The 144,179-nt window shown below is 40.7% G+C and overlaps 2 protein-coding genes and 1 pseudogene across 5 annotated transcripts; 1 reads left to right on the top strand and 2 right to left on the bottom strand.

Moving 5' to 3' along the window:
* The first annotated feature begins 32,176 nt into the window (after positions 1-32,176).
* PLEKHB1 (pleckstrin homology domain containing B1) lies at positions 32,177-45,714 on the top strand. Of its 3 annotated transcripts, XM_059930840.1 has the most exons (8): positions 32,181-32,311; positions 33,532-33,607; positions 34,998-35,150; positions 35,763-35,865; positions 36,971-37,010; positions 39,836-39,940; positions 43,673-43,769; positions 44,372-45,714. In XM_059930840.1, exons 2-8 carry the CDS (start codon positions 33,571-33,573, stop codon positions 44,506-44,508), a joined length of 672 nt encoding a protein of 223 aa, XP_059786823.1. In that variant the 5' UTR covers positions 32,181-32,311; positions 33,532-33,570; the 3' UTR covers positions 44,509-45,714. The 3 variants fall into 3 exon arrangements, with proteins under 3 accessions (XP_059786825.1, XP_059786823.1, XP_059786824.1); XM_059930842.1 differs by lacking the exons at positions 43,673-43,769; positions 44,372-45,714 and adding an exon at positions 40,436-43,666 and having other exon boundaries at positions 32,177-32,311; XM_059930841.1 differs by lacking the exon at positions 39,836-39,940 and having other exon boundaries at positions 32,187-32,311.
* Positions 45,715-66,106: 20,392 nt separating this feature from the next.
* RAB6A (RAB6A, member RAS oncogene family) lies at positions 66,107-143,197 on the bottom strand. 2 transcript variants are annotated; one of them, XM_059930839.1, is made up of 8 exons: positions 142,639-143,197; positions 110,726-110,784; positions 99,728-99,781; positions 98,202-98,307; positions 96,103-96,214; positions 89,709-89,802; positions 69,197-69,263; positions 66,107-68,187 (listed from the first exon to the last, which is right to left on the bottom strand). In XM_059930839.1, exons 1-8 carry the CDS (start codon positions 142,706-142,708, stop codon positions 68,123-68,125), a joined length of 627 nt encoding a protein of 208 aa, XP_059786822.1. In that variant the 5' UTR covers positions 142,709-143,197; the 3' UTR covers positions 66,107-68,122. The 2 variants fall into 2 exon arrangements, with proteins under 2 accessions (XP_059786822.1, XP_059786821.1); XM_059930838.1 differs by lacking the exon at positions 98,202-98,307 and adding an exon at positions 98,030-98,135 and having other exon boundaries at positions 142,639-143,196.
* LOC132369508 (zeta-crystallin-like) lies at positions 114,984-120,328 on the bottom strand (annotated as a pseudogene).
* Positions 143,198-144,179: the final 982 nt, after the last annotated feature.

The raw sequence follows: 144,179 nt of genomic DNA, 5'->3' as shown, positions 1-144,179 counted from the left end.
GCTTTACAAGCTATGAAGAGCTGACCAAGGTGAGGGTTGTTAGTGATAAAGGTTAGAAGAGAATTTGGAGGAAAGTTTACGCTTAGGAGAATCTTTTACATAAAGCTGCTCATGTTGATAAACTTAACCCCCAAAAAAGCATACCAATTATAGTGCATTGAGTCGTGAATTGCATCTCCCAAAAAAGATATGTCCAAGTCCTAACCCCCATACCTGCATACTTGTGAATGTGGCCTCATTTGGTAGGAAGGTCTTGGCAGTTAAGAAGGCAGGATGAAATCAGTTCTGGATTTAGGTGGACCCTAAACCCAATGAGTGATGTCTTTATAAGAGAAAGAAGAGGAGATCTGAAACACAGAAACACCAAGGGGAAGGCTATGTGAGGACAGAGGCAGAGATTAGGCATGTGGCCCCAAGCAAGGCACACCGAGGCTTGCTGGCAGCCACCAGAGGCTAGGAGAAAGGCATGGAGGGATTCTCCTTCAGAGCCTCCAGATGGAACCAGCACTGCCAACACCTTGATTTCAGACTTCTGGCCTCCACAACTGTAAGAGAATAAATTCTGTTGTTTTAAGCCACCCAGTTTGTAGCAACTTGTTAAGACAGCAGGGAGGAAACTAATACACCAATTAAACTGGAAACCCACATAATCAAGTAATTAGCAAATATCTTAAGTCCCCCAAATAGATTCAGAGGAGCCTATTTCAGGAAATGTTTCTCAGTTTTACTTAATCTGTCATCTCTAACAGCAGCTATGGAAAACTGGTGTTAACATCCATTGTCTTTGAATCTGTGCCTTTTCTCTTCTTAATCCTTCTTGCACTCTTAGTTCTTTCCCTGCCTCCTGGGATGGCTCATACTTCAAATCAGTGTGAAGAACTCTGGTGTCATACAAAATGTACAGATATGAGGAGGCCAGACCTGGGTTCATAACCCAGCTCCGTCACGTAGAGGCTATGACATTGGGAAAATCATTTCTCCTTACTGGACCTCCAAGTCCTCAATTGTAAGATGTGGCTAAAATTATCTCCCTATAGGGTGAAATGAGTTAATTCACGGAAAACTCAGTGCCTGACCTAGGACTTTCATAACTTTGCTTTGTCCAGAGAGCAAGAGAGATCCTTCCTCCCTTCCTTCCTTCTTTCTTCCTTCCTTCCTTTCTGTTTTCTTTCCCCTTGTTCCTTCCTTCCTTTTTTTTTTTTTTTTTTTTTGAGTTATGTATGGATGATGGGGAAGGGGGAGGGAGGGAGCCACCAATTCTCATTTCAACTAGAAGGTGGGTAAGCCTTCCATAAAAAGGGTAAGAACAAAGGGCTTCTATTCCCAGAAGAGCTGAGGTTCCTCCAGCTGGGGTCTGTGGACCCCTGTGGAAGAAGATGGACCATGTTGGATATTTATTCGTCATTCATTCAGCTTAAGGTATTGACCCCAGATCCTTTGCTGGTGCTAGGGCCCCAGGGTTAATTGAACATGGCCTTGTCCCCAAGGAGCTCACAGTCTAGGGGAATCTGCTGACAGACAGTTACATCCCAATGTGATCAGTGTCATGGTGGAAGAAAGTGAGGGACTGTGGGAGCCCAGAGGGAACACCTAACCCAGGCCAAGAGGTCAAGTATAAGGATAGTGTTGCCACCTGCAGATTCTTCTCAAGACACTATAAGTTTCATGAGCGCCAGGATGTTTGTCTGTTTTGTTTACTGCTGTATCCCCAACACAGTAACAGTGCCAGGCCCATATTAATCACTCAGTAACATTTTTCAAGTGAATGAATATAAATTAAGTCACATTGCACAGGACCTTGTTCCCCTACAAAGCCCCTCCAACCCCCACTCCCACAGGTATAATGTCCATGCATTTATTCATTCATTAAGCTTTTCCTGAATACCTACCATTTGCCAGATACTATACTGGATTCTGGGTTCTGAGTTGTGAGCCAAAACAAACAAGATTTAATGAACTTCATGGTCTAGGGAAACAAAAAATTCCCTGTGTAAATCCCATGCTCCTTCAACCCTGGCCCAGCTCCCCTGTGCCCTGTGCTGACGTCCCCTTAGCTCAGCCTAAGGTTCCAGGAGACCACCAGATTCCATTCAGAAGAGGAGAGATGGGTCCTCTCCCCAGCTCTGTGCTGTGCAGTCACCTGGGCCCCAAGGCAGTCAGGGCTCTTGTAGTTGGAGCTTCAGCAGGCCTCCTTCCAGCTTCTGACTTGGCCTTGCTAACCTATTCCATCAAAGATCACCAGCAAAGCAAGCTCCTTGCATTGCCAGAGAAATAGGCTGCCCTGCACAGACACTCCTGCAATGGCTGCTCAAGGACGGGAATGGGAAGGGGGCAAGACAGGGGTCACTGGCACTCTAGTCATCAAATTCCATTCTGGACTGAGGTCCCTTGGGAAAGTTTACTCACATACACCTCACAAGGCTGTTCTGAGAGTCTAACGTAAATTTCTCTTTAACCCTTAAGCTCTGTACAGAGACAAGTATTTTGCCTTCTGTTTTGTTTTGTTTGCTTACAACTGTATTCTTTTTGCTCTTTATGAAGGAGGAAAGCTCCAGAAAGATTCACAAAAGTCACTTGTGGATGACTGGACGCATGGAGCAGAGTGGCAAGGTCAGGCGAGGAGAAGTTGTCTCAGGATGGAGCAATCTTAGCACTTCTCAGAGAATACACTTTAGTTAAACAAAACAGTGCAGAGAGAGCAGGATGGAGACAGGACAACCTCCAGGAAGGAAAAGCCTGGAAACCAGGACACCCCTCAAAGGCTGGGGCTTGGCCCAATTATGTAGGGCCTGCTACATTAATGAAGTCCAAGAGATGGAAAAGATCTGAGGACAGAATAGCAACCACCTGTGTACCCACCAGTCTGCTCTCATTGTGGTCTTAAGGGGGGGCGGTTCTTTTTTTCTCTAATTTTAGAAAGTCTTTATATATTGTGGATGACCATCCTTTGTCCATCAAGACTGATTTCAAAGAGAATGAGAAATCTGTACTCCCAGACCAACTCCATCCTTTCCAGCTCTCATATTTTCTTCTAGGCATTTTGCTTTCTCCTAAACTTCCCTTGAAATACTCCAGTCCTTAAATAGATAAATTAAGGGGAAGAGAAATTTGTCTGCTTCTCACCCAAGACAGTCTGGGAGGCTGTTTTCTGGAAAGGCCATGAAATGATTATGCTGGCGGTGGGGTGGGGGGGTATGTTGAGGGGTGGAGGAAAGAAGGCCAGTGCCTTTGAAGGCAGTGAAAGAGAGGAGATTCCTAGAACCAGGAAGGTCTGGGGCTTGGACACGTGTGTGGCCTGTTCTCTGGAGATGGCATGGTAGACAGAAGTCTATTGGTATCCACTAAGCATGGGAAGGAGACTCCCCAAATATTTTTCTTGCCTAACACCCCAGATCTTTGTAAGGGAAGGAACCCAAATAATGACCAGGACTTAATTTGATTTAAATTGAATAAAATAATGTCATTTCTTACTCCCCTAAGTTTGTGGAGTAAGATTTGTACCCACTACATAATCAAGAGAAAAAAATAACACTGACAGCAGCTAAATTGCACACAGAGAAATTACTTATTGACTAAAACTTGAAGGAAAAATCAAATAAATCTTCTTGACAAAATGTAGATTGGCAAATTTGTCCCAGGAAAAGTAGACCTGATAGAACATAGAAATAATGACCACAGAAGATACCTTACGATGGCAGAAGCTATAATTATTAAACTGTGATATGGATTTTTTTAATTGACTAACTCATATCATCATAAAATTTATACAAAAAATTGTTTTTCAGATGAAGATAATTGTAGCTCAGTTTAAGTGAATATGGATAAGTTGGAAATAGATTTAATAGGCTGTGTAGAAAAATCAAAAGTATTGAACTGACCTAATGGCATTTGTTCTGGGGAATATTATCTCAGACAAAAGTAATCAATATGATATAATTCCATCTAAAAATCTGCATTTATAAACACAAGACAAAAACATCCTTAGGGTCCAAACAGTGGGCCAAATTCCTGACCTCTCTGCTGAAGCTCCTAGAGAGAAAATAGAAATGGAGATAGGACTTGGCTGGTCTGCATTTTATCAAGATTTCTGTGATTCTTCCAACAACTTTTCATCAATAAAACATCTCACTGTATGGGATTTCACTGTTGTTTTATTTTTTCTACTGATTGTGTAGTGGCCAGTGTCCATAGTGAAGGCCCCTGCCTTGGGGCCCATTACTTAACATTCTCATGGTCCATCTATTGCTCCATCTGTCCACTCAGCAGTTATTCACCAAACACCTACTCTGTGCCAGGCCCTGGCAGAGGAATCAGACCAAGCCCTCAAATGATGACAGTTTTACCTTTTTTCCCCCCTAATCTTATAAGTTTTCTTGTTATTTTATTGGGAGAATCTCTACTACAATGTTGAATAGAAATTGTGATAGTGGGCACCCTGTTCTCATCCTCGTCTCAGGGGGAAAGATTTTTATATTTCCCCAAAAAGCATGATGTTTGCTGTAGGTTGTTTGTGCCTACTCTTTATCAGATAAAGGAAGTTCCCTTCCATTCTTAGTTTGAAAAGGACTTTATCATAAATGGGCAGTGACTTTTATCAAGTGTTATTTTTCTACATCTCTTGAGATGATCTGCGATTTTTTTTTTTTTTTTTTAAATTTTTTATTTATTTATATATTTTTTTATTTTTGGCTGTGTTGGGTCTTCGTTTCTGTGTGAGGGCTTTCTCTAGTTGCGGCGAGCGGGGGCCACTCTTCATCGCGGTGCACGGGCCTCTCACTGTCGCGGCCTCTCTTGTTGCGGAGCACAGGCTCCAGACGTGCAGGCTCAGTAGTTGTGGCTCACGGGCCTAGTTGCTCCGCGGCATGTGGGATCTTCCCAGACCAGGACTCGAACCCGTGTCCCCTGCATTGGCAGGCAGATTCTCAACCGCTGCGCCACCAGGGAAGCCCCGATCTGCGATTTTTTTAACTTTATTCTGTTAATGGGGTGAATTATATTAATTTTCAAATGTCAAACCAACCTTGTATTCCTGGAATAAACAAAATTTCATTGTGTAATATCTTTTCTTTAATATATAAATTTATTTATTTATTTATTTTTGGCTGTGTTGGGTCTTCGTTGCTTCACTCGGGCTTTCTCTAGTTGAGGCGAGCAGGGGCTTCTCGTTGCAGAGCACAGGCTCTAGGCGAGCGGGCTTCAGTAGTTGCGGCATGCGGGCTCAGTAGTTGTGGCTCTTGGGCTTAGTTGCTCCACGCATGTGGGATCTTCCCAGACCAGGGAATGAATCCGTGTTCTCTGCATTGGCAGGCAGATTCTTAACCACTGTGCCACCAGGGAAGTCCCATATTATCTTATTTATAGATCTTGGTTTAGTTTTGCTGATATTTTGTTTAGAATTTTTGCATCTCCATTTGACCTGTAATTTTCCTTCCTCACAATGTTCTTGTTAGGTTTGTGTACCTAGGTAGTGCTGATCACATAAAATATGTTGAAAAGTACTTCCACTTTTTCTATTCTCTGGAAATATCTGGACCTGGAGTTTTCTTTGTGGGAAGATTTTTTTTTAATTCAATTTCTTTATTAGAAACAGGACTGCTCAATTTTCCTATTTCTTCTTGTGTCAATTTTAGTAGGTTTTGTTTTTCTAGGAATTTATCCATTTCGTCTGAATTTTCAAGTTTGTTGGGATATAGTTATTCATAATATCTTTGCTGCGTGGCTTGTGGGATCTTAGTTCTCCGACCAGGGATTGAACCCGGGCACTCAGCAGTGAAAGCGCAGAGTCCTAACCACTGGACCACTAGGGAATTCCCCTCTTGTTATCTTTTTGATGAATGTAGAATTGGTAATGATGACACACTCTTTTCATTTCTAAAGTGATAGTTGGGTATCCTCTATTTTTCATTCATCAGTCTTGCCAGAAATATATCAGTTTTAGGAGTCTTATCAGAGAATTAACATTTGGTTCTTTTGATGCTCTCTTTCATGTTTTCTATTTTATTAACTCTTCTATTGTCTTTATTATTTTCTTCCTACTTTATTTGGATTTAATTTCTGGGTGCTTTTCCTACCTATTTGAGGTAGATATATAGATAATTAATTTTTGGCTATATTTTTCTTTCCACTACATACATTTAAAACATAAATTTCACTTTACGTACTGCTTTGGCTGCATTCCACAAGTTTTTAAATATTTTGTAATTTCTATTGTGGTTTATTTGCTGACCTATAGATTATTTGGTAGTATACTGTTCAATTTCCAAACATTTTGGGATTTTCTAGTTTTCTTTTCCTTTTTTTTTAATTAAAAAATTTTTTTATTACTACTGTAATCCAACTCTGATCATGGAGCATACTCTACATGATTTCAGTTCTTTGAAATTTGGTAAACTTATGTAATGGCCTAGCGTATCAATAAATATTCCATATACACTTGAAAGGAATTTGTATTCTATAGTTATTGGATCCAGTGTTCTCTATGTAGGTCAATTAGGTCAAAATTCAAAATTCAATCTTATTCAAATCTTCTTTATCCTTATTGATTTTTCAATTTGCATATTCTAACAGTTACTGAGAGAGTTGTGTGAAAATCTACCATATTTATGGATTTGTCATTTCTCCTTGAGAAAGAGGCCCTGTCCTAGAGGCTCTCACAGTTGGGTGTGAGGGCTGATGTATAACTAGACAATAATTGTGAGTATATATTTAGACATTCTAGCAGAAAGAAACCCAGGAAACACCAAATGTTTTGGCCACGCTGAACTCCTAGTTTCCTGAATGCAGATTTTATTTTTTCATATAAGACCTTTGTCTATACCATGTGTCACAAATTCAAATGCCTACATTTGAAAGAGACAGAGATGATATAAGATGAAAGAAGGCTTTAGACTCCTAAACTTGTACAAATAAGAAATTGGCTGAAAAAAACTACTTAGCTACAAAAACAGGCTAACTTTCATGGAAAAAAAAAAAAAAAAAGATGACTCAGAGACCCACAGTGTATTCTCAGGTTGGGTCTGAATCATGGAACTTCTTGATTTCAGAATCAATGTGCCTTGCTTGATTTCAGAATTGCTATGGAGCAGTGACTCCTTTGTGCCTCCTATTTCCTCCCTTTTTGAGTAGGAGAGTCCATAGCAGTTGTCCTAGACCTGTCCCATCATTGTATGTTGGGTGGGTAGAGAGCAGATAAGTTGTCTCTCTCTTGCTAGTGTTCGAATAAAGCAGAACTGTACTTGATAAGAATACTTAAGGAATTACTCCCAAGAAGCCTCATTTGCAGCTGAACTTGACTAAAATAACAAAATTCTGGATTTCACGTTGATGCTGTAATGGGATGAGTCTTTTGAGGGAGTTGGAGGAGGGTGAGAGTATGTTACATGTAGGAGAGCTATAAATCACTGGGGTTAAGGGGAATTCCCAGGCAGTCCAGTGGTTAAGACTCCGTGCTTTCACTGCCAAGGGCCCAGGTTCAATCCCTGGCTGGGGACCTAAGAGCCCACAAGCTGCATGGTGTGGCCAAAAATAAACAAATAAATAAATAAATAAATCACTGGAGTTAAGAAGGCAGATTACATAAACCAGCCTCCAAGATGGCCTCCAATAATCCTTACCTCCAGGTATTCACATCCCTGCAGAGTATGACTTCTGAGACTAAAAAAAAGCTTTGTGGCTTCTGTCTCACTTTTTCTTGGAGCACTTGCTCTGGCAGAAGCTAGATGCTGTATCATGAGAGCAGATCCACATTATGAGGAAATGAGACCTCCCACCAACACCCAAGCTTCTTGTTAAGCTTCAGATGCTACAGCCCTGTCTGATGTCTTGACTGCAACCTCATGAGAACCTTGAGCCAGAATCACCTAGTTAAGCCACTTCCAAATTCTTGACCACAGAAAATACATGAGACAATAAATCTCTAATGTTTTAAGCCACTAAGTTTTGGGGTAATTTCTTATGAAGAAATAGGTAATTTATACTCCTACTTGGACTGCTTACCTTGAACTGTTAAAGATGATCTGTTTAGGGCTTCCCTGGTGGCGCAGTGGTTGAGAATCTGCCTGCCAATGCAGGGGACACGGGATCAAGCCCTGGTCTGGGAAGATCCCACATGCCGCGGAGCAACTGGGCCCGTGAGCCACAAGTACTGAGCCTGCGCGTTTGGAGCCTGTGCTCCGCAACAAGAGAGGCCGCGACAGTGAGAGGCCCGCGCACCGCGATGAAGAGTGGCCCCCACTCGCCGCAACTAGAGAAAGCCCACGCACAGAAACAAAGACCCAACACAGCCAAAAATAAATAAATAAAGTGTAAAAATTTTTTTTAAAAAGATGATCTGTTTATGTCCCATAGGATCACTGTTACAGCAGTTGAACTTATATCACCACTAATACAAAGCTGTTCCTCTGACAGACCTTCCTTGAGCACCACCACACTCCCTGCCCTGTCACCTGGCTATCTCCCATTCATCCTCCAGGTCTTACCTCAGCTGTCTCCATCTCTAAGAAGCTTCCTGTTCCCAGGGACAGAGAGCCCCTGCGTTTTCCTCTGCAGTAGCACTGGTCACTCTGAGCAGTGACCAACTATGTCCACATCTGCCTTCTGTAGCAGATGATGATCTCCTTGAAGGCGGAACCCCAGGAACAGAGCCAGACAAGGGACAGGTAGGGAGAGTCAGTGAGTGTTTACTGAATGATTGAATGAGTTAGGAAACAGCTTCTCATCCCTGAAGGCCTTGGTGAATTTGGAGCGTCTCCATGGAATGAAACTTCTGTACCCATGGGATCTTCAGTGACCTTAGTGAGGACTCAAAGGACCCTTAGAGAACCCCTTTCTTAGGCCCACAACCAACTCAGAAGACAGACACCTCTCAAGGAGACCTTCAGGAACATTTTTGGGATTCACAATTGTAAGCAACAAAAACATGACAAAAATTTCTGGCCCTTAAGAGAAGAAATTTATCTAAAAATATGGGAATAAGCACATGAAAAGATGCTCAACATCATTAGCCATTAGAGAAATGCAAGTCAAAACCACAATGAGATACTCATTAAACTCACTAAGATGGCTAATAAGTAAAAAGACGGATAACAACAAGTGTTGGCAAGGATATGAAGAAATTGGAAACCCCATACATTGTTGGTAGGAATGAAAATGGTGTAGCTGCTTTGGAAAACAATCAGGCAGGTCTTCATAAAATTAAACATAGAGTTACCATATGACCCAACAATTTCACTCCTAGGTATATACCCAAGAGAAATTAAAACATATGTCCACGCAAAAATGTGTACATGAATATTCAGAGTGCTATTCATAATAGCCAAAGAGTGGAAACAACCCAAATGCCCATCAACTAATGAATAAATAAACAAAATGTGATATATCCATACAATGGAATGTTATTTGGAATAAAAAGTAATGGAGTAGTGATACAACATGCCACAACATGGATGCACCTTGAAAATATTATGCTATGTGAGAGAAACTAGTCACAAAATACTATACATTGTATAATAACACTTATATTGAGGCAGGAGATAGATGGGCCCCAGGCTGAGCAGCTGGAATCTGTCCCCTGTGGACAGATACTCCAAGATAAAGATAATGGCAGGAGCAAGGAGGAGCTGAGTCCTGCTCAGATAAGAGATAAAGAGACCACGTATTTCTCATTCTTGAGGTCAAGGAGATCTCCCTGACTACACATGTTCAGAAAGCCTCCTTGGGGATCAAAAAGGGAGGGGGCACAACCCCATAATAGGTGGTATCAAGCTTCCCATAGGCCTCTGCACTGAAATCCATCTTGGCTAAGAGATGTGCACATGCACAGGGGAGGACCCTGAGTTAAACCAAATGTGGACTCAGAGCCAGGCAAAGTAAGATGATTGGCCAGAGGAAACCCAGAAGAACTGCCCCATATAAATGATTTAAACAACCACAAAGATGTGACTCTCTCTCTCTGAGCCCACCCATGTGTGTCTATCCACATGTACCTTTTTTTTCCTTCTAATAAACACTTTACTTGTTTCACTACTTTCCATCTCTTTGTTGAAATTCACTTCTCCAAAGCAGACAAGCCAGAGCCTTGTCACTAGCCACTGGCCCTTGTGGTCTAGTGGTTACGATTCAGCACTTGCTCTGCCGTGGCCTGGCTTCAGTCTCTGGTCAGGGAACTCCGATCCTGCTTCAAGCCACTGCAGGCTGAGGCCACCCAAGATCAATATGAAATGTCCAGAGTAAGTAAATCCATAAATACAGACAGTGGATTAGTTGTTGCCTAGGGATGAGAGGTTGTAGTCGAATTGTCCCCCACAGAGATATGTAAAAGTTTTAACCCCTGGTACAGGAAGTCCCCTACCTACAAACCTTCAAGTTGCAAACTTTCAAAGATGCAAACGTGCCCCTGTAGGCCAGCTGTTGTACTGTACTACTGTACTTTTCAAGGTACTGTACTGTAAGATTAAAAATGTTTTATTTTTTGTGTTTGTTTGTTTTTTATGTATTATTTGTGTGGAAAGTATTATAAACCTATTACAGTACAGTACTATATAGCCGATTGTGTTAGCTGGGTACCTAGGCTAACTTTGTTGGACTTATGAACAAATTGGACTTACGAATGTGCTCTTGGAACGGAACTCATTCGTATGTAGGGGACTTACTGTACCTGTGAATGTGACCTTATTTGGAAACAGGGTCTTTGCAGATATAATTAAGATGTAAATTAAGATAAGGTCACACTAGAGTAGGGTGGGTTCTTAATCTATTATGACTGATGTCTTTATAAGAAGAGAATAGACACACAAAGAGACACACAGAGAAAGAATGCCATGTGAAAACACAAGACACAGGGAGAATGTCATGTGACAATGGAGGCAGCAGTTGGAGCGATGCACCTACAAGCCAAGGAACACCAAGGATCGCCGACAACATGAGAAACTATGAGAAAAGCATGAAACAGACGCTCACCTAGAGCCTGCAGAGAGCACGTGCTACTGCCAGTACCTTGATTTGGACTCCTAGCGTCCAGAACTGTGAGAGAATAAATTTCTGGTGCTTTAAGCCACCCAGTTTATGGTACTTTGTTATGGCAGCCTTAGCAAACTAATACAGGGGACTAGGGGGAAATGATGAGGGACTGCTAAATAATCCGGGCTTTCTTTTTGGGGTGGTGAAAGTTCTAAAATTGATTGTGGTGGTGGCTGAACAACTCTGTGAATATACTGAAAAGCATTGAATCGTTTATTGAGACATATCTCAATAAACCTGTTATAGTCAAAAAACAAAAAATGCTATCAGGGAGCTCACAGAATCAACAAGACGCCTACGGAACCAGGTATGGAGGCAGAAATATCACCCCAAATCATATAACACTGGTCTGGGGAGAACCCCACAGTTGCTTTCTCAAACGCTAGCCACTACAGACTTTTTAAAATGATTATTAAATGAAGCAGGTCCTTTTTTTAAAAATATCAACTTAATGTATAATTCACATACAATAAACTGCACCCATTTAAAAGATGTAGTTTGGGCTTCCCTGGTGGTGCAGTGGTTAAGAATCCGCCTGCCAAGGCAGGGGACATGGGTTCGAGCCCTGGTCAGGGAAGATCCCACATGTTGCAGAGTGGCTAAGCCCATGCGCCACAACTACTGAGCCTGCGCTCTAGAGCCCGCGAGCCACAGCTACTGAGCCCACGTGCTGCAACTACTGAAGCCCACGTGCCTAGAGCCGGTCCTCCACAACAAGAGAAGCCACCGCAATAAGAAGCCCGCGCACCGCTACTAAGAGTAGCCCCCGCTCGCCTTGAAAGCCTGCACGCAGCAACGAACACCCAACAAAGGCAAAAATAAATAAATAAATTTATTTTAAAAAATAAATAAAAATAAAATGAAATATGTAGTTTGATGAACTTTGACAAATGCATATATCCTGTGTAACCATTGCCGTAATCAAGATACAAAATATTTCCATCCCTGCCCAAAGTTTCCTTGCGCCCCTTTACAGGGAATTCCTCCTCCATCTCTAGCCTCGGGCCACTACCTGATCTGCATCCTGTCTGCTTCCTGAGCCTGGTTCTCCAGCTTTCCCATCAATTCTATGAACTACCTAACACCCTTCCAACAAATTCCCTTCCTTTAAGTGAGCTGGGAATGGTGTCTGTGTTCATAACCAAGCATCCTGACTGATAAAACAGGGAGAGAGCAAGTTAGGAGGAAGCAGGAGAAAAGTAGCTCAGAAAAAGCATATCCACTCTGAATCCACTTGTACAAAGTTCAAAACCAGAAGAAAACAACTGATATAAATGTATTATATATTATGTAATATTATATATATTGTATTATAAATAATATAATTTAGAGATACATCCCTATTCGGTAAAACCATGAAGAAAACAAAAGGCATGATTGTGATAGTCTGGATTATGGTTTAGCAAATGTTCACTGTACCTCCCTCTGCTGTGAAGGACTGTACTTCCCCACCTCACTGAGGTTGGGTTTAGCCATGTGACTTGCTTTGGCCAGTGGGCTGTTAGTAGATATGACATGAGGAGTGCCTTGTGCTTGTGCCATTGGATGTGGCTCTCATGCTTCAATGAGCTGCCAAAAGAAGTATAGGCCCCAGGTAGACTCTGATCCAAGTAAGATGAGACACGTAGAGCAGACTGGATCCAAATCCAGCTGACCCACAACCTGAAGCAGAACCACCCAGCCTAGATTAGTGCAAAGAAGTTAACCTGTGGACCATGAGAGTGAGACAAATGCTCATTGAATTTTGAGGCAATACTTGGCATTTTGTGGCAACAGTCGACCAATATAAGCAAATTCAGGAAGGGAGAGGAAGGGATGTGATCAGGGCTTTAAGGTGTTAGTGATGCTTTAGTTTGCAAGCCAAGTGGTGGGTTCACAAGTGTTCATTACATCGTTATTCTTTAAACCATATACATCCATTATACATAACCTGGGGTGTTTTTTTTTTACAGTAAAAAAAAAAAAAAATAGTGAGCGACAAGTTCAGGGCCATGGCTTACAACAACATTTTGTGTGCCTAAGAGTGGGCGGGCAGATTTCTGGGCTGGCGCAAAATGAGGATGGAGGGGGCTGGGAGGAGTGGAGTGCAGAGAGGGATAAAACCAGTGCAAAATGGATAAGGCGGTGGTTGGATTTGGGTGGTAGAATATTAGGAGGTTTTCTTCTTTATCCTTCTCTGGATTTCCCAAATTTTCTGCAATGATTATATACGACTTTTGTAATGAGAGACGAGAACAAAAAACATAATGGCCGACACAGGCAGTCACTTCCCAACAGGCCTTCTCTCTTTCTCCCCATTGATAGGATGAATCATGACTGGTCCAAACCAGCCTCTGTCCCCTGCAGTTGGTTTAGTGGAGTCTGTGTGCCCCACTTCTGACCAGTGGGATGAAAGGGGAGGTCTCCTGGTGGGAGGTGGAAGCAGAATTTTAAGAAAGATTTCACTTCCTGATAAAAAAAGAGTAAAGAGAGAGAGACAAGGGCAGGGTGGGGTGGGGGTATTTTGTACATTGTTGTGTAATGCTGTGATATTTGCATCTGCAGCAGCTGTCTTACAACCTTGAAGGAAGATGTTGCCAGGGGAGAGACAGGAAGGTCCTGAGTGACAGATTGAGCCACTGAGTCAAACCAGGGGCTGTGCAGCTGACTTCCTGTGAAACAGATTATAAAACTTCTATGGCTTTAGTCACTTTCTGTTGGGAAAAATTAATTATAGCCAAAAACATCCTAATTGATACAAAATATCTTTTTAAGTCTACAAAGAGATATATCTGGATGGCCTTAAATGGAGGCTCATTTCACCCCCCAGATAGTCAGCTCAGCATGTCTGTATGAGCCCAGTGGTGTCAGCTGCTGGGTTCTAGGAGCTCCCCCTTTCTAACGCGTTTACTTCCTCGACAGGGGAGCTTCCAGTGTGACATAGACACATAGCTGTTCTCTTCCCCATATCCGCTCTATTTAAAAGTTACTTTTTAAAAATCATTCATGGGGTTCCCTGGTGGTCCAGTGGTTAGGACTCTGCACTTTCACTGCTGAGGGTGCGGATTCAACCCCTGGTTGAGGAACTAAGATCCCACAAGCTGCGGGGTATGGCCAAAAAAAAAAAAAAAAAAAACAAGTAAAAATCATTCATGTCAGCAAAATATGTTCCTTCTCCATTTCAGCATTGCTGGAACAGTCCCTTTCTACTGGGCCACAGTGCAGTGGGTAATGAGAATTCCAAGGATTGCCTGTGCCTGACTTCTCTGCTTGTTTGCTTCCCTTATTATACCCTCTTAAAACTGCCCTGCTGAGTAGGGCTAGTGGTCTGTGTCCCATAACTTCTTTGCATGACAGGCAAAGAGGAAACTGTAAGATAGGGACAGTAAAGTAGCCATAAACTAGAACTGACCACTGTCAACATCAACTGATTGCAACTAGCTCTGTCCTCTCAACCAGACCCGCTCCTCAAGCTGCAGGGTAAAGCCCCAGCTGTGAGAGGCAGGAGACAAGGCCTCCAGCAGCACTATCTATTCAGGGAGACTCCCCCAGCGGATCCACTTTCTGTGGCCCTTCATCTACCACGTCTCATCTCAAGAAATCACCAGTTCCTTCCACCTCCCAAGAGTGAGCTTTTAGAGACTTCCCTGGTGGTCCAGTAGTTAAGACGCCGCACTCCCAAAGCAGGGGACCCAGGTTTGATCCTAGATCCCACATGCTGCAACGAAGAGCCCACATGTGGCAATGAAGATCCTGTGAGAAAAAAAAAAAAAAAAAAAAAAAAAAGATCCTGTGAGCCACAACTAAGACCTGGTGCAACCAAATAAATAAATATTAAAAAAAAAAAAGAGTGAGCTTTTAAAAACATAAATCACGTGATGTCATTTCTTTGTCGAAAACCCTCCACTGCTTTCCATTGCACTCCATGTGTCCGCCCCTATCTTCCTCCGTGTGCCTGCTCACACTGGTGGGTCCTAGCTTGTGAAGTCCAGGGCTTCCGTGGCCATGCCCCATGGTTTTTACTGAAGCTTCCCACACCTCCCACAGGACCTGAGTCAGGGAGAAGCTCCAGAGAAGTGGGGCTTCAGGGCTTCAGCCATGTGGGCCCACGCAGGGTCCTCCCAAATACCATGTTCTGAGAATGTCAAAGCCAGTCTCTAGTCGAAGCTGGCTGCTCTTTCAGGAGGAACCTTCAGCTGCCCTTCCCTACTCCCCATCTTAACCCATCTTCTCCCCATTAAGGACAATCACTTCTTGGGGTGATTGTCAGCAGTGGACAATCACCACTGCTGGTGGCAATCATCTACTAGCCCCTGGAGTACCTTTACAGGTGCTACTCAAGCGGGGTACTGTCAGCTAGAAGGGTTGCTCTAAAATGCAATCCCTGATGCTCCAGTGGTTAGGACTCGGTGCTTTCACTGGTGGGGCCTAGTTTCAATCCCTGGTCGGGGAACTAAGATCCTGCAAGCTGTATGGTGCAGCCAAAAAATGATAATAATAATAAATAAAATGCCAGTCCAGAATGGAGCCCAGTTTATCTAATTCTTCACCTTGGCTAAAGCATTGGAAAGTCCTATACTGATCTGGGTGCCTGGCTTGGATGCAGAAACCAAATATGGCCCCAAGGGGGCAGTAGCACATCCTCCCAACTGCAGGGGTTTGGCTACAACCAGGAACGCCTCAAGATGCTTTTACCCTGCTGCAGCAGAAGAGCCAGATGAAGATTTGTGGGTGCCCTGGTGAAGGCAAATAACTTGATGTGCCTTTAAAATGACTTTCTTTAAATACTTGTTTAAATGCATTTAGTGGGGAGGAAAAGAAACTACTTTTCTGTTAATAAATACAATATATGTAAATAAAAATAACTACAAATACATTTATGTAAATATAAATATAAATATATTCCTTGTGGTTAGCAACTAGGAGGGGGCTTGAAGGAGGCTGGTGTTGTTTCTTGATCTGGGTGCTAGTTACACAGGTGTGTTCACTTTGTGAAAGTTCATCAAGCTCACCATTATGATTTGTGTACTTTTCTGTAGGTATGTTATGCTTCAAGAAAAGTTAATAAAACATCAATGGTAATGATGGGTCAATTAAAAACTGTACTCTTTTTGTTCAAAATAAGTGATTTATGCATTGAATATGGCATAAAAGTTTTTGAGAATAAATAGGTAATACATTCACAAGGTTCAAAATTCTAATGATACAAAAGGGTGAATGAAAAATCTCTCTCCCATTCCTGTTCTTCAGCCACTCAGTTTCGATCTGTAACAGTTATCTATAACTGTGCAATAAATCACCCCAGGACTTAAGGGCTTGAAGCAAGAACCACTTATTTGCTCACAATCATGTGGGTCAGTCATTTGGGTGGGACCAAGCTGGGTGGTGCTTCTGCTGGTCCCACCTGGGGTGAATCATGCCACCCAGTCCCTTGGCAGATGGACTGTGGCTACAGGTATAAGATGGCCTCACTCACATGTGTGGCTGTTCAGGCTTCTGGGTCTTTTTCTCCTTGTGGTCTCTCATCCCCAGGGAGGCTTCTTCACATGGCGGTTTCAGGGCAAGAAGGGGAAAAGGATAGAAGCTACAAGGACTCTTAATGCCCAAGCCCAGAACTCTGACATCACTTCAGTTGCATTCTATCAGTCAAAGCAAGTTACCTGGCCAGACAGCTGTGAGAGTGGGGAGAAACAGACTCCATCTCTTCTTTTTCTTTTTCACCACGCCACGCAGCTCGCAGGATCTTAGTTCCCTGACCAGGAATTGAACCCCCACCCGTGGAAGTGAAAGTACAGAGTCCTAACCACTGGACCCCCAGGGAATTCCCTAGACTCCATCTCTTTTTTTTTTTTTTTTTTTTTTTTTAAATTTATTTATTATTTATTTATTTATTTATTTATTTTTAAACTTAAATAGAAGGATAAATTTTTTTTTTTTTAAATTTATTTATTTATTTATTTTTGGCTGTGTTGGGTCTTCGTTTCTGTGCGAGGGCTTTCTCTAGTTGCGGCAAGTGGGGGCCACTCTTCATCACGGTGCGCAGGCCTCTCACTATCGCGGCCTCTCTTGTTGTGGAGCACAAGCTCCAGACGCGCAGGCTCAGTTATTGTGGCTCACGGGCCTAGTTGCTCCGCGGCATGTGGGATCTTCCCAGACCAGGGCTCGAACCCGTGTGCCCTGCATTGGCAGGCAGACTCTCAACTACTGCGCCACCAGGGAAGCCCCTAGACTCCATCTCTTGATGGTAGGAGCAGCAAAATCACATAGCAAAAGGCTATGCATACAGGGACTGGGAGGAATTTGTGGCCATATTTTGTAATCTATCACACTTCCCATGGAATTTCTTGTATGGCCTTCTAGAAATATTTTGTACATATTTAAACAAATCATATATATATATGTGCATATATTCATATATATATATATGCAAATGCCTCCACTTCAAGCTAGAAACCTGAGAGCCTTTCTTAAATTCTGTTTCCCTCAACATCTACACTCAGTCCATCAGCAAGTTAGTAAAATCTCCAAAATGCATACAAAATCCATCCACTTCTTGCCATCTCTATTGCCACCTCCCCCTTCCAAGTCACTTCCACCTCCTGCCTGGCATGGTCTCCTAACTAGTCTTCCTGCTCCATTTTTGTCCCACTTGAAGACTCTTCACCTAGCAGGTAGAGTGAGCTTTTAAAAACATAAATCGGGCTTCCCGGGTGGCGCAGTGGTTGAGAATCTGCCTGCTAATGCAGGGGACACGAGTTCGAGCCCTGGTCTGGGAAGATCCCACATGCCGCGGAGCAACTAGGCCCGTGAGCCACAACTACTGAGCCTGTGCGTCTGGAGCCTGTGCTCTGCAACGAGAGGCCACGATAGTGAGAGGCCCGCGCACCGCGATGAAGAGTGGCCCCCGCTTGCCGCAACTAGAGAAAGCCCTCGCACAGAAATGAACACCCAACACAGCCAAAAATAAATAAATAAATAATTTAAAGTTAATGGGTTATTAAAAAAAAAAAACATAAATCACATCATGTTATTTACTTGTCAAAAACTCTCCAAGGGGGCTTCCCTGGTGGCGCAGTGGTTGAGAATCCGCCTGCCAATGCAGGGGACACGGGTTCAAGCCCTGATCTGGGAGGATCCCACATGCTGAGGAACAACTAAGCCCGTGCACCACAGCTACTGAGTCTGCACTCTAGAGCCCGTGTGCCACAACTACTGAAGCCCGCACACCTAGAGCTCGTGCCCCGCAACAAGAGAAGCCACTGCAATGAGAAGTCCGCGCACCGCAACGAAGAGTAGTCCCCGCTCACTACAACTAGAGGAAGCCCGCGCATAGCAACGAAGACCCAATGCAGCCCCAAATAAATAAGTTAAATAAATAAATTAAAAAAAAAAACTCTCCAAGGGTTTCCATCACACTCAGTATATGTTTGCTCCTGTTTTCCTCTCTGAGCATTCTCATACCAATCTCTCCCTCTTTGTTCACTAAGGCCCAGCCTCTCTGTTCTCAAATACACCAGGTTATTCCCTGCCCCAGGGCCTTTGCACCAGCTGTTTCTTCAGCCTGTGCTGCTCTACCTCTTGGGGTTTGGCTCCTTTTCCTCCTTTGTGTCATGGCTTCAACATTACCTCCTCTAGAAGGACTTCCCTAACCAGCACTCCCCCTTCCACCTACACTATTATTTCTGTTACAACACACTGTTTATTTCCTTTGGAATTTATCCTATTGTCTTGCTTATTTATTTATCTAAATTATCTAAATTATTCATACTCCTACTGCTAAAGCATAAAACTGAAATATAGTCTCAAAAATACTTGCTGTTATACCCAGGTTTTCTTCCCACTTGGGATGGGTTGCTTAGGCAGGAGGGGTGTGGCCCATTGTACAATAGGTTATAAGCCGCTTCCTTGTACCATCCATTCTTGGGAATATTCTGTCTGAGGTCACCAGGGGCATGAATCCTAACCTGTGCAACCTATCTAACCAGTGTAACTATTTTTTCATTAATGGATCCCCTGGATACAGAACAATGTCTGGTCCATAATAGGAGCTCAATAAACATGTATGGATCAAACAAAGAGGATTAAAGAGGACATGGATGTGATATTAAACTCTGTGATATAACTGAGGAAAGCCCTTGACTATGGGAGACTGGAGGAAGCTCATGGCTCAGTCTGGGGGATCAAGGAGGGATTCCTGGGGTGGTGGCCTCTGAGCTGTGTTTAGAGAGACACACCTGAGTATGTTGGTCCATGGGCAGTTGGGATGCCAGAACCCAGGAGACCAGGGTCACTTTAACAAATGAGAGGAAGCTGGCATAGTACTTATGAGCACTAACTCTAGAAGAGGGTATTTTATTTATTTATTTATTTTTGGCCACACTGCGCAGCATGCAGGATCTTATTTCCCCGACTAGGGATCGAACCCTTGCCCCCTGCAGTGGAAGCACGGAGTCCTAACCACTGGACCCCAGGGAATTCCCTAGAAGAGGGTATTTTAATCTGAGGTCCATGGACCCATTTAATTCATGAGGTCTGTGAACTTGGATGGGAAAATATATATATTTATATTCATTAACCCTTAATGTAATTTAGCATTCCCTTCAATTATGAATGTAGACAACCAAGTATATTGTTTGTCTTCCTAGCAGCCCTTCCTCCCCTCCTGCTCTTTCTTTCAGAAACAGAACCTGCCCTAGATTGACACATGACAAGCTGGGACAATGAGAATCCTTCCCTGGGATGTTTTCCTCCAGGAGCTGGCAGATAGGGAAGAATGAAGCAGACACACAGAGGCCAGGGGCAGAGACAGAGAACATACTTTTTGCTTAAGCTAGACCCAGCTTTCTAGAAAGCTAGAAACCCTGCCTAATACAGGCCATTTCTGAAGGTTCCTCCTGATCAAGCACACTTACCTGCAAAGGGTTGGGATTTATGACATTTTTATGACTAGAGGATAAGTATATGTTAGAGTTCATGTCTAAATTATTCATACTCCTACTGCTAAAGCATAAAACTGAAATATAGTCTCAAAAATACTTGCTGTTATCCCCAGGTTTTCTTCCCACTTGGGATGGGTTGCTTAGGCAGGAGGAGTGTGGCCCATTGTACAATAGGTTATAAGCCACTTCCTGGCACCGTCCATTCTTGGGAATATTCTGTCTGAGGTCACCAGGGGCATGAATCCTAACCTGTGCAACCTATCTAACCAGTGTAACCTTTCTAACCAGTGTACTGGAAATGTCAGAGGGAGGCCTAGATACAGACATGACCTGGAGAGCTCCAACAAGACTGACATCTAGAAAATGAAAGGAAGCTGGTGCAGCCAGGATACAGAGCACCGAGATCAACTATAGAGACAGATGTGGGAAATTCTGGAGCCCTTCCAAAGGGCCTCATTGAGGAGACACAGCTGTGGATGATGAGCCTGCGTGAATGGGGGTCCTCCCAGAACTTCTGGACTCTCAGCTGCCCCTCCCTCCTTTCACAACTGCTTCCCCAGCACTAATCCCATACAAGACACATACAAGCATTCAGTAAAAATTGGCTAAACTCATGAGGAAGTCAACAGTCCTCACTTAATTCCTAGATTGGCCACGTTACTGAGAAGCAGCACACAAGCCCAAAGCTGGATAGCCACATCCATGAAGTATGTGAGAGAGGACGCACTTCTTGGGAAATTCACAGTCATCCAAGTTCACTTCCTGCTGGTGCAGGTTCAAGGACCCAAGAAGTGTTTTGAAGGTTGAGCAATCACAGGCTTTTGCAGGCTGGGTTTGGGTTTCATTGATAGCATAATTCCTTAAAAAATTTAGTAGACCTTTGGTCTGTTTGGTTCTGGTCAATTCCAATGTGAGTAACTACAGCCAAAGATCTTATCTAGACATGGTTTTCAAGCCTGAAGATTCTGATCTTCTACTTTCTTGCCATTCCTCCAACTAGATGGTGGCTCTCTTCAAGCCACCTGAAACAACAGGCTTGAGTGGGAAAGCACCATCTCTCTTTGCCAATAGGCTCACAGCTTTTCTAAAGAGGGCACTAGTCTCAACTCCTCCTAAGGCTGCCACTTTGCAGTTACCACTCATAAGTGCTTCAGTGAGGAAGCAACTGACTTTTTAAACTCTGCAAAACTCAAAATTACAGGATTCTCAGTCAACCCAGATTACAGGTTATAGCAAAGAATTCTCCCTTAGCAAAGTTGTACAGAGTAGCTAGCTCTAGTTTGAGCTTCTCTATGTCTTTCCCTCTAGTAGCACTTTGCTAAAAGTAGCACGAAGAAGCCAGAAAACACCAACATTCTAAATTTCCCTACCTTTCTACATTGCTACCTTGCACTGCTACAACCTCAAATAGACCATAATATGCTTTTCAAGGTTGGGTATCTAGTGTCTGAAGATTGCCTCCAATGACACACATCTCCCAGTATTCACAACCTTATGTAGTACCCTCCGTTTACGTATTTAGTTTTTGACACCCCGCGCCGCTTTCAGGAAATTAGTTCCCCGACCAGGGAATCACTGGACCACCAGGGAATTCCCAGTACCCTCCCTTTAAATCTGGGCTGGCACTGTGAATCACTTTAAATCCTTAAGAAAGTCTGACAGCTTTTACTTTTGCATACTTGGGGTCCAGCTGTCATGTAAAGAAGCCCAAGCTACAGCACATGGAGAGAGAGGTCACAGCCCTTCCAGCCATCCCACCAAGGTGCCACACATGTGAGTGAAGTCATCTTGGATATTCCATCCCCAGGCACCATCTGACTGAACCCTCATGCAAGACCCCTGTGAGACTGGCAGAAGAACCACCCAGCTGATCACAGTCAACCCAGAGAATTATGTGAAGTAATAAAATGCTTGTTGTTTTAACCCATTAAGTTTTGGTGGGGAGGGGTGGTTTGCCACAGAGTAATAGGTAACTAACACACAAAGTTTCGATCAAATGTTTTACTACTGTCTAACCAGAGTCACAAGCATTCCAATCTGCAATGCCTGAGTCCTTGCCATCTGCAAGCCAACTGCACTCATTAATTAAGCATCTAGATTCTGTCACTTGCAGTGCCTTCTTTCCAGGTACCAAATTCAACATCAATTAGAATTAGGTTCACCTGTGACAGAAAAATTAAAGCAATTGTGGTTTAAACTAAATAAAAGTTTATTTCTGTCTCCCATAAATGCAGTCCAGAGATAAGTAATCTTGACCCTCCACAGTTTCAGGGACCCAGACCCCTTCTTTCTTGTTTCACCATCCTCAACACATGGCTTTTCTTTCATGGTCCAAGATGGCTGCTCAAGCTCTAGCCATAATGACTGCCTTTCAACCGACAGAATGTGAAAGAAACAAAGATATGTCTCTCCCTCTAAGGACATTTCCTGAAGTTTCACAGGACACTTCTTCCTATATCTCATTTGCCAAAACTTACGTGGCCAAAATAAGCTGGAAGATTGGTTGGAGATATGGTCTTTATTCCAAGTGGCTATGTGCCCAGATGTAAATCTCAGGTTCCACCGGGGAAGAGGAGAATGAATATTGTAGGTAAATTAGCAGTGTCTGCCACAGATTGCTCTGATTACATGGCTTTCTAGTCAATTCTGATTTCTGGAGAAAAGTCTCTGTAACTGAGCAGGACCCTATGAGGTCTTCCCAGAACTGACCCCCACTCATGTCCTCCGCCTGCCTTTTGTCTGTAGAAAAATTTTAGTCAAAGAATAAATTTAAAGGGTAAGCTGTGACAAAGTGAGAGAGTGGCATGGACATATATACACTACCAAACGTAAAATAGATAGCTAGTGGGAAGCAGCTGCATAGCACAGGGAGATCAGCTCGGTGCTTTGTGACCACCTAGAGGGGTGGGATAGGGAGGGTGGGAGGGAAGGAGACGCAAAAGGGAAGAGATATGGGAACATATGAATATGTATAACTGATTCACTTTGTTATAAAGCAGAAACTAACACACCATCATGAAGCAATTATACTCCAATAAAGATGTTAAAAAAAAGAATAAATTTAATCAGAGAAATGAGAAAATGCAGAAAGAAAGGAAAGCAGTCAAGCAAGACAAAATAATAATACTTTAGCCATTAAACAAAGTCAAGGACATTTAGTTCCTCCTCAAGGACTATAGATAATATTCTGAGCCATGTCCAGTGAGCTGTTTTGCAGATACTGAAACCCCCACCAGGTGGAAGAAGTTATCTGTATGCTGCCTGCAAGCACGTAGACTCCCAGGCCGGTTAGAACCAGAAGGTTGATGATGTTGACTCCCAATTACCTCACCACCAACCAATCAGAAGAATGCCCATGAGCTGCTCACACACTGCTGCTTGAACACTATAAGACTCCTCACTACCCCCTCCAGGGTGGGACACAGAATTTTGAGGGCATTAGCCCACTGTGGCCCCCTTTGCCTGGCAAAGCAATAAAGCTATTCTTTTCTACTTCACCCAAAACTCTGTCTCCTTGTTTCTATTCGGCACCAGTGAACAGAGGTCAAGTTTCGGCAACATCTCCTCCTCTGCTTTTATTCTTCATACGTCCTTTTGTCAATTCCTAAAAAAAAAGATGAAGTAAATTTGTTAGTATTCTAGCTGGAATTAATTGAATGTATATAGTAATTTTGGAGAATTGACACTTCTATGAATTTATATCTTTCCATTCAAGAATGCAGCATGGGGCTTCCCTGGTGGTGCAGTGGTTGAGAATCCGCCTGCCAATACAGGGGACACGGGTTCGAGTCCTGGTCTGGGAAGATCCCACATGCCGCAGAGCAACTGGGCCCGTGAGCCACAATTACTGAGCCTGCGTGTCTGGAGCCTGTGCTCCGCAACAAGAGAGGCTGCGATAGTGAGAGGTCCGCGCGCCGCGATGAAGAGTGGCCCCCGCTCGCCGCAACTAGAGAAAGCCCTGGCACAGAAACGAAGACCCAACACAGCCAAAAATAAATAAATAAATAAATAAATTAAAAAAAAAAAAAAAAGAATGCAGCATGTCTTTTCACTCATTCAAGTCTAGTTTTATACCTTTTAATAAGATTCGGTGGTTTCTCTTTATAGGTTCTGTACTTCTCTTGTTAAGTGTTTTCTGAAGTATTCCATAGTTTTGGTTGCTATAAATGTAATTTTCCCTCCAATTTTCACGGTAAGTATTCACTCTAAGAGTTAAAAAAAAAAGATTGACACTTTTGCTTCCAAGTATGACAGAGCAGCTTTTGGCAGTGAGTGCTCCTGCTGAGAACAACTACAAAAGCCAGATAAAATAGTTCTCCCTACCCACCTCTCTGCCCCCCAAAATATGTTCAGCATTGGCGAGCTGCGGAACCAACCAGGCCTGGGGACGCCAGTTTCCAGAGGAGGGAATCGAAGGAGAGAGGAGCTAACAGTCTACAGTTGCTTTTTATACCTCGATATGAAGTTTTCTCAAAAAAAAAAAAAAAGCATTTGCACTTTTTGTTTATTTTATATACAGTCACCTTGCCCAATTCTTTTATTAATTCTAGCAGTTTTTATTAGAGTCTCTTAATGTTTACCAGGCATACACTGTTAACAGTAAAAAGAGTTTTATCTCTTTTTTTCTTAAGTTTATAACTGCTATTTTATTTTCTTATCTCAATGCTCTTGTTAAACCTGGGTGGAATAACAGAATACTGGATTAATGGAAGGAGTTGCTAATGCCTTGGATGATGGAATTTTACTAAACTCTTTTGAACACATTACCTGCCAGGCTCTATGTCTACTCTTGTGTTACTCCTCACAACTTCATGTGAAGCAGGCATTGTTGTCCCAATTTACACATGCCGATAAAACACTCAGTCTCCTAGTGGGGATGGCAGGGTGGGAGTGGCCCAGGAATGAGGAGCCCAGGGCAGAGCTCCCACTGCCCCTTTCTCTCCACCATCCTACACTGGATTTGAAAGGAGTTTTAAGCTCTCCTAAGGGAACCATCTCCTGAGGCAACAGAGCTAGTGTTACGTGTGAATCTGCAGGGATGGCAAATGATGGCTTTGTCCCTCCTTCATCTGTTCACTCATTCATTCATTCTCTCCAAGAATATTCATGGAGCACTGAGCACCTATTCTGTGCCAAGCTCTGCCTTGGGCACAGGGGACACAGAGACAATGAGGCCAAGTAACCACAGGATGGGCCTTGCCCACAGCTGGGCAGCATTTTCCAGGCAGAGGGAATAGAATGAGGCCTCCAGGGCCACAGAAGGAGAGGTTTAAGTAGAGAAAAGAAGGAGCCCTGGACAAGGTTGAGGGTATCAGGGTATCTGACACAGGGCTGTTGTATTCTTCCTGTCCCGCCTTGACCCTCTCATTCGCAGTCTGCCCAGTTGCCAGATGCAGGCTTGGTTCTGGGCAGAAACTTGCTCAGTGTTCTCCACTCCCAGAGGGACTTGGTGACAGCAGAGGGGGCTCTGTGTAGCCTAGATATTGTGGAGGGGCTTTGTCCTGACACGGAGCTGCACCGTTGGCAAACCTGGGAGCTGCTGCAGAGTTCTATGCAGGAGTGCCTGACAATGTGAGACCACATCTCACTCTCCTGGGCATCAATGGGAGTTGGTTCCATGTGCCATGACAGTATACGTGTTAACAGTTCCCTTGGTTTTAGGCAGAATTTTTTCGTACAAAGAGTCAAGGAACACACTATTAACAATTCAGCACTAGCTGTAATAAAATAAAAGGCCTTGTCAGTTTCACACTGCAATGAAAGAAGTGCCTGACACCCTGGAAATGCCTAACCACATGATTTAGTCCATCTTATGCTTAATAGCAAACCAGCTAGGAAAAGAAAAACTTCAATATTCATATCAAGATAAGCCAATCTCTTATAACATGAGAAAGATCCTGTGTCTGGAAGCAGGAACCAAATCCATCAAAAATACAAGTGGAAAAAGCAAAAGCAAACTTAATGCTATATGGGCAACAAAAGAAAGACTCAGGACCTTCATACAGAACTCCAGGGCATGTGTGAAGAGTCAGGTCAAGTCTCTGGAGAAATGTTGGCTAAAGATGAAAGACCTGACAGCTCCCCTTGGAGAACAGAACACAGATAATGACTTGGACTTGGGAAGTGGAGACAGTATTTATGACCAGACCAGAGGAGCCAGGAGGAAACTGACTGATGTTGAAAAGTCGAGTGTGCATTTGAACATCCAAGATGGAGGGAGAAATCAATTCTACATCAACATTGCTAAAGAAGGAAACACAAAAGCCGACATGACTAATCATCTTAGAAGTATTCAGGCTGAGCAAATCTTGACTTTTGAAAAAGTGCATATCAAAGGCTTCAGGGAAGAGGAAATGAAGTGACTGAACTTTGTCAAGAGAAAGAAATGGAGTCTCTTGAGAAATTATCTGTCCTGGAAGATCATTACTTGGAACAAGAGGAGGAAAGTTCTGAAGCAAATGACAAGATGAGCATGCAAATGAAGAGCTGAAGACCTTCAGAGAGCAAATCAAAGACCTTTACGAAAAGCTGGAAAGCATCATTTGTTCTCAAAACCAAATTATCTCCCTTGAACCAAAAGGTCCTGATCGCTGAACAAGAGCACAGGAGGCTGAAAGAAACCTCTTCATCTCAAGACAAAACATTGCAGATATGAGACAAACAACAATGGAAACAGTGAGCTTCTAGAAGTGGTTCCTCATGCATCTGATGATCCAGATGGAGAATTTTCCAGGGAGCATTTGCAAGCCCTCATCTCTGGGCATGGGGTGCTGTTTCTTCTGAGATAGGAGGGTCTCAACACCCCTCCCCTCAGACCCTCTCCTTGGCTGCCAGGCTTTCTTCCTCCATTCCCAAATCTGGTGTTTCCAATACATTCAAACAGGGAGTTCCTGACAAGAAGACATCTTCCTCCCTGTATTAGTCAGGGCTCTATAGAGAAACAGAACCAGTAGGCTATACATACATATATGTAAAGAGATTTATCTCAAGGAATTGGCTTATGCAATTGTGAGGGCTGACAAGCCTGAAACCTATAGTGCAGCCAGCAGACTGGAAACTCTCAGTCAGGTGCTGAGACTATAGTCCACAGACTATATAGTCTTCTTCTTCAGGGAAATCTCCATTTTGCTCTTAAGGCCCTTTGACTAATTGGATGATCATCAAGGATAATCTCCTTTACTTAAAGTCAACTGATCGTAGAGGTTAACCACATCTACAAAATACCTTCACAGTAACACCTAGATTAGCATTTTGACTGAATAATGGGTATTATAGCCTAGACATAAAACAAATAAAACTAACTGCCTCCCACTCCAGAAGCCTGGATGAACCCCTCAGGGATGGCTTTCCACTAAGAAGTTGCTGTCCTTCTTATATTCCCTCATGGGCTGGGTTTTTCTCTGGACATTCCTGTCCAGGAAATGGAAGTATGTTACCTTCCAGGTTCTTTGAGCCTGAACGTAAACTTTCTACTCAAACCTCTGAAACACTGCAAGACCATTTCAATGTTTTTCCTCAAAGTTATTTGAAAATTATCTACATTTTTTAAGTTAAAAAAAATTTTATAACAATAAAGAACAATCCAACTGAAAAATGGAGAAGAAACATTTCTCCAAAGAAAATATACAAATGGCTAATATGCACATGAAAAGATGCTCAACATCACTGATCACTAGGGAAATGCAAATCAAAACCACAAGACAATACTTTTCACCTGCTAGGATGGCTGTAATCGAAAAGAGAGACAATAACAAGGGTTGATGAGGATGAGAAAAACTGGAATGCTCATGGATTGCTGGTGGGATTGTAAAATGGTGCAGCCACTTTGGAAAATAGTTTGACAGTTCCTCAAAATGTGAAACAGTTACCATATGATTCAGCAATATCATACCCAAGAGGAATAAAAACATATGTCCACCCAAATACTTGTACACAAATATTCATAGCAGTATTGTTGATAATAGCTAAAAGGTAGAAACCAAAAATGTCTATTAACTAATGAATGGATAAATAAAACATGGTATAGAATGTTATTCATCAATAAAAAGAAATGAAGTACAGTCAACCCTCCATACCAGCAGGTTCTGCACCTGCAAATTCAATCAACTACAGATCAAAAATATATTAAAAAAAATTCCAGTCAGTGCCAAATAGCAAAATTTGAATTTGCCTAGGGAAGGCAAATTTACATAGTTGTAAAAACACATTGTATTTGCAACTATTTACACAGTATTTACATTGTTTTTAGGTATTATAAGTAATCTAGAGATATTTTAAAGTATAGGATGTGTGGGGCTTCCCTGGTGGCACAGTGGTTAAGAATCCGCCTGCCAATGCAGGGGACACGGGTTCGAGCCCTGGTCTGGGAAGATCCCACATGCCACAGAGCAACTAAGCCCGTGAGCCACAACTACTGAGCCCCCGTGCTGCAACTAATGAAGCCCACGCGTCTAGAGCCCGTGCTCCGCAACAAGAGAAGCCACCACAATGAGAAGCCCACTCACCTCAACGAAGAGTAGCCCCCCCACCGCAGGTAGAGAAAGCCTGCGCGGAGCAACAAAGACCCAACACAGCCAAAAAATAATAATAATAAAATAAAATAAATTTTAAAAAATAAAATAAAGTATAGGATGTGGATGTGGGTAGGTTATATGCAAATATTATGCCATTTTATATAAGGGACTTGAGCACCTGAGGATTTTGGTGTGTGTGTTTTGGGGAGTCCTGGAACCAATTCCCCACAGATACAGAGAGTCAGCTGTACTGATACCTGCTACAACATGGATGAAACTAGAAAACATTAAGTGAAAGAAGCAAATCATGAAAGGTCACATATGTAATGTTCAGAATAGGCAAATTCATACAAAGTAGTGGTCGGCAGGGGCTGGGGAGAAAGGGGATTGAGAGTGACTGCTAAAGGATATAGAGTTTTGTTTTGTTTTTTTGTGTTTTTTTGCTGGGCCTCATGGCACGTGAGATCTTATTTCCCCAACCAGGGATCGAACCCGCACCCCCTGCAGTGGAAGCGCAGAGTCTTAACCACTGCACTGCCAGGGAAGTCCCAGGATACAGAGTTTTGTTGGGCTGCACCCCACAGGCCTACAAGGCCTGTGCTTGCCCAGCTTCAAGACCGAAGAAAGAGCCCGAAGTCAGCAACAGAGACATCAATGGTTTAATGGATGGGGGAGCTTACACGTCCGAAGCAAGGTCCTGGAGTGACACCCCACTATGCGCGGCAGACGGCGGGCACGATATGGTGGCAGTCTTCGCTCTCGAGGTAAGGGAAGGTTACCAGTTAGAGGGGAATTGATGTCAGGTGGGCTCATTAGTTACCAGGGGAACCAGTATCACTGCCTCTTTGATAAGAACAATTACCAGCTGGGGCCTGGGGCAAGTGTGTAGGAAGGTCAGTCATTTGCGTAGGGTTTAGGTGAAGCAGGTACTGGTCCGGCAGGGGATTCACAGAGAGTAAGAGAACAGCCATCTTGAGTGGCCTGACCATACAAGTTTCTTTTTGGGGTGATGAAAATGATCTGAAACGAGATAGCAGTGATGGTTGCACAACTCTGTGAATATATCAGAACAGTGAATTGTATACTTTAAAAGAGTGAATTTCATAGTATGTAAATTATATCTCACTAAAATTATTTTTAAACTTTTACATAAGAGGTTTTGCTCCAGTTGCATTTTGATATAAATTTCAGAATTTTTTGATAAATAGAGATAATATAAATTATTCTCATTATATTATACTCTCTAGAAAATGTAAGTAGTAAATTTTAATTTGATAAGGCAGCCCACTATTCTCTAAACAATGTATTATCCATGAGCTGTTCATCCACCAGAGATATTTGAAATAGCAAAATACTTTTCTCTCTGCTAATGGTTCTATGTACCACAGTTACAACAGAAATGTAAAAGTTAACTTGTTGGCTTGTTGGTCTCAATACATTGTAGTTAATTAAACAGCCTCTCAAAGCCAGTACTGCTGAAGCTGTTTCCTACTATGCTCTCAGCCCTTCTCACTTGTCAATCCACACTCTTCCACCCATCTGCACAGCTGTGAAGATTAAAAACAATCTCAGTAGCAATCATAGCTTCAGGGGTCTACGAAGCCCCAGGAATTATATGCAAAATGTGATGTGTGTGCATTTTTTCCTAGGCAGAGTCTACAACATTTATCAGCTTCTCAAAGAGGGTCATTGACCAACATTTTAGAGATTTATGTCAGGTCATGCTGCGTTTAGATTCTATAGTGGCATCTGTGGTTTTAGTTTGCCAAGCATCCTTTCTCCTTTCCCTTTTTTCTCGTCATAGCGCCCCCCCTCTTTGGTTGGGGAGTGGGGAGACCTTTCCCTGACTTCCACACTGATGCTGGAAAATCTTTTTTTCATCTGTTACTAAATCCAGAGAATGTCATCTGGGAGCTGTCTGCACTGTTCCCCCGCCCCATCCCTCTTTGAAGGAGCCACCAAGGGGAGCAGGGAGAGCAGGGAAGAGGGGCAGCACCAAGATTCCCTGAGGCTAGCTCCACCCTACCCTCCCTCCTTTCCGTCCTTCTGCAGTAGCAGCGGCAACTGCAGTCTGGAGAAGGTAGGGGTGGGACATTCCAGACAGACTCAAGGATGGAAAACAGCGTGGTTTAGGAGAACTGATTCCTGGGGCTGCACGGAGGGGATGAGCTCAGAGGCAGATAGGATCAGCCCTGGCAGATCCTCCAGCAAGGCACGCACTGCATGAAGGTCCGAGGCACCGGGTTAGCTTGAGGTCAGGATTACAGAAAACCAAGAGCAAGACAGGGAAGCTTAAAGAGCCAAGCTGTGCATCCAGGACTGGGGTGATGGCACGGTCAAGCCCGGCTGGAGGAAGATTGAGCCCCGCCCCCGACCGAGGGAGGAGGGCTGGCCTCGCCTCCCACCGGGAATCTGAGCGATGCTAGTCCAAGACCACCTCCAAATCACAGATGACTTGTTATCCAGTGAACTGAAGGTCAAATAGGGGATCAGTCGGTGGGCCTGGAACTGGAGAGAAAGGACGACTTTCTCTAGGATATATGTGCCCCCTCTCTTTGCCACCCCCTTCCGGTTTCCACTTGGTAGCACCTTCCTGATCCCCTTATCTCCAAGGCGCTTAGGGAAATGTCCCCCTGCAGGAGCCTTCTGGGACATGCTGCTCTGGCCGCCCTGGAACCATGAGCCCTGCAGCTCCGGTAAGAAAGAGGTCTCTGGGACAGGAGAAAGGGCCCAGGGCAGGGTGGGTTCCGTTCTCAAGGGATCTTTCAGGCCCTGATAAGCTCTATCCTCTGAATGACATCCTGGGGGTCTGCTCCTAGGTGGGGGTTTGCGGGGCTGAGCTATTCAAGGAAATGATCCTGGAGAAACAGACTGTGGTGGTAGATAGAGAAACAGTCTTCTTTCTCTAGTTGGGCCCCTTTCAATCCATTTTTGACTGTCCTAGAAATACCTTTCCAACCCATAAATTGAACCACCTAACTCCTCACCTTGAAACCCGCAAGCCCAAGCTCCAGTCACTATGTCATAATGCCCAAGCTCCTGAGCCTGTCATCCAAGGCCTTCGTGTTATATCCTTGCAACTCCTGCAGCTTCATCACCTGCTGATCCCCATGCCCTCCCCACCCCCACCCCTGCACTCTACTTTCCAAACACACTGAAATACTGGACACTCATACTCATCCTTCAAGACCTCTTTCAGCCTCCTCTGGGAAGCCTTCCTGAACCTCTTGGTCAAAGTCAGAGTCTTCTTTCCCATTGTCAAATCATACCCTGTGCTTTGTGTGTTTATGTTGTCTCCTCCACCAGACGGGAAGCTGGGAAAAGAAGAGGAAGGGCCTTGTTGGATGCTTTTTTGTGCCCTCCACTAACGCCCGGTGCCAGGCACAAACTGAGTATCAAGAAAACATGGCAAAACTAGGAGCCTGATTTCTCCTTGTAATTTACATTTTTCTAGAAAATTAGAGCTCAAGGTTCTTGGAAAAAAAGTATTTCATGATAAATGAATGAACAAAATAATGACTTAATAGCAAAATAAAATCGCAGGTGTGGCCTCTCACCTGTGCTCCGGTTGGGCACCGGGCTACCACCCACGAGAGGCTGTATATTGATTACCCACATCTAGGCCTGCAGACTACAAGTCCCAGAAGGCCTCCTGTCAGCTCATCTCTACACGCCCCGCCCCCTCCCTGGTGGCGGGGCGGGACCGGAGGGCGGGGCCCCGAGGCAGCTAGGTCCCGGGCGCAGCCTGGGGAGTGAACAGGCCCGGGCGCTCTGGGGCGCACAAAGCGCAGGCGCAGCGGGTTGGGAGGCCGCAGCACCAAGTAGCGGCCGTTTTGGCAGCAGCGTCGCAACAGGTGTAGACAGGTGGGTGCATCAAGGGGGGTTGGAGAGGGAGTTTGCACCTGGCCGTCTTATCTGACCTATGTCTGAGCTTGAAGATGGGAGGGAGCGGCAAGAGAAGCAGGGATAAGCACTGGCCTTCCAACCCAGGTGTGCCAGCCGGCCCTTGCTGCGCAGCAACAGGTGTGAGCTAGTGGGGGGAGGGGCGAAGGCACCAGCTCGAAAGTAAGCCGCGTTCAAGAACAGAGGGCACCTGGATTCCAATCCAAGCTGCATCACACACATGGACAAGTCACATGCTATATAGCTCAGTTTGTCCATCTGTAAAATAGGAGTAAAGATCCTACCCATCTAGTAGAGTACCCAATAGAGTTGCAGCGGGGCCCAAACTTTGCTGTACACTGAATCACCTGGGTATCTTTGAAGACTGTCAGTGCTTACCTCCTGCCCCCAGATATTCTGATTTAATTATTACTGGGTATGACCTTGTGTATTGGGAGTTTTAAAAGCTCCTACTAGAATAATGGTTAGAAGCCAGGACTGCTGGGTGTGAATCCTGGCTCCACTGCTTAATAACCAAGCAAATCTGCCCAAGTGACTGGACCTCTCCAGGCCCCAGTTTCCTGGGAATAACAAGGATTATTGTGGGGCTTCAATGAGATACTAGATGAAAGCACTTGAGAAGTATACCTGGCACACAGTGCTCGATCAATCATAGTTGCTGTTGAACTATTATTTTATGCACTTTGTAAATGGCTCCGGTGGGGTTCAAATGTGAGGGAGGCTTCTCTTATCATGAAAGCCCCTCATTCATTGCCATGATTCTAATATTCTCTGCTGCCAGCGTGTCAAAATTCCAGGGTTTCTAACATTTTAAGAGTTCCTCACTTCAGTCTCTAACCTGCCTGATGGACATGCTTTTACAGATCTAGAAGTGGAGGCCAGGGAGAAGGGACTTGGTCAAGGTTATGGGGCTGAGATTGGAATCCGGGCTTCTGACCCCCAGCCCCACCCCAGCGCAACGGGTGACTGCCCTGCTGACCCCACAAGCACGGTGCTCCCATTACGTGCCTGGAGCGGAGAATGGGGAGGAGACAGACAGGCTTGCCCTTGTTTGTTTACTCACACTCCTTTAAACGTTTCCTCGGTGGCTCCCCCAGGGAGGACAGGGGTGGGGGCTTTTCTCTGAGGAGCTGCTGTGGAGCAGTTGATGAGGCCCGTGCGTCCTGTGGCTCCTCTGACAGGTTCCGCCTGACTCTGCCCTGGAAAGTCCTTTTGAGGAAATGGCCCTGGTGAGGGGCGGCTGGCTGTGGAGACAGAGTGAGTGACCCTGGGCCAAGCCCTCATCCGTCCTGCACCTTGTCCAGGGGCAGGGATGAGGAAAGTGGCCTGTTGGACCTGCACAGTGAACCCTTCTCCCAAGAAATCATGCCCTTTTTATCCTCCTCTCCTTTGCCCATACTCTTCTCTCTGCCCGGAATGTCCTTCACATTCCTGACTGCTTGGTAAACTACTTACTCTTCAAGACCCAGCTCAGATGTCCCCTTCTGTGAGGAGCCTTCTCTGCCTTTTCTCTCCTCACTAGCCCAGCCCCTGCTGTAGCACCAAGCTGGGTTAGTGGCCCCCTTCTTCGTTCCCAGTGCCTCATACATACCCCTGTTATAGCCCTGATAAATATATAACCATCTTTACCTGTAGGCCTCACCACTCCCCCACCTCATACTGGCTCCAGACTGTGAGCGCCTCAAGTGCAGGGACTGGGTTTAATTCTCCGTGTGTCCATAGCACCCATGCTCAGGGCTGGCCACAGAACAAGGCGCAGAACAAAATGAAAAATGCCTCTGTGCTTTGGAATTTGTAAAGCTCTAAGAAGATCTCTTATGTCTTTACCCTTTTCTGTTAAGATTTCCAGTCACAAAATGTCTAAAGCTAGGGCTCAGGCTTCCAGACCCACCTCTGACCAGAGTCATGATCTGAATCAGAGCTGTCCCGGGCTAGGAGCTCCCCACACCCTATGACCCGTACTCACTTCATTCAGTTCAGCAAACACTGAGTCCAGGTCCTGCTGGGTGCCAGGACAGGTGAGGTGAGCCATGGCCAATCCCTCTGCTCCCCATTTGGTGGAAGAGGCAGACACTACACAAATGACTGTCACCTGGGGCTTGGCCTTTTTTTTCAGGTATGCTCACAGTAATTGTACACCCCTCAGCAGAATGGATGCAATGGAAACTAAGGGTTTCCTTAAGGCAAGCGCTTGATGACTAGTTGTTTTCTGTTAATTCTTGCATAAATCATATTCTGCATTCATACAAAAACAACTTAACGCTTTTTCTCTGACAAACTGTACATATAGAAACAAATGTTCAATTGGACATGAATTTAAATTTGTGGAGGTGCTCCATGTCTTGTGACACTTAAAAAAAAAAAAAAAAAAAAGATTTCCAGCTTCCCCCAAGGAAAGAATCTGATCATTCATTTACCATTCAGCACATTTATGGAGCCCTGACTATGTGTTAGGCCCAGTGGGAGGCAATGGGTGAGCAAGACAGAGAGAGGCCCTGCCATCATTTCAGGGGGTAGACGGACAAGGACGGGGTGGTTATAACACTGGGGGCCGGGGGGTAAGGGGACTCTGGGAACCCACCCAGGGCTCCTGCCCCCGAGCAGGCTCTGTGATCAGCCTGCCTGGCGGGTCTGGAATATCACACAGGCTCCATCCTCCGCCGCTGGAAGCGGAATTGGTTCGCCCTGTGGCTGGATGGAACCCTGGGCTACTACCACGATGAGACTGCGCAGGATGAGGAGGACCGCGTGCTCATCCACTTCAACGTCCGAGACATAAAGATAGGCGAAGAGTGCCGCGGTGAGCAGAGCCCCTTTCTCTCTGGCACTGTGACTATGGCCATGGCCCCCCCACTGTGTCTGTCTGAGAACACCTGCTGTTCTCAGGTGGAAGGCTCTTTGCGGCTTTCAGAGGCCTTCCATAGACATTGCTTCTGGGCCTCTATCACCTCCAATTCATGTGGGTGTGAATTAAGAAATCAGTTACTTATTGAGTTCCTACTCTGTGCTGGACCTGGGCCCTATGGTGGGTTCACAGAGGTGAGTCAGACACAGTTCCTGCCCTCTCCAGTGCTAGGAATGGAAAAAGATGAAATGAAATAAGGAGGCTCAGAGAAATTAAGTGACTGGCCCAAAGTCACACAGCAAATTTCCTTGATCAAGGCTCAGGCCATAATTATACAGGGAAACTGGGAGATAGATATACCTAACTAGAGAAGCAGGCAATGTGGAAAGGTGGAAGGGTCTAAAGAGTTGAGCAGAATCCCAAGGAAAGTGTGTGGGATCAGACGAGGTTGGCAGTGGCCAGTAAAAAGGACTCAGAGAAGTCAGTTTCTATTCTTGTTTCTGGTTTACTGGGGAAACCTGGGGCCTGTGCCCTGTGGAAACCCCATATATGTGTGTCTGCCTTTAGATGTGCAGCCCCCAGAGGGCAGGAGCCGAGATGGCCTGCTGACTGTGAACCTACGAGAGGGCGCCCGCCTGCACCTGTGTGCAGAGACCCGGGATGATGCCATGTGAGTGGTTCCCAGGAGAGGAGGGGGTGGGATCTTGGGGAATATGACCAGACGCCTCCTCCTCATTGGGCCTCTAGTTCCCTAAAGGTAGGAAAAGGGGACAAAGACCAGTGAGCATGGTAGTCTCAATGGAGGCTGGGCAGAGTGGATTTGAATGGCTCATGGTGATTGGTATGGTATCCAGTAAACTGATATGGTTAGGGATGAATTCCGGACTGTTGGGGGAGGGGTGTGCATACCTGCCTCAGGTGTGTGGTCCCTGGTCACTCAGAGTTGGGTATCTAGCAGCCTCTGAGGTGAGCCCTCGCTTGGGGGTGATACAAAAGAACAGACAGCCCCATGGCATCCTCAGAGGCCCTCCTTCTCACTCCCTTCCTAGAAGATGGCCTGGGGCAGGGGGTACTCTGATCTGAGGGATAGACCCTAACCTGCCTAACAGAGGCAGCCCGCGGGCCCCCCATATGAGATGCAGATCCACACTGAGAGACTGGGCGTGTCTTCCTCACTCACATTCTTGCCCTTCCCACTCTCTGGCGGAAGGTCAGTTGGCCTTTGCGCTGTAGGAGAGTGAAAGAGATGGGATGTGTGGGGAGTAGGGGAGGCTGAGCTCGGGGTAGACAAAGCACAGAGCCGCCTTGTCCACCCCAGCCAGGTGCCATGGCAACCAACAAAGGCTCAATTGTCCGGTGTCCACTGGGTGTTCCCGGGGCTCTGGGGTCAGAGCATTGGGGAACTGAGTTTGTAGGTTTGGGATGTGGAGGTGGGCTGCAGCCAAAGAACCAGCCTAGGCATGTCAGAATCTGAACTCCTAAGGGACCACCCAAGCCCAGCTGTCTTTTGTCTAGATGGGGAAACTGGAATTTCTAGAGGGAAAGAGACTATGGACTAAGAATGAATTAGGAGGCTGCAGCTCAACTGAGGGCTTGTCTATGTGACTGGAGCAGCAGAGGGGGTCACCTTTGTCTACCCAAGGGAGTCAAGAGGATCTCCCCCTTCACAAGAGACTAGGGCTAGAGGCTGGGTTGGGGAGGAAAGTCTAAAATGTGGGACCCAATCTGCTTTCTCCTGAACTCCCTCCTCATGGTCTGGTGGGTTTGCATTGCAGAGCATGGAAGACGGCACTGCTGGAGGCGAACTCCACCCCGGTGAGCCCCCTTCCCTCCCTGTCTCCTCCCCACCCCTACCTGCCATGGAATCATGGGTGACTCAGATTCGGTCTCTGCCAGCCAGCAGTTCTCAGTTTCCATATATGTGAGTGAATAGACTTGTGCAGACTCAGATGCCCTGAGTCCCGAGTGGAAAAGGACAGAAGACATCCAGCTGGTGCTTGGAGGAGGGAGAGAGAGGCCTCCAAGAAGGCTTGTTGAAGGGGGTGGCATGTGAACAGGGGGAAAGGAACTATCTTTTATCCAGCAACTATTATGTCTCAGGTGTGATATAGTTACAATACCAGCTACTCCCCTTGACCGTCCTGTGAGGTTGGGATTATTGTTCTCTCTCTGCAGATGATAAGATTGAGCTTCATTCATCCACACAACAAATATTTACTGAGTTCCTACTATGTGCCAGGCACTGTGCCAAGGACCAGGGATCAGAGGGTAGCTCAGGAGACGTGGGCCCTGCCTTCCTGGACTTAGCCTAATGGGGAGCTAGACGTGACGTCACAAATTACATAGTTAGTGATTCCATTGCAATGGTGGTAACTTCTCTGACAGAGACAGGCAGGGTGCATTCAATGTGCATGCACCTTGATGGCCTGATCCAGGTGGGAGTCCAGACAAGGCTTAAGATGAGACCTGAAGGATAACAAAAATCAACTGGGTGAAAGGGCTGGGGTAGGGTGAAGGGAAGAGCTTTCCAGGCAGAGGGAACTGCAGGTGCAAAGGCCCTGAGAGGGGTTATGATGCTGGCAAGTTGAAGAACAGAAGGAAGGCTGGGGTGGCTGGATCTCAGGGAGAGAGAGAGCCGTGGGGGAAGGAGGGTTAGCAGAGCCAGGCATTAAAAGCTGTGTTAAGGATAGTGGTTTCTGCCAAGAACACTGGGAAGTCATTGAAAGTTTTTAAGCAGAGGAGCGGCATGAGCAGATCAGACCAGACTTGTAGTTTTAAAAAGACAGTCTGGCTGGTAGGTAGGGAATGGATTGTAGAGGGTAAGAGTGGATGCCCGGAGACCTGTTAGAAGGCTGGGACAGTGTGCAGGTGACCGCCTGCGGGTCTGGACTAAGGCCTTGCTGGCAGAGACAAGCTGATGAGGATAAGACACATTTAAGAGGTAGAATCAACAGAACTTAGTGATTGATGGAGGTATGGTTTTGAGGAGCTGCCCAAAGGCGTGGTTTTGAGGAGCTCGGGTGGCCAAGCTTGGCCTCAACCCCCATCTGCCTGACCCCAGATTCTGTGCTTGCTCCTTCTACCTGTGGCACGGTGGAGCTCCTTCTCATCTAGAAAAGAAAAGTCTGCTGGGAAGTAGTAGGGAAGACTGGGCTGCATTTAGAAACTCCCTCAGGCATTCACCGGCTAAGGGCCAGGCATTGTGCTTGACCACCCGGCATTGGTTATATCATTTAATCTTCAATAAGAAGGGGTAGGGGTTGGTATTTTTAGTCCCATTTTATAGCTGGGGAGCTGAGGTTCAGAGGGGAATTGACTCGTCCAAAGTATCATAGTCTTAAGTCAGTGGAAGAGCCTGCACTGGAACCTAGGTCAGTGAGACTTTGAGGGAAGGGCATTAACTGCAGTAGGAGCTACATGAGCAGAGGTGGGGAAGTGGTATGTGCAAGTGTGTATATGCACACATGTGTGTCTAAAGGCCAGGAGTCTGGCCTGGCTGGAGGGTAAGGCATGGAGGGAAAGAAATAGGAGACATGACCTCTGAAGAGCCATGTCACAAACGGCCTTGAAGTCCAGGTGAAGGAACTGAACTTTATCCTGAGGGTTGTGGGGAGCAATAAAGGGCATTAAGCAGCGGGGCTGTGATCAGGCTTTGGGGAGCAGACTCAGGCTTCTGGGTGGAGGCTGTGTAAGAGGAGGCTGGGGCAGTGGTCAGCAGGGTGGAGGGACCTGGCTCTGAGCTCCAAATCCCACTTATGCAGGGCAGATCAGTCCCACCCAAGAGGGGCAGGAGGAAGGAGGTGAGGGCTGACCGTTCTGCACTCTGTGACTCTATGAAGCTGCCTTGTGTCTTCTCTGCCTATCCACCTTCCTGCTGCTCTGCTTCCTAAATCTCTCTCCTCTGACCCTCCACTCCACCTCCCCCAGCTCTACACACACATACGCACACACGCACATGTGCGCGCGCACACACACACACGCAAGCACACGCGCACGTGCACACACACACATCCCTCTGGTCCCTAGGCTTGCTCGAACTGGGTGTGTTTGTACCTCTGTGTCTTTGTACTAGTGTCTGCCCATCTCTGAGTGTTCATGCCTGTGTCTGTCTTTCCTGTGCCTAATAGGAGTGACCTGTGCTTTGTCCCTCCACATCCTGCAGGTTTATAGCCCACTCTGGGTGGAGGCTCCAGGAAGAGCCCCTGACCCTGGCTGTTCCAGGGAACACAGGGCTGGGGGCACAGTCAGGACGCTGGCTGTTCCAGGGAACACAGGGCCGGGGGCACAGTCAGGGGCAAGGCTGTGGGGCCAGTGATGGGTGCAGGTGGGTGGGCAGTTAGATGAGAGCTGTACTGTCCTCCCTGGAGACTGGGAGCCTCAGCAGCCTGAAACAGGCGAAGGTGGGCTAATTCTGGAGAGACACTACTGATCCGTCTTCTCTGTGTAACTTTGGCAAAATCACCACCCCTTCTGAGCTTCCCACCATTACCATGGGCTGAGGAAGAAGAGGATACCCCCTTCCCTTGCCCAGCTGGCAGAGGGCTCTGCTAGGGCCTGTGAAGAGCGCCAAGTCTCTCCAGATGTAGAGGGCCTCTGACATCTCCCTCCCTCCCCTTCTTGGGTTTCTGTGGCTTGAGCAGGCCCCAGCTGGAGCCACCGTCCCTCCCAGGAGCCGCCGGGTTTGCCCCAAGGTCAGGTGTGTGACCCGCTCGTGGAGCCCCTGTAAGGTTGAGAGGCGGATCTGGGTAAGTGCTGGCTCAGCCCTCCCGGCCTCCATTCTGGCCACCAGGATGTGCCTCCAACAGTGGGCCCAGTCACATCCCTTCCCTGCTCACAAACATCCCATGGCTCCCGATCGTTCATAGGACACCAACCACAGCCCTGCTTTCAAGGCCCTTGGAGTCTGGCCTGGGCCAGACTTGCCCACCTCATCCCCCTCATCCCCTGCGCTCCAACTGCTCTGCTCAACCCCCTGCTCCCAGCTCTGCCCGACCTTTTCTGTCTCTCCAGCCTTTGCATGTGTTGCTCTATCTGCTGCAAAGACCCTTAATTTCCTTACTCACCTGACAAAATTATGCTTATCCTCTAAGATGCACCTCAAAGGCTGCCACCTCCTCAGGGAGGACTTCCCAGACCTCCAGGCATTGTCACTCCCTCCCACAACCCACTGCATTAGTGCTTAGTCCTGTCTTCATTCTGCCTGATTTCTAGTTCCTTTATTTTTGTCTCTATTCTCCCAGGAGACCTGGCACTTCCTTCAAGGCAAGGATCAAGTTAGGTCAGCTCTGCCCCTGTGGAACCTGGCACAGTGCTGGGTATACAGCCGGTGCACAATGAGTGCTCAGTGATGGGGACAGTCTATTTTGACCCTCCTATTCCTGGTGCATGAGGGTGGGGTACAAGTAGGCCTCAAGCAGTAGTCACTGAATGGGCAAATGAGTGAATGAATAAAGAGAGGAAGGAAGGAGTAAAAAAAACCTCTGTTATGGCCTCACTACTGCGTATTATAATTTAGTCCGTGTCTGTCTCCCTGCCACACACCCCTCTCCCCAGTGTTTCTGGAAAGCAGGATTTGGGGATGAATCCCCTCTCTGTCTCCAGCACTCAGCCTGACCTGGGGTGGGCACAGTGGGGGGCTTGGGTTAGAGTACCTGTGGTCAACTGTGAACTCCTTTTCTAGCACAGTGGTGCTCAATGTGGCTGTGCATTAGAATCGCTTACGGACTTAAGAACAATTCAAATGTTCAGCTCCTACTTCTGGATGCTCTAATTTTGTAGTTCTGGGTGGGGCCTTGGAAACCTATGGTTTAAAAAATTTCTCCTGACGATTCTGATGTGCAGAACCACTGAGCCCAGAAGTGCTAGGACCACCTCGATGCATAGACATGGTTCTGCTGGATTCTCACTGTGCCTTGGGAGTGGGCAGTGTAGGAAAGACTGTCCTCATTTACAGATGAGAAAACTAAAGCTCTGAGAGGTTACATAACATGACCGGGGTCACTTAATTCATCAGTGGCAGGGCTGGGATTCCCAGCCCAGCATTCTGAGGCATCCCCCATACCCAAACTAGGATACAAGTTCGTTTAAAGTGGGGATGCCAAAAAATTGAATTTAAAAAGCTATAAACTTGAGCTTTTCTGAGGGGAGGGGTCCATTTGCATGTGACCTCCTGATTGACTGACCCTGTCCCCACCTACAAAAGGGGCTGGGCCTGGAGTGGGAGAGGATCAGGATCAAACCCTTAGATTCTGTGAGGTCTCTGGGGAATCCCCTGCCACGTTGCCAGGTGACCCACATGAGCTTACCTCTGGGCCTCTTAGTCCTGGAGGGTAGAAACAGGTGCCCCACAGAGACATGAGATGGTGTTTTCCACTTTCTCCAGGGCCTGACAGGCCCACTGGCTCACAGTGCAGGGCAGATGTAGGACCTCAACTTCCCTACCAGTAAACCTGGGGCTCTGAGTGCTTAGATCTCTCTAGCCCCTTCTAGGCTTAGAGCTCAGATCTTGGTCACCCCTACCAGAAAGCCCTATTGGATCACCCTTGGGGAAGGAGCACAGTAAGGGAAGTCACTTGAGACTGAGCATTGTTCGTCTGAGCCTCCTGCATTGCCCTGGGTCTGGTCATTGTCCCTAACTTGAAACTGGACTTAGAGTTGGGTGACCTTAGTTCCAGTCTGACCCTGTATTTGACTCACTTGAGATAAATTCAATACATTAGGCACCTACCATGTTCCAGTCAGGCCTGATTAGACCCAGTCCCTGCCCTTGTTGGGGGCAGGGGGTGTTTTCTTCAAGTCTGATGGAGGAGACACCTCACAGGGATACAACAATGACACCATAGAGTGGTTGGTGCTGTGATGATGGAAGTCTAAGGGCCGTGGGTGCCCAGATGGGACCCTAACAGAACCTGAGGTTCAGGGAGAGTGATATGTGAGTTGAGTCTAAAAGACAGGTTAGGTAGTTGAATGAAAAAAGGTGAGAAAGGAATCCCTTTCAAAGGGAAATGGCATGGATACTTGAAATCACAGGTGTGCTTGGAGGACTCCCCTTTACAGCCGGACTTCTTAAAAGAGATGTCATGACATGCTGATTCCATCCCTCTTCTCTCAACCATTCTTCAGTCCTCCATAGTCTGGCTTCTTTCTCCAACCACTCCTCTGAAAAGTGTTTTCATGGTCGCCCACAATTTCCAATAAACCAATGGCTTATTCTCTTGGCACTGGACAAGAGGATGGACAGAAGAGCATATTCAGAAGATAAAATCATGAGATCTGGTGGCTAATATGATGTGGAAGATGTGTGTGAAGACAGCGGTGCCAACCTGATGTCTTGGTATGAGTGCATGGTGGTGGCATTTAGAGGAAAGCATTCACAAAAGAGCAGGTTTGGGGGGATCGAAGGATAATGAAATTACTTTGAGATGGTTTAAGTTTGGACACCTGGACTTTTAAGGGACCACCTGGACCATTTAGGTGTTAAGCTCAGTTAGAGATATAAGGTGCAAGGGGCCTAAGAAGTCTGTTCCAAGTCTGTTCCCCATGGATAAAATGAGGGTCTTGGATTAAAAGCTTCCATTTAATTCAGCATATATTTATTAGTCCTTGCTATTCCCTAGGCCCTGCTGGCAACACAAATGAATCAAAGCCCTTGCCAGTAGGCAGCTCACATTCAGGGTGCAGGCAGGAAAGGCCAGGAGGAAGGCTAGGAACAAGAGGCACAAGCATAGTCCACAGAGAACTCAGGAAGAAAGGATTCTTTCTGAGGCCAGAAGGGCTTCCTGGAGTGGGTGACTTTTGAATTAGGCTTTGAGGGGTTGGTAAAAATCTAATGGGGGAGGGAAGAGGGCGGACAGTCTATTCCTCCCTCCCAGAGAGAACACTGACCATTCTTCTCTGAGCCTCCATCCCCAGCTGTGTGGCAGAGTGAATAATGCCTGCTATAAGGATAAGAGGAAATAACACATGTCAGCATCTCCCTTAGGACCTGGAACATGGTGGATGCTTAATAATACTTTAGTTACTTCCCATCTCTACCTTTCCTTTCCCTTCCTTCCTCCACAACCCCCTTTTATTTCCTGGCCAAGGCCCAGGCCCCCCTCTCCATAACCGGGAGAGTAGAGAAGTCCATTGGGTTTCTCCAGGTGTCATCACTGGAGAGCTGCTAGCAAATATTAGACTATCTATCAAAGGAAGTAGGGAGCCATGGAGAATTTTTGATCAGGGGAGTGCTAGGTAGGAAGCCAGGGCAGGAAAATGGCATCGCTGGGAGCTGGATGGAGGGGCTGAAGTATTAGAGGACAAGAAGGGCCTTGTGGGGAGGTAGGGTCTTTCTTCAGGAGTTTGCTGGTATCTGGGGACCCATTTGTAAACTTGGTGTGGAGGCTCTGTGGGCCCAGAAGGGCCTGAACCAGGTGTGGCGGGTAGGGGACAAAAGCCGGGCCCAGCTCTCCGGCAGCTGACCAGGCAGGGCTCCCCAGGTGCGCGTCTACAGCCCGTACCAGGACTACTATGAGGTGGTGCCCCCCAACGCTCACGAGGCCACATATGTCCGCAGCTACTATGGACCGACCTATGGTAAGTCTCCGACCCACCCCTCCCCCTGCCTCAATTCCCGCCCCTGGTCTGTCAGTAGGGGCCAGGCCCCACCCTTTTAGTGACCATGGATTTTCCCAGGTGGGACCCTCCGCAAGGCCCCCTCCCCATCCCATGACTCAGAACGGTTCTTGAACCAGAGCCCCTCCCCACTCCAGAGCTGACCTCTTCTCTAGTCCGGCCTCTATTCGCTGGCTGCCCAGCAATACCCATTCTTGAGCTGGTAGCGACCCCTGGTGGCTAATGCGGGAAAGGCTACCTCCTCTCACTCCAGGGTCTGGCGGTTGGGAAGGCCCATCCATCATCAGGTGCAGTCTGGAGTTTCTTAGAGACCCCGGGGTTTCCTCGCCAGTCCATCCTAGCCCCACGGTCCCAGAACGTCCGTAGCAGATCCAGGGCATAGAAGCCGTGGGAACAGAGCGCGCATCCTTCCCGCATCAAGGCCTCAGTTTCTCCGACTGGGGAGCAGGAGAGTGGGTTCAGTGCTTTATCTTGGTTTGGGCTGGAGTCTAGCAGAAGGAGGCGGATGATCTCTTTGCTCCCTCCTCTTAAGTCCCTGGCCCTCACGGGCTCTCTCTCCGCAGGCCCCGGCGTGACGCACGTAGTGGTCCGGGACGATCCTTGCTACAGCGCGGGCGCCCCCCTGGCCATGGGCATGCTTGCGGGAGCCGCCACAGGTGCAGCACTCGGCTCGCTCATGTGGTCGCCCTGCTGGTTCTGAGCACTGGACCCTGCGCGTAGACCAGAAAGACCCCTTTCCTGCTTGGTCCCACCCGCCACCATCCAAGCCCTGTCCCACTTGGCCCCTTAGTTTCCATTAGCCCCTTCTGGGCTCGGATCGTTCCTCCCACTCCCCACCCTCACCCCGCACATCAGAAGAAGCTATCATCCCAGGCAAAAACATAGCTCAAAATTCTTTTATCTACTGCTAGACACCCTAGAAATCGGTTATAGACAAATATGGGTATGTTTCCCCCAAACACGCCAGGACACAGAAAATGCAACTCATGGTTCTTCAGGTTGCCCAGGCACTGGAGATACAGGAGTCAGATTCTTTCCTCTGGCAGCTCCAGGCTTGGTGGGGCAGACTGGAGTAAACAAACACTTTACAAGGTGGAGTTATCAGTCTTTTGACAGTGTGATGGCAAAGAGTGAGGAAGGTAGGCTAGGAGTAAAGTTGTTGGCAAGAGTGCAGAGCCGTGAACATAATGGCACATCCAAAGAATTGAATGGGAGTTCGTTTGGGCTGGGGTGTGGGCAAGGGTCAGATCATGATGGCCCTCCAGGCTAAGGAGGTTGCTGGCTAAGGGGGAGGTGTGAGCTTTTTGGAGGGAAGTTTCATGATTGCACCATAATGAATATATTGCCTGTTTTAATACCCAAACCCAAAACACTCCCTGAGTTTAGCCCCATCCTTCCCAGCTACCAGATTTCTGGGTCCTTTGTTCCTTCAGTGTTCAGAAAGCACCTGTTTTCCATGTCAAGGTGCCTGGGGCAGCAATTGAGCTGAACCTGGTGTCCTCTTCCTGGGGGGCAGGTGAGCTCTCTTTGTGATTCGCCCTAGGTTGGTGCCTCCATCAAGAAATGCACTTCTATTCCCCAAAAGCTTGGCCCTCTATCCATAGCTGTGGCTATCACCATCTCAGGCTTTGTCTCTTCCTTCACTCTGGGGGAGATGGCAGTGTTCACCTCTGGGACCTGGTCCACCTTTGTCTCAGTCCTGAAGGCCCCACATGTGCCTCCCTGCAGGTGGCCCAGCAGTCTCCCCATTTGGTCCCCTTCTAGTCTCCTCCCCTATCCTGTCCCAATCACTAGTAGAAATGCTAACATCCCTGCCCAGTAGCCAGAGTAGCCTGCTAAAGTTCCCTTGTAGATAGGGGCTCCAGTTGCCCTGCTGCAGAGACTAATAAAGGTGTGGTTGGCTCTAGCCCTGACTCTGGCTTTGTTTGTTCCCCCAGGGGGGGCCCTGTTTCCCTGGAACACCTCTATGACTCAGCACCTACTAGTGCCCTCTCTGGTATAGTGAGAAGAGTGTGGATTCTGAGGTCAGGTAGAATTGGTGGCAGCATGTTAGCTGTGCAATTTAGGGCAAGTCACTTAACATTTCTGTATCTTGCTTTCCCCACCCATAAGCTGGCAGGTTGAAGTTGGCTGTCCCTGAGGGCTTGAGAGGAGAGGCTGCATCAGAATCTCTGTCATCTGAGCAGATGGATGATCCAGGTCATGCCCTGCCTGCTTTCTGAGAGCCCTGTGGTGTTGGGTGGGGTCTTTTCCAGTAGGTTCCCATCCTTCTAGAGTTGAATCAATGAGTTGGACTCATAGAGACAAAGGTGGCCAGGGAAGGAAACCATCTTACATCAGGCCTTTTCAGGCTGCAAGTAACAGGAACCCCCATGCTCAAACTGATTTAATCCCAAGAAGGGAAAATATTGGGCCACATACCTGAGAAGTCCAGAAACTGCTTGGTCCAGGGACTCAAATATTATCACTTAGACTTTGCTTTGTTTCCATCTTTACAGCCACGGGGCTGGCTCATTCAGAGGTTGCAGTGATATTCAGCAGCTCTAGACTAATGCCCTCCTTGGTTCAAGTCTAGCCAAGAGAGCTTCTTTTCCTCCAACAGTATGAATAAAAGTCCTGGCATGAACTTTTATTCAAACTGTTGCACATTAGCCTGAATTGGGTCTTGTGGCCATCTCTGAATCTACTGTGATCTGGAAAAGATGGTCTGAAATAACAGAGCTTAGAGCAGAGGTGGGGTGGTGTCCCAAAAGAAATTTAGGGCACTGTTCCCAGAAGTAAGATGAATAGGTGAGAGCTGGGTGGCAAAAATATCAGGTATCCACCTCAGCCCATTCCCAGACACCAACTTAGAGGGATACATAAACAAAAAGAAATGATTCAATGAAATTCGATAGGAACATGGTGCAGTGGGAGCTCTGAGGAAGAGGTATCCAACTGTGCCAAGGGGACTGAGGAAAGCTTTGGGACAGGAAGTGAAAATTTAGGGTGAGCCTTGAAGGATGAGTAGGAGTTTGTCAAACAGAGAAAGGAGAAAGAACAGATGGAAGAAATGGCATGAACAAAGGCCTAAAAACATTTTGGTCTTGAGAGCACTGTGAAGTTCAGGAAACAGTCTGATGTCACAGCAAGTTGCATGGTGAGGAGTGGTAGTGGATGGACCAGGTTATAGAGAACCTCCCACCGCTGGGTTAAGGGCTCTTTTCTCTGTGCATCTATGGTCTTAGGGCTACATTTATCATGGTCCTGATGATACCATGGTTATTTCCACTCACCCCACCAAACAGGGCAAGAAAGATGCAAATGGATGCTCCAGGTGCAGTTTGCTTCAAAATCTCTCCACTGATGGTTGTAGCATGAATTTTTTATCTTCCAGCTGTTCACTAGACAATTATTAAATTATTCACACACATATCAAGACAAACATTAATTCTCACAGACAACACAGTTTAATCTGGAGGTGGCCTATGGACCACATCTGGCCCACATATTGTTTTGTCTGGTCAGCACAGCGGTTTTTAAAAGTTTTGAATTAAAATGTGATATCACTACATACCCAACTAAATGGCTAAAGATAAAATAGATAACATTAAGTACTGATGTGAAACAAATGGAAATCTCGTTTAAGTGTAAATTGGTACAACTGCTTTGGAAACTGATCAGTTAAGTCACACATATGCATACCTCTTAACCCATCAATTCTACTCCTAGGTACCCTCAACAAAAATGGGTACATATGTGCACCCCAAAAATAATAGGTACAAAAGTGTAATAAAAGCAAAAACTCAAACTCTAGAATAGGTGGATCCATTGATATATTCCATTCACAAGATAGAATACTATTCAGTGAGAATTAATTATCCGTAAGTATATGCAAAATCATGAGTGAATCAAAAAAATTGCTGAGAGGACAAGGGGAGTGGGGGTAAGTGGGAAAACAGAGTTACACTATGACAAGTTTCCTTTTCCTTATGTGAAGTGTACAATATTAAGTATATGCTGATAAGTCAAAGATGCACATTAGAATTCCTAGAGCAACCAATGAAAATATAAAGAGGTTAAGCTAAAAAAGCCAGTAAAGGAGGGACTTTCCTGGCGGTCCAGTGTGTAAGACTCCAAGCTCCCAATGCAGGGGGCCTGGGTTCGATCCCTGGTCGGGGAACTAGATCCTGCAGGCATGCCGCAATTAAGACTTCTCATGCCACAAATAAGAGTCCTCATGCAGCAACTAAAGAGTCCGCATGCTGCAACTAAGAGTCTGCATGCTGCAAGTAAAAAGATCCCACATGCCACAACTAAGACCCGGCACAGCCAAATAAATAAATATTTCTAAAAAAGTAAATAAATAAGCCAATAAAGGAATTTAAAAACAGATGAAGCAAAGAAAACAAACACCAAAATGGCAGACCTATATCCAAACATACTAATTATTACATTAATGGTAAGTAGACAGAAAGCATAAATTAAGAGACAGAGACTGTCAGAATAAACAAACAAGCAAGACCCAACTATATAACTTTATACAAAAGATACACTTTGAAATGTGCAAGTAGGTTGAAAGTAGAAGAACAGAAAAAGATATGCCAGGGAATTCCCAGTCCAGTGGTTAGAACTCAGCACTTTCACTGCCAGGGCCTGGGTTTGATCCCTGGTCGGGGAATTAAGACCCCGCAAGTTGTGTGGCATGGCCGGAAAAAAAAAAAAAAAAGAAAGAAAAGAAAGAAAAAGATATGCCATGTAAAGAGTAAGCATCGGGGACTTCCCTGGCACAGTGGTTAAGAATCCGCCTGCCAATGCAGGGGACACAGGTTCGAGTCCTGGTCCAGGAAGATCCCACATGCCACGGAGCAACTAAGCCCATGTGCCACAACTACTGAGCCTGTGCTCTAGAGCTCGTGAGCCACAACTACTGGGCCTGCGTGCCACAACTACTGAAGCCCACGTGTCCAGAGCCCATGCTCCTCAACAAGAGAAGCCACCGCAATGAGAAGCCCGCGCTGCAACGAAGAGTAGCCCCCATTCACTGCAACTAGAGCAAGAAAGACCCAGTGGAGCCAAAAAAAAACTACAGTGAGATATTACCTCACACCAGTCGGAATGGCTATCATCAAAAAATCCACAAACAGGTACTTCCCTGGTGGTCCAGTGGTTAAGACTCTGTGCTTCTAATGCAGGTGGCATGGGTTTGAACTAGGATCCCACATGCTGTGAGGCTTAAAAAAATAAAAAAGATCCACAAACAATAAATGCTGGAGAGGGTGTGGAAAGAAGGGAACCCTCCTACACTGTTGGTGGGAATGTAAATTGGTGCAGCCACTATGGAAAACAGTATGGACGTTCCTTAAGAAACTAAAACTAGAGCTACCACATGATCCTGCAATCCCACTCTTGGGCATATACCCAGAGAAGAACATGGTCCCAAAGAATACATGGACCCCAATGTTCACTGCAGTGCTGTTTACAATAGCCAAGACATGGAAGCAACCTAAATGTCCATTGATACAAGAATGGATAAAGAAGATGTGGTACATATATACAATGGACGGGATTCCCTGGTGGCGCAGTGGTTAAGAATCCGCCTGCCAATGCAGGGGACATGGGTTCGAGCCCTGGTCTGGGAAGATCCCACATGCCACAGAGCAACTAAGCCCGTGCATCACAACTACTGAGCCTGTGCTCTAGAGCCTGTGAGCCACAACTGCTGAAGCCTGTGCACCTAGAGCCTGTGCTCCACAACAAGAGAAGCCACTGCAATGAGAAGCTTGCACACCACAACAAAGAGTAGCCCCAGCTCGCTGCAACTAGAGAAAGCCCGCACACACCAACAAAGACCCAATGCAGCCAAAAATAAATAAATAAAATAAATTTATAAAAAAAGAAATAAAGAGGGGCATTTTATAAACATAAAGAGTCAGTACATCAGGAAGATGATAGCAGTTCTGTGAGAGAGATTTATACCTATAAATGCATACATTAAAAAAGAAGAAAGATCTCAGTAACCTACCTGGACACCTTAAGGAATTACAAAAAGAACAAACTAAACACAAAGCTGGTAGAAGGAAGGAAATAACAAAGATTAAAGCAGAGATAAGTGAAATAGAGAAAAGAAAACAAAACAGAGAAATTCAATGAAACCAAAAGTTAGTTCTTTGAAAAGATCAATAAAATTGACAAACTTTAGCTAAGGGAAAAAAAAAGACTAAAAAAAAAGAGAAGACTAAAATTACTATAATTGGAAATAAAAGTGAAGACATCACTACCGATTATACAGAAATAAAAAGGATTATAAGAGAATACTATGAACAGTTGTATGCCAACAAATTGGATGACCAAGAGCAAATATTATACTCAATGGTGAAAGACTAAAAAGCTTTCCCCTAAGATCAGAAATGAGACAGCATGCCCAGTTTTGTCACTTCTACTGGAAGTTTTAGCCAGAGCAATGAGACAAGAAAAAGTAATAAAAGCCATCCAAATTGGAAAGGAAGAAGTAAAATCATCTCTATTCACAGGTGACATGATCTTAAATGTAGAAAACCCTATATATTCCACACACACACAAAAATGTTAATAAACAAATTTAGCAAAGTTTCCGGATACAAAGTCAACACAAAAATCAGTTGCATTTTATACACTAGCACTAAACAATATGAAAAGGACATTAAGGGGAAAAAATTCCACTTACAATAATATAAAGAAGAATAAAATATTTAGGAATAAACCTAACCAAGGAGGTGAAACACTTGTATGCTGAGACCTAAAACATTGCTGAGGGGACTTCCCTGGTGGTCCAGTGGTTAAGACTCTGTGCTTCCAGTGCAGGGGGTGTGGGTTCAATCCCTAGTTAGGGAACTAAGATCCCATATGCTATGTGGCATGGCCAATCAATCAATCAATCATTGCTGAAAAGAATTAAGATATAAATAAATGCAAAGTTCTATGGTCTGAATGTTTGTATTCCCCAAATTTCATACATTAAAATCCCACGAGCGACTTCCCTGGTAGTGCAGTGGTTAAGACTCCGTGCTCCCAATGCAGGGGGCCCAGGTTCAATCCCTGGTCAGGGAACTAGATCCCACATGCATGCCACAACTAAGAGTTTGCATGCCACAACTAAGGAGCCCACATGCCGCAACTAAGGAGCCCGCCTACTTCAACTAAGACCCAGTGCAATGAAATAAATAAATAAATAAATAAATATATAAAAGAAATAATCATTTAAAAAATAAATTAAAAAATAAAATCCCATGAGAAACTAACACAACATTGAAAATCAACTATACTTCAATTAAAAAAGTAAACTATAAAAATTGTTTAATAGTTAAAAAAATAAAGAAATCCTAATCCCCTAAAGGTGATGGTAATAATAGATGGGGCTTTGGGGGGTACTTAAATCATGAGGGCAGAACTCTTATGAATGGTATTAGTGCCTTGATAAAAGACACTCCAGAGAGATCTCTAGCCCCTTCTGCCATGTGAAGATACTACAAGAAGTCTGTGACCCAAAAGAGGGCCCTTCATCCAACCAACTATGCTGGCACCCTGATGTTGTCAGACTTCCAGTCTCCAGAACTGTGAGCAATAAATTTCTGCTGTTTATAAGCTACCCAGTCTGTGATATCTTTTTATAGCAGCCTAAACAGACTAAGAGAAATTAATACCGAGACGTGGGATTGCTGTCATAACAAATACCTAGAAATATGGAAGCAGCTTTGGAATTGGGTATGGGCAGAGGTTGGAAGAATTTGGAGGTACATGCTAGAAAAAGCCTATATTGTCATGAATGGACTGTTAAGGGCAATTCTCATGAGGGCTCAGAAGGAGAAGAGGAGAGCTGTAAAGAGGGCCTCAGTCTTTTTAGAGAATACTTAAGTGGTTCTGACCAGAATGTTGGTAGAAATATGGATGGGAAAGACCATTCTAATGAGGTCTCAGTTGGAAATAAGGAATGTGTTACTGGAAACAGGAGAAAAGGCAATCCTTATTATGAAGTGGCAAAGAGCTTGGCTGAACCGTGTTCGTGTCCTAGTTTTTTGTAAAAGGTACAACTTGTAAGTGATGAAATTGTTGTCTGGCTGAAGAAATTTCTAAAGCAAAATGTTGAAGGAGCAGCCTGGCTTCTCTTGAATGCTTATGGTAAAATGTGTATTAAGAAAGAAAATTCAACTGAGTAAATTTGAAAATCTAATTGGCTTGGGAATTCCTTGGTGGTCCAGTGGTTAGGACTGGGCACTTTCACTGCTAGGGCCCAGGTTTAATCCCTGGTCAGAGAACTAAGATCTGGCAAGCCACGTGGCATGGCCAAAAAAAATCACACAAAAAACCAAAAAATGAATTGGCTTTATTCAACAACTCATAAATTGGGCAGCCAGCATCTCACCTAGCAGATAGAAAGGACCTCTGAGCTATACAAAATGGAAGGCTTTTTTACAGACAGAAGAGGGCAGGAAAAGAAATTTCTAGCAAAGAATGGATTGTTTCAGGCAAGGTGACTTTTCTATGGGGGACAGATGGGGTCTATTGGGTGGATTACCTTACTAGTGCTGGCCAGGTAATTCCAGATTGACTGGTTAAAGGTCATATTCCAGGGAGAGGCTGAAACTCCAATTAGGTTAGGTATTAAGTCTTGGTTTTCTGACACAGGGCTTAGCACAAGTGACTCCATTTTGGGTCTGTTGTTTCTTTTTTAACAATCCATCCCTTTTGATCAGACTTTTAGCCTGAGAGATATGATCAAAATTTAAGGTATTAGCATCATTCCTAGCTACCGTTCTGTAGTCTTGTAGCTTTTATTGAGTCTTTGTGTATATTCACAGGTCTTTTTTTTTTTTTTGGCCACGCTGCACAGCATGCAGGATCTTAGTTCCCCAACCAGGGATCGAACCCGTGCCCCCTGCAGTGGAAGCACAGAGTCTTAATCACTGGACCACTAGGGAAGTCACCAGGCTCAGTTTTTAGCCAGTCATTTTCTTCATTCTTTTTCTGGCATTCCAGTCTTAGGGAGATCATTTGCTTGGTTGTAGGTGGCTGCAAACATGCATTTAAAGCTTTTGAGAGAATACAGCACACCAGGAGGACTACTATAATTATTATATTCAGGGTAATTCCCAATGTTTGGAGTGCACTTTGGAGCCATGGTCCCCAAGACCCAAACAAATCAAAATTTAAAAGTCAAAGAAAGATCACTTGAAGAAATCACTTTCTGAAGCCAAGAGGCTTGTTCAGTAATCTTATGTAGCTGAGTTTCAACCTCCCCAGAACTGTCAATCCAGGTGCAGCAAGTAGTGCTAACCATAGCACAAACACCTCCTTGTTCAGCTAAAAGATAATCAAAGGCTATCCTATTATCAAGGACAACTTCAGCCAGAGTTTGATTTCTGTTGGACAGCTATTGTTTTAGCAGCAGATTCTGCAATATGTTCATTGTTAAGGAGAGGTTCCTTATCATAACCTTATCTGCATTTACTTTTTTTTTTTTTTTAAATAAATTTATTATTTATTTATTTATGGCTGCATTGGGTCTCCATTGCTACACACGGGCTTTTTCTAGTTGCAGCCAGCGGGGGCTATTCTTCGTTGTGGAGCGCCGGCGGTGGCTTCTCTTGTTGTGGAGCACGGGCTCTAGGCACGGGCTCCAGTAGTTGTGGCTCACAGGCTCTAGAGCGCAGGCTCAGTAGTTGTGGCACACGGGCGTAGTTGCTCCGCGGCATGTGGAATCTTCCCAGACCAGGGCTCGAACCCGTGTCCCCTGCATTGGCAGGTGGATTCTTAACCACTGCGCCACCAGGGAAGCCCTGCATTTACTCTTAATTAGGAATTAGAGCTCTGCCAAAGGAAGCAAATCCTGAAACCGAGCGGGGGGGCCCTGTGGGGCTCCCGGGCAGGGAGGTCTTTTTGTCTCCCATTTCTTGTAGGCAAGACTCTGGCTTCCATGACCTTCTCTGAGTTCCAAAGGGCAGATTTGGAACAGTTGCTAATCATGGGAGGAGCAGTCACGAAACCACCTGAGGCAAGAATAAAGGGACCAGAGAAGCTCATCAAGATTAGGAGACCCTGACCACCTGAGACCCTGCACACACCCTAATCTTGTCAGCAACCCCACCCTTTTGAAACTTTGCAGAAGAAAGAAGAATGCAAGACTGTTACTGCCTTGATCCTTACCGAATACCCCTGACCATAAGACCCAACTATAAGACCTCTCCCTATTCCCCAGGGAGGGGGGCACATTTCTTGAGGCGCTAGGCTGCTGTGTTCCCTTTTTGCCTGGCAAAGTATAAAGCCACCCTTTCTCCTCCAAAACTCTGTCTCCGTATCTCATTTTGGCATTGGTATACAGGGAGCCAGTATTTTGGCATCAATCCTGAATCATGAATGCTTCCTGGTAGGTCCTTTCTAACTTGAAGATATAAATTCAGGGGAGCTGGGACTTCCCTGGTGGTGCAGTGGTTAAGAATCTGCCTGGCAAGGCAGGGGACACAGGTTCAAGCCCTGGTCCGGGAAGATCCCACATGCCGCGGAGCAACTAAGCCCATTTGCCACAACTACTGAGCCTATACTCTAGAGCCCGTGAGCCATAACTACTGAGCCCACGTGTCACAACTACGGAAGCCTGCGTGCCTAGAGCCTGTGCTCCACAACAAGAGAAGCCACCGCAATGAGAAGCCTGCACACCTCAACGAAGAGTAGCCCCCGCTCGCCGCAACTAGAGAAAGCCTGCGTGCAGCAATGAAGACCCAACACAGCCAAAAATAAATAAATAAATAAATTTATATTAAAACAAACAAACAAACAATAAATTCAGGGGAGCTGACCAATGTGGTATCTCAGTTTGTGAACAGTTAAGGGCATAGTTAGATAATTTAAGAGGCACTTTCTAGTTATGCTCCAGCCATCTAGGCATTCATAGGCCTAAGGAGAATGATAACTATCACTGATAAGGATAAACCCTGTCAGGGCACAAACCATTTCTGCTAAGGTGGCACTGTTAATGGACAGATTGGATTTTTTGATGATAAATTCGGCAGTTGGAAAGGTTACTCCCCTTAGTAATGGCCTGGGAGATATGGGTTATGGTGTTATCTTTCCAGGACAATGCCAGAGTAAAGGAAAGAGAAAAGAAGAAAGAGTTTCATGTTAAAGTAGGAAGTCGATCTGAGGTGGAAGCAGTCTACATCGATGTCAGCTACTTCTCTTCCTTGTCAATTTGACTTGGAGGTCTCCAGCATCTGCACAGGACCAGATGTCAGGTGGTGCCTTCTTTAGCTGTGAGATATGTACCCAAGGTTCAAGTCCCTGAAGTTTAACTGCTATCTGGATAGTGAGGAAGACCTAGTATAGTCCCTTCCAAGGAAATTTAAAGGCAGTCTATTCTTAGTGATTCCTAATCAGAAGGGTGGGGGAAAATTAGAAACAGTAGTTTGGAGAATCATAGCCAGATATTTGAGGAAACTAGAAGAATTCCAGATCCAGGCCAGTTTACAGGTATATAATAAAACCTTAAAGACAATTAACAGGACTAGAATCAAGTATCTACAAAGTTGCAAATATAATTTTTCTCTCTACAATTATCCCCATTTTTTACCAAATATAATCATAGTAAAACTAATTTGTTTGCAATAAACTTGTCTTGATTATTTACATAAATGCAACAAGAATATTAATTGACCATATAAGCTCTTTTTAAGCCTGCTTTGCTGAAACTTTTCACAAGGAATCTCAGATTGCACTCTTACAGCCTCTGAGGCCAGTAAGCCAAGCCAAGAACTCACCATCAGATTTTACCTGCAATACCTATAGTTTGGGTGAATTCTTCTCTTCTCAACGTCCTTCCAAAGATCCTGAGGTTCCTGGGCCTGCCAAGAAATGACCTTCCTTATTCACCTCTTAAGGCTGCTGGGAACCCTGTAAAGCAGAATACCAGGCCAATTTTCCCAAGGGGCTTTATTGGCTTTATAAAGTCAACAGTTTCCTTTTTTTTCTCTTTTTTCACCATGCCACACAGCTTGTGGGATCTTAGTACCTCAACCAGGGATTGAACCCATGCCCCCTGCAGTGGACCACCAGGGAATTCCCAAGTTAACAGTTTCTTAAAGCTGTCTGGTCATATTTGAGTCTATGCACATCTCTCTCAAATGTGACATTCAAGTCAAAGCCTTGGTAATATAGCTAATGTTTCCAACTGTGTCCTATTACAAGGAGAACAGATTCTTATTGCTGAACAACTATGTTTAGATTACCCATAAAAACTTCACGAGACGTTAGACAAAATCAGCCATCATCCCAAGCTATTTTCTTGTTGTTGACAAATTTTATAACAGAGATAACATGAGCTCACTTAACTTTCAGTACATCTAGGTAGAATAAAAACATTATATTTAATGCTGATAACTCTGAAGACATGCCTGTTTTAATTAAACCAACAAACTTAAACCAGCTTTCATTTACTTAAGATTAATCTTAGATCATGTGAACCTGAAAAAACATTTAAGTCTCTATTATATTTCTGAGATTTTTAGGAATACTTAATTCATAAGTGCTTAATTTTCTTTAAGCCAATCAAATAAGAGTTTTACGAACTAATTTTGGCAATACCACCCAGAGGTAGAAAATACATCAAACACACACACACACACACACACACACACACACACACACACAGATATAGATATAGATATGGGGGGGGACATAAAAATACAGATAGACACAAACAGAGACCTTATAGCTTTCATTTAAAACTTTTAGCCATGAGACAGGTTATGGTAATGCAAAACTCACTAGCTTATGGAATAAGTTAAGTTTACCTGCTCAGATGGCTAAAGCTTTTTCTACTAATATTTCTGGAGAAGACATCTACCCCCCCTCCCCCTTCCCCCCCCCCCCTTCTGTTAAGAAATAACTCCCTGAAGCTTGCATTTCAAGGAGAAGGTCTAGATAAAAAACAAGAGTTCCCTGAGAGGACCAGGTAGAACATTTACATATAAAAGGCATGGGGGAAAAAATGCAAGTTCCTCCTAGAAGGACTTTTGTTCCCTAAGGCCAGAAATTTTACCATACCTACAAGTCTTTTGAGATGAATAGGCAAGGTTAATTGTTAAAAAGGATATGTGGACACTGAATTGTTTCTGGAGCCAAATTTCTGGTTTTGTAAAGATCTGTAAGATAAGGACAGTTGCTTTTAGTTTATTAAGGAATTGCATTGCAACTTAAATGACATCATAAGTTAGTCCACCCATACAACCACATTAACTTCAATTTGCTTTTTTATTTTTTTATTGGCCATGCTGCACGGCTTGTGGGATCTTAGTTCCCTGACCAGGGATCAAACTTGGGCCCTCAACAGTGAAAGTGCCCAGTCCTAACCACTGGACTGCCAGGGAATTCTGTTTGCTTTTTTATATCAGGAAGATTTCCAGCTTAAATGTAAATCAAAAGATTTCTATATTCTGGATTAGAGCTGTGTGTCTTTGGAATGTTTTAGTAAATCCTTCCACAAGGCTTTAAAATTTAAGGCTTTTCTTTCCCTCTGTTTATATAGTTTTATTTTAGCTTAAGGGAGAAGGCCTAAAAAATTCTCTTAAATATATTGTTAGCTTCCAGCCGGGACAAACAGTAAATATTTCTGGTAGAACTGAACAACCCCTCCTTGGATGTAAGCGGAATCAAAAAGGGTACAAAGGGGCTTCCCTGGTGGCGCAGTGGTTGAGAATCTGCCTGCCAATGCAGGGGACATGGGTTCGAGCCCTGGTCTGGGAAGATCCCACATGCCACGGAGCAACTGGGCCCGTGAGCCACAATTGCTGAGCCTGCGCGTCTGGAGCCTGTGCTCCGCAACAAGAGAGGCCGCGATGGTGAGAGGCCCGCGCACCGCGATGAAGAGTGGTCCCCACTTGCCGCAACTAGAGAAAGCCCTCGCACAGAAACGAAGACCCAACACAGCCAAAAATAAATAAATAAATAAATAAATAAATAAAAGAACGTGAATTTCTTAAAAAAAAAAAAAAAAAAAAAAGGGTACAAAGGATACTACCTTCCCAAGATCCAGAGTCACTCCCAAAAAGTAGCCAAAAGAAGGAACTGACAACCTATATGTCCGAGGCAGGCAGAAAGCCAGGCCAAGTTCTTAAGACTCAAGACAAGATAAGCAAGAAGGCAATAACTATCCCTGGGAGGGACTTCCCTGGCAGTTCAGTGGTTAGGACACGGTGCTTTCACTGCCATGGACCCGGGTTCAATCCCTGGTTGGGGAACTAAGATCTTGCAAGCTGTGTGGCACGGCCAAAAAAAACAGAAACAAAAACAAACCTATCCCTGGAAGAGAAAGAATTAATAACAAATGGGTCTGGATTTGGAAAGCAATGGACAGTGTAAAATTTAATTCTCCTCTCTCAACTGGGCACCACAGACAGAGATTTGGGAGAGCTGATCTGGTAAGAATTCTCACTCTTTGCTGGCTTCTGCCAGTTTTCCCAGGAGCTGCTCTGTAGGCTCTGGTGTCTATCAGAATTTGGCAAGATTCTTCATTAATTTAATTTTAAATTTTTCACTGTTTAAGAGATTAATGTAGAAGTTTATCAGAAAAATCCGTCAGAGTCTTGTCAACTCAGGGAGGGGCCCATTTGGGGGCCCTCCTTCGAGGGTAGATATGGGGCCTTCAGCAAGGCTACTAGCTTGGCAGATTTTGTTTACAGTCTTGTTTTTTTTTTTTTTAAGGCTGCGCTGTGCATCATGCAGAATCTTAGTTCTCCAACCAGGGATCAAACCTGTGCCCTCTGCAGTGGATGCAGTGTGGAGTTGTAACCACTGGACTTCCAGGGAAGTCCCTTAAATGATCTTATTGAATTGGAACATTTGTAATAATGGACTTTGTAATTCTAGGCTGTTTTTAATAAGATTTTTGCCTTTTTTGTAGCTATCTATGGCTTGTAGGACCATAGTTCTTAGACATAAACTAAGCAGTTGTGCTGGAAGGTGGTGTGCTCAACACTTTGGAATTTAAGGATCCCATTTTTATTAAATAATTAATTAGCTAAGATTTTGGGTCTCTTGGACCCAAACTAATACCTTTTTTTTTTTAAATTTGGTTGTGCCGGGTCTTAGTTGTGGCTCATATGCTCCTTAGTTGTGGCATGTGAACTCTTAGTTGTGGCACGCATGTGGGATCTAGTTCCCTGACCAGGGATTGAACCCGGGCCCCCTGCATTGGGAGCATGGAGTCTTAACCACTGCACCACCCGGGAAGTCCCTCAAACTAATACTTGAAAGGGATGTGCAGCTGAATTGGGAATTGTGTGATGTTTTACAGTGTACCTTGTTGCATGGAAATTTTCTTGAGGTTGGCAGGTGGCCTAGTGTCAATCTAACCTGTTCCATAACCAGCTTATCCTAACAACGGAGTCTTTGGGTCGGTGGCAAGTGCTCTATTACCTTTTAAATGCTCAATGCATGCCCACCAATTTTGTGGCTGCTTCCAAGATTTCCATTAGCAATAGCCTTTACCTACACAAAACACAATGGACCCAGTCCAGTTTAAGCCTGGACCCAGTCTGGTTTTTAAGTCAGACCCAGTGTGACTCTGGCCAGTAACCACCAATAGTCCCTGATGTGGAATCTGGGAATACAACCAAATCCTGGGGTTTTCCACTCAAAATGGGGAACAGTGGAAAGCCAATTAGATTGGGGGCTCGATGGACAGAGAGCAGAGCTCAGAACTGAGGGGAACTTACCCACAATCTTCAGAAATGGCGAGAAAGAGACCTCAAAAGGGTTCGTGGGTATGCCTGTGTTTCTTTTTGTCCCTAAAGCCATCAGAAGCGTCCTTCCTCGGTCCAACTGCTGCCACCACATCTGTTGAAAAACAAAATTCAGCTGAGTAAATTTGAAGATCTAATTGGTTTTATTCAATGATTCATGAATTGGGTAGCATCCCGTCTAGCAGATAGAAAGGAACTCTGAGGAGCTGTATAAAATTGAAGGCTTTTACAGGCAGCAGGGGATGGGAAAAGGAAGTTTCTAGCAAAGAACAATTTTTTAGGCAAGGTGACCTTCCTATGGGGACAGATGGGATCTATTGGGTGGGTTATCTCACTAGTGCTTACCAGGTAATTCAAGGTCAAGTGGTTAAAGGTCACATTCCAGGGAGAGGCTGAAACTGCAATTAGGTTAGGTATTAAGTCTTGGTTTGTTGACATGGGGTTTAGCACAAGTGACTCCATTTTGGGTCTGTTGTTTCTTTTTTAACATGTGAGGAGACAGAAATCATTTAAAGGTAGAATTCTTAATGAAAGAGAAAGCAGAAATTTAAAACTCAAAAAATTCTCAGACTATCCATATTGAAAGAAATAAGAAAACTCATTTGAGAGAGAATACAAAGTGTGTGGCAGGATCTGATAAGAAGATTGGTATGGATCTACCACTCCAACAGAAGCTGGGAGCTATTCAAGACAATGGGGAGATTGGTTGGTCATCTAAAAGAAGACAGGACCTATTGTCCAAGACAATAGAATAATGACCCCGAAGGCACTCCCATCACAGTCCCAAACTGAAAGGGCATGTGGGGCAGAACAATTTCAAAGGAGGGGCTTCTGCTGCCTGGCACCCTCTCACATCCCAGGCTCTGCTCCCCCCTCCCCAAATTCTGGCACCTAGCACCTCAGCTACCCCAGGTGTAGTGCAGGCCATGGCGATGGTCCTTCCAGAGGGCACAGGTAGTAAATCTTGGCAGTGTCCACTGCACCAGATGTGGCTACCTCCACCCAGATTCCAAAGGATGGACTGTTCTGGAGCCTCTAATGTGCAACACAGAGGGCCGCTTTCGGGTACAGTAGAAAGCTCCTGTTAGAGCAATGCCCAGCAGAGTTGTGGGGATGGGACTACCCTCAAACCCCCAAACTGGTAGAGCCACTGGCATGACATTCCACCTCTAGAGCCACAGGCACAGGACTCCAACCCATGAGAGCTAGGGTGGGGCCACCCGTTAGTCCAAAGTGCAGGTCCCTGCCCCAGCATGCCTTAAGGTTTTAGACTTGCGTGGGACCTCTTATCCCTTTTTTCTTTTCTATTTCTCCTTTTTGGAATAGGAACATCTATCCTATGCCTGTCCCACCATTGTATTTTGGAAGCACATAACTTGTTTGACTTCATGGATTCACAGCTGGAAACCAATTGCCATAAGCTGAATCTACCCTGAATCTCACACATGTAAAAAGTTAATAGGGACTTCCCTGGTGGTCCAGTGGTTAAGACTTTGCCTTCTAATGTGGGAGGTGCAGGTTCCATCCCTGGTCAGGGAGCTAAGATCCCACATACCTCGTAGCCAAAAAAACCCCACATAAAACAGAAGCAATGTTGTAACAAATTCAATAAAGACTTAAAAAAAATTAATAAACGGAAGCTTCAATTAAATAGTCAGGAGACCAGAAGAGGGAGCTCTCAAACCATGCAATGACAGCAGACCCCAACAAGCAGACAGACTAGTCTTCCTTCCTGGCAAGGACTCAGCCAATGACAAGTCATGGGCTTTGTTCATAGTCCTCCCAACTTCCTTTTCCCCTCTATAAAAAGCATTCTCCTTCCCTTGCCTTGCAGGGACTTGCCATGGTTGCAGACCCCAAACTGCAATTCTCCACTGATTCTGAATAAACCCACATTAGCTGCAGGAATAACCTGGAGTCTATTTGTTTTAGGTCAACACCCATATCTAATTTAGATGAGACTTTGGACTTAGACTTTTGAGTTGACACTGGAACAGGTTTAAGACTTTTGGGGTTACTGGGATGGAATGAATGTATTTTTCATGTGAGAAAGACATGAATTTTGAGTGGGCAGGGGCAGAATGCATGGTCTGAATGTTTGTGTCCCCCCAAAATTTACATACTGAATCCTCCAAAAGATGATGGTGTTAGTAGGTAGGCTTTGGGAGGTGCTTAAATCATGAGGGTGAAGCCTTCATGAAAGGGATTAGTGCTTTTATAAAAGGGTCTCCGGAGAGATCCCTCAGCCCTTCCACCCTGTGAGGACACAGCAAGAAGGTGCTTGCAACAAACTGGGAAGAGGCCCTCACCAGGTGACTGTGCTGGTGCCTTGATCTTGGACTTCCAAGTTTTCAGAACTGTGCAATAAATTTTCTGTTCTTTGTAAGTTGCCCAGTCTGTGTTATTTTGTTATAGCAGCCTGAATAGACTAATACAGAAAGACATTCTGTGTTTATGGATTGGAAGACTTAATATTAAGATGACAAACTACCCAAAGTGATCAGAACAAAGCAGCAAGACTCACACTTCCAGACTTCAAAACTTACCACAAAGCTACAGTAATGAAAACAGTGTGGTAATGGCATAAGAACAGACACATAGACAGATGGAACAGAACAGATAATCCAGAAATAAATCCTCACATATATGGTCAGTTGATTTTCAACAAGAGTGTTAAGACCATTCAATGAGGAAAGGACAGTTTTCAACAAATGTTGCTAGGAAAACAATATCCATATGCAAAAGAAGTTGGACCCCTACCTTATGCCATTTATAAAAGTAACTCAAAATGGATCAAAGACCTAAGCTTAAGAGCTAAAACTATAAAACTGTTAGAATAAAACATAGGAAAAAATGTTCATGACATTGGATTTGGCAATGATTTCTCCAATATGACACCAAAAGCATAAGCAAAAAAGGAAAAAGATAATTGGACTTGATTAAAATTTAAAACTTTTGTGCATCAAAGGACACTCTTAGAGAGTGAAAAGAAAACCCACAGAATGGAGGAAATATTTGTAAATCCACGTATCTATCAAAGAATTAATAACTAGACTATATGAAGAACTCCTATAACTCAACAACAAAAAATAAACAATCCAATTTAAAAATGGTTAAAAGGACTGAACAGACATATCTCCAAAGTTTCTCAGTAAAACAGCCTGCAAGGAACTTAACAAAATAGACATCCTCCAAAGAATATATACAAATGCCAAGTAAACAAGATGTTAAACATCATTAGTCATTAGGGAAATGTAAATCAAAACCACAATGAGATAGATACCACTACACACCCATTAGGATGGCTATTATTAAAAAAATCAGAACATAAAAAGTATTGATGAGGATGTTGAGAAGTTAGAACCCTCATGCATTGCTTGTGAGAATGTAAAATGGTGCAGATGCTGTGGAAAGCAGTTTAGCATTTCTTCAAAAAGTATCACATGATCCAGCAATTCTACTCCTAGGTTAAATACTAATAAGTGAAAACAGGGACTCAGATGCTGGTACACTAATGTTCATAATAGCATTATTTAAAATAGCCAAAAGATAGAAACAACACAAGTGTCCATCAACAGATGAACAAAATACTGTATATACATACAATGGAATATTATTTAGCCACAAAAAGGAATCAAATCTGATATATGTTACAACATGGATGAACACTGAAAACATCATGCTAAATGAAGGAAGTCAGACACAAAAGGACAAATATTGTATGACTCCAGTTATATGTGGTACCTAGAATAGGCAAATTCATAGAGACGGATAGCAGAATAGAGGTTACCAGGGACTGGAGAAAGGGAGAAAAGGAGGGTTATTGTTTAGTTTGCATTTCTTAGAATTTTATATAAATGAAAACAAAATATATACTTTACTCTTTTTTGTCCAACTTTTTTCACGAAGGATAATTTTCTGAGATTCAGCTATGTTGTTGGTATCAACGGTTCATTCTGATTTATGGCATACTATTCCACAGTAAGCATGTACTATGATTTGTTTACATAGTCACCTTCTGATGGACATTTGGGTTATTTCAAGTTCTTGGCTAATACAAGTAAAACTGCTATGAACATTTGTGTGCAAGTCTTTGTATAGACACATGCTTTCATTTCTTGTGGGTAAATACTTAGGTGTGGAATGGCTACTATATATAAATGTATATTTAACTTTTAAAGAAACTTCCAAACTGTTTTTCCAAAATCTCATGTAGCTGTGTATGAGAATTCCAAGTTGCTCCTCATCTCCACCTACACTTGGTATGTCCAATCTTTTAAATTTTAGCCTGATACATATGTAGTAGTATTTCATTGTGGTTTTAATTTGCATTTCTATAATGACTAATGATGTCAAGCATTTTCCATGTCTTTTCTATCAAGTTATGAGAGTTCTTCATATATTCTGAATACTTGTCCTTTATCAAGCATGCAATCTACAAATATTTTGTCTGTGGCTTGTTTTTTATTCAGTTCTTTGCAGGCTGTCTTATTAAGAAGAACCTCAGTTCCTCATTGGCTGGAGGCTGCCCTCAGCTCCTTGCTGCTGGGCCTCTCTACAGGCAGCTCAAATGTGGCAGATTGCTGCATAAAAGCAAATGAGGAGTCAGACTGTGTGAACAAGACAAAAGCCACAGTCTTTCATAATCTAACCTTCAAAGTAATGTAACTTTTGCTGTCCTATTCCTTAGATGCAAGTCACCAGGTGCAGCCTATATTGAAGGGGAAAGTATAATGCAAACATTTGAGTACCAGGAGGCAGATACCATTTCAGAAACTGCATTCAGAAGATACACAGATGCCTGTCACAAATACTATCTTCAAAATTCTTTGTTTTCAGTACTTTAATTTTCCTGATTTTCATCTCCCTGGAATTTCTGAACGTAGCTATATATTCTCCTCCTAATCTTTATTTTTCTATTTCTTTGCTTTCTAATGAAAAGAGTTTAACTGAACGCTCTCACTAATTCAATGAATAGAATTCAGCCTACTACTTACCTGTTTTTTATTTCAACTATTATATTTTTCACTTAATAGTTATATTTGATTATTTTATGATTCTTGTTCCATACTGGTAGTGTCTTACCTCTTTAATATTTATCATGCCATCTTTAAATTACTGGTTGTCTTTTCAAGTAGTTCTGCTTCAAATGGTATTCACTTTTTCTTTTGAGGCAGTTTTCAGGTATCCAACTACTCTGACTTATGAGTCCAAATTCTCCTGGGGTATGGGTTATAACTCTGGGATGGTATACTGGGCAAGGGTCAAAGACCAGAATGTGAAGTTTTAAGATAGGGAAAGGACAAACCTTGGGACAGAGTTCTAGGTACCACAAGACCACATGTATTGTTCCCATTCAGTATCATCTCACCAAACCAAACTTTATTTCAGGGCCTTACCTTTAAACCCAGTTTAGGAAGAAGCAGCTCTTGGAGGAGGCAGTCTCCCTAGATCACAGTCCACTAACTGATGTTTTGAAAAGGTAAAGAGTGAGTGAAAAGTCTAAGGCAGGCAGGTTATTCCCCACCTAGTTTCATCAACGCCTCACTTCTCAGGGACTTTTTATATTTTTTCTGCGCTGCGCGGCTTGCAGAATCTCAGTTCCCCAACCAGGGATTGAACTTGGGGCAACGGCAGTGAAAGCACGGAATCCTAATCACTAAGCCACCAGGAAATTCCCTCTCAGGGATTTTATACTGCCCTGACGTTACCGCTGTGGATACCTGAGCCTGTAGTCTGGGCTGTGGCCTCCATTTCTATAGTACGGCGGACAGCTGTGGTTTACCCTAAGGCCTGTTTATACTTTTTATACTGTTTATACTGTATGTATATATGTATATATGTATGTATATATGTATATATGTTTTATACTTTTTATACTGTTTATACTGTTATACTGTTTAAACTCCATCTTTGCAGTGAGAAAGTATGGCTGAGGTCTAACAAAACTTAATTTAAGAACAGGTAGGAGGCTGGATTTGGTGCGAGGGCAGTTTGCCACCCCTGTCCAAAGGCAAAGGTGGAGTTAGGAGTGAGGAATCATAAGCAGAACTTAAACTGCTTTTCTTAACACATCCTATTATTGCCTCCACCAGTGGCCCTATCTTTCAAGTTACAGCCACTTTCCCTCACCCTCAACAGTTGAAAAGAGTCTTGTGACTCCCCAGGGGTTTCGCAGTTTTGTTGTTGTTTTGCTATTTTTCTGGATTCCACATTCCCTTTATAGTCCTAGGGAGGAAGCAGCACATAGTAATTCATCACTTTGGCAGGAATGGGAAACCAAGTCAATAAGTGTTTTCTTTTGTGTTTATTTATACATTTTTTGGGCAGCAAAACTGTGTTTATTAAAAAAAAAAGTGCACTATGAACACACTTCACTGCTTCGGTTGAAGAACCCCCAGCTAAATAAAAAGACCAATATTAAAAGCAGCACTAACTGGTTACTGCCTTAAAGATACATTAAAAAGAATCAAATGCTACAGTGTAGGAACACAATCACCCCCATGTCAGAAATCACAACTTCTTCCAAATAAAGAATATGACCCATCGCCATATTGAATTGATATTTATTTCAGGACATGCCATGTCAAAATAAAACAAAAGAGTCAACCCTTGCCTTTAACAATAATATTGTATTATAAAAGCACTTTACAACTCCATCCCGTCTTTGAGTACAAGTTACTGGGGTATGTGGGCTAATGATTATTTGAAAGCATTTCTCTATTCAGACCCATAATCCAAGTGCTCTCTGAATATTATAAGGTGACAGTAAGTGGGAAGTGGAGGAGGAAGAGGAAAGAGAGGGGAAGGAATAAGGTTCTCCCAGTTAAGGGTTTTGTTGCAATGAGGGGATGAGGAACTATGAAGATATTTCAGTTGTCTTTTCATCCTTATACTGTGTTAAGTAATGCTTACAACATAAATTCAGCAGGCTTTTCCTGAGCTGTAACTCAGAAATTTTCTTCTTGCAAACAATGTATTTACAAATGTATTTATTAACTTACACAGCAATCTCACAATAACTAGTAAAGATTAAAATGGTGCACTCCTAGTATATTTGTTTGCAGTGTTTTAAGGGAAATACATATTGCCATTGTTATGAAGCTCTAAATGACTGAATAAAACATCTAAAAATTGAAAGTAGTTTTAAAAAAGGCAAAGAAATAAATATCACCAAAGAAAAAAGATTAATTGTAGCTTAAATGTAAAATTAAATCACTAGTTAATTAAGCAAACTATACAGATCTAATAAAAAGCAAAACCAGATTGACAGAACCAACATAAAAAAATGCTGAAAAATAAGGCATAAGTCTGCATATTAAGTTTTATTTTCATTCTCTCCTTTCCCTCTTCTATGTATGCTTTTTCAGATCTGCCTCTAGGGCTTATAAGAAAACTGTTTCCATTTTCAATTTGACCTCAATTGTCCTGGGCAAAGTATTTGCTATTCTGTTGAGGATTCTTTAGTTGGTAAGCTTTAGATATCATTGTTTCTACTGGTTACAGTAGTTTCGATCAAAGTGCCAAATTTAAATTCTTCCACTGGTTCTTCTTAAAGGAATTTGATTTCTACAGTGCCTTGCCTGCATAGCATTTCAAAGAAAAGAAAGAAAGAAAGGAAGGAAGGAAGAAAGAAGGAAAGAAAGAAAGGAAGAAAGAAAAAGAAAACTCAAGAGAAATCTATTGCCTAAAAAAGTTTAGTTTTGTTTTTTAAACAAACAGAAGAACTCGATTTTGACAAATTTAAAATCTTGGGAGAAACAGCTCTTAGAAGAATTAAATATTTAAAACCTGTTCTGAAGCACTTTTACTTTTCTCTCCCGGAGTCTAACATGTGAAAGAATCATTTGTTTTGGTCAGAAATATATTTTATGTTCATTTACTTGTAAGTACTCAGTATGTTCATTAGGACTTATTCTGAAGACGCACCAGAACCTTTTCCTTATTCCAGCACTGCCTACCATGATAGTTGAGTTTTGACCTCAATTAAGGTCTAAGTAATTTATGTCAGTGCTTAAGAAAAATTTTGGATATCTTGAGAGCAAGTGGTATTGCTAAAACTGAAGGATAATTCCAATGGGCTTGGTCTGACTACTGCTTTACCCCCTCTTGTTTGTTTTGACGGAGGGAGGTTTGGAATAGGAAACGGGGTAAAGAACAAGCAAGTAAAGCAGGGAGAGATCAAGTAGGTAGGTGAGTGCTGCTGTGAACAACTGCTCCTTAACCAAGCCACATACTGTTGAGATTTCCATCACTTTGAAGTACATTCTCATAACATTAAAAAGGAAAAAAAAATGTTAAGAAAATGTATCTAATTTTTAAAGTTATCACTGGAATATGCTTGAATTGTTTGGCTTTTTGTAAAATATAAATAATGAAGACACTGACTTTTTTGTGCTTGTGAAGCTAATAGATCATCTCCAAGAGACAGGCAGCAATGCTGAATTGCAATACGTTATTACTGAAGGGAAAAGGGTCAAGCCAATATTCACACTGCAGTCAATGAAAGAGTAAGGGGGCCAAAGCAGTGAGCTTCTGGAGGAAAGTTGAAGGTGCCATAGGGGATTAGCAGGAACAGCCTCCTTCGCTGACTGGTTGCTCCTGAGGCTTTTCCAGTTTTATGTCAATCACTGAAACAAAAGCTAAGGAACTATAAATGGGAAAGTACAATTCCAATTCTGCTGAACATCGACAATTCTGCTAAGACCCCCTTCCATTCCTATTTGGCTTCAGAGACTACTCAGCCACTATTTTCTATATAGCTGGCTCACCATATAAGGTGCTCATATGGAATAAACTTGCTTATATCTCCTATATGCAGCAAGGTTCAGAATAAGGTTAATTCCTACTCATGGAAATCTATCCTAAGGAAATTATTCTACAGGAGTAAGAAATCACATAAAGATGATGTTCCTTAAAAAATTATCTATAATAAAAATCTGAAAATAGCCTATAAGAGAGTTCCACAACAGGGAGAGAATTTAATAAATAATGGGGCTTCAACTCTATAGAACACATTATGCTGCTAAAGTAAAGGCTTAGAAAACATAAAACATTCAGAAGTGGGAAGAGCTGAATACAAAGTGCTATGAATTCTATGGCTTAATAAAACTGTCTGCATATGGAAAAACACTAGAAGGTAAATATGAGACAAACAAGGAAAATATCAAAGTTCTTTTAAATAACTAATATTACATGTGCTTCATTCTGTCCCATTTCTGAAAGCAGAGGCCACGATAAAGCTCCAAACTTAGTTATCTCCTGCCTATGCCAAGTAGACAGTTCAACTGATAGAAAAAGCAGGGGAAGGAAATATGATATATATTGTGGGGAAAAAGCCCAGAGCCAAGGGATGTCAAAATTAAGAAGCAGGAGGGTGGGATGTTAAGAGTTTCCTGCTCATTAAAAATCAGGCAAGCAAACAAACACAAACCCTCTCACTGATTAATCGTAGTGAGCAGCAGGCTGCAAAGAATGCAACTGGATACCCAGATCTCATTTGTTATAGAAAAACTTTTTGCTCCTAAACCATCAATTCTTGGCTGTAAAAGGCAATGGCATAATATTCCTATGCCAACCAAGTGGGGCTCTAAAGACTTGTAGTAACAATAAAATTTCCTGATGAAACAAAAAGGATACTGTCTTCTCTGCTTCTGTCCTGTGTGCTTTCCATTCCAGGCAGAGCTGCTGCAACACGTCGGAAGAGCTGTGGAAAAAGAGACGTGATAATTGGGAGGGAAAATTTAGCAAAAGGTATCAAGTAAAGCGATGACCACTGGATGGTTGAGTTAAAGGATATGGTTTCTGGGTTATTCCTTAGACCTTAGCACAATGAAAGCACATTAAAATGTCTATTTATTCTAAAAATGAATATCATGTGAAAACCAGCATGTCAAATACAAAGAGGATCCTTGCTTTCCAACGGGTGAGATTAGACATGAACAAACAGCTAAGAACTAAGCAGCAAAAATATCATTTGAGTCATAAAAACAAACTACTACAGGAACTCAGAGTAAGGACAGAATGTTCATTTAAACTGTATAGTGGCATTCCTATCTTTTATAATGAGTTAGGTTCTAAAGTTAGTGTACATATGGAGAAAGTCAATCTAGTCAAAATTGCCCTTGATAACTCCTTAGGAAATCACTATGTTAGAAACCACCATACCACACTCAATCCTGGTGAGATGTTCACTTTGAGAGGCATGTGGGAATAGAAACTGACTGAAGGAACAACAGAGTCATACTCTACTTCATGTCCAAACCTAGCTACCCACTTACTGAGAAGAATGGCAGGTAAAACTGCAGATTATTTCAATCATTTCTTTTTGTTAGGCATGCAGTGTAAAATTCCTATAAATTAAAATGCACATATGATGTTAACTACCTTATACTAAGTGCCTGCTTACTTGAGGCACTGTCTAAAGTTCTCTAGGGACACAGAAATGAACAAGATGTGCTTTTTAGATTCAAGGAGCTCACAGTTTGGCAAAGGAGATAAGACTCAAACCATTCCTTGTGTTACAATGCAATGAGTGCTATGAACTAAGGAAGTAGAAAATGATATGACAATACAGACGTAAGAAGGCCCTACTCAAGAGGCCGAGAAAAATCCTCAGGCAATGACATTTGAGTTGGGATTTAAAGGTAGTTTTAAAGATTTCACATGGTTCAAAAACATACCATACAAAGCACTCAGAGTTTAAGCACCCCGTAAATGTTGCTGAATTAAAATGAGAAGAAACAGAAAGAAGGCCAAAGATGAAAGAATGGAACTATAAGTAATCTGTCTAGGGAAAGAAGTATAGAAAAGGAGCAAATCTTTATCTGTAGGCAATAAGTATGATGTGGTAGGATTAAGGAAGACCTGAATAAAAGTATAATTGTCTTGGTTCTGTAACGTTTAGTAGCATTTAGAGATGTGCCAAAGTTAGGCATTAGCCTCAATATTCAACCAAAATCAGCTATTAGACTTAAAATTGCAGAATGCTTACTTGAACATCAGAAACCGTGCATGATCAAAGATCATGTGGTTGTGTAAATTACCATCAATCAAATCAATGTAACATTAATTGTATAAAGGTGGGTCCATTTGGATTAATATATGAATACTCAGTTTCAAATACAGATCAGCACTCTAGATCTAGATACAAGAATAAATGCTGCAATAATTAATGTCTGTGAAAGCTGTTAATTTTATGAACAAAAGTAACTTAAAATTTACAAAAGCAAAATGAACACAGAAATAGGTTAATATAGTGCATTAGATAACTTTAGGAAGAATATTATGCCCTTTCAAAACTAGCAAGTGTTTATAATTAATTAATGCATGCCAAGTTGGACAATAATTCTAATCCTTTTGAAGTTTTTATATAATAGTATTAGATAATGAATTAAAAGCAGAATGTTAACTTTGTCAGCTCAAAATTTTATGCATCAGGAAAAGTCTAACACCCATTAAAAATCACTTTTCATCCAGAGATAAAGAATATAGAGTATGAAGGAAAAACATATTTTATAGACAATAAGAAAGCCTGAAAAAAAATGTGTTTCCCCTCCAACATCAACTGAAAACAACCATCTATTTAGTACTGCAAACCAGCAATGAGTATAGTGACTACTGGAATAATCTAGCAGCTGACAATGTGGCACTAAACAAATCTTGTATCCCAGAAGTCCGTTCTATAATGGTGATATTCAGTTTTGGCCGCAATGATTTTCAAGAATGGTTAGGTAGTCCAGACCAACTGGAGCACACAATATTTAGAAGGATTAGAATGAAGCTATATATATATATTGAAAGCCAGACTAAGAAAGACCTGCAAAGAATATGGACTTCATCTGGCAAAGGAAGGCACTAAAAAAAGCAGTGTGCATAAAGACTTCTTTCAATAATTCCAGTGTATTACTATGACTACAAAGACATACAAATCACATATTGAAAGCAAAAGATATTAAGGTGAGATGGCTAAAACCTAAAAGGTGAAGTGTTTACATTCTGGGTAGGCCACTTATGTGAGAGGTCATCTTTCTGTTTTTCAATTTTCTCATCTGTAAAATGGGCTTAAGATAATAGTACACTTAACTGACTATTGTGAAAATTAAGGGAAATCATTATGTAAACTGCTTAGGGCTGATCTTCTACATAGAAAGTCTTTCATATACAATAGCTCTCTTCCTATCAGAACTGAGTATCAGTCACAATAACCCATGGTCCTGTGGGCTAAGGGAACAGAATGTTTTGAAATTCTGCAAGAATTCTAGGACTACAGCAAAGCACCAATAGGCACAAAATCCTGCTTTAAGAAACTGTGTAAAACTGACAGGAAAAATGTGGAGGGGTTGGGAGAGATCATCTGAAAATATTAAAGCAGAAATGAAATGTTCTTACTTAGGAAAATCCAGAAATCTTCCCCAAGATCTCATAGCTTGCTCGGACATGAAATATTTATTAAACTGCCTACCTGTTCAAGATACATAATCTTTTTGGCTTCTAAGAATATTTTATTATGGGCTAGCTTAGAAATTGAAATTTTTTTTTCATGTTGGAGGCATAGGGAAGGTCTGTTTACCTTCTGTGAAAATGGAACAAGGTTTACAAGTTTTGAGGCTTTTTAAAAAATTAAAGTAAGTTCTAGTTAGTGAAAAGTACATAACTAATGAGGTCTTTCAGGGAGGGTATTGTTAGAGTTACACCCATCTACCTATTCTCATAATATAACATAGGAATATCCTCCCCTGCTCCCAGCTCAACCTGTCTAGCTGATAGATCCTTCAGGATCCATTCCCTGATAACTCAGAGAAAAACCTCCCTAACCCATTCCCAGATTTCTTCAATCCCATCATCTTCCAATCTAATTAAACACTTCTATATATTCCAAGAGCACCCTGCATTTCTTCTTCTTTTTTAAATATATTTATTAATTTGTTTGTTTATTTATTTATTTATGGCTGCATTGGGTCTTCGTTGCTGCGCGCAGGCTTTCTCTAGTTGCGGTGAGCAGGGGCTACTCTTCATTGTGGTGCACGGGCTTCTCATCACGGTGGCTTCTCTTCTAGCGGAGCACGGGTTCCAGGTGCGGGGGCTTCAGCAGTTGTGGCACGTGGGCTCAGTAGTTGTGGCTCACAGGCTCTAGAGCACAGGCTCAGTAGTTGTGGCACACGGGCTTTGTTGCTCTGTGGCATGTGGGATCTTCCCAGACCAGGGCTCGAACCAATGTCCCCTGCACTGGCAGGCGGATTCTTAACCACTGCACCACCAGGGAAGTCCCCTGCATTTCTTCTTTCAGAGCTTTTATTACACTGATTATAATGGTCTATTTACCTCCCAGTCTTTCCCTCTAGACTTTAACCACTGGAGGACAAGGCTCATATTTCATCTTTGTTATCCTAGTACCTGACATGCAGTAGATATTCTTTAAAATGTTAGTTGTAAGAATGGCTAATGCGTGTGAAAACACATCAGAAAGCACACAGTGCAGTACAAATAGTTGATTAGTGCCTTTATCCACTGGCTTTTTTGAGTTCACTTCCATCTGAATTCTCAGATAATTCTTAATTTTTTTTTGGCCGCGCTGCACAGTATATGGGATAGTTCTCCAACAAGGGATCAAACCTCGCCCCCTACATTGGAAGCATAGAGTCTTAACCACTGGACTGCTAGGGAAGTCCCTCAGATAATTCTTTAGGCATGACTATCCATAATACTATTTAGTAGATGATCACAGATTTGAGAAAGCCTGTTTTTTTAAATCAAGTAAAAGAAAAATTAGCAATACTTATGCCCATTGACTCCTCCTGACCCCAGAAAACAAAAGAAATCAATGTACTCAGTTTCTTGTAGAAAAAGGAATTATAAAAGGAATTTTAAATTTATATGCAGAGTGACAGTGAAGGAAAACGCTGATAAACTTCAACTAGATGGAAAAACAAATGCCACTGAATCTCTCCAATCAAATATGAAAAAGGATTTTTTTAAAAACAAAGATTCAATTAACACAAGCAAATATAATGGGGGGGAAATGACAATTAAGAGGGACCAGAACAGGAACTTCCCTGTTGGCGCAGTAGTTAAGAATCCACCTGCCAGTTCAGAGCACACGGGTTCGATACCTGGTCGGGGAAGATCCCACATGCCGAAGAGCAACTAAGCCCGTGCAACACAACTACTGAGCCTGTGCTCTAGAGCCCGTGAGCCAAAAAAAAACCTACTGAGCACGTGTGCCACAACTACTGAAGCCCATGCGCCTAGAGCTGTGCTCTGCAACAAGAGAAGCCACTGCAATGAGAAGCCCGCGCACCACAAGAAGAGCAACCTTGCTCACCACAACTAGAGAAAGCCTGCGTGCAGCAACAAAGACCCAATGCAGCCAAAAAATAAAATAAATACATACATTAATTTAAAAAAAAAAAAAGAGGGACCAGAACATTAACTGGTAGATCTGAGAAATACACTTTTTTTTGTTGGCCGCACTGCGCAGCTTGTGGGATCTTAGTTCCCCAACCAGGAATCTAACCCATGCCTCCTGCAGTGGAAGTGCAGAGTCCTAACCACTGGGCCGCCAGGGAATTCCCCAGAGAACTATACACTCAAACAAAGCAACAAGCCTCCATTATCTACAAAATTAAATATATTAGACACAGAGGAGTAAATAGGTTAACATGACCCCATAGGTCCCCCCAGTCTTTTATTTTTACCTTTGAGAATAATTAGAACTAAATACTTCAGGAAAGCTTTCTTGAAAGGTTATGTGTGAAGTCCTTCCTTCAAGACCACTAGTTCTCAACACCTATAGTGCATCGGAATTACCTAGGAAACTTAACAACAAGCAAAACACCAGATGCTTGGGTCCCACCCCCAAAGACAGATTCTACTAGTTTGGGTGGGGCTAGGCCCTTAGTACATTTCATTTAAAATTCTCCAGATGAGGGACTTCCCTGGTGGTCCAGTGGATAAGATTCCACACTTCCACTGCAGGGGGCACAGGGTTGATCCCTGGTTGGGGAACTAAGATCCCTCAAGACCTGTGGCGTGGCCAAAAACAACAACAAAAACCCCCAAAATCTCCAGATGATTCTAATGTGCTCTGAGGGTGCTGTAAGGCCAATGCTGTAACAATAATCTGTAAGGAGTGTGAAGTAATCAATCAAATCAAGTAGGCAAAAAAAAAAAGGTAATAATGAGTGCTTAACTTTACATATTTTCTCATCATAATCCTTGCAATAACTTGTAAGGAAGGTATTAATATCCCCATTTTATAGAAATCTAAGGCTAAAGAGAGTATTTGCCATCCACCAAATGAATAGCAGAGCCGAGATTCTAAAGTTCATATTTTTCCTATTACCTTATGTTGCCTAGTATAAATGGAAGTTCTTTCTACATGGAAAGCACTGTGGAAAGGGCTGTGTGAAGAAACAGCTAACAATCTTGGGAAGAGGAATTTGCTTTGTGAAACACTATTATTATATACAAATCACAGACATAAAAATTTAATCAATGTATCTGAAAAATTTGGTGCTCCCTAAAAATATTTCAATTAAATTACTGGGTTGGCCAAAGGTTCGTTCGTTTTCTTCCGTAAGATGGCTCTGGTAGCGCTCAGTTGTCTTCAACTTCATTCGAAATAATTTTGTTAGATTGTATATGACAGCTGTCATATCAGCGTGCATTTAAAAAAAGACTTATCAAAATTGGTGAGTTTTTGTGTAGCCATTTTAACATTGAAGATGGAAGAAAAAGAGCAATATTTTTGGCATATTATGCTTTATTATTTCAAGAAAGGTAAAAACGCAAAAAAAGGTTTGTGCAGTGTATGGAGAAGGTGCTGTGACTGATCAAACATGTCAAAAGTGGTTTGCGAAGTTTCGTGATGGAGATTTCTCCCTGGACGATGCTCCATGGTTGGGTAGACCAGTTGAAGTTGATAGCGATCAAATAGAGACATTAATTGAGAACAATCAATGTTACACCATGCAGGAGAGAGCCGACACACTGAAAATATCCAATTAAAGCACTGAAAATCATCTGCACCAGCTTGGTTATGTTCACCGCTTTGATGTTTGGGTTACACATAAGTTAAGCAAAAAAAACCTTCTTGACCGTATTTCTGCATGCAATTCTCTATTGAAATGTAATGAAAACATTCCGTTTTTAAAACAAATTGTGACGGGCGATGAAAAGTGGATACTGTACAATAATGTGGAAGGGAAGAGATCGTGGGGCAAGTGAAATAAACCACCACCAAACACACCAAAGGCTAGTCTTCATCCAAAGAAGGTGACGTTGTGTACATGGTGGGATTGGGAGTCCTCTATTATGAGCTCCTTCCGGAAAACCAAACGATTAATTCCAACGAGTATTGCTCCCAATGAGACCAACTGAAAGCAGCACTCGACGAAAAGTGTCCAGAATTAGTCAACAGAAAACGCATAATCTTCCATCAGGATAATGCAAGACCACATGTTTCTTTAATGACCAGGCAAAAACTCTTACAGCTTGGCTGGGAAGTTCTGATTCATCCACCATATTTACCAGACATTGCACCTTCAGATTTCCATTTATTTTGGTCTTTCCAAAATCCTCTTAATGGAAAAAAAAATCCCTGGAAGACTGTAAAAGGCACCAGGAACAGTTCTTTGCTCAAAAAGATAAAAAGTTTTGGGAAAACAGAATTATGAAGTTGCCTGAAAAATGGCAGAAGGTAGTGGAACAAAACGGTGAATACTTTGTTCAATAAAGTTCTTGGTGAAAATGAAAAATGTGTCTTTTATTTGTACTTAAAAACCAAAGGCACTTTTGGCCAATCCAAAAAAAGAATCAATGTCACTAACTTATACTAAACTTAGGACATCCCAAAATGGACCAAGAAAATGCTTTACAAAAGCCAAGTTCTATCCTTACATAAATATATGTAAGACAGGAAGGAAAAAACTCTAGGGGTTTTAAGTTGTTTTAAATAATCATTAAAGGAAAACCCATATTTTAAATGCCAATGATATGCTAAAAGAGGCTTCTGCTATATTAGAAATGACAGAGGACTAACTATGGGGCCAGTACAGTTGGTAATGTTTTTTTAAAAATCCTCTCACTTGTATTAACTGAATATCCACTTCCTATAGGCATTCTGGGGCATCCTTCTCAGGATGCTTACCAGAATATTTTCTTTTCCTGGAAAAATGGTGTCAATTTCACTCTGACCTCCAGGTGTATGGTATTTTACTTGTAATTTCTAGGGAGAAATAGGCATGTTTAAGTTGCAGTGACAGCTACAGGAATTAGCTCTGGGGATGATGACAAGCTGAATATTGGCTCTCCATAGAAACTTTCAAGTTGAATATTTTGGGCTATGATTTTAGGTATTTAATTTAAAGGGGTAAAATGAAGATTTCAAAGTAAAATCATTGTTGCTACCAGTTCTTACCTTTATTATAAGATTAACTAAGTACTTTATAAGCAAGAGGATATTCCATTCTTCAAAGAGTAAGCTAAGTTAATCAGTTCCATCAACGTACAGAAAATTTTCCATTATGAAAGTAATTTTTGTACTGTAAGGACAGGGAATGTTTTATACACCACTACAATTCTCATATGATGAGTGCTCAGTATTTGTTATCTTTGATTTTTTGCTAGATCTCTATTTTAATTTTGGTAGCCTAGCATTTCTTAAATGAAAGGTTATTTTATTACTGGTTTTTTCTTTTTTTTTTGGCAATCAGCTCTTAATGGATCTTTTTGCTTTCCACCCTTCCCCTTTTATAGTCTTATTTTTCACAGAGCAGCCAGTGATTTCTTTTAAATCCTAAATCAGAACATGTCAAATCTCTGATTAAAACCTTCCAACAGCTTCCTATCTTACTCAGAATAAAAGCCTAGAGCCTAAATCCTTGCTACAGCCTACATGGACTTAGACCTCTGTCCCCTAGAACTATCCCTCTGTAAGCTTATTTCCTAACACTTGCCCCCCTCCCTCATTACACTCTAACTGAACCAGCCTTACTATTCCTTAAACATGCCAAGTACCTTTGAACTTGTTGCACTTGATGCTTGGAATGTTCTTCCCTAGATATATAAACAACTTACTTCCTCAATTCTTTTAGATCTCTGTTCAAATATCACCTTATCAGAAAGGCTTTTCCTGATTACCTTTTACAAAACATCAATATCTTAACCCTTTCACCAGTATTCTTTATCTCCCTGACCTGACTTTTGCTTTTCTCCACAGCACTTATAACCTCATGAAGTATTATATTTTCATTTATGGCCTAACTTTCCATACTAGAATGTAAACTTCATAATGGTATGGACTTAGGATATTTTGCTCACTATTGTATATCCACTGCCTATAACGTAACAGAACTAGGCATGTAGGAGGCGATCAACAAATATCTGATGAGTGAATTGACTTAATAAGAGCATGGTCAGGGACCTCCCTGGTGGTCCAGTGGAAAAAAATCTGCCTTACAATGCAGGGGAAGTGGGTTCGATCCCAGGTCAGGAAACTAAGATCCCATATAACGCGGGGCAACTAAAGCCCACGTGCCACAACTACTGAGCGTGCGTGCCTCAGCTAGAGCCTGCGTGCCGCAAACTACAGAGCTCACGCACCTTGGAGCCTGCGCGCCACAACTGGAAAGAGAAAACCTGCATGCCACAACTAGACAGAAGCCTGCGTGCCACAACGAAAGATCCCGCGTGCTGCAACTAAGACCCGATGCAGCCATAAATAAATAAATAAATAAATAAATAATAAATCTTTAAAAAATAAAATAAAAAAAGAGCGTGGTCAATATAATAATTTCTCATTCAACCAGTTCATGTTCACCATGTATATGGCTTCCTGACATTTAGTGATATTAAAGTCCTACTGTGTTAGGGATATAAAGCACAAAAGGATAAATTAGGGGTATGGATAAACATTACATGTTGTATGTAAAGTGCCTGGTAGAAAGACAACAAAGAAATGTATTAAAGTTAATATTTATAACATAATATTTATACAATGCATAGCAGGTAGTCTTGTATTATATGTTAATTTCTCTTCTTCCTTGGAGTATCATCTTATCTATACAAATCAAATATACACCTCAAGGGTTTAGCTTTTTGTGGCTTTTTTTTTAAATACATAATCTTTATTATTATTATTTTTAAATACTTATTTATTTGGTTGCATGGGGTCTTAGTTGTGGCAGGCGGGCTCCTTAGTGTGGCTTGTCAGCTCCTTATTTGTGGCTTGCAGGTTCCTTATTTGTGGCACGCGGGCTCCTTACTTGAGGCATGTGAACTCTTACTTGCGGCACGCATGTGGGATCTAGTTCCCTGACCAGGGATCGAACCCAGGCCTCCTGCATTGGGAGCACAGAGTCTTATCCACTGTGCCACCAGGGAAGTCCCTTTTGCCGCATTTTTAAACAAACCCTTCCTTGATCATCCTAACTGCATATGATCTTATTCATTTCTGCAACAAATATACCTCCTTGTGCCAGCATTCATTTTACATCTCAATAATTACCGTGGATCTTACTATCTTGTAGCATCTGCTATGCATTTATCGTGTACTACCTACCTTTCACTGCATAGTTTTCATGAGAATGTAATTCTTCTCTTCAACTATAAGGTTTTTTTGAAGTCAAGAACCATATTTTATATAACTTTATGCTCTCCAAAGAACCTACAGTGGTCTTACATATTGTAGGCACTTGATACGGGTGGAATAAGGTGTGTGATAAAGTATAAGATTAAGACCTGCTATGAACCAAGAACTGTGGTTGACATGGGATTCAGTGGTGTAGGAAAGACACCATCCCTACCAATGCTTAAAATAAATGTTTTCTCAGCAGGTATAAAATAATTTTCATTCACGCGCGTGCACATACACACACGACTCCACTGTGAATGGTACACAAGTTTTCACTGACTTGTTAGTGCTGATGCCCATCAGCTACCATTAATTTCTCACAAAGTCCTCCCTTCTCTTTCAAACGAATCTTTTTCTTCTGATAAGCACGGATGATTCTAGAAGTTAAAGATCAAGGAGTGTTTCAGTTCCTATTCTATTTTCCAGTACTGTAAAATTAGAGAATAAAATAAGAAGGGTGACACCCACACACTAAATACTTCACTAAAAGAATGTACTAATTCTCAGATGCAAAATGAGGTGGAACCTTAAATAATCACCTTATCATTACCACTTCCTTCAGCAATTTAAACACCAGACAACTTTCATAAATAAAGCAATATTATTGCTTTTTAAAAACAAATTTAGAAAAATAAAGGGTAAATTTTTCTTAGGCTGTCTTTTTATGAAATATTGAAAGGATAAAAATCAATATTTAAATATCCTATATACTACAAGTGATCATGTTAGATTATTATTATATATTCTAGTTCTAACCCTGATAGTTTTTATTTAAAAACTACAAAATATTCTTTAAGACAGAAACAAGATTTTAGGGTTAAATGCTTAAACCAGACTAAAGAGCAAAAGGTTTTAAGCAAAGAACATCTTTAAATAAGAAGAAAAAGTAGCCATATTGGGTAGGAATAAATTTGTTTTACTTTAAGCCAAAGTTCTGAGGCATTAAGGCCCAATTACTTGAACCACGGTTAGACTTTCAATGATGCATTAGTGAAATCTCTCCTAGAATTGTTTAAAAAGGAAAAAGAGCAATAGAGAAAGCCCATTTTAAGCTTTTATTATATATATTATAATCTAGTACATGAGGGAGTGGGGAGGAGGAATCCAATTAGCAGAAAATTAAAAAGACATCTCTGTACATGTAAAGTACAACTAGATGGTACCTTCAGTACTGATATACATGTCTTATATACAGAAAGACTTCTGTGTACCTCTTGGTGAACAGGCATGATTTTGTCAAATAAAATAAGTACAATGCACAATCATCAAAAGTAACTGCATTTTGCAAACACATGGCTGAACAAACATACACAATGCTTACTTAACAGCTCGTAAGACTGTGACTCTCAGTGTTTTCCAAGAGTGTGACTGGACTGTAAAATTTACCTGGTAAATTTTTGAATACCAGCACCATTTCTGAATTATGACTGACCTACAACAAAAACTCAGAAGGAATCTGAGATTATTTCTTCATAATCACTTCTGTTGATGTGTTACTCACTGACCAAATGATTTAATTCAAAAACCTACTTATATTAACCTTAGATAAGCAATAACATACAGAATTCAGGAATTCTGTATGGAATTCTGGAACAAACTGGTCTTCTATATTAAATAAAACCAAGTATGTACATGCTAAATAGTCTCAGTTATTTCATTTATCAGATATTTTAATTTTTACCCCATAATTTCAATACAGACTCCAGTTTTGGTAACAGCAGAGTAGCTTATATAGGACTAACACTCTTGCAGATAGCATTTACTAACTGTGGACAACTATTTGAAGGCTCTCAAGAGTAACAAAAAGCAGATACAAACTAGGAGGAATTCATACTAGAAGGGAACCCACACTCACTGGGTGAGGGTCACCTTTATACAGGTTTTCCCAAGAGCCAGTCCTAGTTTGTACAATATGGGGTGGTTAGAACTCAAGCAGAAAACTAGAGTTTTACAGGTTTGAGGTGTCAACTGACTACCAGAGTGGCTGTATTAAGGAAGAAAATAACAAAAAGGAGGGAGCCAACAGTAGGAGCCCTAAAATCTACACATAAAATTCCTGCAAATCCTCAGTTAACTCTTTAATGGTACATATGTAGGAGAGATTCCAAGGAGCCCATCTGAAAGCAACAGCTAGAAGGCTGAAAGAAATGAGCAGAGATTTCAGCTACTGCCTGCTCCAGGGATACAGTTTAGAGTTTCAATCCCACCAAGATAGAAAAGCTTGATAAACATCTCAGGCTTTCTACAGATCCACCCAAATAATGCATAACATCAAGACTCCACAAGTTCATGGTGATCAGCCAGCAATATAACAACCTGCCATAATACAACCCAGAATTTAGCAGAGAGAAATAACAGAAACCAGAGTCTCTATGCATACACAATGCCAACCATACAGCCCAAAATTACTAGACACATATATGAAAAAAAAAAAAACGCAGAAAAATCTAACCTAGAGGCAAAAGAAAAAGTAAATAGCCAATAGAAATAGACTCTGAATTGACCCAGATGTTGGAATTAGCAGACAAGAATTTCAAAGTAATTACTATAAATATGTTCAAGAACTCGAAGGTAACAATGACCATAATGATTGAACAGATGGGGAATTCTGACAGAGAAATGGAAGTTTTAAGAAATAAATGAAAAAAATCTAGGACTGAATTACAATATCTGAAATAATAAATTTACTGGATGGACTTAACAGTTTAAATATGGCAGAAAAAGGATCAGTGAACTTGAAGACACATCAGTAATAATACCTAATCTGAAAAAAAAAAAAAAAGAGAGGGAAAAAATATCAAAAACAATGAGCAAAAGCCTCAGTGACCAGGGGGCGTGGGTAACATCAAGCCATCTAACAGATGTGCCACTGGTATTCCAGGAGAGAAAAGAAGAAAATGGGGCAGAAAAAAATACTTTAAAACAACACAGGGACTTCCCTGGTGGCGCAGTAGTTAAGAATCTGCCTGTCAATGCAGGGGACATGGGTTTGAGCCCTGGTCCAGGAAGATCGCACATGCGGCAGAGCAACTAAGCCCGTGTGCCACAACTACTGAGCCTGTGCTTTAAAGCCCGCGACCCACAACTACTGAGCCTGCGTGCCACAGCTACTGAAGCCTGTGAGCCTAGAGCCTGTGCTCTGCAACAAGAGAAGCCACCGCGATGAGACGCCCGCACACCACAACGAAGAGTAGCCCCCGCTTGTCGCAACTAGAGAAAGCCCATGCTCAGCAACGAAGACCCAATGCAGCCAAAAATAAATAAATAAATTTATTTTTTAAAAAACACAAAAAACCAAAAAACCACAACACATTACAAACAGAGAATGATATAAATTAGAGTTCCCTTCTCATTAGAATCAATGGAAGCCAGAAGACAATCGAAAGGCGTCTTTAAAGTATTGGAAGAAAAAAATCTATCAACCTCAAATTCAAAAACTAGCAAAACGTTCTTCAAAATTATTCTTCAAATGGCCTTTTGGAATATGTGAAAGCAGAGAGGATTTATCACCAGGATACCCCTATAAGAAACAGTAAAGAAAGTTATTTTGGCTAAAGAAAAATACCAGGTGAAACTCAGATCTATAATTAGGAATGAAGAGCACTGGAAATGGTAAATATATGGATAATAGAAAAGATTATCTTTTTTCTTCTCTTAATTACTGTTTAAAGGAAAAATTAAAATGTTTATTATGGAGGTTTATAATATATGTAAATATAAAAAGTGACAATAACACGAAGGACAGTGTGCATAATTTCACATGAAATGGTATAATATTAACTCTAGTTTAACCCCTAAGCATCCACTAAAAAGGTTATGAAAAAATTTAGCTAAAGATCAAAAGAGGAATTAAAACACAATATAAAAATATCTGATTAAAACAAAAATGAAAGCGGGACAAGCAGAAAACAAAGAACAAATGGTAGACATAAGTCCTACTACATTAAATCTAAATAAACCAAACACTCCAATTAAAAGGCAGAGATTTTCAGACTGGAGAAAAAAAAAGTAAGATCCAACCATATGCCATCTACAAGAGACCCACTTTACAAAGAAAAAGATATACCAAGTGAACAATAAGCAATTAGAGAGCTGGTGCGGCCATATTAAGATCAGATAAAGAAAAGGAATATTATTAGAGATAAAGAGCAGTATTTCTTAACATTTAAAAAGTCAACACATTAGGAGGACAGTTAACAATGCTAATATGTATGCACCCAAAACCAGAACTTCAAAACACATGAAGTAAAAGCTGACAGAACTAGGGAATTCCCTGGTGTCCAGTGCTTAGGACTCTATGCTCTCACTACCAAGGGCCTGGGTTCAATCCCTGGTCCGGGAAATAAAATCCCGCATGGCGAAGGAAAAAAAGAAAAAAGCTGACTGAACTATATACAAAACACATGATACAAATATTGTTGTTGTAGATTTTAATACCCCCTTCTCAGTAACTAATTGAACTACCCTCCAAAATTACTAAGGCTATCTAAGATCTGAACAAGGCTATCAACTGTGCTATCTAAGATTTGACCTCATTTATATTATTTATAGAACGCTGTATCTGACAACTGCAGAAAGACATTCTTTTCCAGCGCACATGGAACATTCACATGTTAGGCCATAAAACAAGTCTCAATAAATTACAAATGACTGAAATGTTAGAGAGTATATTCTCTGATCACAACAGAATTAAATTAGAAGCCGTAACAATAAAATATCTAGAAATGTCCCAAATATTTGGAAATTAAACAACATATTTCTATATCTTCATTAGTGTGGTCATTATATTTATATATACTTTTAACAAAATTCATCTAATTGTAAACTCAAGATGTATGCATTTCACTATACATAAATGTTTATCTCAGTAAACTAATGGAAAAAAAAGTTCAATAAAAGTTTAGCTGAATTAAAAGAAACTCAATGTATCTATACCTAAGTTGCAGTCAAAATACTGAATGAAGGACAAATTCCCCATGTAACCTACATTCTCTAAACTTGTTCACTCCAGCTTAGAAAATTCTTAAGACAGACTCAAGCTCATTAAATAAATACAGTATATTATTCTTTCATTCAATGAACGTTAGTATATTGAGTTCAGTCTAATGGGAGGCAGAATTGACAAAAAACTTCAATATCAAAAGTAAAAAAGGGTGCTACTACAACAGATAGGAAAAGCACTTAATCTAAATTTGATTATGTTTAAACTGAGATTTTAATTACAAATAGCAGACAGGGAAGAAACAGTGTTTTAGAAAGAAGGACAATCACATACAATGGAAATGTGAGAACACAGTAAACTTGGGGCACTTTAAGAAGTACTGTATGGGTATGTAGTGGCCAAAGAACAGGGTAGTGACGTATGGAGGGGCCAGATCAAAGATTCTGAACAGCAGCGTGTAGCATACTAAGGAGTTTGCTTAAAATTCAGGATAAAACTCAGATGTAACCTATGCAGATCTGAGGTAGGAGATAGATGGGCTCCAGGCTAGGCATTTACAACTGGCCTCCTGTTTACATTTCTTAGGGCAAGAAAAAGATGGGCTTCAGGCTGGACACTTACAATTAGCCTCCTATGTGCATTTCCTGAGACAGGAGATAGGTGGGCCCCAGGTTAGATATTTACAACCAGCCTCCTGTTTGTACTTCAAAATAGAAATAACAACAGAAACAGGGTAAATAGCCAGGCTTTGTCTCCTGAGGACACTTTAAGATAACAGTCATGGCAGGAACAGAGAGGGGCTAAACCCTGTTTGAGTAAAATTTCAAGAGATCATATATTTCCCATCCTTGGGGCAAGGGAGACATTGCACATGCACAGAAAGGCTCCTTGTAGGTCAAAAAGGAGGGGTCACCACCGCAGAACAGGTGATGCCAAGCCCCTCCCATAGGCCTCTGGGCTGGAATCCATCTTGGAAAAAAGTTGCACACACATGTTGGGGAGGGTCCTAGGGCAGGTCAGGTGCGGAAAAAGAAACCAGATAATTGGCCAAAGGTAAACAAAGACCCAGAAGAACTGCCCTATATAAATGACTTAAGCCCCTCTTTACTGCACTCCTCCTCATTAGGGAGGACGCCCACACCCTTTCTCTCCGGGTGTGTGTCTCTGCCTTGTTTCTGTCTTAACTAAACTGTTTCTCTGTGTGCTCTCCCATTTGTTGTGCTCTGCCTTTAATAATAAACTTTGCATTTTTTTAAAGGCCTTATGTATTTATTGCAAAATAGTTCTCGAGAAAGGCTGCACCAACAACTTAACATGAAGAATTAACTAAGATGAGGAAATTTCCTCATCTTCTTGCCAATTATGGGTTCTTGCAATTTTTGCCAATTTTCTGGCCCAAATGAATATATCATCAACATTTAACTTGCTTTTGATTACTACAAGGGTACATTTTTTTAATAAATATTTATTGGCGTATAATTGCTTCACAATACTGTGTTAGTTTCTGTTGCACAACAACGCGAATCGGCCATATGCATACACATGTCCCTGTATGCCCTCCCTCTTGAGCCTCCCTATCCAACCCTTCTAGGTCATTGCAAAGCACCTTTGCACCTGTTTTTACAGTTTTTGCCCCCTTGAAACACTCTTGCTTTCAAATGGAGGCAAGAGCCAGGGGAACTCTGCTTCTAGCCTCTAGCCCCTGGTGGACTAGGATTCCTGGTTTTCACCCAGGTTACCCAGGTTCAATTCTTGGGCAGGGAACTCAGATCTCACTTCAAAACACCGCTCACTGCTGCCTCTCCAAGATCAGATCTGCATTTTAAAACAATCACTTTGGTAGCAGGATGGAGAGTAAACTAAAGTAGTGCAAGGTTGGAGGCCAATATCAGTTAATAAGCTATGGTAGCAGGCAAGGCAACAGACAAGGGCCTTAATACAGCAATGGGAAAAGTAGAATCAATAAGACTTGGTATCTAAATGACTAGTTCTAAGTTGTGAATACGAGCAAATCACAAGAGCTTCTAGGTTTCACTACATTTGTCCTCCTACTTTATGAAGACACATTTTTGACACTCAGATACATGACATTTAATTCCTTGTAATCTGAATTTGGCTTCTACAAAAGATTGAGCAGTTTGAGTGTAGTAAGCCTGTCTTCTGTATCTAGCAGGGGTATGGAATCAATATTTGTTCAAACAATTATCAAACTGAATAGATTTGACATACTTGCCAAACCATCTCTACGGCTTCCTGTGTCTTTTTACAAAGTACAGTTTGCATGAGAAATTCCCTGGGATTCTTATTAAAAATGTAGACTTTAGGACACTAGCCTAGACTTACTGATCAATATCCAGGAGTCATGCCTCAGAAACCAGTATATAAACTTTCAGATAACTATTATGCACATTAAAGTTGAGAACCATTAAACAATTCTCTAATCTTAGCAGATATTCCTAGGTACAATTTGCCATTTTAAAACCTCTATCCTTTCTTATCTTTGTTTGGATATAAGGTATTCTACTCTCTACCAAAGACAGCAAGGTGGAGGAAAAATACATTTAGCCTCAATGGTAAACTGTATGGGTTTCAAAAACATCTGTCTTGGAGAAAACTTGTCACAATTCTTTTCCCTACTGCCAAAGTTTCCAATGGCATGGTAAACATTAGATTTGCAAAATAAGCACTGAACTCCAACCACACAAGGTGCATTGTCCAGAGTCAAGAATTGGGCAATGGTTATTTGGCAGATTTGATTTAGATTTTACTTAGGAAAATTTGAATTTTTCTATACAGCTAATATATCAAGTGGTATCAAAGGCTTTTTTTTTTTTAACACTGGGGTGATTTGTAGTGCAACTAAAAGAAAAAAGACAGACACTTCTTCCATTTCTGGTCATTGAAATAATTAAGTTTTTTTAATGATACTCTAGTTAATTAGTTCTTAAACTCCTTTATAAAAACTGATTCAAGGAATAGACAATCTATAAAAAAAATATGATTTATTTCTTAGCTAATACTTAAAATCAGTCAGTAATTTTCACACATGACAGAAATGTATTCTATATGATGAACTATTGACAGTTAAAAGGGGAAGATTTTTTGACCTGTTACTTAAATGTGCTTATTAATGTCAGATTTTAATTCTCTTTTGGTTTCATTATCTCATGGGAACGTGGGGGTCCCAGGATTTCTTTCTTCCTTAACTAAATTACACGAGTTGACAAAGCACAGGTCTCTAAATATTGAAATAAAATTCTAATATACCGTGGTACTCTGTGGTACTCTCTATAAAATGAAAAGTAATGGTTTTTGTGAGTTAAGAAGGAAGCTACGGGACTTCCCTGGTGGCGCAGTGGTTAAGAATCTGCCTACCAATGCAGGGGACACAGGTTCGAGCCCTGGTCCAGGAAGATCCCACATGCTGCAGAGCAACTAAGCCTGTGTGCCACAACTACTGAGCATGTGCTCTAGAGCCCGCATGCCACAACTACTGAAGCCTGCGTGCCTAGAGCCGGACATGTTCAGACATATCATCTAAATAAGGAGAAATAATAAAGTAGCAAATGGATTTTGAATTCAGGATAAGACTGTTTTGTAAAAGAAGTCTCTCTTCATTACCAATGGCTAGCAATATCTGTCTGTATGGGTCAGGCTATTAGGAAAAATTACATGCCTAGTGATGAAAATGTTCTAAAATCGAATTATGATGATGGCTGCACAATGATGTAAATTCACTAAAAATAACTGAATCATACACTTAAAACAAGTGAATTTTGTGGTACGTAAATTATACCTAATAAAGCTTTAAAAATAATGTGCTTATAAAATAACAAATGAATGACATACCCCATATTCTTAACATCCTAGGAGTTATCTAAACTTGGAAGCAATTAAATATCATGAAGATACTGGTGCCTACTGTATGCTGACGATTTCAGAGCTTCTAAACCTACGAGATTACTTAGGGTCAGGACTAGGGGGCCATAGCAACCCTTTCTTTAGACATTAACCCAGACTGAAAGATGTCCTGGAGAAGGCCATATTCTAATATATAAGCAACTATTTCATATCCTTATCAAAATGTCTATAATAGAGAAAGCTAGATGAAGCTACCATTGCTTTGTCTTAGAACAGTGACATACGATAATATTACAGCAACTTCTATTTTTCAAACCCTTCTTTTAAAATTAATTTTTACTGGAGTATAGTTGCTTTACAATGTTGTGTTAGTTTATTGCTGTACAGCAAAGTGAATCAGTCATACATATACAAATATCTACTCTTTTTTAGATTTCCTCCCCATTTAGGTCACAACAGAGCATTGAGTAGAGTTCCCTGTGCTATATAGTAGGTTCTCATTAGTTATCTATATTATACATAGTAGTGTATATATGTCAGTCCCAATCTTCCAATTCATCCCACCCTACTCAAACTCTTTAATAAATTCCAAATACATGGGCAGGTCTGAGAATATATAATTTTGATGGGAGAGCTATTTTCAATATAACGTGGTAAGTTCTATGACAGTGGTTTCACAGGAGTCAAGGATCTATGGAAACACAGAAGAGAGTCATGTATCACTAAATGATAATACCTAGATGATAATACCTGGAGGTATGGTGGCAAACGTCAGAGAAAATGTCTCTGAAGAGCTGACATCTAAACTGAAACTTAAAAGGATGACTAGTTATCAGTCAGGAAAGAAGAACATGAGTATTCTAGGCAAAGAGAACAAAGCATGAACAAAGATATGGAGCCATGAAACAGTATACTAGGAGGAGGGAATTAGTGACAATTCAGTATTACTTACATATGTTTCAAGGCAAAGAGAGATGGGATAACCAAAAATGAAAACAATATAGAGAATTTTTCATAAAGCTCTACTTATTCAGTTTCAAGGATTTTACTTTACCCCTCTACTGATAATGTAGAATTTAAAAAATAATTTATTGGGAGGTAAATCCTATAAATCTGGGACCACTACTCTATACGACATGTAGCCCTGAAGAATTAAGCAGGTAAGTTTTTGGTTACCCCATTTTTTAGAAAACAGTTTGACAATGTGAGATCTCCCCATATTTTCCTATCCCCAAAACACTCCTGTTATAAACTCTGTTAAAACACCAGCAGTTTATTAAGGACAAAGTAACCAGAATGTATTTTTACAACAACAAGCAAAATACCATGCCTGAAAGCAAATACCTGCTTTATCATAATCTTACTATCAAATACTAAAATAAGGAAAATTTACCTTGAAACAATGCAGTTGGGATGTAGTGATTGTATGGTGAGTTTACAACCTAGCAATCATCTTATAATCATAATCTTGTAATCAAAATGAAATACGTGTCCTACGAACAATCTGAAAAGCTTGGCAAGTCTTTTCTCTTTTTCCCAAACTATGCCACATTTAGATTTTTCACTGTTCATTGTGATATGTTGCTAATTCATGAGGCCTGCTATTGCCAAGTGGAAGAAAATCTTACACTAGAGAATAGAAAACTCACACAATTATTTTATAATGTTTTTTCAATTTGATAACTTCAACTCACCCATACTGAAAAAACACTTACCTGCTTTACATTATATCCTGCTTTTGCACTAGTTTCAATAAACATAACATTCAGCTCTTTGGCTTTCCTCTCTCCTTCCTCAATTGACACTTGCCTGTAGAAAACAAAAAAGATACACAAACTCATCTTTTTGAAAGATAATGATATAAAGATTATAAACAAGGTTCTGAAAAAAACTTTTCTTGATATGGTGGTTATACAGGCAAGACTAGTTTGAAAATTTATCAAGCTGCAATATACTTGAAATTTGTACACTTAGGTTAGAAAGACAAACACCATACAACATCACTTATATGTGGAATTAAAATATGACACAAATGAACTTTTATGAAACAGAAACAGACTCACAGACATAGAGAACAAACTTGTGGTTGCTGGGGGGAGGGAGGGATGAAGTGGGAGTTTGTTAGCAGATGCAAACTAGTATATAGAGAATGGATTAAACAACAAGGTCCGACTGTATGGCATAGGGAACTATATTTAATATTCTGTGATAGACCGTAATGGAAAAGAATATATAAAAGAATGTATATATATGTATAACTGAATCACTTTGCTGTACAGAAGAAATTAACACATTGTAAATCAACTATACTTCAATAAAAAAAAAATCTGTGCACTTCTGTGTGTATGTTATATCTAACCAAATGTTTTTATAAAGGCATTTTTTAATGATTTGCTTTTACCTGCTGAGCTCATCTTGTATTTTTTTAATTTAAAAAATCTTAATAGCATGCTATTTTCTCTTAGCTTTAGCATTTAGCTTTGTGATTAAAAACTTTTATGTAAAATAACTTTTTATGGCTAGACAATTTGTCAATTCACTACCATAATTTATGTAACCAGTCTCAAACTGTTAGAAATGTATGTTGTTTTCAAATTTTATTGGGTTGGCCAAAAAGTTCATTTGGATTTTCCATAAGATGTTATGGAAAAACCCGAATGAACTTTTGGCCAACCCAATACACTACTGTGAAAAATGTTGCTATGAACATCTTTGTGCTTTGTGACTTTGGATCATTTCTTTAGGTTGGATTTTGTCGATTTCTACAAGTGGAACAAGTGAGTCAAATTAGTACTTCTTTTACAGGGAATTTTGTAGTACATTATAATTAGCAGTGTCTCTCAAGCTGTGAGCTCTTCAGGTGCAGGACTATCCCGTTTATCTTGGTGTTCCTAGCACCTAGCAATCACATAGGTGTTTAATAAATATGCAACTATTCTAATTAAATGGATCTAAACCATCAGCTGATAAATCCTGCTTCCTACAACACAGACCACCAAAGCAATGCAAGAGAATTTCTACAAGCTCCCACCATATCTATCCTCCAATCTACCTGTGTGCCTTTTATATTCTACGTCTAATCCTACTACTATGGAGGAACTGTCCTTATTCCCCAAACTCATACCTATGTACTAGATTCCACTGTCTTCTTGTTTACAAGATGTTATTCTTGAATTTCTCCACTTTCTAAAAACAAAATTATTCTTTTTTTTTGTGAAATTTATTTATTTATTTATTTTTGGCTGTGTTGGGTCTTCGTTGCTGTGCACGGGCTTTCTCTAGTTGCGGTGAGCGGGGGCTACTATTTGTTGCGGTGCGCAGGTTTCTCATTGTCGTGGCTTCTCTTGTTGCGGAGCATGGGCTCTAGGCGTGCCGGTTTCAGTAGTTGTGGCACGTGGGCTCAGTAGTTGTGGCTCACGGGCTCTAGAGCTCAGGCTCAGTAGTTGTGGCGCACAGGCTTAGTTGCTCCACGGCACGTGGGATCTTCCCGGGCCAGGGCTCGAACCCGTGTCCCCTGCATTGGCAGGCAGACTCTTAACCACTGCGCCACCAGGGAAGCCCCAATACTATGTATTTTTTGACTTATTTACTGTCTGGTTTATTCTTGGAATAAAAGCTCCTTGAAGACTTGTCTTTTTTGTTCACTACTCTATCCTAGAGTGGCATTCTCTGAAACATAAGTGATACTCAACAAATACCTCCTGAATGAATGATTATTAGTCTGTAAATCCTACATGTGAAGAATTCCAGGCAGAGATCCTAACTAGTTTTAGACTATAAGTCACCCCCTTAAAATGGCTGAAAGTTAGCCATAGCAATGTTCACAACTGTGGTTTGAGTTTGTCAGAAGCACCTAGAAAGATTAGTTAAAATAACTGAATCTGGAAGGAGGATCAAAAACATTAAAAATTTTAAGGTTGATCATGATCCTTTATAGCCAGAATCTTAAAAGAGATCTAATAAGCCATGTTTACTAAGTGATTCTCAGGTTTGAAACACCTGGGACTCACTGGGCCACAGGGGACATAAAGAATACTGAGAATCTAGGTGCTGAGACACGGAAACATATATTCTGGTCTTTCCTCCAAGTTTTCATGAAAAAACTATTCATTTATTATTTAAAGAATCAATTTTATTTATTTTTGGTTGCACTGGGTCTTCGTTGCTGCACGTGGGCTTTCTCTAGTTGCAGCAAGCAGGAGCTACTCTTCGCTGTGGTACGCAGGGGCTACTCCTCGTCACGGTGTGCGGGCTTCTCATTGCAGTGGCTTCTCTTGTTGCAGAGCACAGGCTCTAGGAGCTCGGGCTTCAGTAGTTGTGGCACACGGGATCAGTAGTTGTGGCTCGCAGGGTCTAGAGCGCAGGCTCAGTAGTTGTGGCACAGGGGCACAGTTGCTCTGTGGCATGTGGGATCTTCCTGGACCAGGGATTGAACCCGTGTCTCCTGCATTGGCAGGCAGATTCTTAACCACTGCGCCACCACGGAAGTCCCGAAAAAAATACTTACTTGTCAGAGAAAGTGGTAAAGTCATTTAACTTTGAATTGTTTTTATTAAAACTTTTTTTTTTCTGATTACAAAAGTAATTTTTTTTTTTTAAATTTTTTTTTAATGCTATTCTTCTCTGCTTACATTCTTTTTATTTATGTATGTATGGCTTTGTTGGGTCTTCGTTTCTGTGCGAGGGCTTTCTCTAGTTGCAGAGAGCGGGGGCCACTCTTCATCGCGGTGCGTGGGCCTCTCACTATCGCGGCTTCTCGTTGCCGAGCACAGGCTCCAGACGCGCAGGCTCAGTAGTCATGGCTCACGGGCCGAGTTGCTCCGCGGCATGTGGGATCTTCCCAGACCAGGGCTCGAACCCGTGTGCCCTGCATTGGCAGGCAGATTCTCAACCACTGCGCCACCAGGGAAGCCCCAAAAGTAATTTTTAAAAGACCAATCATTACAATAAACTCCTGTATAATCCCACTCTCTTCCCAAAGATAACTACAGTTAAGTTCATGTATGCTTATGCAGATTTGTTCTAGGCCAAAGGAAAGATGTCTATATATATATATATATATATATAGGATGGTGTGTGTGTATATATATTTTTTTTAAACAAAAAGGATTCATGTATACACAGATCAAGTTTTTTTTTTTTTAAGCTTCATGTATTAGACAGCAATAAATTCTTCTCATTTTTTTAGTGGCTAGAAGAATTTCATTTATAAAATGCTACTACAGCTAGCAGTCATTTAGACTGATTTTAATTATTTAATATTATAAATAATGTAATAATACTTCTTGCATGTTCATCTTTTCACATTTCTGTGGTATATCTGTGGAATAAGTTACTGGAGGCGGATTTGAGTCAGTGAGTATTTTAAATACTGATATGTTAAACCGTTTCCTCTAAAGATTATATTAGTTACATTTTCAGTGTTTGTTTATTCAGACTCTTGACGATACTGTGCATTATTAATCCTCCTAATAATGGCTAACCTAATAGGTGAATACGATCTTTATATTTATGTATTCAAACTTATCAATCTTTCCCTTTATGGCTTCAGGATTCCACGTCATGTTTATAAAAGGTCACTCACTCCCAAAAGATTTTCTTTTAATGCTTTTTAAAAAAATTTAAAACTTTTACTCATTTAAAAATTATTTTATTGGGAATTCGAGATTAATAGATACACACAACTGTGTGTAAAATAGAAAAACACCAAGGACCTACTGTGTAGCACAGGGAACTATATTCAATGTCTTGTAATAGCCTATAATGGAAAAGAATCTGAAAAAGGATACATATATATATGTATAACTGAATCACTTTGCTATATACCTGAAACACTGCAAATCAACTACACTTCAATTAAAAAAAAAAATCCTGCAACTATTACATTAAAATTTAAATAATAAAAATAGATGAACCCCCCCCCCCAATTATTTTAGTGGAACGAACAAAACTCTAATTCTTTTATTTTTTAAAATTAAAAAAAAAATTTTTTTAAAGACTCTTAATTCTTTTAAATGTGGATAATTGAGGGGTGATAGTCTGGCAAAAATTACTGAGAAATATGGTAATTCTAAAGCAATGGACAAATATTACCTTAAAGAAAAATTATTGTAAACATAATTTAGATGTTTCTAGCATTTGTATACTCAAATATTATGCAATAAAAGAACAGATGCTGTAAGCATCCTTTTAGATAACTCTGGCTATAAAGGGAAACAATTCAGATATACAATTTTTCTATTTAACAGTGAAGATATCTAGCGACTCTCCACTAGAAGAATATATACCTATATGATCTTCAAATTCTCATACTGAAGATAAATAAAATAGTGAAAATTTATGATAGCAACTGATGTCCAAAAAATGATTTTCATAAAGAATAGTTGAAATCATACACTGAATTTACTTTTAAATTAGGAAAGACTTTCTTGCCAATTCCAAATGAGGTACCATGGCAGAAATGGGCTTAACATTTCATAAGTCTTTGAACGTATTGGGTTTCTTTGCAACATTTTAATTAATAGCAAAAGTTCATCACTGGAATTTCAGTATCCAACTAATGAATAAACAAATAATAAATAGTAAAAGCTTCGAATATTAAATAAATTGTCAAGACTATTTAAAGCAGAAAGAATATCCAGTAGATCACTTAGGAATGCTAAAGGCAGACATTCAAGCCACGGGTTCTACAGTGAATGTTAATACATTTTGCATCGTGTGACTTGAATATGTCTTTGCTCATTTGACTAAGGTATCACAATCAAGCTATTCAGTTCAACCTCACAGTCTGGCTCAACCATACAACTTAAAAAAAAAGAAAAGAAAAAACTACACCACTGAATTATAATGAATATTTATAAGAAGACTACCAAAAGAGTGTGCATTTAATCATTACGAATACTTTTTTAACGATAGGATTTGTAAAACATTTTGTTCTTTAACAGAACACTGCTCATATTTATGAGCCCTAAAAAATGCAAAATAGTTATCAGCTTCATGTGTAAACAATCTTGCACAAGAGTTATTTACACACGAGCTTACACAAAACCAAAAAATTTAGTTTCCTTTAAGGACTGAGTTTACTGTGGTTTTTTTTTTTTTTAAGTAAATTTACTTATTTTATCTATTTATTTTTGGTTGCGTTGGGTCTTGCTGCACGCGGGCTTTCTCTAGTTGCACTGAGCGAGGGTTTACTCTTGGTTGCGGTGCGCGGGCTTCTCACTGCGGTGGCTTCTCTTGTTGCGGAGCACGGGCTCTAGGCATGCGGGCTTCAGCAGTTGTGGCACGCGAGGCTCTAGAGTGGAGGCTCAGTAGTTGTGGCGCACGGGCTTAGTTGCTCTGTGGCATGTGGCATCTTCCCAGACCAGGGCTCGAACCTGTGTCCCCTGCATTGGCAGGCAGATTCTTAACCACTGCGCCACCAGGGAAGCCCTACTGTGTGTTTTATTGTGTGTGTGTGTGTGGGGAGGGCGGGTGGGCCATGCTGCTCAGCTTGCAGGATCTTAGTTCCCCGACCAGGGATTGAACCTGGGTCCTCGGCAGTGAAAGCACAGAGTCTTAACCACTGGACCGCCAGGGAGTTCCCAGGACTGAGTTTAATGTTTACCTTTCTATTTCAGGTCCCCACACTAAAGAAAAGGGGCAGGGGTATAAAATTAAGGATTAAACATGTCTCCTTTTTTTTTTTTTTTTTTAAATAGCTACTTTATTTATTTATTTATTTTTGGCTGTGTTGGGTCTTCGTTTCGTGCGAGGGCTTTCTCTAGTTGCGGCAAGCGGGGGCCACTCTTCATCGCGGTGCGGGGGCCGCTCTTCATCGCAGTGCGCGGGCCTTTCACTATCGCGGCCCCTCCCGTTGCGGGGCACAGGCTCCAGACGCGCAGGCTCAGTAGTTGTGGCTCACGGGCCCAGTTGCTCCGCGGCATGTGGGATCCTCCCAGACCAGGGCTCGAACCCGTGTCCCCTGCATTAGCAGGCAGACTCTCAACCACTGCGCCACCAGGGAAGCCCAAACATGTCTCCTTTTAAAGTAATTTTTCACTAACAAAAATAACAGGCTGCTTAGCAAAGAAATCAAACATTCCATACAAATATGAAATCATTCCATACCTCTTGTCAGCAAGATCTGTTTTATTTCCTACTAGCATGATGATAACATCACTTCCTCTTTCTGTTCTGACATCATCAATCCACTTTGTAGTTTGCTGGAATGAGTTAACATCTGGTATATAGGAGGGTGGACAGAGAGATTAGTGTTATTGCAAGTGCCTCCCCAAGTGAAGGACCAAACAAAGAAAAAAAAGGAAAAAAACAAAGTACTGGAAGTTGGAAAGGGGTTGGCACATTAGGACCCACTTTTAATGTGCCTGCAACATAACTCCATTTTATCTGAGTATAAATATCAATGATCTAAACAAATCACAATAGTAAAGTCCTTAAGGTACCTTTTATAATAGTTTAAAATTTTTGGACATGACCAAGTGAGTATAATGTACTATATGTAATTGAAAAAAATTTTTTTTAAATGTAAGGACAGCTATGGCAGATAATATGGTGTCATGTTGCCACAATGCTTTTTTGATTACTTAAACATACCAAACATGACAAAGAAAGCATCTCCAAAAGTATGTCAGCCAGTAAGTCCCAACACATCCACAAAATTTGTAAAGCCTTTAAATAGCTTTCAACACCACTCTGTTTGCATTGCTTATTCAGTTTGTGATCACTTTAACGTGAAGTTTATTAGTTTAATGTACCAGAATCACTTATAACAAAATCCATCTTTTCTAGCCCTGGATTCTAAGTAGAGTACTTCAATACATCTTACAGCAGCTAAAGAAAACAACTTGCTAATATTTTAATGGCATGTGCACAAATTTCAAAGAAAAATACACCAGGTTTTACTTGATTTGGTTAAAGTAAGCACAAACATTTTAAAGCTGCAAAACTTGTGAATGCACAATAATGAACATACATTTTTAAAACAAGTAGCAACCCAAAGAAAAGCTTCAAGAAAAGAAAGACTGCATTTGGCACCTAACCAAAAAAAAAGTCTCTGAATGCAAACCTCTTATAATTCTGCCATTGCAATTATTGTTAAGTAGATATGATTTCTGGTTGAGCAAATATGCAAAAATGTACACTAATAATATTACTAGCTCAAATCAGTAGATTGTTTATATAAGATGTTTTTAAAGAAGTCTAAGATGTGGTACTATCCTGGTCTTCCTATAAATTATGGAGCACTATATGGAATGATGCTTAATATTGCCTAATATATCATAAACTGATTCACAAAGACAATTTTAATCAGATAGCATTTCCCTGTCAGTCACCAATGCTCCATTCAAAATTTACAGTCACTTAAAAAGCCAAAGGCATTATTAGTCAGTCTTGAAGGAAAAGAAAAAGGAAGACCATTACTTTTTTGTCTCCCATTTAAATTTTTTTCTTGGAGAGAAATGAAAGTATAATTCGTTAGCAACCAAGTAAATAAGTCAGAGAATCCAGATTTCATTCAAATGAAAATGATTAATAGAAAACTGCACATTATGTTTTCTCTGCCTTCCTCTATAGAGAGAGGATGGCTGGAAGGGGAAAGCAGAGAAAAGTTGGCTAGCGGAAGCTTTTAACAGTCTCAACAGAAGCCTTGAAGGATCTGGAGAACTTGGCAAGAGACTTAAATGCAGATTATTTTATTTTAGAGAAATCTGAGATCAAGTTAAATAAAAAAGGAGACATTCTTCCAACCATAATTATGGTGTAGGGATAACAGGACACTAAGAAAGCCTTGGAGACGATTCATAATTAGATCTAAAGGAAAATTTACAGGGCAAAAAAACCTGGCACAGTAGAAATAAAGCATATTGGTACAAACACCAAAGCAAATACTCTGACCTAGCTGGCCTGTGATAAGGTTTGCTATGATAAAACTCATTTTTACATGCCAATATAGAAAACAAGCACAAGACAAGAACATGCATGCAACTAAGCTAAAGGTTGAAAGATTAGAAATGCATAATTCCCCCCCACTCACTTGTGATATCATAAACAACAACTGCCACAGTGGAGTCACGAATGTAGCTAGGAATCAAGCTCCTGAACCGCTCTTGACCTGCTGTGTCCCATAATTGCAATCGTACCTAACAATAAAATCAGTCAAACAAGCAAGAAAAATAAGAAAGGTCAACCCGTTGCAAAATACCTACTTGTGATATCGTAAACTACTACGGCTGCAGCAGAATCACGGATGTAACTGGGAATGAGGCTACGGAAACGTTCCTGACCCGCAGTATCCCATAGCTGCAGCCTGATCTGTGGGATGGGAAAAAATAAATAAAAAAAAAAAAAAAACCAAACTCATACTGAAAAGAAATAATGTTTTTAAAGGGAGGAGCGTGGCAAGGAGGTAAAAAGGAAACTCATGCAAAAGGTTACAGGGATGTGAGGAATGAAAATAACACAAAACTCCTTTCCTTTTTCAAAAGGGAATAATATTTAAATTTGGCTTGCTCTGAAGGTACATAACTCAAAAAAAATGGCAATATGAAAGATTTCACAGAATCAGAAGTACAGCTTCCTTTTTTTTCCCCTCCCTGTAACCTCTCTTTGAATCCTATGCTTTCCGGAGAGCAAAAGTAGACTGCTGATGTTCAAATAGTGAACATAAAAGGGAAAAACAAAGGTAAATGTCAGTGAGCAGCTCAGGCTATCAGAGAAAAGGAATTAATGCTTTTCTGCAAGCCTCTCTGAAACTAAAATAAAATGTCTCTTTTCTCTATTGGATCCAGAACACTTTGAAATTGGATCTCTGACTACTGTGCTTATGTTTCTCCCACACATTTCTTCCTAGAACACTGTATATAATCTAGCAAAAAGGAGAAATATCTTTTTGCAACCTTACATAAAAATATCTTTACTTTCTTACTTTTTCACATCTACATTCCAGGAAGAAAAGCCTGAAAAGAAGCATTAAGTTCTCGTACCATCATAAAGCAGTTTCTGTTTTCAAATGTTAAGAAATAGAATGCTATATGTTAAAACATACAAGAGAACATCCAAAAGAAAAAAACTCACAAACTTATAAGAAATAGCATTAGAGATAACTTTTTTGGGTATAGATCCCAAAATAATGCATTTAAGAGAGTCACTGTTTAGGTGACAGGAATCTCTTCAAGGGATAGCAGGCTAGAATACAGGATTTATATTGCACTTAAAAGGAGTATTCCAAAAGATAGAAGACAAAAATCTAACAAGTAAATACACATTACTTTTTTCTATTCATAGTCACTTTGGTACATATCATATTCTGACAAATAAAATCTTGAAGTTCACAAATTGTGTGATATTCAAATGAAATCTTTTTGAATGCTTCAAGAGTGGTATTCAAAAGGTCTTTAGCAGCTCTAATTTCTTCATGAAAATATTCTTATCTCAATGCTATTTGTTATAATTTTCCAAATCAAGACAAAATTTTGTTTAACAAGCCTAGGGTCATCAGGGTTTTACAAGTAACAGCTTTCTCTCCCCTTTGGATTCTACTTGGGGATAAAAAACTCAAAGTGCTAACCTAAGTACTACTCACTCTATAATAACAGTTTTTCTCAAGGCCTGTAAACTAACTTTGGCAACTTTGCTTAGTACTTCTTATGGTGACAATCATTGATTATAGTTTTGATCATAATTTTCTATCCTGGAGTGTTGCAGAAAATTGCACACTGAAAACATTACTCACTGTTCGATCCTCTAAGTACATTGTTTTTGATAAAAAGTCAATACCAATTGTTGCCTGTAAAACAAAACAAAACAAAACAAAACAAAGAAGTTAAAAATAGTAATAGTTTAATGGCAGTCAGCAGTTTAGGGTTCAAGTGGGAATTATGATTGTGGAAGAAATAATGAATAAACATATAAACATATCATAGCCAAATAAAAATGAACAAAATTTTCAGTGATAATGGCTTCTACCTATTGAGCACTTGCTGTGTATCAGAGATTCTTTTAGGCCCTTTACATGATCATCTCTAATGCTAATACATCTCTACAAAGTAGCTAGTAGCATCATTATTTTTCTCATTTTATACATAACAATATTGGGGTTTAGAGAAGTTAAATAACTTGCCTAAAGACACAAAGCTTCTGCTGTGGAGTTGGGAATAAAATTCCAACTCTTTCTAATATATACTTCTATATTTGCTTTATATTTATATATACTTTAAAAATCTATCTTTATGTACATATTTTATACATTTCATATATCATATATATTCACATACATTATATATTTTTACATACACTTTATACATATATGTAAAAAATTTTTAATTGTGATAAAATACACAACTGCTCTTTAAAAAAGTCTTTTAAAAAAAATGGTTAAGAGGGTTAAAGGGTAGTTTTAGGTTCATAGCAAAACTGAAAGGAAGGTACAGAGATTCTCCTTTTCCCCCTGCCTCCACATATGCATAGCATCTCCTATTGTCAACATCCCCTACCGGAGTGGTAGTACATTTGTTATGACTGATGAACCTACACTGACACTGATGTAATTTTTTAAAGATAGGTTTTGGGACTTCCCTGGTGCTCCAGGGGCTAAGACTCTGCACTCCCAATGCAGGGGGCCCGGGTTTGATCCCTGGTCAGGGAACTAGACCCTACATGCCGCAACTAAAGATCCCACATGCCGCAACTAAAAAGACCCCGCATGCCACAATGAAGATCCTACACATGGCAACAAAGATCCCGCATGCTGCAACTAAGACCTGGCACAGCCAAATAAATAAATATTAAAAAAAAAAAAAAACCTTTCTAAAAAATAATAAAATAAAGATAGGTTTTATTTTTAAATTGTCATAAAATTTGACATTTTAACTATTTTTAGGTGTATAATTCAATGGCATTAATTAATGGCATTAATTACATTCACAACTGTACAATTGTCAACACTATTTACAACTTTTTCACCACCCCAAACAGAAACTTTGTAACCATGAAGCAATACCAAATTACAATGTATGGATATATGACAATTTGTTTATCCATTCATCTATTGATGGACACTTTTGGCTACTATGAGTTCCTGTTTTCAATTCTTTTTGGTATATACCTAGGAGTAAAATTGCTGGGCCATATGGTAATTCTACTTAACTTTGTGAGGAAAGTTTCTACAGCAGCTGCACTATTTTAAAGTCCCACTAGTGATATATTCCTATTTTCCCTTTTCTATATAAATAGCCATCCTAGTGGGTGTGAAGTGAAATGTTACTGTGGTTTCGATTTGCATTTTTCTAATGACTAATGATGCTAAACATCTTTGCATGCTTTCATGTGCTTATCGGTCATTTGCATATCCTCTCTGGAGAAATGTCTATTCAGTCCTTTGCCCATCTTTAAATTGAGTTTGTCATTTTGTTATTGATTTGTAGGAGTTCTTTATATATTCTGGATATTAAATCCTTATCAGATATGTAACTTTCAAATATTTCCCCCTATTCTGTATGTTGGGCCTGGTGCCTCTACTGAAAATCAATTGCCAAGAGAGATATATATTTATTTATAGGTTCTCAATCCTATTCCATTGGTCTGTATGTCTACCCTTATGCCATTACCACACTGTTTTAATTACTGTAGCTTTGTAGGAAATTTTGAAATTGGGAAGTGTGAGTCCTCCAACTTTATTTTTCTTTTTCAATAATACCTTGGCTATTAATATCTTGGTGAATTAGGATAAGGTCTTTCATTTCTACAAAAATGGCAGTAGGAATTTTGATAGGGATTGCACTGAATCTGTAGATTGCTTTGGGTGGTTGGTACTGACATCTTAACAATATTAAGTTTTCTGATTTATTTACCTGGGATGTCTCTCCATTTAATTAGGTCTTCTTTATTTTTTTTGAGTAGTTTTGTTGATTTCCATTTCACACAGACTTGTATTTTAAAACAAACAACAAGGGCTTCCCTGGTGGCGCAGTGGTTGAGAATCTGCCTGCCAATGCAGGGGACACAGGTTCGAGCCCTGGTCTGGGAAGATCCCACATGCCGCGGAGCAACTAGGCCCGTGAGCCACAATTACTGAGCCTGCGCGTCTGGATCCTGTGCTCCGCAACAAGAGAGGCCGCGATAGTGAGAGGCCCATGCACCATGATGAAGAGTGGCCCCCACCTGCCGCAACTAGAGAAAGCCCTTGCACAGAAACGAAGACCCAACACAGCCATAAATAAATAAATAATTCCCATTAAAAAAAAAAAAAGTCCCAAATTTAAAACAAAAAACAAAAAACAAACAACAACAACAGAAGAAGATGCTTCCTCCTTTATCCCAAACTATGTGACTAATACACAACCTAAGTACTAATTTCACCTTATGACATTCAATCTGAGAATTATATCTGCCATAGGGTGGGACAATGGGCTTATAAACTTGAATTACTATGCAAGAGCATCTAATTGACAAACCTCAGGAGTGTACAGGAGTGACATAGCTGCATTTAAGAAATCTCACCGGGCTTCCCTGGTAGCGCAGTGGTTGAGAGTCTGCCTGCTAATGCAGGGGACATGGGTTCAAGCCCTGGTCTGGGAAGATCCCACATGCCGCGGAGCAGCTGGGCCTGTGAGCCACAACTACTGAGCCTGCGTGTCTGGAGCCTGTGCTCCACAACAAGAGAGGCCACGACAGTGAGAGGCCCACGCACCGCGATTAAGAGTGGCCCCCGCTTGCCGCAACTAGAGAAAGCCCTCGCACAGAAACGAAGACCCAACACAGCCATAAATAAATAAATAAATAAATTTATAAAAAAAAAAAAAAGAAATCTCACCAGTAGAACCTCATTTACTCAGACAGTGTGGCAGAGGTAGTTAACTACCTACACAAATATCCATCTACCCCTTCTTCCTTACTAACACAATCAAACATTTACTTAAAACCATACTTTTCCCACGAAAAAAATTACATTTTCCAGGCTTCTTTGAACTTTAAATAAATGGGGTTAACTCAGTTGGGAGGTATGTTCTTGTTTTTTCCCCCCTTTCCTCCGTCTTTCTTCCTGAACTGTGGCTACCAAGGCTGGAACTCCAGGAACCATTCAGTAACCATGAGGCAAATTTCAATATGGAAGTCATATATTAGATCAGGTTAAAAAGAAAGTTAGAAGGAGTCTTGGTCCTGGATGACCATGGAGCTGCCACACAAGCACTGAAACACACTACCTTTAGACTTCTTTTACATGAAAAAATATTCTCATGTCACTTATCAATGTTATTTTGTGTTTGTTATAAACAGCCCAAAATAATTTTTAATGGCTATAAATAGAAACAAGCATTTTCAGATCTCACAGTCAAGACATATAAATGTTTTTACAATTAGTACAAAGTCAGACTTTATGATAAAATGTACAACAGTCCCCTCCTTGCACTGTACTATCCTAGTTTTGGTGCATCACTTATATCACTGAACTCGTAAAGATCAAGATTAACCTGAAAAACATCCTGTTGTTACTCTTCTTTTTAGTTAATTTTATTCCAAGCTGAGCTATTACAGCATAGAAGTCGATCATGTGTAAGAATTAAGCCAACAGCAGGAAGAACAGAAAGGAGATGGCTGGGAAACTAATCGTTATCAGCTTTTCCAGCATCTTGAATGCTACTGATGAGGAACTAATTCAAATTTTCATAAAAGATGGATGAGACATTAGTGTTGCCTCTTGCTCATCTCCTTAAAAAAATGCAAAAGACAATAACTGCAGAAGAAACCAAAGGTAAGAGAAAATTCTCCCATGTATCTTAATTTACAACTTCATATTATCTTAAATGTTAACTAATTCATTGGTTTTGAGGGGGCAGGGGTCTGCTTTGTAAAAAAAAAAACAAATTAAACTGAGTACTTATAAAAGGAGCTCACAATTCAAGGTTGAACAATGGCTTATCCAAATATATTGGAGCCAAGATAACAGTAACTTTTATTTGTTTAGCTATTTTATTTGGATGCTCTCCACTTAGAATGGTGCTTATTTACCCCAACAGCTATTTTATAAACGATTCAGATGTAAACTACTATTCTGTCTGACTCTGTAAATAGTGGTTTGTCACCTGTGTGATGCCACAGAAGCCAGAGACCCATAAACATTATGATTTTCCATATGGGACATGATTTTTCCAATACAAAACTAATTAGGTAAGGAAAACAAGTTTTCTTCTGTACGAAGCAATGATAATCAGTTTCCTTCTGTGGTCCAAACACAAGTAAAGCTCTGTTGCCTGGTTGCTGCCTTCTCTAGCAAGAGAAAATAGAGAAATAATGAGTTGAAAGAGGCAATGACCAAAGGAAGAAAAGAGTGGGGAAGTTAAAAGAATCTAAAATTGAGTAACAGAGATAAATAAAAAGAATGAGGAAAGGAAAACGACCCCAGAAAGAAGATGCTGATACAGAATCCGGTTTAGAAGGGAATCCCATTTAAAAATGTTTACGTATATGTACATATGTGGGAAAAAATATATGTATATACATTTTTCCCCTAGATATCTTTGTGCCATATTATATTTCTGTTGATTAGGAAAGAAACTAGGTAGAGTCTGTGAATTTTAAAAATGAGTCATTAAAATGGACATAAAATTTTAGTTATGCAAGGTGAACAAGTTCTAGAGATCTGCTGCACAGCACTGTGCATATAGATGACAATACTGTATTGTATACACTTAAAAATCTAATAAGAAGGTAAAATCTCATGTAAGTGTTCTTACCACAATCAAAAAAAAGAACCTCACTCCCACCCCAAACAAAATGACAATACTTCTGGAAAAGGAAAAAAAAAAAAGTAATTAAAAATTAAACAAAAATAAAAAGACAAATCAAACACAGAATCAGCAAAACAGTCCATCTAGTTAAGGATTTTGTTTCTACTGATAAACTAGAATTCTGTATAGAATAATCTAGAGCTTTAACTTAAAGAGATTAAGGATATATTTATTCATCACCACCATCTTTCTGGACAAGTTCATTAGAGTGTCTAAAACCCACTGTTTGGACTTCTCTGGTGGTGCAGTGGTTAAGAATCCACCTGCCAATGCAGGGGACACAGGTTGGATCCCTGGTCTGGGAAGATCCCACATGCCACGGAGCAACTAAGCCCGTGCACCACAACTACTGAACCTGCGAGCCACAACTACTGAGCCTGCGTGCCACAACTACTGAAGCTCGCGTGCCCTAGAGCCGACGCACCCCAACTACTGAAGCCCGCATGCTCTAGCGCCCACGTGCCGCAACTACTGAGCCCACGTGCCACAACTACTGAAGCCTGCACGCCTAGAGCCCACGCTCCGCAACAACAGAAGCCACGGCAATAAGAAGCTCGCACACCGCAACAAAGAGTAGCCCCAGCTCACCACAACTAGAGAAAGCCTGCGCGCAGCAACGAAGACCCAACGCAGCCAAAATTAAATAAAATTTAAAAAATAAATTAAATAAATAAATAAAATAAAACCCACTGTTTTCTCTATGCTGTCCTGAAGTTAACTGTTGATTTGTAACAGCCTTTGGAATAAGAAATTCTCTAAATTCAAAGTAATCTCTAAAGTTACTCTGAGCAATATAATCTCCCTCAAATAAAAGAATTAAACTACTCCAACTGTGGGAATCTTTCCCGAGCTTATTTATATTAGGTTGAACTATATAAAATGGCCAATATTATACCATTTTTGAATGATAAAAATAGCAATGTAATATGGTTCAAACTGATATAGTTGAAACTGTTAGAAAAATCTGTGGGTTTATAATTGGTAAAAGAAAAAGAAGTGGTGAATGCTAGAGCAACTTAAGAGAAACGCTTCCAGACTCTCTAACTAGAAATAAGTTTCCCAGATAACTTAGATTTTTTGCTTTACTTTGAAATAATGACTAAAATATGGTCAATTAAGGACTCTTCTGGCCAACCAGTTTAGTCTTTTTCAAATGAAATTAATTCAGTGCAAAGGAATCATAAATAGGGCATGAATTATGAATTACATAAAATTTATCTTTTTTGTGAAATAAAAAACTTCACTAAGTTTCAGATATATATTACATATGGCTCAATAATACATTTCTAGCTATGAGACTAGCTCTTCAATTATTCATTTCAGAAGTCTTTCCGTTGTGTGTATGGTGGGGGTAGGGAATCTTCAAGTAATCCACTGAACAACTCTTCACCTGATAACTAAGTTGGCAGCTAACGACATATGGTCAATTCTTCATATATCAAGTTAATACTTGATATGCTGTCAAGCTGATTTCTCTAGGTAAGGACGTGGGGTGCTACATTATCCAAATTTTCCTGTTAGAGCTAAACTAAGATAATACCTCGGACTGTACCTAATTCTTACAAAAACTTGTAGTTTACGTTGTAAATCAGTGTCTCCTATTAATGCCAAAGTACAGTGATATTTTGGCTTCACTAGCAACAACTTTTTCACAAAGAATCAAAATCTTTCCTTATCTCTCAAATTCTATTTAACCTCACCCCATCAACATCACTGCCCTTATAAATGTCTGAATGAACAGCAGCAATAGTCTTAGTGCATAAGTAGCAACAGCACTTTAGGTGTGCCGGAAAGATCTCCTTAATTTCAGAGAGAACTTGGGTAAAATGAAATACTTCAGAAATACCCAGAGAACTCCAACTACAGGCTCTAGCTCATAATTCTTTAGCCTAAGACTCTGACTCTAGTTCAAATTTTTTAGCGTATGGTATTTGGTTCCACTCCCAAAGATTTGAGCTTAACACTCTCAGGTACTTTCTACATATGGCTCAATGACATCAATACTTTCTTCAGTCCCTAAGACTGGTATTTATAGTTTCTCTGCTGAAGAGAGAGAGAAGCATTGCTCAGAATCAAAATATGGTATGCAAGAGGTCATCTAGGTGAAGCTATAAGCTGTAGAGTTGCAGGGACCTAGAAAATTGAGGATATCCGATATAAACGGGTCCAAAAAAACCCGAAGCACTCTTGCTAATTGTACTATTTTTTCATTTCTAAACTTGCTCTTTTCATAGTGTCTTAAGATGTAACTAAACCATTTCTGAAATATTCAAAAGAATGTAATAAAATTTATACTATACATATTCATTGGCTTTTAAGAAGTGACTTTCCTTAAATGTCATGTTTATGTTTTAGTCATTCCTGTTTCATGATCGTTATGGGTTTTAATAAAAGGCTTAATTAGAAACAAATTCCTTTGGGGATGAGATGGAAATGTTCTTAATCTTGATTGTAGTAGTAGCTTCATAGGTGTACATATCTGTCAAAATTTATCAAAATGTAAGGAATTAATAATTCTTTACTACTATCGATTATAAGATCCCACTGAATATTTTGGATAACAGTCTATTGTCATGTTCGCCTTTTGCAGATCTATGGTTTGTCTTCTCATTCTCTTGACACTGTCTTTGGCAGAGCAGAAGTTTCTAATTTTAATGAAGTCCAGCTTATCAACTGCTTCTTTTATGGATCATGCCTTTGGTGTCGTATCTAAAAAGTCACTGCCATATGCAAGATCATCTAGGTTCTCTCCAATGTTACCTTCCAGTAGTTTATTACAGAGTTTTACATTTAGGTCTGTGTTTAGGTCCATTTTGAGAATAACCTCTGTATCTACATTCATTTGCATGAGGATGACTAGCTGTCCCAGCACAATTTGTTGAAGAGACTATCTTTGCTCCTTTGTACTGCCTTTGCTCCTTTGTCAAAGATCAATTAGAAAAAACTTTGTTTACATCTTAGTTCTACCATTTAGTAGTTGGATGGTTTTGGACAAATTGTACAAATTTGGACAAACTTTTTCCTAGAAAACAAATGCCCAAGTTTTTCAGTTTTCTTAGTGTTCAAACCAGAAGGCATATCCCTGAAATAAAATAAATATTTCAAATACGGGAAAATACATACTAAAAAGGACAGGATTCAGATTTTATATTTACCCTAAAAGCTTTCTGAAAAATAAAAAATGGTTTAATAATTGAGACAGAGGCAGTTAATTACTATGGAAATTAACCATTCCTTTAATCAGATCAACATTTGATATACTCCTAAGACAAATAATTGAAATCAAGTTTTTATACTAACTACACAGTAATACAGATATAAAATACTTCAATTAAAGGGGATTTTTAAAAATTTTATTTTAATAAGAATATTTCAAAAAGTTGATACAGGGACTTTCCTGGCAGTCCAGTGGTTAGGACTCTGCGCTTCCACTGCAGGGGCGGGGGGCGTGGGTTCGACCCCTGGTTGGGGAACTAAGATCCCATAGGCCGTGCAGCAAAAAAGTTAATACAGAAAAAGATTTATAATGTGCTTAGGGCCCCAGTGAAAGTACCTGGTATGGAGATTACTAATTTATTCTTTTTAGCTTTTTCTTTGATTTTCGTTTCACAATTAAGCATTTTAAACTAAAATACATACACACATATAACTTAGATACATATGCAACTGAGAGCAGACATCCTTGTCTTTTTCTTGATCTTAAAGAGAGCACATTCAGCCTTTAAACATTATGTCTGATGTTAGCTGTGGGTCTTTCATAGAGATGCCCCTTATCACATTTAGAAAGTTCCCTTGTATTCCTAATTTGCCAAGTGTTTTCATCATGAAAGGTTACTGAATTTTGTCAAATGCTTTTTCTGTGTCTATTGAAATAATCATGTGATTTTGTCCACACTGCGTGGCTTTTTTTTTTCTTTTTGGCCGCACTGCGTGGCTTGTAGGATATTAGTTCCCCGACCAGGGATTGAACCCGGGCCCTCAGCAGTGAGAGTGTAGAGCCCTAACCACTGGACTGCTAGGGAATTCCCCTGATTTTGTCCTTTATTCTATTCATATAGCGTATTACATCACTTTCTGTATGTTAAACCAACCTTGCAATCTTGGTACTAACCTACCAATCCTACTTGGTAAATGGTATAGAACCCTTTTTATTAGTTACCAGATTCAGTTCAGTATTATTTTGCTGAGGACTATTGTGTTTATATTCATAAAGGATATTAGTCTGTAGTTTTATTTTTGATGACTTTGCCTGGTTTGGGTATGAGAGTCATACTGACCTCATGGGATAAGTTGGGAAGTATGTCTTCCTCTTCTGTTTTTGGAAGTTTATGAAGTATTAGTGTTGTTCTTTAAATATTTCATAGAATTGACCAGTGAAGCCATCTAGTCCTGCGATTTTCTTTGTAAGAAGTTTTTTGATTGCTAACTCTATCTACTTATTATAGGTATATTCAAATTTTCTATTTCTTCTTGAGTTAGTTTTGGTAGTTTGTATCTTTCTTGGAATTTATCCATTTCATCTAGGTTATCTAATTTGTTGGCATATAACTGTTCACAGTATTCCCTTATAATCCTGTTTATTTCTGTAAGGTCTTCTCCTTCACTCCTGATTTTAATAATTTGAGCCTTCTTTTTTCTTGATTAGTCTAACTTTAGGTTTGTCAATTTTGCTGATCTTCTCTAAGAACCACTTTTGGTTTCACTGAATTTCTTGTTTTTCTGTTCTCTCTTCCATATATTTCTGCTCTAATCTTTATTAGCTACTGAATTAAGCACGTCTTTATTTTCTGTATTTTTGTTGTCCTGACACCTGGGGCCTTCCTTATACTGGAGGGACTGGCCATCCCAGGGTTTGCCAATTCCTAGAGAAGTAAAACTTGCCTGTGGAGGGCCTTTCATATGAAAACCAACCAATCCAAACCCATAACCCAACCACCTCCTCTATCACACTCAGGGTCATTACTCCCCTGCCCTAATCACACTAGGGCCAAGTAGCAGACAACTAGGAACAGCCCCTACAGCCCAGAGACCAGTGAAATTACTTGAAGTAGGCAATACTATATTTCCTCACCTGGTCTTACCCATCCTTCCCACAGAAATCACAATAAAGGCTAGTGCCTATATTTCCTGCCCGCCCCCCCTTCACCTCCTGACCAATACCAGTACTTCTTCCATGTGCCCCCCTCCTATGGTCTGGAGTGTCCCTTCCTCTTGAGATCTGTGAGTATAGTAAACTATCTTTACAATGGCCATCATCTCCTGATATGTCGGCCTCACCACACCTGAATAATAAAACCTACATTTTAAAGTAGCTTCTTACTTCTGCTTGCTTTAGGTTTACTTTTCTTTTTCTAGTTTCTTAGGATAGAAGATTAAATTACTGATTTAATGTATCTTTTCTTTTCCTTATAACACTGTTTTAGCTGTATCCCATAAGTTTTGGTATGCTGTGGGTTTTTTTTTTTTATTTATCTCGAAGTATTTTTCTAATTTCCCTTGTGACTGTCTTTGACCCACTGGTTATTTAGGAATGAGTTATTTAATTTTCCACATATGTGTGAACTTCCCAAATCTCCTTCTGTTAATGATTTCTAATTATAGTACTCACTTATTCTTGACTTCAAGTATAGATGAAAATGTCATAGAATCCTAGACTTGGAGGAAATCTCTCCAAGAGAATAGCTATAATCACTCTTACTTCTATCCCAGATGGTATTAGCAATAATCTTTCAATAGACTTTGGAACAGAAGCTAAAGAAATCAAATGAAAAAGTTGAGGACTATGAGCATCATCAGTTATACTTCGTATTTATATAGAATTTTACAGATTACAGAAAATGCTTTTATATCCATGTCTGAATGTAAATAAATGCATTTTTAAAAGGACCTTGAGTATTACTTGTAACACATAAAAGACAACTAGTAGGTTGGCAAAAACAAAATACCTGATAGGTGTTGTCAAAACTGTCATACATGAATCTGGTAATCAGTGATGTCTTTCCAACTGAAATGAAAAGAAAAAAAAGATTGATTCAGTTAACACATTAAATTGGGTTCTCAAGCAATTTTTCTACAGAGAACTGCAATTCAATTCATTGGGAAATATCTGCAATGGTTCTACTAACAATAATTTACAAACATACAGCCCTGAGTTTGTTGAAATGTTTTTCTTTAATAACAGATAATCTCGGGACTTCCTTGGTGGTCCAGTGGGTAAGACTCTGCGCTCCCAATGCAGGGGGCCTGGGTTCGATCCTGGTTGGGGAACTAGATCCCACATGCATGCTGCAACTAAGAAGCCCACAGGCCGCAACTAATAAGCCCACATGCCGCAAACAGAGCCCACATGTTGCAACTAAACATGCTGCAATGAAGATCCCGTGTGCCGCAACTAAGACTCAGCGCAGCCAAAACAACTAAATAAGTTCTTCTTCCCCACCCCCCTTCCTCTTCCTCTCCTCCTCCTTATAAAAAAAACCCAGGCAAACAAACAAACAAAAGATAATCTCTCAAATTGAGAGCACAGGTAAAAGAATATTTATTGATTTAAGAGGTGAGGAAAATGAAGAGAAAAGATGGAGGAAAACAATCAGTTATGCTGACATCTCTAATTCACAAAAGGCAAGCAGATATTTACTTGAGCCCTAACAAAAAGAACTAGGATTACACTGGGAAGAAATTATAGTTAACTTCCTGGACAGTAACCTGGGGAAAAAGAGGGTCAGGTCCACTTCATTCAGTGAATCAAAGCTTAATCTCGGGAAGTATAAAAACTAAATATGAAGAGTTCTAGGAGAGGTATGAGGGCTGCAAGAACTCGACTGTTTAAGAGTAAGAATGAAATGACATGGAAAATTGTTTTGAAACTCATTTCAGGATCCGATCTCTATTCTTTGGCAGGGCAATCCCAAAGATTCATAATACTACTTTGTATTGGTATTTTTAAATTAATCCACATGAAAGTGCCACTAGGTAGAAAATAGTGGTATACTGCCAATATCCTTACCAATGGGCACAGTGTTCAAGGGCAAGAACCATATCTAATTTTCCTATATCTCCAGTAGCTTGACATAGATTCAATAAATACTAAATGAATACAAGAAATTATATCAATTAGAAAAGAACTGAGCAAATAAATATCTCAAATGCTCTCCCAAATGTAAATATTTTGGGGAGAAAAAAACCAATACCTAGTCACTCATATTTTTGTATGAATTTAAGTAACTTTTTTTAAAATAAAAAATATATTTATTTATTTATTTTTTTTTGGCTGTGTTGGGTCTTCGTTGCTGTGTGCAGGCTTTCCCTAGTTGCGGCGAGCAAGGGCTACTTTTTGTTGCGGTGCACGGGCTTCTCATTGCAGTGGCTTCTCTTGTTGTGGATCACAGGTTCTAGGCACGTGGGCTTCAGCAGTTGTAGCACGCAGGCCCTAGAGTGCGTGGGCTTCAACAGTTGTGGCACATGGGCTCAGTAGTTGTGGCGCACAGGCTTAGTTGCTCCGTGGCATGTGGGATCTTCCCGGACCAGGGATTGAACCTGTGTCCCCTTCATTGGCTGGTGGATTCTTAACCACTGCACCACCAGGGAAGTCCCTCATTGTAGTTTTGATTTGCATTTCTCTAATAATTAGCGATGTTGAGCATCTTTTCATGTACTTCTTGGCCATCTGTATGTCTTCATTGGAGAAATGTCTATTTAGGTCTTACACGCATTTTTTGATCGGATTGTTTTTTTGATATTGAGCCATATGAGCTGTTTGTAAATTTTGGAGATTAATCCCTTGTTGGTCAGGATGCATCATTTGCAAATACCTTCTTCCATTCTCTGGGTTGCCTTTTTGTTTTGTTTATAGTTTGCTGTGCAAAAGCTTTTGAGTTTAATTAGGTCCCATTTGTTTGTTTTTATTTCCATTACTCTAGGAGATGGATCGAAAAAGATATTGCTGCAATTTATGTCAAACAGTGTTCTGCCTATATTTTCCTCCAAGAATTTTATAGTATCTGGTCTTTCACTTAGGTCTTTAATCCATTTTGAGTTTATTACGGTGTTAAAAAATGTTCTAATTTCATTTTTTTTTACCTGTAGCTGTCCAGTTTTCCCAGCACCATTCATTGAAGAGACTGTCTTTTCTCCATCGTACAGTCTTGCCTCCTTTGTCATAGATTAATTGACCACAGGTTCATGGGTTTATTTCTGGGCTTTCTATACTGTTCCATTGATCTATAGTTCTATTTTTGTGCCAGTACCATACTGTTTTGATGACTGTAGCTTTTTAGTATAGTCTGAAGTCAGGGAGCCTGATTCCTCCAGTTCCATTTTTCTTTCTCAAGATTGCTTTGGCTATTCAGAGTCTTTTGTGTTGCCATACAAATTTTAAGATTTTTTTGTTCTAGTTCTGTGAAAAATGCAATTGGTAATTTGATAGGGATTGCAATGAATCTGTAGATTGCCTTGGGTAGCTCTGTCATTTTGACAATATTGATTCTTCCAATCTAAGAACATGGTATATCTCTCCATCTGTTTGTGTTGTCTTTGATTTCTTTCATCAGCGTTTTATAGTTTTCGGAGTGCAGGTCTTTTTCCTCCTTAGGTAGGTTTATTCCTAGGTATTTTATTCTCTTTGATGTAATGGTAAATGGGATTTTTCCCTTTAATTTCTCTTTCTGATCTTTCGTTGTTAGTGTACAGAAATGCAACAGATTTCTGTGAAATTATTTTGTATCCCGCAACTTTACCAAATTCACTGATGAGCTTCTGTAGTTTTCTAGTAGCATCTTTAGGATTTTCTATGTATAGTATCATGTCATCTGCAAAAAGTGACAGTTTTACTTCTTTTCCAATTTGGATTCCCTTTATTTTTTCTTCTCTGACTGCTGTGGCTGGGACTTCCAAAACTATGTTAAATAAAAGTGGCGAGAGTGGACATCCTTGTCTTGTTCCTGATCTTAGAGGAAATGCTTTCAGCTTTTCACCGTTGAGTATGATGTCAGTTGCAGATCTGTCATACATGGCCTTTATTATGTTGAGGTATGTTCTCTCTATACCCACTTTCTGGAGATTTTTATCATAAATGGGTGTTGAATTTTGTCAAAAGCCTTTTCTGCATCTATTGAGATGATCATATGGCTTGTATTCTTCAATCTGTTGACGTGGTGAATCACACTGATTGATTTGCAGATACTGAAAAATCCTTGCATCCCTAGGATAAATCACACTTGATCATGGTTATGATCCTTTTAATGTATTGTTGGATTTCTTTTGCTAGTATTTTGTTGAGTTTTGCATCTCTCTCTGTTCATCAGTGATATTGGTGATGGTTGCACAACTCTGTGAATATACTAAAAACTACTGAATTGTACACTTTAAATGAGTGAATTGTATATGATTATTTTAAAAAACTTTTAATTTCCTCTAGAATTTATTGCAGTTACCATGTTATAACAAAAGCAGATCATTCTTAATGTGTTAATTTCGTTTATACATTTAAATAAAAATATATGATCCCCATCACATAAACAGATAATTCTAAATCTACTTTGAAGTTTAATCAATCAATAAGTATCTTTTTGGAAATTGTACCTAGTATCATATTATACCAAAGATAAGACTGCTGTCCTCACAGAATACATGGATCATTGGTAATCAATCTTTAAACTAGTGAATGTCATTAATACATTGGGAAATATTGGAAAACTAACAAATTTATCTAGACATTGTTTATCTTGCCCTTCTGACAGACTTGTAGATCTAGATGAGATTAGTTTGGAAATGGGGTCTCGTTTAGTCCAGAAAATCTTCAAAGTCCAATATAGTTCTCAGCTAATCAGAGACTAAAGAAGCTTTATAAGGAGAAGTAGGCTTGGAAATCAACCAGTCTTATTTTGAATTAGCATGTTTTAGTCAAAGTATGGAATTAATGATCAAGTATCAGTCAGGAATTTCTGTAATATACTCCAATGCCAAGTGACCACTAACATTCTATTTCCTACTATAATAATTCCTTGATGAGAGGTAGAAGGCAATATTCTTTATTGCCAGCTATAAAATAAATTGCACTCCAATACCTATGAGCTCTAAAGATAAATCTTTTTTTAAATATAAGAAACTCACTAAATCAAATGAATACTAATTAAAGCAAATGTAGTGTACATAAAACTGAGGTAAGAGACCTCTAATTACACAGGAAATCTATGAAATGTTTAATCATTTTAAGAGAAGAATTATTTTTCCAGTAGCCCCACTGTTTTGAATATCATCTTCATGAGCCTGGGCCACCTTCTCCAATGGAATCTGAGGCCCTAATACTGGTCTCAACCAACCAATTTCCATTCCGGCTTGAGGGCTGCTGGAAACTGCTGAAATTCCTCCTTGGTGGATGAATAGAGAGCAACTCCTATTATGCTAGATTCCTTTGCCATGGTGTCTCCCGTGGGTTTATTTCAACAGGACCTCTGCTGCCAACAACTATTACTCGTTCTCCATGTGACAAAGATTCAAATCATTGCTAAGATTTACATTAGCTAACATTTCAATAATCACATCAACTCCTTTTCACCAACAGATTTCTTAATTTTATCAATATAATTAGCTTCTTTGTGATTAAACACTTCGTGGGCCCCATTTTGCAAAACAGTGTTTTGTCCTTCCTCAGTACCAGCTGTGCCCAAAACCTTTAAGCCATAAGCTCTAGCAATCTGGCATGCTGCTATCCCAACTCCTCCACTAGCTCCATGAACCAGAACACTTTCTCCAGCTTTCACACAGGCACTGTGGAGCAGAGCTCAATAAGCAGTAAAATATGGGATACTGATGGCAGCTCCTTGTTTAAAGTCCAGTTTTTCCGGCAGTGTGTAAACAGGGTAATTGGCTGCTAGAGCATACTCTGCGTAGCCCCCAGAGATCGTGCTGGTAGTGAAAACTCTGTCACCTTTCTTGAAAGCAGATACACATTCTCCAACAGCTTCTATTATCCCAGCCACATCTAATCCAGGAGTATAAGGTAGAAGTGGTTTTCTACTGTAGGTACAAGAGTGAATTTGTGTGTCCACTGGGTTTACACTACACGCTTGGACTTTGATTAGAACCTGATGGTCTTTCGGAATCGGTACGGCAACATTCGACTGGAGTTTCATCACTTCTGGTCCACGAATTAAAAAACTCTAATAGCAGGCTTCCTTGGGGGCGCAGTGGTTGAGAATCTGCCTGCCAATGCAGGGGACAAGGGTTCGAGCCCTGGTCTGGGAAGACCCCACATGCCGCGGAGCAACTAGGCCCGTGAGCCACAACTACTGAGCCTGCGCATCTGGAGCCTGTACTCCGCAACAAGAGAGGCCGCGATAGTGAGAGGCCCGCGCACCGTGATGAAGAGTGGCCCCTGCTTGCCGCAACTAGAAAGAAAAGCCCTCGCACAGAAACGAAGACCCAACACAGCCAATAAATAAATAATTAATTAATTAAAAAACAAAAAAAACCTCTAATAGCTCTTATCAACCTCTGTTCCGTCACCATGGTGCTCTAGATACGAGTTCTAGAGTGGGAAATCAAAATCTGCGAGAGCTCCTCAGATTCCAGGGAAAAAAGGGCTGTGTGATGTACGATTTCATCTCAATAAAGCTGTTATTAAAAATCTATCATGGATTTCCCTGGTGACTCAGTGGTTACGAATCCCCCTGCCAATGCAAGGGACGCCTAGAGCCCGTGCTCCACAACAACAGAAGCCACCGCAATGAGACACCTGCACACCACAATGAAGAGTAACCCCCGCTCGCCACAACTAGAGAAAGCCCGCGCACATCAACGAAGGCCCAACACAGCCATAAATAAATAAATAAATAGACAGATAAATAAAATCCATCGTGGTGATTATTGTACAACAATGTGAAATACTTAATGCCACTGAACTGTACACATAGAAATAAGTTAAAATGGTAAATTTTACTATGTATAATAATTTTAATACTGGAGCACCAAAGATAACTAAAAAAAAGGGCTGATAATATATTAAAGATTAGAGGAACTAATTATCGGGCCTCTAGAAGACCAAGGTATACTAATTTGAGAGATAACTTCTGTAAGTGGTAAAGTAATTCCTCACATAATATACTCTTCAAGAGTACTTAGGATTCAAAGATTATAAGACTAATGTTTGCATAAAAGGAGAAGTCTCAATTATTCTACAACCTATATAAATGAACATTTATGAACTGCTTCATAATCTGGTCAGTTATATTGGTCAGATAATACTGAAACAGAGAAGATATTTATATTTTCTAATTTTTCCCCCCAAAATAAGCCCTTATAAAAGATTAATGTGCTATGATAATAATAGTACCTTAAATCAGATGCTATGATTTTAGTAAGAGTTAAGCATAAAAATACAACAACCACACAAAAACAACACTATCTGTAGTCCATCATGGTAACGAAGACACCTGAAAAAGGTACCTAGGGACCACAGCAAAAAAGCTCAGCTGCAAGCAAAACTCACTGCAATATCACAGCTAAGATGTCTCACCTAGGTGATGCAATTCTACAGCAAAAGAGAAAATCAATTAAACCAAGCTAACATTACTCCAATGCAGCAAACCTAGTCAACAACACTGAAGTTCAATAAAGTTAGTAGCTTTTCTCTAAAGACCTAAATTGAATAAAGATTTCGTTTTTCCTAAAGCTTAAAAAAAAAAAAAAAGGAAGAAATGGAATATTACTCAGCCATAAAAAGAAATGAAATTGAGTTATTTGTAGTGAGGTGGATGGACCTAGAGTCTGTCATACAGAGTGAAGCAAGTCAGAAAGAGAAAAACAAATACTGTATGCTAACACATATATATGGAATCTAAAAAAAAAAAAAAAGGTTCTGAAGAACCTAGGGGTAGGATAGAAATAAAGAAGCAGACGTAGAGAATGGACTTGAAGACACGGGGAGGGGGAAGAGTAAGCTGGGATGAAGTGAGAGAGTGACATGGACATATATACACTACCAAATGTAAAACAGATAGCTAGTGGGAAGCAGTCGCATAGCACAGGGAGATCAGCCCGGTGCTTTGTGACTACCTAGAGGGGTGGGATAGGGAGGATGGGAGGGAGATGCAAGAAGGAGAAGATATGGGGATATATGTATATGTAGAGCTGATTCACTTTGTTATAAAGCAGAAACTAACACACCATTGTAAAGCAATCATATTCCAATAAAGATGATTTAAAAAAAAAAAGAAGAAGAAGAGAACTACAACTACACTTGTACAATCACATTCAAAAACGGGGAGAATGAATTTGGTTGTATAAAATATTTGCTGAATAAGTAATTTCACATCTATGGCTCAAAAGTTGTTTTTTAATAAGTATGATTTATTTCTTTATAATAATATTTATGTTAAAGGCATTAGACCTATGATATGAGTTTCCAAGATGATGAAATGGAGACATCCAAAGTAAAAACAAAAATATTTGACTACACAAAACGTGAAGACAGAAAAGATATTCACATAAAGGTAACGACCCACTGGCTACTCTTATCAAAGATGAATAAAACATAAACAAATATATTAATTCTTGGATGGCTACTATTTCTCACTTCATTCCAAAACTTCCAAGTGCTAGGAAACAAGGAGGTTGGAGGATGAGAATGAAAAACAAATGTAAGTAAGGCCTTGAATGCAAAGGAGCTTACAACGGCTGAAAGAGGGTGAACAAGAGAATAAAACACTGTGCAAAGAAAGTGTCCATCCTCTATACTCCCAGAGATACCTTTCAACAATTTATAAACATTCCAAGGCTCCCCAGTCTCCATAAGCTAAAGATCCTTAGCAGGCATTCAAACTTGAGCTTAGCCTTTCTAGTCTCATCTCCTAACCTTGCCAAACACAAATACCATCTGACAATGATGGACAGCTATTGGTTATTCTTCAAGCATAACAGGTTCCTTGGAGCCTCTGAGATTTTGCTTATGTAACCCAGTTTTGTGGAACTTTTCTTTCCTGGTTACATTATGAACTTATGAACTCAGTACCAGATGTGGTTCTGCCTGGAGGAGAGAAAAACTAAATTACCTCTCAAAACTACTTTCAGCCAAGCTCCCTGGTGGCCTAATGGTTAGGATTCCAGGCTTTCACTGCCATGGCCCAGGTTCAATCCCTGTTCAGGGAACTCAGATTCCCGCAAGGCATGCGGAGCGACCAAAAAAAAAAAAAAAAAAAAAAATTACTTTCAGCCTAAGATTGTATTTCTAGAAGTATTTTAGATGGCAGCAGGGCTTTTATTTTATTCCTACAACAAAGTTAACATTCATCTATGAATGTATCTTAAGGATAAAATGACGAGTTAGACTAATTAAAAAAGATACATGCATCCCAATGTTCATAGCAGCACTAGCCAAGACATGGAAGCAACCAAAATGTCCATCGACAGATGAATGGATAAAGAAGATGTGGTACATATACACAATGAAATACTACCCAGTCATCAAAATGAATGAAATAATGCCATTTACAGCAACATGGATGGACCTATCATACTAAGTAAGTGAAGTAAGTCAGAAAGAGAAAGACAAATACCAAATGATATCACTTATATATAGAATCTAAAATATGATACAAATGAACTTATTTACAAAACAGAAACAGACTCACAGACTTAGAAGACAAGCTTATGGTTATCAAAGGGGAAAAGGGGCTGGGGGAGGGATAAATTACGAGTTTGGGATTAGCAGATACAAATTACTATATATAAAATAAACAAAAAGGTCCTAGGGACTTCCCTGGTGGCGCAGGGGTTAAGAATCCGCCTACCAATGCAGGGGACATGGGTTCGATCCATGGTCCGGGAAGATCCCACAGGCCGCAGAGCAACTAAGCCCGTGCACCACAAATACTGAGCCTGTGTTCTAGAGCCCACAAGCCACAACTACTGAGCCCGCAAGCCACAACTACTCAAGCCCGTGTGCCTAGAGCCCGTGCTCCGCAACAAGAGAAGCCACCTCAATGAGAAGCCCACACACCGCAACAAAGAGTAGCCCCCGCTCACCCCAACTAGAGAAAGCCTACGTGCAGCAACGAACACCCAATGCAACCATAAATAAATAAGTAAGTAAGTAGGTCCTATTGTACAGCACAGGGAACTATATTCAATATCCTGTAATAAACCATAATGGAAAAGAATATATATACATACATACATGCATACGTATATATAACTGAATCACTTTGCTATACACCAGAAACTAACACAAATCAACTATACTTCAATACAAAAAATGTTTTTAAAAAGATGACTTGGAAATAATCTGTACCCTCAAAGAACAGTTCAGTGGGAAGTTCAAAATAAGTACTAGCATAAGACTAGCTTCTCCAGCATTAACTTTACTCAAAAACTTTTTAAGTCTAAGTGTAGAAAAGCATGATCCACTCCTTCTTACGGGGAAAAATAAGAAAAAAATGGCAATATAAGGAACTTAACTCATATTATCTTGTTTGTGCATTTATTTACTAGTTTACCTCTCCTAACTTACAAATGATAAGCTGTAGAACAGGAACCTCATCTATCTTGTTCATGGCTATACTCAATGTTGGTCCCTGCCTAGCACTAAATGAAATAATCAATGAAAGAAACCATCAAGTAGACAGCATTCACTAAGGTTGTCCAGAGTCTGCATTCTTGGAAAAATGAAAGTAGATATAGCTCACAGGGGCACACTTATGATAAAACTCAGTGAACTGAGGTTTTAGAACCAGAAGGCCAACTTCACTAATTAATTTAAGAAATAACTTTCGTAAGGATGGAAATATTCAGGTCAATATAACTAGCAATTTTTCTCATTCAAGCTGTACACTTAAGATTCATATGCTTTTCTATATGTTACATTTCAATAAAAAGTTTTCCTTGTAAAAAAAAAATCTAAACAATCACTCTCTGAAATAATATCTTATGGGGTTTTACACACACACACACACACACACACTTAAAGTACACATAGTAAGTCAAGTCAGAAGGAAGAATGGTAAGTAGAATTAGACTGCCAAGGTCCCTGCACTGTCCAGAAGGGTAAAGGAATCAATTACCTGTAAACTTTTTAAAGTCATGGCTGCATGCCACAACTTCTGGGCTAATCACAAAAAGAAAAAGAAAAAAAAATTGTATAATTTCCCAATTAATAAAGAATATGGAATAATTTTTTAAAAGACTACAAATTCAAATAACACAAGAAGAGGAAAAGAAACACTCAGGACAAAAAGAAAGCACACTGAGAAGATGGTAGATTTATTTTAAATCCAAATATATAATTATATTAAATGTAAATGTACTAATGTTCCAATTTTAAAAACAATTATCAGACCGGACAAACACAAAACTTAACTAGATGACTACTAAGCCACATCTGAAACATAAGAATACAAAAATGTTGAAAGTAAAAAGATAGAGGGACTTCCCTGGTGGCGCAGTGGTTAAGAATCTGCCTGCCAATGCAGGGGACATGGGTTCAAGCCCTGGTAGGTCAGGGAACTAAGATTCCCATATGCCGGGCAGGGCAGCCAAAATAAATTAATTAATTAAAAAGGACAGAAAAATATAAATACTATGAAAACATTAGCCAAAATAAAGATGGTATACCTATACTAACATCAAAGTAAACTTTAGGGCAAAAAGCATTACTAGAAATAGTGGAACACTTGATGACGATAAAAGGTTGAAGTCACCAAGAACACAATAACAATTCCAGGGACTTCCCTGGATGTCCAGTGGTTAAGAATCTGTGCTTCCACTGCAGGGGGCACAGGTTCGATCCCTGGTTGGGGAACTAAGATCCTGCATGCCACGTGGTGTGGCCAGAAAAAAAGTCTCAAAAACCTATAAGTTAAAAATGGAAAAACTACAAGGATACATATACAGAGCCACAATCATCATGGAAAATTTTAACATACCTCTCTCAATAACAGAATAGACAAAAATTCGATAAAGACACACAATATTTGAACCACTTGATTAACAAAACTGATCTAGTGATCATATATTGAATTCTGCACCTAACAAATTCATTCTTTTCGGGCACAAAGGGAATATTTATTAAAACTGACATAACATATGGACCATAAAGAAAAATATCAAGAAAATTAAAAACAGTGAAAATATATTCTCTGACCACAGTACGATTAAAGTAGAAATCAAAAATATAAAGAAAACTAGAAAGTCCCCAAGTGTTTCAAAATAATATACTTCTAATAACCAATGAGTCAAAGGAGAAATCAAAATAGAAATTAGAAAGCATTTTGTACTGAATGACAAAAATACTGCAGAGCAAATCTCCAAAACACTACTATAATAGTACTTAAAGGGAAATTTATACAATTACACACACACACACACTTATATGAGCATATATTAGGGGAAAAAAAAAAAAAACTAAACATGAGCTATATATCCCTCTCTCAAGAAGTTGGAAAAGACCAGCAAAATAAACCAAAGAAACTATAAGAAAGGAAATAAAGAGCAGAAATAAAACAGAAAACACACAATTGAGAGTCAACAAGGCTGACCAAGGCTGTTTAAGTTCTTTGAACAAAAAACTATTAAATTGGGTTTCCCTGGTGGTGCAGTGGTTGAGAATCTGCCTGCCAATGCAAGGGACACGGGTTCGAGCCCTGGTCTGGGAAGATCCCACATGCCGTGGAGCAACTAGGCCCGTGAGCCACAACTACTGAGCCTGTGCGTCTGGAGCCTGTGCTCAGCAACAAGAGAGGCCGCGACAGTGAGAGGCCCGCACACCGCGATGAAGAGTGGCCCCTGCTTGCCGCAACTAGAGAAAGCCCTCGCACAGAAACAAAGATCCAACACAGCCAAAAATAAATAAATAAATAAATAAAATTAAAATTAAAAAAAAAAACAACTATTAAATTTATAAACCTCCAGTAAGTCTTACCAAGAAGAAATGAAAGGTACAGATAACCAGTATTAGAAATTAATGAAGCATGATTACAGATCCTGCAGACATAAAAACATGAGTAATATGAGTAATCTGCACTAATAAATTTGAAACAGTAGATGAAATGTACAAAGTCCTAGAAAAATAAGAAAAAAGAAAATCTTAAAGAAATTGAAGCTCTATTTTAAAAACCTTCCCCAGGGTTGCAAAGGCCAGAATTGCCAAGCCATTCTTAAATAAAAAGAATAAGGTGGGAGGATTTTCTCTCTGGTAAATCAGTAATTTTTATATTAAGTTATAGTGAGTAAGTTTTGTATTGTTGCAAGGGTAGACAAAGCATTTAGCAGAATAGAAATTCCAGAACCAGGTCAATGAATTTATAGACAGTTGGTCATTATAAAACCGACATGGCAGAGCACTGAGGAAAAGAAATGTTTTTAAATACATGATGTTGGGATAATTACATATCCACACTGAAAAAAATTAAACCTGACATCTATTTCATAGTACACACAAAGATCAATTTCAGTTGGATCATAAACCTGAATGTGAAAGGCAAAGCAAAACAAAACACAAAAAACAAAACAAAATTTCTAAAATATAATAGAGGAGACTATCTTCATTACTCAGGCTATGGAAAAACTTCTAAATGGGACACAAAAATCACAGATTTTTATAGATTGATACATCTATCTACATTAAAACTAACATTTTCTGTTCATTAAAAAGTTGTCATTAAGAGTGAAAAAAGCAAGCAATCATAGGTTGGTCTGTTCAAAAAAAAAATACACCTTTTGTTTTTCTTTATGGAGAATAAAGGACACATGCTTTGAAGGAGGATGAAGCAACAGTTTAATAAGACTATCATAGTGTCTGTGTTACAGATTAAAAGTCTTTCTCTAAACTGTGAGTGTAGTTTCTTTAATGTGCACCTTAACTTTTCTACAGCAAAATTTAAGCAAATAAGTTTTGACTTTGGAAAAACATTTCTCAATAATACAATAATGAAGTAATCAAAAGTAAAAACCCAAGAAAGAAAAACAAAGCTCGAAAATACCCTCCCTTCAACTCTAGTAAAACACATTTTCCAGCATACCAATTTTTTTAAAAATTACAATAAATAAAGAAACTAAAGTCTTTGCTCTCATGGGGTTTAAAACTGGCAATACATATACCTTACAATACAAGTATATATCATTTAGGTATAGAGGATAAATTCTTTAATATTTTGTTCAAGGTAGTTTTTGTTTTGTTTTAAAGACAGAATCTCCAGGGACTTCCCTGGTGGTCCAATGAGTAAGACTTTGCACTCCCAATGCAGGGGGCCGGGGTTCGATCCCTGGTCAGGGAACTAGATCCCGCATGCATGCCGCAACTAAAAAAAAAAAAAAAAGATCCCGCGGGCCACAACTAAGACCCCACAACTAAGACTAAGACCCATTCATTCATGCATGAATGAATGAATTTAAAAAAAAAGGCAGAATCTCCAAATAGTAGATCAGGATCTCAATGTCTCATCTGGTCAGCATTCAAGTTGTTGTATCTTCCTTGTATTGAGGGTAACCCAAAACTCCAGAGAAAGAGTATAGCCCACTTAGGTAGCTCTTTTACATTGTCCAAAGACATATTTTAGCACCCTTTCATATATTCCTACCCATTTATGATCAATACTTCTGGAAGCTATTTAGTTTCCGGAAATTAAAATAGCTCCTTTTCATAGAAAGATTAGACATATCTAATTTTAGAACAGCATTCCTTCTGTATTTGTATTTCTTCTGTATTCATTCAAATCTCTTCAGCTAAGCTTATTTCTCCAAAATAGTTTTCAAAATCCCTAACAGTACATTCTTTATATCCTCCTATATAAAGGCAATTTAAATGACCATTTCAATCAAAGCCTAACTAATCTTATCCTGAACACCGTGGCTATTCATTTTTCTTCCAACAATACTTTAACATTTGTACTTAATACTCCTGTGCCACCATACACACAAAACTTCATACAGCATTATGTTCTAATACTTTTCTTCCTGTCCCACTCCCAACCCATGCCATATAATTTATTCTGTATTATATAAATTTATTCAGTCATCAAGAAGTTCTGATAGGGCTTCCCTGGTGGCGCAGTGGTTGAGAATCTGCCTGCTAATGCAGGGGACACGGGTTCGAGCCCTGGTCTGGGAGGATCCCACATGCCGCGGAGCAACTAGGCCCGTGAGCCACAATTACTGAGCCTGCGCATCTGGAGCCTGTGCTCTGCAACAAGAGAGGCTGCGATAGTGAGAGGCCCGCACACCGCGATGAAGAGTGGCCCCTGCTTGCCACAACTAGAGAAAGCCCTCGCACAGAAACGAAGACCCAACACAGCAAAAATAAATAAATTAATTAATTAAAAAAAAATAAGTGTGAGCTACTAAAAATAACTACCATCCTGTAGGAAAATCCAAATGAATGTCTCCATTATTAAAAAAAAAAAAAAAAAAGAAGAAGTTCTGATAAAAGGAAGTATATATTGAGGCAAGGAAGACCAACTAAAACTAACAAGAATATTTAATTATCAACAAATATGGTTCTATACAATACAAATTAGAAAACTGTTAAGTATTGTAGGTATACTCCTGGTTCCGTCTGAGTATGCCTAGCTCTTCCAAGAAATCATTTCTCTGTTTAAAAAAGGAAATATCGGGGCTTCCCTGGTGGCGCAGTGGTTGAGAATCTGCCTGCCAATGCAGGGGACACGGGTTCGAGCCCTGGTCTGGGAAGATCCCACATGCCACGGAGCAACTAGGCCCGTGAGCCACAACTACTGAGCCTGTGCGTCTGGAGCCTGTGCTCTGCTACAAGAGAGGCCGCGATAGTGAGAGGCCCGCGCACCGCGACAAAGAGTGGCCCCCGCTTGCCGCCAACTGGAGAAAGCCCTCGCACAGGAACGAAGACCCAACACAGCCAAAAATAAATAAATAAAGAATTTTTTAAAAAATAAAAAAAATAAAAATAAAAAAGGAAATATCTCCAGGTGATTTCATAACCCACTCTTAATATTTCTACAACCTTTTCAGTCAGGAAATTCTTCCATATATATGACTTAAATTCACTATGTTTCATAGCACAGGGAGATCAGCTCAGTGCTTTGTGTCCACCTAGAGGGGCGGGATAGGGAGGATGGGAGGGAGATGCAAGAGGGAGGAGATATGGGGATCTATGTATACATATAGCTGATTCACTTTGTTATACATCAGAAACTAACACACCATTGTAAAGCAATTATACTCCAATAAAGATGTTAAAAAAAAAATTCACTGTTTCAGCTTAAGCCTTTCTCTTATTGTTCAGATCTTAGAATTGCAAATTAACAAGTTATTATCTTTTCTGTAAGATATTACAAATCCAAAGACTTTTTTCAGTTGTACTTTTGCCTTCTTGATGTGACTGGACAATTCTCATTTGAGTATCACATTTTAATTCCATGATTAAACAAACCTATGATTTTCCTTGTGTATAAGCAACATGTGAAGTGATTCTTATTACTTCTTATTCAGTGTCAGCCAGTAACACAATCATCAACAAAGCAAATTTTATCAAAGCCACTGAATTTTTAAACTTTCTTTTTTGTAATTAATTTATTTATTTTTGGCTGCGTAGGGTCTTCGGTGCTGCACACAGCCTTTCTCTAGTTGTGGCGAGCAGGGGCTACTCTTCGTTGTGGTGTTTCTCATTGTGGTGGCTTCTCTTGTTGCAGAGCACGGGCTCTAGGCACGCGGGCTTCTGTATTTGTGGCACACGGGCTCAGCAGTTGTGGCTCACAGGCTCTAGAGCGCAGGCTCAGTAGTTGTGGTGTACAGACTTAGTTGCTCCACGGCATGTGGGATCTTCCTGGACCAGGGATCAAACCCGTGCCCCTGCATTGGCAGGTGGATTCTTAACCACTGAGCCACCAGGGAAGTCCTCAAAGTCACTGAATTTTAAAACTAATTTGTTTATCTTACTCTCTACTTAACTGTAAGTTACATGTATTAAGAATTTTGTCATATAAATTACAAAAGTCCAGTATAGCAAAATACCTGAGAAACACTTAATCTTATCTAACATTTAGTTCATGTAGCTCAACTTTCCAGAGATGATTACAGTTTTTTCACTCTTATGGTTTTGGGAACACAAAAGTATCCTGTACTTTCTGCACATCTTCTACCTATACAAAATTTATCAAGGAAAGGTTGTATAGTTTAGTGTCTTAGTACTGGAGCTCTAGAACCAGGCTGTTGAGCTGAAACCCAAGTTTGGCCAGTTACTAACTGTATATACTACTGAGACAAGTTATTTAACCTATCTGTGCCTGAATTTCCTCATGGTAAAATAAGAATAACAGTAGTACCTATCTTATAGGAATATTTCAACTTTTTTTCATTGAAATATATTTGATTTCAATGTTGTGTTAGTTTCGGGTAACAGCAAAGTGACTGTTTTATATATATATATATTTTGTTGTTGTTGTTGTTGCTATATTCTTTTTCATTATAGCTTATTACAAGATACTGAATACAGTTCCCTGTGCTATACCGTAGGACTTTGTTGTTTATCTATTTTATATATAGTAGTTTGTATCTGCTAATCCCAAACTCCTAATTTATCCCTCCCCACCTTTCCCCCTTGGTAACCATAAGTTTGTTTTCTATGTCAACTTTTTATTTTACAGAAAAGTTACAAACCTCCTTGGTCTCCTCTCATCGGTGACATTTCCTATCTTTCCTGTTTTTATGACCTCGACACGTGCAAAGAAAACTGGTCAGTTATTTTGTGTAATGTCCCTCAATTTAGATTTGTCTAATGTTTTCTCATTAGAATGAGGTCATACATTTTTGACAAGACCACCACAGAACTGATGTGCCTTTCTCAGTGCATCATAAAAGAAATACATGATGTCATATTAATGTCTTATTCCTAGTGATGTTAACCTTGATCACTTGATTATGGCAATCTCCACAGTTTCTCTACCATAAGTTACTGTTTTTCCCCTTGTAAATAATAAATATCTTGAGGAAGATACTTTGAGATTATTCAAATATCCTGTGTCTTCACAAAATTTTGCCCTCTGATTTTAGCATTCATCAAATGGATCTTGCCTGTAGCAATTAGCACTGTGGTATTCCAGTGGTGATTTTCTATTTCCCTCATTCTATCTACTACAAGAGCGGTCCTTTCTTATCTATTTATTTAAATATGTATTCATAAATATCTTAATTATGTGGGTTATAATCCAATATCACCATTATTTATTTTGTTGCTCAAAAATTTCCAACTTTCCCTACTGGGCGCTCTTTCACATTGGCTCCTGTGCCCTTTCAACATGTCCCCATCCCTTCATAAACACTTCTTTATTTTCTGGCACCACAATATTCTCCAGCTTATTTTGTATTTTCCCTGCCCCAGCCCTGAAATCAACCACTTCTCCAAAGATCTCACGGAGTTGGTTTTAAGGGTTAAACTAGTTAAGACTGTAAAGTACTTACAACAGTGTCTGATCTGTAGTAAGTAATCAAATGTCAGTTGATATTTAGTATTGATAGTTTGACAGGAAATACACATTAACCATTACAGCTGTCAGGAGGTGCTATATTTCTAGATTTGGTTGCAAAGTGATATTAAGCATTGTATTAGTTTGCTAGGGCTGCTATAACAAAGTACCACAAACTGAATGGTTTAAACAACAGAAATTTATTGTCTCACAGTTCCGGAGGCTACAAATCCAAAATCAAGGTGTTGGCAGAGTTAATTCCTTCTGAGGGCTGTGAAAAGAATCTGTTTCAAGCCTCTTCCCTAGCTTCTGGTGGTTTGCTGGCAGTCCTTGGCATCCCTTGGTGTACAGAAGCATCACCCTGATCTCTGCCTTCACCTTCATATGGCATTCTCTCTGTGTATATCTGTGTCCAAATTTCCCCTTTTTATAAGGACACGAGTCATACTGTATAGCGGCCCATCCTACCCCAGGAGGACCTCACCTTAACCAGTTGCACCTGAGGTACTAGAGGTTAAACTTCAACATACGAATATGGGAAGAACACACACTTCAAGCCATAACCAGGCACAAATGAAAAAATTCTGAAAAATAAAAATAAATCATCACAGTATTTAGAATAATATCAATCAGACGGAGGTTGAAATAACCATTTAGATTGTTTTTACACAGAAGACTAATTATTGCAGTATCAGAGATTTTGAAAACAAATGTACAATATTTTGGAGAGGAAAGTTCAACTAAAGAATTTTGAAAGAACAAAAGGAATGCTTTATTTAAAACTAAACATCCCAATGCAGCCAAAAATAAATAAATAAATAAATATTTTTTTTAAAAGGGGGGGCTTCTCTGGTGGTGCAGTGGTTAAGAATCCGCCTACCAATGCAAGGGACATGGGTTCAATCCCTGGTCCGGGAAGATCCCACATGCCATGGAGCAACTAACTAAGCCGTGCGCCACAACTACTGAGCCTGTGTGCTCTAGAGCCCGTGAGCCACAACTACTGAGCCCTCGTGCCACAACTACTGAAGCCCACGTGCGTAGAGCCCGTGCTCTGCAACAAGAGAAGCCACCACAATGAGAAGGCCACGCACCGCAATGAACAGCAGCCCCCGCTCGCCGCAACTAGAGAAAGCCCGTGAGCAGCGATGAAGACCCAACACAGCCAAAAATAAATAAATAAAATAAATAAAATATTAAATAAATAAATAAAACGAAACATACTCAGTCTTTCTGTGAAGAGGAACTACTTTCAATTTCTGAAAGCTCTGAGAGCATTAAATAGCTAGGAATATATGAGAGGTGCTGACATTAAGTCTCTGGGTGGAGCCTACAGAGGACCATCTCTGCAGGCCGTATTATATGGGTAGATTCTTCTCATTTTACCTAGAGAGGTTAAAATGAACGCTTTAAGAGCTCATAATGTATAAGGTGGCAGAAAAAAGACCACAGTTCAGTATCCCTAACTCCTGCCCCAGAACTTTCCCCCCATATCGCATTAACTATAGAAGTTTCACAGGCCAAAGGAAAGAAACATTCCATATTAAACAACTTGATAAACAAACATAAAAGGTTTGCAAATTAGTAACTTCAATAGCCATCTAGTTTTGTCCTATTAATGTCAATATGTTGGTGCTTCTGTCACCTGCTTAAAGAAGAAAGAAAGACCTGTTTACTCAGATTCCTAATGACTGGACAGATTCAATATTTTATGGTTGCCTGTATGAAGGACATTATGCTAGACACCAAGGACAGAGATTTAAAAGATCTAAAAATGGATTTTGTGCAGCCTTAAGTACTACAGATCAAATATCTTTAGTCCAGAGGTGGCCTAAAATCTGTCTAAATCCATGAGTCATCACATTCTCTACTTCCCTATTATAATCAACTCACCTTGATTATGTAGATAATTTAAAGTACACATGCATAGATCTCTGAAAGGAATATTCTTCAGTTTTAAGAGGATGGTTAAAGCCAGATAAAGGGTTAATTAACCACATGAGACTACTGAAATTAAAGTGAAATAAAATTTTGAAATCAGTTCTCAGTCACTGTAGCCACCACCATATTAAACAGCACAAATATGGGACAGTTCCTCCATCACAGAAAGCTCAATTGGATAGCAAAGATTTAGAGATCCTAAAATGTTAAGTCTCAAACCATGTAATGCAAAGTATCCCAAAAATAAAGGCCTCTGTGGGCAACTATATCCATGAATGTCAAGAATATACCAATAAGAAAGTTCCCATCTTTTAGCAATCATACCAAAATATTTGCAATGATAGGATATATGGGATTTTCTTCAACTCACCCTGGTATGTGGGGGCGGGGGGGATAATTGTTGAGGCTGAGTACGAGTTTATGGGGGCTCATGACACTATTCTCTGTACCTTTTTATATGTTCACATTTTCCCATAATAAAGGGGTTAAATAATCCTTTAAGAACCCAGAAACATATTTGGTTAAATCACAAACTCACTCTTCAAATATGCCATTTATAACGACTGACTTCTTGACTCTCCAAAACTCTACTGAGACCACTTTTTAAAAATTATCAATTAGTTCTTGATAAATCCAATAGCCTTTTCTGAGTCATCATTTTCCTCATCTTGAGCCACTGACTCTTCAGATTCATACCAGATACTTGGCATATCAAACCTTTCTCCTCCTACGTTAGGTTTTTTTGTCTTATTCTGTTTTTCTTTTAATTATCCTCTTTTATGTGTATTTTTGAGGTAGCAAGCTACCTCAAAGCCTTTCTGAAACTAAGTATGGTAAAAATCATAAATCATTCACTTATTTGAAAATATTTAGTGAGCTCCCGCTATATGCCAAGCACTATGCAATGTGCTTTGAATACAGCAATGAACAATAAATTCATGAACGCTACCTCTGTGGAACTTACAGAACAAATGGAAAACAGAAATTTTAACAGACAAATAATTACAATTGTATTAAAGGCAGCAAGGAGAAGGACAGTGTTGACAGTCTATAAAGAATGGGAAACTAAACTACTCTGAGGAAGTCAGCAAAGGCTTGAAGAAGTTTCTTGAAGCTAAAGGATAAGCTGGAGTTAATCTGACAAAGGGGAAGAGGAAATATATAACAAGATGGAGATCGGTTAAGAGTTATAACTTAAAAAAGGTCAGTATGGCTGAAACAGAGAGAGATGGTGGGAGATATGCTCAAGAATGGATGGATGGGGAGGAGCCAAAAATTTCAGTGTGAGCAATGTAGATCATTTGGAAAGATTTTAGACCTTATTCTAAGAGTGATTTAAGCAAAAGCAAAAAAAAAAAAAAAAAAAAAAAAAACCCAACCTACAAAGGTGGGTTTTTTTGAGTTTTTACAATTTTTTAAAAATTTTATTGTGATAAACTATACCATAAGATTTACCATTTTAACCATTTTTAAGTGTACTATTCTGTGGCATTAAGCACAGTCAAAATGTTTTTGTTTTTAATAAGAAGTTACTCTGATTTACATTTTTATAAAGTTCACTCTGATATCAATGTGATGGATGGATTGGAGGGGAGGTCCAAGAACAGAGGTTGGAAGGTACAAATATAAAGATTTAAATCTACTTTACTGCTCCCTCCCAGACCATAAACAAGAAGAGAACAGAGATTATACCTGATCTGTTAAAAACTACATCCCCCAGGACCTAGCTCTATGCTTGGCACATAGTGGACATCTGTTAAACAGATAAATGACCTGTAAGATTCTATGATTCTTAGAACAGAAAACTTAAAATGCAAAGATGTGTGTTCTCTACAGCATGTAACACCTTAATGATTTTTTTTTTTAAACTTAAAAAAAAAAAAAAACCTGTCTAACAGTAATAGGTAAAGATGAGTTCTACCAACAAGGTTAGAGATAGGAAGGTAGAATCCAGACTCTGAAAGGGTCTAACTAGGGCAGAAGAGCTTGGACTTCATCTCAAAGAGAAGTCTATGTGGGGTGTCTGGGCAAGGTTTTATGCAATCTCACAATGGCAGGTTGAGATAACAGTAATGCTTAGTATCAGTTAGTTTAAAAAATCATACAGTATTTGTCCTTTTGTGATGGGTTTATTTCACTTAGCATAACGTCATCAAGGTTCATCCATGTTAAAGCATGTGTCAGAATTTTCTTCCTTTTTAAGGCTGAATAATATTTCATTGTATGACACCAAGCATTGTAAATGGATGACCACAACAAAAGCAACAATGATTGCAATTACCAAACACGAAACACACTCATACTATGTCATAATATTGACATTCAGTCCAGTAATCCTCCACTGTAACAGCTCCTTTACTTTGCAGTGAAAATTGATTTGTATATTCTTTGGTGTCAGTCTGTTTATCACTTGTAAAAATAAAATACAGTGTGTGTTAAATAAATAAATAAATAAATAAATAAATAAATAAATAAATAAATAAATAAAAGAAGTTAGATGTAATTTGTCTATATAAAAAAAAATATTTCATTGTATGTATACACAGTACCATGTTTTGTCTACCCATTCATCCATGGATGAACACTTGGATTGCTTCTACCTTTTGGCTACTGTGAATAATGCTGCTATAAACGTGGACATAAATGAGTTGGTTCTAATTTTATAAAATGTACTTTTAAAAAAGAAGAGGAGAGACTTCCCTGGTGGTGCAGCAGTTAAGAATCCGCCTGCCAATGCAGGGGAGGACACAGGTTCGAGCCCTGGTCCATGAAGATCCCACGTGCCGTGGAGCAACTCAGCCCGTGTGCTACAACTACTGAGCCTGCGCTCTAGAGCCCGCAAGCCACAACTACTGAGCCCGCGTGCCACAACTACTGAAGCCCACGCACCTAGAGCCTGTGCTCTGCAACAAGAGAAGCCACTGCAATGAGAAGCACGTGCACCACAACGATGAGTAGCCCCCGCTCGCCGCAACTAGAGAACGCCCTCACGCAACGGAGACCCAGTGCAGACAAAAACAAATAAATTTATTTTTAAAAAAAGAGAAAAAAAAGAACAGAAACTGAAAACCCTAAGCAATTCTAAATGTTGAAATGTGTCAATTCTCAGAATATCAGTTAGAAGCTAGAAAGCAAATGCAAAGTGGTACCTGACCTAATAGATTCTATAAAGGTCAATTTTAAACTGACAATGGGGAAAGCTGAGAAACAATCTGATTTGTGCCAGAGAACCCCCCCCCCCATGTAGGCACCAAGTACATCTAGAAATAAGGGTAAAGATGGTGCTAAAAAGGAAAGGAATGGATGAAAATCTGTTTAAAAGGGAGACTCACACCCTCACATCCCCTCCTCTATTCCACACAGCCAGGTTCCTCTCCCACTTCATCAGAAAACTATAGATTATGCTATGAGAAAGGAAAATAGAGGGTTTCTGGACTGGTGAATACAAGTTCAAGCGAAGGCTAAAGTACAAACAGTATTAAAAACAAAGTAAATTAAATTCATATACTCTGGTGTTATCTTCAAACCCTGTATCCATTCAGCTCCAAGAAAGCTGGCAACCAATCTTATCCTCTCCAGCAGGACACTGGACAACTCTTCTTTAAGAAATGTGACTGGCAGGACTTCCCTGGTGGTGCAGTGGTTAAGAATCCGCCTGCCAATGCAGGGGACATGGGTTCAAGCCCTGGTCTGGGACGATCCCACATGCCGCGGAGCAACTAAGCCCCTGCGCCACAACTACTGAGCCTGAGCTCTAGAGCCTGCGAGCCACAACTACTGAAGCCTGCGTGCTACAACTACTGAAGCCCATGTGCCTAGAGCCCATGCTCTGCAACAAGAGAAGCCACCGCAATGAGAAACCCACACACCGCAACAAAGAGTAGCCCCCGCTCCCCGCAACTAGAGAAAGTCTGCGTGCAGCAACGAAGACCCAAAGCAGCCAAAAATTAAAATTAATTAATTAATTAAAAAAAAAGAAATGTGACCGGCAAAAAGACTTAAAAGAGCTAACATTAGAGATTTCTTCCCCCCAAAATAACTCAGCCAGATTGTCCTACAGAGAAGCCCAATAAACCCACAAAAGAGCTTAAAATCAAATTTTTAGCGCTCAACTCTTAAACAGAAGGAGACAGTGAAGAATACTAGTTCTAAAAAAAAAAAGAATACTAGTTCTTTGAGGACCACATCAAACAAGAAATAGAGAAACTAGAATAAACAAGTGAAAAGCAATTTACAAAAAACTGAGTATTGAAAAGAAAGCCATATATCTCTTTAATATCCTCAAAATGACAAGAGATACAGCAGAAATTAACACAATGTTGAAAATCAACTATACTTCAATTAAAAAAAATTTTAACGACAAGAGAAGACACTAGAATCAAAAAGATGTTATAGAGAGAAACAATCAGAAAACAAAGAGCTCTTTGAAATTAAAATGATAGCAGAAATAAAATGTAATTGGGTAAAAGAAAGTTGAGAAAATTTTTTAAGAATTAAAACAGAAACAGGGCTTCCCTGGTGGCGCAGTGGTTGAGAATCTGCCTGCCAATGCAGGGGACACGGGTTCGAGCCCTGGTCTGGGAAGATCCCACATGCCGCGGAGCAACTGGGCCCGTGAGCCACAATTACTGAGCCTGCGCGTCTGGAGCCTGTGCTCCGCAACAAGAGAGGTCACGATAGTGAGAGGCCCGCGCACCGCGATGAAGAGTGGCCCTCGCTTGCCACAATTGGAGGAAGCCCTTGCACAGAAACGAAGACCCAACACAGCCATAAATAAATAAATTTAAAAAAAAGAATTAAAACAGAAACAAATAAATGAAAAAGGGGCAAGATAAGATACAACTAGAGGATCAATCCAGGAGGTCTAATAAGAATTCCAGAGAACTGAAAATGGAGAAGAGAATATCATACTAGTTAAGTCAAGAAAATTTCCTGAAAATAAACAACTTAAGTTTCCAGTTTGAAAATATTTATACCTATTACTCAGCACATAAAATGAAAATAAACACATCATTATGAAAGATCAAAATACCAAGAGTCATAATGGCAATACTAGACTCTACAAGGCAATACATTTGTCTTCAAATTTCTGAAGGAAGAATATATCCAACCCAAATTTCTAAACCCCACCAAACTTCAGTGTAAAGGTTGTACAAACACATTTTCAGACATAAAGGTCTCAAAAAACTTCCTCTCATGTTCCCTTCATTAGGAAGCTACCTACTGGTGGATACATTCAACGTAATGAGTAAAACAAAGAAGAAAAAAGTAATCTGAGAAACAAGGGATCCATCCAACACAAGAGAGAAGGAAATCTTCCAAATGAAAGTAAAGGAGATCACACGTTGACAGTTGTACATCAATTCTGGAGGGTAACTATTATACAACAGTATAAATTAGAAGAGGTCAGAAGGTTCTGGGAGAGATGTCCCAGGCAAACCTGATGCATTCAAATAACTGAGATCTACACTACTGGTAAAGAGTTTGGAGATAATTAAGAAAAAAAGGAAGTCAAATAGTGACACAAAGGAAAACAAACAAAAAAAAAATACGGAATATAGTACAAGTAATCAGTATACACAGCTCAGCTGTGAATACCATTACCTAATAACAATAACGTGAAGATTAAATACTGATCTAACCAAAATGTATAATATCTATATTTAGAGGATGGGGAAAACAACACTGCCAGGTTAGTACTGCATATCAGAAATGAAAAGAATTTAGAAAGGTTAAATAAACTGTCCAAGATCACACTGTAAACACGGGGTTCAAGATTAGAACCAAAGTCTGTCTCTCGAGCTGTCTTTATCACTATATATTGCCTACCTAAGAAGAAAAAACTTAACTACAATAGTAAGGGAATAGATTTGAGAATTTCAGAACAGGGAAGTTTAATACTAAAAATTACAAAATATGTTCTCCTGGAGATCTCTTAGAATGAAGTAACTTAAGAGTGGTCCAGTTTAATTGTCACAGACAAGAACAGCCTAAGGAAATCTAACAACTAAATCAAATGTAGTATCCTAGGTGGGATCTTGGAACAGAAAAAAGACATTAGGAAAAAAACTAAAGAAATCGAAATAAAATATCGAAATAAAATATGGACTTTGGTTAATAATGTATCAATATTGGTACATTAGTTGTGAAAAATGTACGCATGAGCTGTTAATTACAGAGGAAACTGGTGTAGAGTATACAGGAATTCCGTATTATCTCTGCAATTTTTCTGTATATCTAAAACTATTCTAAATCAAAAAAATTGTATTTAGAAACAAAACAACAGAATGGGAAAGTGCTCTAAGTACTAATGGGAAAACATCTCTAGGAGTTATTGTTAAGGGAAAAAAAGCAAGAAGCAGAATAAAATCTGATACCTCGTATGTAAGGAAGAATAAAAAATTGTATTCATATTTGCTTGTGTCTGCATAAAGAAATCCCAGAATATACATAAGAAAATAGTATATATATATAATTACTAATAGAGGAGGGGGTGGGGAATGAGGTCACAGGAACAGGGGTAGCAGTACGTTTTCTGAAAGTATATCTTTTTACATAATTTTGATTTGTGAACTATGTGATTGTGTTAACTGTTAAAAATAAAGTTTGAGGGGAAAAATAGCAATCCAGTTTAAAGCCCTAAGAGAAATGGATTGGGTGACTTCTTCAAGTCTCCTCCAACTTTGGAATGCTCTAAATCAAGAATTTCAACTAGAAGATCCTTAAACTTTTAGTCAGTCATATTTATTTATAATGTGTCAATACCTTCCCTGAAATTCCATGCTCCCCTGTCACTTCTCTGTATCTTTTAACTCTACTTTTCAAAGCAGCTGCACTCACTGCACTACATTGTATTAGGTATTATATGTTTCTTCCATGATGAAATGTATATTTCTTAAGAGTAGGCTCTTAAGAAATATACAAACTATTGATAATTGACAGAGTAGCAGTTTTCAGTAAACATGTGCCAGGCACTCTTCTAAATGCTTTACATTTATTAACTAATTTAATCTTCACAATAACGCTATATGATAGGTCCTATTATCTTTATTTTATAGATAAGGAAGTTAAAGCATAAAAAAGTCAATAATCTGCCCAAGGTCAGTGAGCAGGGCTAAAATATAAAACCCAGGCTCTGTGCTCGTAATCACTAGCTGTACTGATTAGTTTTAAGACTTCAAAACAAGATATGGAAAAAACTCCCTTTGACTGTTCTAAATGCAATATGGGGACTTCCCTGGTGGTCCACTGGTTAAGAATCCACCTTCCAATGCCAGGGACGTGGGTTCGAACCCCGGTTGGGGAACTAAGATCCCACAGGCAACAGCCCATGCACCACAATGAAGAGCCCAAGCACTGCAACTAACCCAACGCAGCCAAAAATAATAAATAAATGTTAAAAAAATAAATAAATGCAATATGAAGCCACAAGATACAAATGGCTTAATATCATCTAGAAACTAGCAGATCTCAAAATGCAGCCCACCAACTCCCAGGATCCCCAGGACCCTTTGGCTGGGCCACTACTCTCCTGAGGGTCAAAACCACTTTCATAATATCAAGATGTTATTTGGCTTTTTTCACTTTTGTTCTCTCGTGAGTGTATAGTGGAGTTTCCAGAGCCTACGTGATGTGTGATATTACAAGAGACTGAATGCAGAAGCAGCTGTGAGAAGCAGATGACTTTTAATACACCAGACATTACAAAGATTTGCAAATATGTAAAACAATGCCACTCCCTCACTAAATTATTGTTTGAAAAACAGTTCTCTTTCATTAAAATTATGTCAACATGTAATGGATTTAACATTATTCTTTTTAAATGAATTAAATATTAAACAATTTTCTCAGTTAACTTTTGACACAGTAAATAGTGATATAAACCACATAAACAGCTCTTTAGAAGCCTCAACAATTTGTAAGAGCATCTTGAGAGGCTCTTGAGAAGAAAAAGTTTAAGATCACTGATCTAGCCAATCTAAACTGTTCAGTATTCCTAGTCTCGGACATTAAGACACTTTTTCCCAACACAGCATGTTATAATTCAAAAGAACTGATGTAAGAAAGGTAATAAAGGGCTTCCCTGGTGGCGCAGTGGTTGAGAGTCTGCCTGCCAATGCAGGGGACACGGGTTCGAGCCCTGGTCTGGGAAGATCCCACATGCCGCGGAGCAACTAGGCCCGTGAGCCACACCTACTGAGCCTGCGTGCCTGGAGCCTGTGCTCCACAATGAGAGGCCGTGACAGTGAGTGGCCCTCGCACGGCGATGAAGAGTGGCCCCCGCTTGCCGCAACTAGAGAAAGCCCTTGCACAGAAACGAAGACCCAACACAGACAAAAATAAAATAAATAAATAAATAAAAATTTTTTTTAAAAAGGTAATAAAAAGTGAAAAAATAAGTAGTACTAGGCCAGGTATGTGTTCCTTTTTGAAATTACATTTCCTAATTTGTAACTCATAACATTTGGTTGTAAGTATTACCTTCTACTCTAAACCATTCTTAAAATTGCCTCTGTATTTCAAGACAATAGCCAAAGGTGGTAACAAAAGAGGTTCCTTAAAGAAACTTCAGGTTCAAGCTGTGTATTTCAACATTTCTTTATTAAACCATGTATACTACTGAAATATAAAGAAACTGTAAGAATTACACGAAGATTACCAAGACTGGTATCATTAATTCAATATGAGGCTTCATATACTGAAACAATTCATCTTCATTATAGAATACAGAACCTTATTTTTTTTTGGCTGTGTCACGCAGCATGCGGGATCTTATTTCCCCGACCAGGGATGGAACCGGTACCCACTGCAGTGGAACCGTGGAGTCATAACCACTGGACCGCCAGGGAGGTCCCAGAACCTTAAGTTTTTGAAAAGCTAAATAGTCTACCTAACTTCAAATCTGTTCCATGAACATGTCTTTAATAATCACTTGACATACTTTTAGGTGCTATACTAATAGCAAATAATTTAAAAATAACTTTAACAAAACAAAACTAATTTTGTCCAACTCAAAAAAAAAGTATAAAATTCAGGTCAGTTGTTGTTTTTTTGTTTTTTTTTAGTTACACCATAAAGGCTATATATAAATTATTGGAATCCCTGCTCTCGAGCATCTGGAGTATCTCTATATACAATCAAATAATATAAGTATAAAATGTTATTGTTGGGAATTCCCTGGCAGTCCAGTGGTTAGTACTCAACGCTTTCACTGCCGGGGCCCAGGCTCAATCCCTAGTGGGGGAACTAAGATCCCACAAGCTGCATGTGGGGCCAATAAAAAGAGTTATTGTTAAACTATTAAATGCGCAAGGAAAAAATGTAGACTTCACCATAACAAAGATGACTACTAGCTTTGGTTACTATTAGATTCAACCATCATTTATTCTGAGTACCCACTACAAGCCTGGCATTATTCTAGGCACTGGGGATACAATGAACAAAAAATTTAATAATTTTTAATCTTCATGGGACCTGCATTCTGCTGTGGGAAATAGACAAAAATAAACACAAGTAAGAATTAGAAATGTGGTCAATGCCATTAAAGAAACAAACAAGGCTTTGCCACAGATTAGTCTTTGAAAGCTTAACTGTGGAATTCTAAAACCTAAAAATAAAAAAATTCATGAAGAGTTAAATCAAGATGACATGGACTGTGCTTCCCTGGTGGCACAGTGGTTAAGAATTCGCCTGCCAATGCAGGGGACACGGGTTCAAGCCCTGGTCGGGGAAGATCCCCCATGCCACGGAGCAACAAAGCCCATGCGCCGCAACTACTGAGCCTATGCTCTAGAGCCCGTGAGCCACAACTACTGAAGCCCACGCGCCTTAGAGCCGGTGCTCCGCATCAAGAGAAGCCACTGCAATGAGAAGTCTGCGCACCGCAATTAAGAGAAGCCCCTGCTCGCCGCAACTAGAGAAAGCCCGCGCGCAGCAACAAAGACCCAACTCAGCCAAAAATTAATTAATTAATTTAAAAAAAGAAAACAAGATGACACTGACTCTACAGACCTTTGCTAATGCATACGAAAACTACAGACACTGCCTGTGAAAACAGAGATCCGTCTTTCCAAAGCTACTGGATGGTATTACTTAGCAATGTAGTAGCCTCAAAAGATAATTAAGCTCACAGTTCCACAGAGTTAAAAAGCATGTAAACACAATACTAAAAAAACTAAGAGGAGCCTAAGGAGACAGGACAACCAAATGTAGCGTGGTATCCTGAATTGAATGCTGAAACAGACAAAAATAAAAATTAAGGAAATCTGAATAAACTATAGACTTTAGTTAATAATGTATCAATATTGGTTCATTAATGGTAACAAATGTACCTTACTAATATGTTAATAATATGGGATATTGGGTGGGGCTATATGGGAAACCTCTGCATGATCTTCTTAATTTTTCTGTAAATCTAAAACTGTTCTAAAAAATCAAGTATACTTAAAAAAAAATCTAAGATGGCTTCAGGAATTATGGTGGAAGGAAGGGGAGTTAGTAAAGACTTGAAGAAACTAAGAAATGAGAAGCCATAAAACTCTGCAATGTGAATTAGAATACTCAAGAAATTCAACAGAAATCAAGTATGATTTCTATTCATACTAAAAACTTCCTAGGACAGAGATTAATGGATTTTTCATGCAAACTAAATAGCTCTGCATCACAATGTAAGGCAGGCAATAACATCCCTAAGTGCACAATAAGCACTTTAGATCCTATTTATCAATAATAACCAATAGGCTGTATTTTATGTATGTCACTGTCCTGAAATTGTCATAAAATACGTGGACAGGGATCAATCTCATAGGTCTTACTAAGTCACTTAAAGAAACAAGTTTATATTTGCATAGCAAAAAAAAGCAAAAAGGAGACTTGGTAAGAGGGCAGGGAGAAAAGATTATGTATGAAGGGAGAAAAACAACTTATCAGGTCTAACTGGAAGCAATTTTGCAACTATTATTAACCTACTTTGATGCCACACAAATTAGTATAAATAGTTCAGAGCAGTAATAAGAGCTCTGAATTTATATCAGTTATCTTCTTTCCAATCGAAAGAAATAAATGTCTTCTATAGCCTAACCTAAAACACCTACCATGTAACTCAATGTCTGATGACTCGGGAGGAACTAATCTCTCAATGTCTCAATTTTAAAGGTAAGAAAAGTGTGAGAAAAATAATGGAGGATGATAATCTCTAAACTGCAGAGTGTGAAGTTTGCATAATACAGCATAAAATTGGAATTACCACGAGAAGTAATTTTTAGAGACAGCCATCAGAAAATTAGAACCTTATACCCAACACAAAGTACAATGACAGCAGGAGCCTGACCAAGTAAATGAGATAACAATTTCACTCATCAGATACTATGGAATATTAACCATAAAAGAATCATTTAGCCAAAATGGTATTATATATTCGAATCGAATTTAGATAACTGGATGATGAATCTATCTCTTCTCTACTCTGTTACTCCCTATCCCCAAAGGAAACCCTACAAAACAAAGATGTTCGTTATTCTAAAGCCTTCTCTCCCTAAGGAATCCTGAATATATAATTGGAAAATACTCAAGAAGAAACGGAATAATTAACATTTCTCCAGTAATTCTTGTTTGCACCACCGTGAGGAGAATCAGACACTGCGCTTCGTGTTGAAGCAGAAAAAGGAGAGGTGAGATGTGAAAAATCCCAAGTAAGACGATCATGACATAGCATCTGGCAGAGACTGGAAAAGCATGAACACTGCCAAAAGAATCGCCAGGGATGAAAGTCAAGAGAAGAAAACGAGGTTTTCCAACAGGCCACAGCCTAAGCCAAGGGGCAAAAACCGCTACTGCCGCCGCCACTCCCTCACTCCCCAACCATTCCATCAAGTCGCCTCCAATTCAGATATATATCCTCTATAACCCAGACCCATTCCCCACCCAGGTGAAAACAATCCAAGAATTTCCTAGGACCCCCCTCCCCCACTTCCATAAGATCCGCACTTCTCGGGGCCAAGCCTCTGGGGAAAACAACGCCCAGATCCCACCCTCCCGGCGCAAGGTTGAAGAGGGCCGGTTCCCCGGAGTGGGGCTTCCCGGGTGGGCCTCACCGAGCTGAGCAACTGGGATCAGAGCAAGGAACAAGGGTGGGGCTCAAGGAAGGGAGCTGGGGTCGGTGAGACGACGGAGACCCGAGGAAGAAAGGGATGGACAGGAGGCTGGGGCTGGGCGGGGTGAGGAGTGGGGAAGGCAGATCCACGGGAGAGGGCCGGGCTGCGGGGAAAGGAGCGGGCGGAGTGGGGGACGGAAGGGTCAGAATCCGATCGACGGATCATGGCGAAGAGGAATGTGTGGCTAACAGGGGTCGGCGAACAGGCTCAAGGGCTAGGGGGTGGAAGGAAGCGCGACCGCGAGGCCCGCAGGGAGCCTCCGCGGACAGAAGGGCCGCACTGGGGGCGGTGCGGGGAAGCCACTGCCAGCTGCCAGGAGTGGGGGAGCCGCGCACTCACCGCTCTGCTCCCCTAGGAACACCAGCTTGAATTTCCTCAGCGGATTCCCGAAGTCTCCGCCCGCGGACATGATGGAGCTGGAGGAGCTGCCGCCGCCTCAGCCCAGAGACCTCTCAGGCCGACGCCGCTCCAACCGGTTGACGGGGAGGCTAGAGGAAGGGTCGGCGCCGAGCTCTCTCGGCCCCTGCAGGGCCCGGCAGCGGAGCAAGGCTGGAGAACAAGGCTCCTCTCACAGGCAGCCGTCGCCGGCGCCTCCCCTCGGAGTCGCCTAGCACCGAGCGAGGCCCGCAGCTGGGAAAGGAAGGAGGGCGGTGTCGGAAGCAGCCAGGGGTGTGCTCGGGGGTCCCGAGGCTAGAGCCGTTCCCCTCTCAGCACCCGGCACAGAGACTGAGGCGAGGGTGGCGGAGCCGGAGCCGCAGACGCGTCTGGGACCTCTCACACGCAGCGTTCCAGCTCCACAGCTGCCACCACCGCAGCCCAACCTGCTGAGTGCGCGAGCCTGCGGCGCGGCGCGGGGCGAGCCCGGGCGCGAGCCTGCCGCCCAGCCAGCCACGGCGTACGTACGTGCGTGCGTGCGTGCGTGCGCGTGCGCGCCACAGCCAGCGCCTTCCTGGTTTAGCCTGCTTTCCCGGCTCCGCCCAGGCAGAGAAGATGTGGGGAGGTTAGGTTTCCCCTCGCGTCGGGAGAAGCAGGGAGATGGTGGGGTGGAGCCTGGGAGAGCTGACGGGGTAGAATAAGGAGCACTTATGTCACTTACGGGATGAGCCAATCGGAAGAGGTTAAGGGCGGGCAGAGATGTCGAGTGAGGTGGCAGCGCCAGAGCGCGCGCGGTGCCCTCCTACGGTGGAAAGCGTCTCACCGTGGCGGCCATGCGAAATGTGGCCCGTCGCAACCTGAGGGGAGGGGAGGGAATTGGGGCGAAGGCGGGGCCAGAATGGAGGTGGCATTGACCCCAAGTGTGGGTGAAGTCGGAAGGCCCTGAGGTGTACAGAAGGTTCCTCTTTCCTGAGCCCTCAGCTCTGCCTCACAGTCTTCAGATCCGCCCTTCACCTCTGCACCCGCCTTCTCCATCTTCTTTCTTATAATTCCTCAGACGATACCCTACTAGGTACTGTTGCTCCCAGGAGTTTTGTAACAGAAGCAGGGCCTCCACATTTTTGTAGACAAGGAAGCTGAAGGTCATAGGAAGGAAATGATTTACAAAATCCGCAGAGCCATAAAGTGGAACCCAGGTTTTGTCTTTTCCCCCAATTGAACCTCCACAACCTCCTCGTTGATAAGCCCATCCACTTCCCTAGCCTGACCTGGCTTGGTCTTCTCTTACCAACCTTTGTTCCTCAGATATGAACAGTTCTAAGTGACCCCCACCTTATACTGTGATAGAAAAGGAGTTACACGTCATGTAAACCAAACCCTTCATTTCACAGGTGGTGAAACTGAGGCCCAGGTAGGAAAATGGGGTTGCAAAAAGGTCACACAACAAATTAGAGGTAGAGCATGGCCCTGATGTGGGGAAGTAGACATTGAAAGATCACCTGGGT

The sequence above is a fragment of the Balaenoptera ricei genome, chromosome 8 (assembly GCF_028023285.1).
Source record: "Balaenoptera ricei isolate mBalRic1 chromosome 8, mBalRic1.hap2, whole genome shotgun sequence".
NCBI classification, from domain to species: Eukaryota; Metazoa; Chordata; class Mammalia; order Artiodactyla; family Balaenopteridae; genus Balaenoptera; species Balaenoptera ricei.
The sequence above is the reverse complement of the archived record's forward strand: the minus strand, read 5'-3'. Positions and strand labels throughout refer to the sequence as shown.

Excerpts from the sequence above, each read along its gene's own strand:
- PLEKHB1 (XM_059930840.1), top strand. The coding sequence starts at position 33,571 with ATGGCCCTGGTGAGGGGCGGCTGGCTGTGGAGACAGA. Across the intron at positions 37,011-39,835 it reads TGGAGGCGAACTCCACCCCG|GCCCCAGCTGGAGCCACCGT; the intron begins GTGAGCCCCCTT and ends TGGCTTGAGCAG. Across the intron at positions 39,941-43,672 it reads AGGTTGAGAGGCGGATCTGG|GTGCGCGTCTACAGCCCGTA; the intron begins GTAAGTGCTGGC and ends AGGGCTCCCCAG.
- RAB6A (XM_059930839.1), bottom strand. The coding sequence starts at position 142,708 with ATGTCCGCGGGCGGAGACTTCGGGAATCCGCTGAGGAAATTCAAGCTG. Across the intron at positions 99,782-110,725 it reads GTTTTGACAACACCTATCAG|GCAACAATTGGTATTGACTT; the intron begins GTATTTTGTTTT and ends TTTGTTTTACAG. Across the intron at positions 68,188-69,196 it reads GGACAGAAGCAGAGAAGACA|TGATTGACATAAAACTGGAA; the intron begins GTATCCTTTTTG and ends CTTTTGTTTCAG.